A 144,179-nucleotide genomic window follows, 5' to 3' on the forward strand; every position below is an offset into this window, starting at 1 on the left:
TATATTTCTTAGCGTCGTGCCTATTTGTCTGTTTGTGTTGCGTGGAAAAGATGGCTCCAGCGTAGGAAAAAGATATGAATGCTTTCCTCGTTATCTGCAAGAAGTGAATAATAAAATTAAAAATAACTTAATCAGAACCACTTGCGTTGGATGCATCAGTGCAGTAATGAGCGCAACGTTAATTTGTTTACGTTGTTTAGAAGTGGAACCTTTATGCAAAATTGTAGAGAAGGAAATTTAAGTACCTCCTTGATCGGTCAGTCGTGTTGAAAATTTCGTTGGAAAATATGTAAAACAGCTTTATAAAATTGTTATGTCCTAGTTTCATAATTTCAATTCAGCTGAATTTGACACTTTGTAAAACACAACATACCTCGTACCAGAACATGGAATAAGTGACCGGTAACAATTCCAAACAAATGCCAAACTCCAGAAGGGCTCGACGTTCCACAGCGTTCTCGGTCAGTGGACCAAACGTTCCAAACATCGACAAAAGGAACACAACACGGTTCAGCGACCGAAAGGTTTGTTTGTGTCCCTCGCCACCAGCCCCTCGGGGGGTGGGAACGTGAAACCGAAGGGAAGAAGGAAACGGGACGGAAAAGAACAGAGTTTTCCCTTCGGTTCAGGGCGTGTATTGTTTGTCCTTGTTCATTAGAGATATTTTTATAGCCAGCGAACCCGATGCTGCCCACAAAATTATGACCGACGCTGTTGACCCGGTTGCACGTGGGGAAACTTTACCCTCCCTTCGCTCATTTTCCACCATTATGTTTGTGGTTGTTGCTTTCCTCTAGGGGGTATACGAAAAGTCTTCGTCACGAGCGGTTGATGCTGTCTGTTTGGTTTGGTTCTCTCTTTTGTTTCTCTAGCCCCGGCCCGAGCACCTCCATCGTGTGTGGGTTTGTTGCTGTTGTTTTATCTGGAACAGATTCCAATTACATTATATTTGATGTTGCTAGCGTTTTCTTTTCGACTACAAGTAGGTGTGTGTGTGTGTGTTTCGAATTTTTGCTAGAACCAACAGAAAACCCCCGGTTGATCACATCAGAAGATTCCAATGACAATGGTTTCCGTCGGTTGTTTGTGCCTGTGTGTTGTGGATGTCATAATCATTATTATTCAAAGGTTGCAAAATTGATTTTCCTAATGTAGAAAGATTTCTTTATGCCAACGGCCAACTAGGCCAAACCCTTTTTTATTTGCAAGACAGTTGTATGTTCTTTCTTCGAAGAAGTAACATTGATGTTTTTCTTTTTTGAGGAACCGTACGTTTATCCCTTTTCCGTATATTATACTAGATTTCCATGTTTTGGGTTTATCATTTTTTCCCCTTTGTTTTCATGAATTTTCCTATAGTTTAACCTTTCTTTAATAACCGTTTGCGAACAAATCATCCACCCAGCCGAGCAGTCGGATATGAAGCTGTAAAATAAACTCCGCGACCATATGAAGGACAACCACCCGTTCGCTGGGAAATGAAAACCTCCTGGTTTGCAATGACTTTGGTCGGAAAACTCGTAAATCTTTACGGCCACACATAAAACGCTCCCCATGCGTTGCTTCTCCCTCTATGGTTTGCGTTTGGTGCAGTTAAACATAGGTGCTATAAAATGAGCATAAGCGATCGCATCGAAAAGTGCAAAAGCAGAGGAGAAAACAATCCAGGGTGAAACCATTTCCGTCGCTATTCGATTGCGTTTTTCGCTCGCGAAATTTTGTGCGGATCGTGCGGGTGAAATGGAAGGTGAAAATCGCACCACCTTGAATAATTCCATCCACGCGTGCCTGGAATGGGTGTGCAAGTGTGGCGCGTGCATGTGTTTCCGAATGTTTCTCGCCCCCGTTGGCGTTGTGGTTTCACTCGTTTTCGTTCACCTCCAGCGGTGTTTTTGGGCACATGAACCCGTTCATGAACAGCTCTTTCGGAAAGGCAACCAGGCTGCTTTTTTGGGAAACGGAAAAGGATGGGAAAGGATGAAGCGACGGATCAGCAAGGGACGGGGTAAGCAATATGTGAAGCTCTATTTGATCGATCGAAAGCAATTCACACCCGACACGGTGATCTCAAGAGCCTTTCGGCACATTTTCGCCACCCTTTCCCGTAACGCCAGCAATCCCGTGCACGTGCGTGACATCATCATCATTAATGGTAAAATATTCCACGCGTTGTCAACGCGATGAGAAGATGATCGACTCCATTTGTGGTTTCGTTCGGAAAAGGTGCGTTTTATGTTTCGCAAAAAGTTTGCGTTAAAACTTAAGTGAACAAGAGAACCACAATGGCGGGGAAGCGGACCGATTGGGTAACGGAACGGAGCCTGGGCTCGGCATCGTGAAGGCATGTACGCACCAATGACAAACGGTGGTATTTATCGAACCCCGAGCAGAAAGGCGAAAAGTCAAGATCCTGGATCGGTCGCGGCGAGCACACAGCAACCGTAGTAAGCTGGAGGCGGTCTGGAGGAAAAACATACAACCCGGCGACGACCCCGGTGAAACGGCAAACACCCGGCTCGAGCTCGCCCCCGACTTTCGGGGGCTGGAAATGGTTGGCACGGTTGTGTGAGTGTGCCGAGCCTGCTATACACAGACCGGCGGCGGCAACGACAACGACGACGACGACGACGACGACCGCATCGGCATCGTCTTTGGACCGGCAGAAATCGAAGCGCTTTCCGCCGGTGAAATCAGTTTCCATCTGGACGGTAGCGCGTTTGGTCGCACCGGGTTTTCACGCGAGCACCGCCCAGGTTTGCGTGCGGGATGGGAAAATTTATAGTTAGAAGTTGCCAGTGGCGCTGAGTGCCTTTTGCTGCTTTCTTGCACCACTGGGGTTGTTTGGAAACCGTTTTGTTCAGCATAAAACTGACATCGGAGAAGCGAAACGGGTGGAAAACGTGAAATTGAAAAGTGCAATAATGTTTTAAAATTATGTTCACCCCACAGCCTCTCGCAGAAAGCGGGTGGTAGACGCCTTTTCTGCGAAAAGTGCCATCGATAACCGTTAAGTGGCGTGGGCGAGTGATTGTCGAAAGGAGGATTTATGGAACAGCAGCCATCAGAATGTGGAGAAGAAATATTATTCATGAGTTCTGACGGTGTGTTTTCCGTGAATGATGGTTTTGTGCTGTTTGATCAATGTTTAATTTAGCTTCAATGTTAATTTTAGCATTAAATTGTGATTTCCGAAAGTGATTTTAAGTGATTTGAAATTAATTGAAAACAGTGACGAAGTGAAATGAGCTTTAGTTTGATCCAACGGAAGCATTGTGAATGTCAACGTGCCCTACCGAGGAATCCCGTCGGGGTTCCCTTGATAGATGAGGCTCTACATTAGTAAGCTTTCTTAATCGTTGCTCTTCTGGCGTAATGTGAGGCACATAAGTGTCGTGGGAAACGTCGGCTGAAAACAGCGTCTCGAATACAGTTTGGGAGAAAAATAACCCGTTTTGCAATGAACGAAACATCGCTCGACGGGCAAATTGCTTCGATGGCACTCGTGGATACCTCCGGAGATGCGTTCTCTTCGGAGAACCTCACCGGGCTGCCACCGGAAGCCGGTTCAGGGTTGTTTTCGATGGACAACCTGTTAGCGCTGGCCATGAACATGAGCCTGGCAGAGCGGTGTCGGTTGCAGCAGCAGGCAGAAGAGGGGCTGCAGGACGTCGCCTGTCCATCCTTTTTCGATAAGGTGTCCTGCTGGCCGCGAACTCCACCGAACACGACGGCCGTGCTGCCCTGCTTTGCCGAGCTCTTGGGAGTGCCATATGATAGTTCGCGTAAGTATGATTAATTTAGCTTGAGTTAAATTATAAGTGCTTCACAGTCATATTAAAAAGTCGTTTATAGTCAGAGTCTACAGTAATTTATGAACCACGACAGATAAATACAAGTATGAGTTGATCAAATTAGTATTCCCAAGGTTAACGTTATTTTATAGCTCATTCAAATTGTTTTTTCTGCGGTATCATCTTCAGCCTCAAGAATATAAAAAGTTATTTAAATAATACCTTAAAGCTAACCCATATTGTTGTGAGGTTGGCGAAAAGCAAGCTAAGGCAACCATAAGCGAAAAGCATTTGTATACTCGAGCAAAAGCTTTTGCATTTATCGTTCGTATTAATGTCCATTTGCACAAAAAAAAGGAAAACAGCTAAATGGCATAAATCACGCGGTATTGGAAAGTTTTTGTGAAAATTTGCTCGTTACATGAATTGGATTAAAGAGCCAAACAATACATATACCATACCACACACATGCACATTTTCTATTGTTTCGGGATTGTTGGCAAATTTGAATTTATTGTTCAAGAATTGAGCGTGTTTTTCAGGCGAAGGGTAAAATAGCTTTTTGATGCTGCCGGTTAAATCAATTCTTTGGATAATAGTTTTCTGGTGTTTTCAAATTATTTTAATTAGCAAAGTAGATTGCGTATTTTTACTCGCCATGATTGTAAACATAATAGAAACTATTTCGCAGATCTACTCTTCTATTTCACCCACTCGTTCTCACTAGTCAACAATATGAAATATTTATGCTCAACTGAAAGTCAAGGACAATTCGTAGAGTAAATTTTATGTTCAATCAAATAATTATTCCACAGCTTTTCTCATGAGATATTGTTAATTGTATTTGTATGTAACAAGTTGTAAGTTAGATTGATTGAACTAATCCGAATATAATTCATTCTTTTCCATTTAAATAAAATTAAAATGAAATAAATCATACCACACCACAGTCAGCAAATAAATAAAATGACCACGACAACGTTACTTATTAGCTTTGCCTCGTTTTTCCCTCGTGTCGCGCCAAAGGGGCCCACAATTGATGGCAGTTCGCCGAAGTTCCAAATTTGCTCGCCCATTAAATCACTATCAAATAACACGCCTGGTGTCACGAAGTTTATCGGCCTCGAAGTGGCCGATTTACAAGCCCCGCGAATGGAGACGCCTGGTAAATGGAGACGCCTGGTAACTGGAGACGCCTGGTAAATGGAGACGCCTGGTATTGTGTGCGTCCTCGCGAGCATGTTCGCCAGATGGAGTGTCGTTGAAGCGGTGCACCTTGACCCACAGTTCGAACCAATAAGAAGGCGAAACAAGGGTCCGGAAGCATCGTGCATCGTTCCCATACTTAACATTCGCGCCTGGTTTACTGACGGATGGATGGGATAGTAAACGAGGGAGGGGGCGGGGGCTAGGATATAAAGGAAGAGCGCCGGAACGAAGATAAAAAGAGCAGTACGCCAGTATTTCGTGGTGAACATAAATCACTCCTCCCTCACACCAACTCGAGATGCTGTCACGCGCCGGACGTCGTCGGCATTGTTAGCCTTGCGTTATCTCCACACTATTTGGCATGTTTTGCTCTCGACAAGACGAGAACCAGACGCGTTGTTTCACTCTGCTCAGGCAGCGGTGTTAAACTAAGATGCTTGCTACGGTGGCATGACTCGCACAAGGCAACCGTTTCGTTTGAATCATTTTTACTATCTCTCCTCCGTGCGCAGATACCATTCGAACCCGGGCCAAGGTGTCCTTCTCGGTACCGACGTGTAATGTACCGAACCCCGGGCGGATCCAGTACATCAAGTTAATAAGGTTAACTTACTGCCCATGAAAATACCTTTTCCTTCGGCTGCCTTATTTCCCTTTGCTTTCGGTTCCAACAATTGGCTCAAGGATACTGTGTGCCTTCTCCTTCGGTACGCCATTCGGGAGGGGACAACGAACCTGACCTTCCTGGATGGCATTGTTTGAGTTTAGCTTTGCACAATGGCCGGCACTGATTCGTGAACCCCTCATTCGCACAAATCATCTTCCACGACGAACCCAAGGTTTGCCTTTGTTCGACCGAACAGTAGCACCGTGTTTGCACGAAAGCTGAGCAGCGATCTGCTTCTTGGGTTAACTTGGGCCCACGGGAGATGAATTAATAGACAACGCAGACCCTTTCGCCAGCTTATCAGCGCCAAATGAAGGAACAGTTGCCTTTCTTTTGTTATCTGTTTTAGTTTGTTTGTTTTTTTTTTTTGTTACCAATGAAGAAGTTGTACACCAGAAGATGGGTAATTTTCATCTTACGTGCGGCAAAAAGGTTGCTAACAAATTGGAAATGTTTCGGTGATGCTTACTTTAACATTTTCTTCCCATGGATTCGGCGGGTGAATCCTATTTCCATGCTAATGCAATATTTTCTTTCCAACGCTGGATGCAAGACAGCTTAAAATGGTTCTGGTTTTTCTGCTTTTTTTTACCATCCATGGCGATTTTTTCCTTTTTTGAAGGTGGTCTCTTGTTCGTATGTATTTAGGACAATTGGCTTTGTTCTCAGATACAATCGATGTAAAAGAAGTGATATTTCGCTTGGACAGGTTTTCATCTCAACTTTGCTAACGAAAAAGCTCATACTGCTTCATAGCATTTGCATTCTTTTTATGTTTTCTATCACAACTAATTCATTTATCTATCTTTCTTTGCATAAAATAAACGATTTCGTTGTATAAATTGGGCTTCTATTCATTGATGCACGTGCTTATTTCCAGCTCTAGACTTTAAAACACCATATTTCAATGTTTCAAAGCTGTTCTCAACAACATTCTCTTGCTTTTTATTCACTCGCAGACAAAACAAAAAACCTTTTTCCGTCATCATTTGCTGGAAGACTAATTTTTGTCTATTACTTACGGCGCGCACCAAAAAAGCGCCACCTGTTGAATGTGCCTTAATGGTCGCCACAAATTTGGGTCAAAGATGAAGCAAGACAAGAAGAAAAACGAAAAATAACCCATTCCTGGTAAGAGCGCACCAGAACAGAGATGAAGGCGTTCAAACAAGAAGGTTTTCGGTCAGCTTGCATAACAAAACGTCCGTCCAGTTTACGCCCACCGACGGAACCGTCCTCTGGCGAGATCACGGAAACTGGACTAAGAGCAATGCTAATTAACTTTTCCGGAAATGGCTAGCGAGCGTGCGCTCGGGCGGAACGAGAGTAAATTAATGTAAAGCGAACAAGCGATCCAAAGAGGAAAAACTCCGTCTGACGCCAATTTGCGAGTCGCCAGAATGGCCGGGCGGGAATTAAGTCAGCTTCCTTTGCAGTTGACAGTTTAGGTGATATTCTGTTTGTTCCTTAATGATTAATTATTCATTGCACCAGTGCAGCATTAAAAAGGTTGTGACTCTGTAAAACGAAGCTGGCTAATAAGCTTAGAAAAGAAATGGGGAATCGCAATACTCTTGCAATTTAAAATGAATTACATCGATGATGAGCTTACTTTGTTCGGATGGGCATAATTTTGAAATAATCAGTAAAAAATTATTTTTACAGAATAGACCATCAGAATCTACATGACACATCACCTGTTCCATAATTCGCATCTATTGCACAAGGTTGCTAGCATTCATGTGATGTTTTTCCTAGAATGTTACGGTATTTGTTTCATATAACAAATTAGGTTTGGCTTCTAGGTACTTCATAGGCCGCCATTTAGTTCTTTGAAATGTTTTATGATTGATCAGAAATCCGTTTTCCGGGTGTTATACATTAAATGTGAGAGTTTGTTTGATGTCTTTCTAAGAAACACATATTTCATAGAATCGATAACTTCCATTTAAACATAAGATTAATACAAAAAATAATTCATCTGACGATGGCACAGATTTCACAAAATTTTGAACTCGTTTTTTTTCGTTTGAATTGTTGTAATACTTTACCATTATGTTCCACCATAACACATTCAGCTAAACTAGTTAAAGTAGTTTGTTAAAAACATATATAGATTTCACTAAATGAGTTTATTTGTTCATTGAACATGTAATGTGATTTTAATTATAACAAATAACCGGTTTTTACTAATTTAAGAAAACAAATTATAAGCCATAAGAAGGCGGAATAAACAGAATGGGGATGAAAACAAATATTTAATTGAACCCTTTATAAATGAAAGATAAGAACACACAATAAACAACTAAATAATTGAGATGTTTACAAACTAACAAACAATTGAATTTACTATGTCGTTAATGTTAAAAGCCAAACAATTTATTTCTATTCCAGAGAATGCAACGCGTTTCTGCAACGTAGACGGCTCCTGGGACAACTACACCGACTACGACCGGTGCGAGCACGTCCTTGCCACGCCGATGTCAAGCTTCGAGCCGAGCATCGAGCTGCCGTCGCTGATCTACTACGTCGGCTACTCGATCAGCCTGGCCGCGCTGGTGGTGGCCGTGGCCGTGCTGGTGTACTTTAAGTGAGTAGTGGGCGTGTGTGGCCGCCGCCCTTTACCCGGTCCGCGGTGCCGGGAGAGTTACCGTGTGAGTTAAAAAAAAAGTAAATGCTCTGCCCGCAGGGACCTCCGCTGCCTTCGGAACACCATCCACGTCAACCTGTTCCTCACCTACATCATGTCCTCGAGCCTGTGGATTCTGCTGCTGTCGCTGCATGTAGCCGAGGTTGGCCTTTTTCATTCCTCGATAATGAATTTGATGAGCGTTTTGAGTTAATTTAAAAATGATTATTATATTTTTTCCAATTCGCCGCAACTGAATCTGAATCGCCATCGTGATATTGCACGGAACATTTTAGGAGAACGTCAAACTAGAAATGATCGGCTGCCTATCTCTCATGACGCTCTTCCACTACTTCAACACGACCAACTTTTTCTGGATGCTTGTCGAAGGTGAGTATCGTGCGAGCTGGGTTGAGGATGTTTTAGTTCCCTGCCAGCTCTTGTTGCTCGCTCGTGGCTTAGGTTTTACTCTGTTTATATTCATAACCAGACGATGAGTTTTCCTCCTTCCGTACGCTTCCATGTTTCCCTTCATTTGAATAAAAAAAATGGTGATCGATAATGTCACATAATGCGGGCCCGAGTCTGTTTGATCGGGACGGTAAACAACTTAATTTTCCAACGTTAACACCACAGTGCGACGGCAGCACGGTTGTCCGTTTGGTTTTCCGAGAACCTTTGCGATGTATATTTTGAGTTGGAAATATGAAAAAACGGCAAACCGCTCTCTGAAGCAGGTTTTCGAGGCAAAGTAAACAAGTTTTATAAACAAATATTATCTTTCCCCTTTACTGGCGAGGATGGCGTCGCGTTGCGAAACTCCCCCATCCAAAGAATTTGCGAAGAAGAAAACAGTGTCACTATGGGATGTGACCGAAAGATTGTTCGTTTATAACTTAAAGTTATGGCAAAAAATGCTCGATGGGATGGAGGAAAGGAAGTGTAATCAAGTAGCAAAGTTGGTCAAATCAACGAGTCAATTGGTGGCTGCCAGCTGGTAAAATTATCCGTTGATACGAGACTGGCTTAACCTTCCTGGGTGGAAGAGAAACTTTTTCCATCGAGTAAAAACTCGAACGTGATCCGGTAACATCTAGATGCAGATGCCGTGTGCCAAAGAATGGAGGAAAAGAAAAAAAATAGGTGCACCATAAAATGTAAATTTTATCACAACACTGACCTGAACTTGAACACCCAGGACGTTCTCAGCAGTGAGTACTTTCCCCGTAAGCAAACCGCTAGCGCTACTCCAGCGTTCCATCACGAAACACGTACCAGGGCCGTGACTGTTTCCTTTTCCGAGCGCGCGGAAACTTTTAGCTTTCTTTGCCACTTTTCCAATTACTACCATTATACGGCCGGTGCCTCCGTCTGGATCCGTGCAGTTGAGGCCGTCTTGATGCTTCGCTTCCATAATTGACTTTAATTGCTTTTCGATGTTTAGCCGGCGTCGGTGGGGTGTTCGCTGGATTTATGGCACGATAATTATGATCCGATTAATTACCAAAACCGGCCATGCCGAAGACGTGTCTGCCGCGCGGTGCGGGTTTGATGCGCCACCGCGTGGAATGAAAATAATCAATTTTAGTCGTGATTTTGTTGGACGTGAAGGGCGGAACCGAGAGCAACCATACGTCGCTGAACGGTGCTCTATTTATGACGATGGATGAAAATAAACCGCGTATGAGATAAATATAGCATCCGAGGGTGGTTCCTTAATAAATTAAAAAAGTTTGATGATTATGTTTTGATTATAATTAGTTAGTGGCGAAAAACTGAGGTAACATAAAATGTAAGCAATCAGGTATTTCTGAGAAAACAGTACTGAAGAAAAGGACCAATTATCATTGTTTTTCGCCTTCTTAGATCTAAGTTTGTAAAAGGAAATGAAGAAAGCATAATCCTCTACTTTTACTATCTACTTCCGATACTAAATTTTCCTAACATCCCCAAGCGGTAAAGCGAAGGCAAGTGAAATGCATGCTAATGCTTGGAAAGTTTGTGCACTTAATTACCCGGTGCAATCGTTCACATTGTCTTATAAAATATTCATTAACTCATTATTCTCACCGTGAAGTGCAACTCTTGCTCGCTAGCTCGCATTATGCTTCGGCACGACCACGAGCAACTGGAACGTTGTCAACCGTGTAATTAGTTTAAAGCTCTCGTGATTAATACATACGCCATCAATTAGGAGCCTATTGAGGTGTCGGAGTGGGGGAATCAGAGGGAAATAGTGGAACCAGTGTGCCTATTAGTTAAAGATGCAGCTGACTTTAGTGAGATTTGACTTTTCGACGATTCCAATGTACCCTCACCGTCGTTTGCTTTTTCCTTCGGCTAATTAATCTCACGTTCTCATTGTAGGGCTCTATCTGTATATGCTGGTCGTGCAGACGTTTTCCGGCGATACATTACGCTTCCGGAAGTACGCCATCATCGGTTGGGGTAAGTATGTTATTCTTAAGTTGCCAATAAAATATTCGAGCAGGGTGTTGAGTTTAAATGTACAGTATCAAAGGCAAACTTTTGTTTGTTGGGTTCTATCTTTCCCAAACTGTAAGTAATTCCCTGTACTTTATCTTTAACTATGGCATTAGTCCACAAACCACCAGGCGTCTCCACCGATAGAAACATAATTTCCATAATTTTCTAAATACAATAAAATAATTGATATTATTTGTCAATAACAGTTTGTTAGTTTCTAAATATTTCATTTTAATAAAGTTTTAACTTAAACAGTGCTTCATTATATTGCTGGGTCCTATCGATATCCTACCACGTTAAAGCATATTACATAAAACATACTTCAAACGCCTTTTCTTCAGTGCACTGCAAATTCTAAGAACCGACAGCTTCTGCACGTTTGTTCATAGCTAGACTTCTGAACTTCGATACTCCACCGGAAAGCCACACCCGTAATGGTCTGTCAATTACTTCTACTCCGATACTCGATCATAAGCCGGCCGAGCGAGTCCAGACACATGAGAATCTCCGATGCAGCCTTCTCTTTTAAGCCGGCATCTCAACTGACTCGTTACTGCCTTTGACTAAGATTGCACTGACGAGTCAGACGAAAGGATCAATCAGATCCGACGAGCAAGATCGTGTTACGCAAGATTATGCTTCCCCCTTTGACCAACCAGCAGCCATACCCAATGCCATCTCGAAGCAAGGGATTCAGCCTGGGAAAGGAGTGTTGTTTAATCATTCGTTAAATGTTTCACTCCGAGCCCGACAGTCTCGATGGATAGAGCTGTTGTTACGTTGAGTTGGCCCGGTTTCGAAACCAAGCACAAACGAGAAACTGGTGAATGTAATTTAATTTCATCCCAGGTCTGAAGAGTACCGGTGGAAAGTATAGTCACTGGTTGAATTGTCAGTTTAATTAAATCCTCTGCCAACGCAACCAACGCGGGCGCACGGAGATTAATCATTTGAATCTGGAACGTAGAATGGCGTACCAAGTGGCAAGCATTTGTTCCCAATCTCATTTTTATGAGTTTAATTTTGATTTAAAGCTTAATGCAAACTGGTTTCAGAAGGTTAATCACTTTCAGTTTTAGAAGGTTTGCCGGTGAAGCTCAATGTATTTATCGTCAGTTGACAGTTAACAATGTTAATTTTTATTAATCTTGTTACATAATGTGCTATTTTCCTTCAAATTTAAATTTGTTTCAAGAAATAAATAAAATTATACGTCATGCGGTGTAAACTGATTTATATCAGTGTGTTGTACATTGTTTTTTCAATTTATTTTAACTGAATCATTCTATTTATTTAGGTGGACCGTTAGTCTTTGTCATAGTATGGGCCATCGTAAAGCCATTCTTTCCAACAAGCTCGAGCCTGGAACATTCAAGCTTGGAAAACCAAAAAAAAGTGAGTATTTTAGTACAAAATTTACGGTCAAATTTGCTATTGTAAACATTTAAAGTTTTTTATGGCCTCGAGATACAAAAACGCAAACATGTAAGTGTAAAGTATTGCTCAAAATTAATATAACCCGTTTAACCCCCCGTTTCCCGGCAGCTCGAAGTAGAATGCTCATGGATGCGTGAATCTCACATCGATTGGATCATCCAGGGCCCGTCCTTTGCCGTGCTGGTTATCAATCTCATCTTTCTCCTGCGCATCATGTGGGTAAGTGGAACTTGCGGAGCGGAGGAAGTGATGCTTCCGGTGCAGCTGAATGCCGAATGATGATTGATTCCTGGCCAGCACCGGATTCACTCAAACCGGTGGGAAAAAGGTTGCAAGAAATATTATCAATATTTCTTCCTTCTTCGTTTCACACCTCGGGACAGGTCCTGATCACTAAGCTCCGCTCGGCCAACACCGTCGAGACGCGCCAGTATCGGAAGGCCTCGAAGGCCCTGCTCGTGCTGATACCGCTCCTCGGCATCACCTACCTCATCGTCATCTACGGCCCGGACGAGGGAGTCGGGAGCCAGATATTCGCCATAACGCGAGCCATTCTCCTCAGCACACAGGTAAGCGGCACAAAAGACTGGCATGGAAGCGGAACCTGGCGTGTAATAGATCAGGAACGGTGGAAAAGCATACCCTCCGGACGGTTCGGTTCAGACGAGTTTGATTCAATTCAAAAAGGTGTCGAAAAAGGAAACGAAGGGAAAACAGGCAAAGATGTTCGATTCGAATTCAATCGTCCGGTTAGGAATTCCAAGTAGGATCACCTGTGCCACGCCTCAAAGGCAACAGGAAACTCTTAAGAAAAACCTCTTATGTATTAGATCTAGGAGACAGATTAAAAAATTATGTTTTTCTAACGAATCAAAAATAGAATCAGTAAGAAACTGTAAATTTTTACTAAATCGTTACTATAGAATAACATAAAAACATGATTAACAAACTTATTCGTAAAAGGGACTGCAAAGAGGCCAACATAATTGCCATATTCCACAACAATACAAACTTTTTTTGTTGCTTTCGTTTGCTGCCAATTTGTCAGCAGTATAACATTTTCCCATTGATTATTTAACTCGATGAAGAAGTGGCATTCTCATCGTTCTTTAATGTCTTCCTTTGCAACAGGGTTTCGTCGTTTCGCTTTTGTACTGCTTCCTCAACTCGGAGGTTCGCCAAACGCTGCGGCATCACTTCTATCGCTGGCGCGATGAACGAAACATTCTCTCCGGAAAAGTAAACAACCATCATCGAAGGTAACACTCGTACAATATAGAAACTCGCTAGCATTGTTTATTGTTTTTGGTTTTTCTCTTTCCTTTTAAACCAAACGTTACCAATTAATCATTCCGAAACGGATACGTTTTATTCTCCTTCGCTTTTCCTTCCAATTCGGTTTCTGTGTGTTTATATGAATGGAAATAATTCTCTTCATTGTCTCTCATAACTGAATATTATGGTCCATTCTTTTTTTTCTTCAATCTTTGTTACCCCTTTCATCAATGTCGCGAATTTCAAACAATACAAAACAAAAATCATCCACATACATTCTCCCCACTCCATGGGAGGACAAAACACCAACCGTGTTTCATGTTGTTTGTTTGGGGGAAAAAAAACCTCGATCGTACCGTCGGATCACCATCGACTTCCTCATCCTTTTCGGGATCAAACACACAATCATACACACGGACGTTTGGATCCTTGTAACGCTCCGCAGACCGACGTTCAGCAAAGACAACTCGCCTCGCTCGAGGACCGAAAGCACACGGTTGGTATTTCAAAGACAACATGGATTTATTTCGTTTTTAAAATCGTGTTCCTTCCTATCCCTGCGCTCCTAGCTTGTAGGTTATGCCTTCGTTTTTACTTGTCACTCCGAAATCAAATGTGTGCACGTGTTTGCGTGTCGTCAGTTGGCCATGGTGCTGCAACAATGTAACCGATCGTTAAAGTGTGCATTGTGCAACTTTTGCTGTGTTTACTTGTTAGCTTCAGCTTGTAAAGGGGTATTAATTTGTTGCATACACTCCTTTTGCCCGTACCGTGCTTCACACGAGATCCTTTGACGTTCAGTTTATTGATCGTTTGTGTTGTTAACTAATTTTAATTTGTTTTTTAAGTTCACAGTATACATTACAAGCTTTTCCTGCACAACTTCTGTTATTTTATCGACTTGATGTTCTTTGTAGCTTCATCAACATTCTTTTTTCGTTATTAGTAGCATTAGAGAAAGAGTACATAATTAGTTTTATTATGGAAGAAACATTCAGGTTTTTTAAACCTAAATTCACATTTAACAATTTAAACAAACGTAAAAAAAGTGTACGTAAAAAAAGTGAAATTATATCTTGTTAAGTTGTTGATTAAATTTTAATAACGTTAAATAAGCCTCTTTTTAACGAAACATAAAAAATTATTGATTGTGCCATAAATATTCACAAATATTTTCTTGAAAACCTTTTTACGATCGTATCCCCCTCATACAGTTAATTGTTCCAGCATGTGCTGCATACAAATTGGATTATAATAATAGTTTTGTTAGCGTTCATATGTGTTTTTCTTCGTATCCTCGTCAATATGTGTATTCACTCGATATTCGTTTGCTTAAATCTGTTTTTCATTTCTGATTTCCTGGAAATCCCGCTCACTTGGACATCGGTTATGATTTTGATTTGATTTTCGGGTGATGGTTTTTCCACCGGCAATATTTTCACCCGCTCCATTTCCTTACGTCGAGCAACAGCGTGTTGCGCAAATACGGTGCTATCGTCAACAACCAGTTGAATTCGCGTTTGTTTGTTACGGTCGAAAAAAAATCATCACTTTGCTGTGCCGGTCCAACAATATGGACAGTTTTTTTATGTGTGCATTTCATCTTTTCGTTTGCATTTCACTTTTTTGTTTGCTTTACTTTATTTCACTACTTGATTGCTTTCTTTTGATCGATTGTACAATTGATTTTACACTTTTTTTTTTCATTTTTTCATCGTTTCGCAAACACAGTTTGACAACGACCACGTCAGCACCTTTAATCTGATCCTGTTTTCTGGCCATCTCATTATTTGTACTGAATTTTACTGAAAAATCCAACATTGAGGTATGTTTTGATTTGCTTTTCGGGTTATGTGTTTATTTGATTTACTATTTTATTTGTTTCCTGAAATATGCAATTAATATATTATTTAGGTTTCATTAGGTGGAACTGATTCATTTTATTCATAAGTTTTCATCCTGTTCTCTGAGTAATGAATTGATGTTGGCCCTATTTTGATATGTTTGCTTTTTAATAGTTATTCACCAAGCATGGATTTGCACGTCCCCCTTTGAAGAGAATGATGATCACACAAAGCACACTGACATACATTCTCATGAGCACGTGCACTCATAACTGAAATAAAATGGTGTGCCTGGAGCGAGCGCCGGCAAAATTTAATTTTCTCTCCACTGCTGTCGTTATTGTTTGAATGTTTACTTTTTATGCGATCCCGTCGCCTTGGCCATTCGACCTCCGACGGACGGCGGCCGATATCGAACGCTCACGTTTCCCCGCCACGCAGGACGGTCGAGTACAGCATCGTCACCATGAAGCATTCGTGCGTAGTACGGGATTAAGATTTTAATTACTACTGGAGCGCACGCCCGGTACCTCCTCCGGCCATCGTTGGTTCGGGCATTGAATGGACCACGCGGCGGTCGGTGGAAAATGAACATCATCAACTAACTTCTCGGCTGAGGTTTATCGCACCATCAAACGATGAACGATGAGTTGTTTTGCCAGCGCTGGTGGTGCCATGAGTGAACTATGGTGTAACTGTAATCGCTACGGCACGATGAGTGTTAAATAAATTTCTTAAGAGTGCTTTACACTTTTTTTTTGGTACTCCTGATTACTTTTCACAACTATAGGTTGATAACAACCGCTATTTCAGCACGGTCTCAGGACAAAAAAATCGTTAGATGTCTAAGAGTAGAATGTAGACTAGAGGAAAAATAAAGTACATAACAGATAATATATTTAAAATTCAGAAAACTCATCCAACAAAAAATAATTAGAAATCTACTGTCTAATACGGGTGAGCAAGAGATACTCAATTTGTTACTTTGTTACTTTGCCACGATCCATGTGCTTGTTGATTTAGTTACGTCCCATCGTCTTGCAATTTTTCACTCTCCAGTTTTAGATTCGCCTGCACATCAACGCCATTATCATCAACATCCCTTCCCATCATGGCCCCACATTTGCCGCTAATTTATGATGTTCTAATAACCCAGTCCGTACTTTACTTTCCCCCTTCATCTTTTCTTCTTCTCTCCCCCCTTTAGGTTTTCTCAGTTTTCCCGACCAGAGTCGATGAATTTCCCATCCGTTCCGTGAACGTCAATAGTCGTCCAGAAACATGCATGCATACCCACACAGGCTCTCAGAGGTCTCAGTTAGGGTCGAGTGCAAAAGGAACAAAACCGAAACCAAATACTTACGATCCGGCTTGTCGAGAGCGACTTGCAGCTGATGGATGAAGGGTATTGACCGTTAATGTTTTAAAAAGTAAGCGAAGGAGATAAGAATACTAGATAGGTAGATTGATGTATAGGAAAGTGAACAAACCGAAGGAATAAAGAAATTAGGAAGTTCTAGGGGATGGCATACACTTGATGAAAGAGTAGACTAATTAATTCGGTGCGCAATAAAAGCGTTAACCATTGGTGTAAGCATTTTGCGATTAATCTCAATGTAAACAAGATGAACTAACTGGTGAAAAAAAGGCACGTTGTATATGTTTTTAACTTTTTTCGCTACCTGCTATCAAATTTCATGTTGAAAACAAAACTGAGCTGTTCGGAAGCAGACACTTGAGATTGTTTATTTTGATAAGTAGAGAAATACATTCTGTTGGTAAATAAAATGTTTTAATATAGATATAATGAATATTAACCCACGAATAAACGTTTATTTTTAGAGTTTATTTTTATCACATGTTAAAAGATACTGTTACATCACAGCTCTTGGACATTTTTGAACACATTTTGCTGTAAACAAGACATAAAATATATGAAATCTCAATGTAAACATCGAAAACTTCCGTATATTTAAATTAACTGGTAACCGAATTCATCGTATCCGAAATGAAGATTTGGTAGGTAAGATGATAATGAATAAGAAAAGGTTTTACTAGTAAAACATATTTTTGGTATAATGTAAAACAATTTTATTATCGTTAACATCACGAGTCCTCACAAGCTGTTTCTTCGTGTTCCTCGTGAAACTCAATTTTACTACTTTGTTTATTTATATGTCAATTATGTTAAATAAATTGTTCTGATTATCGGTTTTTTCTCTGGATTTTTAAACCATGTTGTTGCTGAATTTATCATAATATTTTCAGCCTTTTTTTAGTAATGAAAATAGATGCAATCATCATGTTTATATATCTGCCAATAACAACTTTTTATCGAAATCGTCAGTTATACGAATGGTGCAACGGTCTCCCACGCTCGTGGCACCAAGCAACACAAAAAGATACGCTCGGTCAAGTTGCGGTTGGCCTTCCGGTTTCCTGCACATAAGTCTGACTTAAATTTCACCACTAAGCTGCTTCCCGACCATCCCGGCACGGTCGTAGCAGCTGGTAGGACAATTTGTGCGTCCTCGCTACCGTTTACGAGCACTAGGGAAGAAAGTGCTTACCCTGTTGGAAACGGTCCAAAGTCAAATGTGAATCCCGGTTGAGTCAAACCGAGCGCTCCAACTGGACGTTTTCCTTTTCAGGTAGCTTGCGTTTCGTTTCTTAAGCTTCCGGACAGGCAACTCCTCAAATCGAATATATTCACTCACATACCCACACACACACAGACACGCGCGGGCGCGCTTGGCGTGCATGAAGCGTACTCAACCAGCGTCAGACATTGTTGCACATTTCTACCATCGGCGGACGCCGGCACCAGGAAAGTCCCAATCTGCACCGACGGAAGCGGATGTAAATATTTATGAGAAGATTATAGCGGTTTGCGGTTCTCCGTTTCGCCGCACGAAGGCAGCTTGTCGTTGCAGTCACCTCAGTCAAACTTCCGGAAGCCAGCCGACCGACCGGTTCAGCGGTGGATTCTTCATTCCTTCGTTAGTTCCATTTGCTGGTTGTTTTCTGCCGGAGGTTTTCTCCTAGCGGTACCCTTAACCACCACGTCGTTCGACGGTGATAAGTTTATGTTGATTGCCCACACGAAATACGGTCTCTAACCCGTCCATGTTTGAGAAAACTAAAGAGCGGAACATGACAAGCAGACCAACCGGCGCTGAATCTTTGAATTTTGTCCATCGGCATAAAATGAGCAGCTGCTACGTGAAGCGATTTAATTAAATTTTAAAACTGCTTGGAAATAAGATCGTTCGCCTTAGCACCTTTACAATGTAGTACATCATGCTACAATGTAGAAGTTTTGTCGCAATTTGTACGGACATTCACATTTTTCAAAAGCATGCAACGAAACAATTTATTCCATGTTCATGGTAGTGTATTTCTACCAGAAACCTTTCTTGTATATTATACTTTCATAAATTGTACAACCTATTTGTAAGCTAATATTACGGTCGAAAAATGACGGGTAATCATAGCTGGAATTTTTTTCCACTCATAATCTCTACAAAGTCTATAATGATTTGAAAATGGCTGGTGTATTACACTTGTATTACACTTCTCAAGCATAATATTCCACCTATCTTGCAATCGTATTCAAATAATAAAGCATTGATTGAAACTGTTTTGTTTTTTTATATAACATAACGTTGGGAACAAAAACCTAACGTTAAAATAATCAAATAAGCGATTGTTTCAGTATTCAGTAAGATTCTGATAACAGCCAGGCGCCTCCATCGGTGGCAATCGGTTTGACTTTCGAATTTCGATATTCGAACGTAAACAAATTGTCTTCCCGCCAAAACATTTGTCGGGAGCGAATAACAAGAGAGATGAGAAATAAAGCCGGAACTGGTAAACCAAGAGACAGAGAAATTGGGTTTCGTTCAATCTTCAGTCTCTCGCGTCTCGCTCATAAAACATTCTTCGTCGTTCTTCTCGGTCGCATTTTTTTCTCCTACCTGCATCCTCGTTCAGTTGCCAACCGAGGCGATGTAAGCTTCGGTACTCGGGAGTTTCGTTAAGTTGCTAAACGTTTGTCGACAAGGCTTCGGCATTTGAATATTGCCGCCCGGTTGGCAGTTTTCCGTTGACCGTGGACCGTGCTGGATGTGTCTGTGCCAACCTTGTCTTTCGCTGAGTACCTTCAAAGCCCCCGGCAAGGTGAAAACAGCAGAATAAATACTCCTTGCGCATGGAAAATATGTTTGTTGTGTGGTATAATATTTGTGGTACGTGTTGTGTGTGAAATATAGTACAAAAACGAGAAATAAATATTTCTCTATTTTGCCCGAAGTGGAAGGGTCAAATCAGGGCACCAAATGCAGCTCTAAAACCCTTGTGTTAATGAGATTAGGAATTTGACCGTTCAGGATGCTCCTGGATGCGTGCGTTTGGGTGTCGGTATGACAGTTTGGTGTGCGTGTTGTGTAGACCACCTGATGGATTAATCCAGCTCGCCCGAAGCTTGTGCCTTGTAATTAACGTCGCATGCAACGGTCGTCGCCTACAGGAAAAGTCCAACGGTGGTCAAAACATAAAAAGGTTTCTTGGATGTCACGTTCGAACCGTGTTCAATAGTGTGTGAATTGACAGGTGTGTAGTGAAAACCCACACCGCAACAGAAAGGGGCATAAAACGAGTGATGAAATGAACAAGAATCGATACAAAAATAGAAAAAAAATGTTAGAAAAGCTGTCCGTTTGTGAAGCATTCCCAGATGAAATTCATCCAGATATATTTCACACGTGTGTTGCATTCTGTGTGGTCGTTCTTGATTGGTTTCCAGAGCCACCAAACCGGACCAAAAATTCCTGGTGCGAGTCTTGTGGGAAATCAGCGATGCCTATTTATGGTCCGTTTTGCATTGATCATTTTATGTTCTCTGCTTCGCTAAAACTAAACCTCCACAGACAAGGGATGCACCGAACCGGAATAGATCCGATACCGATAGCCGGTAGCTCTCGCCGTGCCTTCCATTTACTGCACACGGTCAGTGTTCGGTAATGAGGAAATTCGTTGAGGTTGGTCCGGTGGGATCGGTTTGGTGGGTTGGCAGACTGTGAGTGAATTAAAATTGGATTTGCGAAGGTAATTCAATTTGTATCTCGAAAAACGACCATGTGAGGAGGCCAATAGCACTCATCCGGTGATGTTTCAAAACAGTTCGGCTGCAGATATATTTGTTCAGATGTTTTACCAAACCATTTAAGTGATATAATAAGAACCCTTATTCATGGACTGATTTGATCTGCAGCAAATTAAACCATTTTGCAACTAGTAAGTTTGACTTGAACATGTTACGAGAGTTAAAAATGTGTAAATTGAATGGTAATTATCTGGTAGGCTTAAAGGTTTATGACAAATGTACTTTATGTCTTCTTTTCTACCAGCTTTGAACCATTAGGAATCTTTGAAATTGTTTTTTTAATTCTCTACACAAAAGTTGAAATTGCAAACAATCAATCCCATAATCACAGATTTGACGCATTTTAACAAAAATCTTGAAAATATTCTTGCACAAAAATTTCATTTTGTTGGCATTTCGGGAAAAAATCTCATTTCGGTACGAATGCCTTAAAGAAAACCCCAAAATTGACAAAATTGGCCTCCCGGGAACCATATTTCAGTTGAACGTCTAGAAGAAAATGTCATGTGCAAGACAAAACCAAAAAACAAAACTGGCAACCCGTTTGACAAACGCAATAATTTTACCATCATGTGTTCTTATTGTGAGAACGGTTCCCCCGGGGCGGCTTTTCAGGAGCACGAATCCGTAGCGAGCGAAGCAAAACATTTTCGTTCCAACACGCCTACGCGTAACAATATGCACAGAACTCGATGGATGATGAGTTTTACTTTGTGCGCTGTGATATCTTCTTGTCAAACCTCGCATTTAATTTCAAAGAAAAACTCATTTCAATTGAAAAACGGAAGGTAAATATTTTCCATGACATAAGTTTTTAAAAGTAATTTCTTTTGGGTTTTCAACGGTCGTGCGATTCACAAAGAGTTTTATTTTTTTTTAGTAGAAAAATAAATATTCCTTTCATGTTATAACAGAATTTCATCTCTCAAATACGCATGGAGTCCAACACATTCTCATTCAAATTCAACCATCAATTATTTCAAAATACTAATTCATAATTTCTTGTTCTTTTTAGTTAAAGTTATTTTTGTATAGAGAGTTATGAGTTATACTTATATAAGTTATTTTTGTACAGATTAATTGCAGCATAAGTTTTGAAGTAATACTGTCAACATTTGTTTACCAGATTCAAACGTTTTTCCAAACCATTTCCTGCGGCACGTTCAACTTTCATCGCTATTTTCTCTGAAATTCGAAGAAAAGCCACATTGAGCTGGGCCAAAGTGGAAATATTTTGCCTGTTTCTTTTTCAAAGGATATATGGTCACTTAAAATAAACTATTAGCTTCAGTTCCGATGATCTGGGAGGTTTTTTGGATATTCGTATCAGCCAAATTTTCCCGTTGTTCGTTATGGTTAAAATTGACTTTATTAAAAGATCTTTTATCCCGTTTACACATCTTTTATTTTGATTTTCTCTATGTTTATCTTCTAAACATTCTTCAACAATATTCATTATAGAATATAGAATGTTAACCTTGCCATTTTTATGTGAAAATAAATATTATTTTGGCTATTTTCATTTACCCCCTGATCCTAGGTGGGGAGAAAGTAAGTAGGAGAGTTGCTCTTTCCAGTTTTTATAAACTATAAAATTCCATTATATCCGATGTGTTTTGACAGCTTGGTATCCTAGGTCATGAATAAATACATTCTATGTGGCTTTTTTGGAGACATTATCATCATTTGACGTACACAACTATTTTACTTTCGCCGAATTCGTATCCTGGCAGCTTTAGTCACTCGTTCATGGCTAACTGAAGGACTCAGGCAGACTGTGAAAAATTACGAACACAAAAGTTCCCGGAATCTAAAAATTCTTCCAAATTGTGTGTGTTCTTTCAAATATTTAGCTTTTCATGTTTTTTAGTATTTTTTATGGAAGAACAGTGTATGATAATAATCAAACAATACAGAAATACAGTAAAATTGTAGAAAAAACAATTAAAAAGTTTATGAACCAAACCATCGTCACTGCGGCTCGATGAAAGAAGTGTAGGGAATAAGTTGGACAACGTGTAAATATTATTATTTATCATAGTGCAAATTCCTGTTTTACTTTTAAGGATGAGTGTATTTGTACTACAGGTCAATCAAGTCGTACAAAGAGGCAAAACTCATGAAAAATAATACTTGAAACTTGTAAACTGAAGGATCCTTCAGTTCATCTTATGACCCACTGTAAAATGAAGAAAAAATCATTTAATCGCTGCTATGTTCGAAACATGCTGAATTGTGCTCTTGAAGCATATCTGCGCGATCGGGGTGCGTAGGAGGTTACGCGCTTTGCTTCAAAAAATATCTTTTCACTGTAGCGAGATGAATGTCAACTAAGTTCGTTTCCCAACGGAGGCTTTAAGCGAGCTTCTAAGTAAAGTTCGGTAGGCAAATCTCATTAATGTCCAAAACATCAAATTCTTTATCTCGAGCAGGACCTGCGGGGTTGTTCAGGGAAGCTGTTTTTTCCTTTCTTTTCACCATCCTTGAAACTGTGAAAAAGGACACCGATAGGACAACAACATTGGCCCAGTTTGCAGAGAATCTGCTCTGTCGTAACCGGTCCATTCCCTCCTTGGGGATTATTTGCGTATCCTTGTGCTTCTACCAGACGTCCCTTTACACTGCTAACGCTCACTTTCTGATATGCTGAACGAGACGAGTCACGGTAATGTCCATCATCGCGGCCATTATGGCTCTGCTCAAAGCTCTGCAAAGAATCGCGGCGCAATGCGTTGGGCAGAAGTTTTCAATTTGTTGCCCATTACAACTTTGGCGTGCTTCTGCAACTGATTTCCTTGCGAAGTGAGTAGACGCAAAAATCAGCAAACAAAGAAAAACGCAAGCAAGAGAGCATCCTTTGGCTAACGTTGTGAATGATTCGACTTTTCATTTCCAGTTTGTTTCCTGCAAAGCTGTATTGAAATTCAAGAAAAATTATCTTCTTTCATTCCCACTATTCCGTTTGCAAACGAGGCAAGTTTAGTTGGAAGTCAGAGGAATGGCAGCTATTTTTGTATCATTTTATGTACAAGTCGTGGTACTAATAATTGCTATAGTCGTTACCTACTTTTTTCTCCTGTAAGCGTACTGTTTTTTAATTGCTGAAAAGCGAAGTTTATTTTATGTGAATTCGTAACTATTTCAGCATTTTCTAGTGCTTTAAAATGTAAATGTTTTAGAGAGAAAGGTTTGTGGAAGGTGTAAAAAAAACCTTTTTGTATAATTCAAAAGAATTGTTGCCCTTCTCGTTAAATCTGCTTCCAGTTCTTGGAACGGAGTTCATCACTCATACATCACTTATATCCATCGTATATACGATTGTCCGTTTGAACTCCAATGTCCCATAGGTTAAATGTGTTGGATGACGCCGCCATTTTCCCATCGTTCTGGTGCTTTCTTTTCCCCACTTGATCGCAAAAGTTCCAAACAAACCGTTCTTCCTAAACCCACAAGGTACCGGTTGTGAATGAAAAATGGTTTCCATTAGTGCTTGTAGGAAAATGCACCTTAATTGAGCGCTTAAATGTATGATAATCTCTCATCTACAATTCCACAACGCCAGCATACCACCGTCGTACACTTGCCATACGCTGCTCCGTTGATGATGGACTTGTGGTTTTGAATGAAGTGCCCTCCTTCTACATCGTGACACTCTGCATGTTCAACGTATGTCTTTTTTTCTGTCCCTTTTTCCATCAACCACCATCGAAGGGATCATCCAGCTTCTCATGTCGGGGCAGTTGTGGTTCGTTTGAAACGCGGTGTTGCGGTGTTGATGTACCATAATGATGCTGCTTTTGCCGCTGGATGAACATTTTCGCAAATGGCATCGATAGAATTAAGAGACGGTTTTTAGAAGGGATGCAAAGCAAATAGAATAATCATCTAGAAGTAAATAAAAATTGCTACCAGTTCATTCCTCCTTTTTTATCTCATTCTCTGTTATCACCATTAAGCATCAAATTATGTGCACGTGGTGGGTTTATCTTTCATGCTTTCATTTGACTTTTAATACACCCAAGGGTGCACGTTTAAAATGAAAATTGACACACGAGAAAGTAACTAAATAGAATTAAAAAGCAGCTTTGGTATTCAAGCCATAGAGGGAATTAAAGTAATATTTTAGCAGACGCACTGCAGGCGGGTTTGTGCCAAAATGAACTCATCGGATCGCTTGTGTCAAAGGGCGCAGTATCGATATGATTTCGAAACATGAAACATGAAATTAAAGCTTCCATGGTGTTTGTTACCTCTTTCCACGAAAACGATTCAAAGCAACCTTAATTGAACCCATCAACATTCTGCACCTCCCGGACCCGTGCGGCAAATGAGCGGACAACTTTTCCGGCGTCTGATACGAGCGTCATCTAAATTTTATCTGAACCGCAGGCATGGCACGGGCAGACAAAATCACAGCATGCTCGACAGGCCTCGACTGGAATATCACTTTCGTGACACTGATTCACGAGGGTAATTATTTTCTACGAGAATAATTAATTAGTTTTATTCTGCATCAGCAGCCAGGCCGGCAACGTGTCAACCGTGCCTGTTGACCGTTCCAGCAATTTCCAACGCACGGCTAGATGGGGGGAAATTGAAAAGCGAAAACGAGAAAACCTCAACCGATAGAGTGTAGCTCCTTCCATAAACATGGAAGCGGTGTTAAAAGCACCCTTGGCATAATAATGACCATTAGACACGTTTTGAAAAGCAATTATGGTTAAAAAGTTGCTGCTGCTTTATGTTTTTGAATGTTGCATTTGATTTTTATCGAAAACAATATAAAACTACGTATCAACCATATTACAAGGCTACACGTTTTTTTTATAACTAATTTCGCACAAAAAAAACAGAGGAAGAAAAGGAAAGAAAACAGTGACACTTTGATAAATTATGTACTAGAGAAATCTTAATCAAAATCAGCACGTTCCACTAGCGAACAACTTATCACACAGTTCGCTAAACCGTGCCATCATATGTCAACTGCAATTTCATAAATACCGTTTTGTCGGCTCGTAAGCGCCGAAACAACCCATCAACGTCAGCCGAAACCGAATGTGATGAGAGCTGCCTCCGAAGTGTTGCCGAATAGCGGGACACTGGGGAACCATCAATCAATTTCCTCAAACTGTCGGATCAAACTGTCTCACACAAAGGCAATACAACAAATAAAAAAACCGGCTCAGCAGGATGCATTGTAGATATTTGACGGCTTATAGCAACACATAAATTATGTGGAAGAAAAGATTGCGTTTGTGTTTGATGGGAATTTAACAGAGATACGTTTTAATAGAATACTTTTCATTTTAATTGCTACAAATTATCAATTATGAGTCATCTTCACGTGAGTCTAGTGAATGTGTAAGTGGCAAAACAGTCATCTAACACTAAAAAAGTTCTGAACATTTTATGTATTTGAAGAAGGCTATTATACGCAGTCTTATACCTTGAAAGATACCGCCATCCCCAAAGCCGTCGTCTTCTCGTAACAAACGGGAATGCATAATAAGAGCGCATCTAATGAAACCGCTGTCAATCAAGGCTATTCTGCCTTGTCATATGACACTCCAGCGGACAGGTAACGCTCTCCATTTTGACAAGCGGGAGGGAGGGCAGAAAATTTGTGGCCCCATGATGAAGATGATCCACCATTTTCGTCATCAAACATTTACCGGGCCGGACCGTTTTGAAACCCCACTCGAGCGTTTGAGAGGGAAGGATGAACGAAAAGGGACGCGGGAAGGACGCCCATACACCCGCGTCAATCTATGCTCGAAACTTCCCTCCACGGCGGACACATTTCACCAGTTCCCAAGCTCAGGCCGCGTGAAAGAACTCCAGAGGACACTTGCGAGTGGCGAGTGCTTCACTTTCTGCAGCCGGAAATAATATTCAGTAGCATCAACTCTCCCACTCGTCAGCTACTCCTTCGTTTCGCTCGAGTACCTTCGTTCAGGACGGTTGTGGTGATGGCTCTGGACACTGTCTTCCAGCTGTCCCCTTTCCCGGTGGATAGGTAAAAGACATCTACCCTTAGTTGCATGTTTGCACTACTAAATGGACCACGGCAACGAAAGGGCGAGAAAAGCCAAGAGCTCACGTTTATGTATGCATATGTGGTTGAGATAGCGTATGTGTTGGGAGGGAACCCCCCATAGCGAGAGGGGTCGGGGGAGTGTTGATCCATATTATTCCATTATGATGCTAATACAATTTATTCGTCGGGCGCTCTTGAATACCGAGAGAGTGAAACGAACGAACGAACGCCAACAAATCGAGCAACACGACCACCGACGACGTGCTTGTCCATTTGGTCCAAAACTGACCTCCTCCATTACTCCAGGGACCCCCTTGTTCCCGCCATGATATCTCGGCCATTAGGATAAAAGGAGGAGGGGAACTCCTCGCGTGAACCGGAACGAAACGAAACGTAACTGAGATAATCTTACAATCTGTTACATAAAATGCCCTCAGCCTGCCCCGCTTCCGATTCCGGTCAGCCCGGAAGAGGATTTCTCTTCCCTCCTTCACCTCTCCACTTTCACCTTATTTTCCCTTGAGCTCTTTCTCGTGGTCCAACAAATGTAGGCATGTGGATCAAACAGAATTCAATGCGGAAAGCATTGGCAAAAAGCATAACAAAAAATAGCTCACGAGTGGATATTACAATTTTGTTGTGTTCTTTCTTTCTGACCAACCACACATATTGAAGCCTTTTTATGGTTTCCTGTCATCGATATTGTTTTCTTGGCTTGGATTTTTTTTTCTGTGTCACACACAAAGATATAGGTCCCACCCGCAAACGAATAACACTTAACCGAAATGTTCATTTCTAGTCGAGAGTACAAGTGTTTCCAACAACAACGAAGATAGTAGGACGTTGCCATATGGCCTCTGCTCGGATTTGGAAGTTGTTTTCGGATTGTTTTACCTGTTTGCAATAATTTTTATCTGGTAATCTACCCAAAGGCAGGCACAATAATAAATAAACAATCGATATAGATTAAAGGTACATAAAACCAGAATAGCCTTTTGTTACGCCGTAAGTTTTGAGCGACTAACAAATGACATACTATTTCCATACTGAAAGATGTAGTTTTTCGACAAACAAAAAAATGACGAAATATAAATAATGCGGCAGTTGATGCAATCTTTTCCATCTTGTTAATGTCATTTTCTTCTTTTACTGATTTATCATGGCCTTATTTCACCAATCTTATTCATAAGCAGGTGAAAATCAAACGAACGGAAAGCTTCTTCCTAGGAACAGCAAAATCAAATTGATTGACATCTTTATTCAAGCCAACATGAAATTCCACTTTAAGCAGGCGTTAAACCAAGAAAAAACTCCACCGTCCGTTTCCCTCTGAATGTTTTCTTGTGTGGAAAAACGTAGAAAAGAAATAACGTTCTCAAGTGATACCGTGCTTCTCGATGCGAGCAGATTCGAGGGACAGTTTGCATACATTGGGCTCGGAGCCTTCTGCAGAACGAAAACTAGATTGATTGCTGCGGTTTGTGGGTTATTCCGTTTCCCGAACAACCGCTCCCGAGGAGTAGGTAGCCAAGGGGAGTGAATTCACGCTCGAGAAAATTGTTGCGCCAGATCTGACTTCCGTACCATGGAGTGAACATTTTTGCATCACTTTGCTTGTGAAGGCCGTTGAAATTGCTTCACCAATAGAACCGACACCATCAGCATAAAATAAAAAAGAAAATATCAAGGAGGAGTGGAAAAAAGAGGGATAGAAAAACGAATCAATCGCAGTACGGAGGGATCGACGATGAGGTAATTCAATCAAGGAATGTGACCGCCCGATTGACAGCTCCTGTCAGTTCTCATATAGATACATTCACCACATACACCAAACCGCCACACATGCAGAAAGGAAAACCCCACTGTGATGAACCTTGACGCAACAGCAGAGTTGAACAAAGTTCGCCGCTTGTTGATCATGCACAACATGTTCTAGTGACGCTGTCAGCTCCATTTACAAATAATAGTTACTTACAATGGTGGCGTTAAACCTCCAGTCTCTTCGGGGCACAACGGCACCGAAAATAGTTAGTAGGGCTCGTTACAACAGTTGCTTCAAACTAATGAGTTTCGCATGCATTTAACATAAAGTAAAACGCTCCGGGTCGGTATGAGGCGGAACGAACGCATGCTCCGAACGATGCGTTTCGGAAAAGAGTGACATGCCGTACATGCCCGTGCAAGACGCCAACCGAATGTAGTTCCCGAGCGTATGCTTCTAGCGCTAGTGCGGTTTCCACGAAGAGTCGACAGTTGACCCACATTGCGAGCGGGAAAGGTGGTAATGCCGAATGGTAAGCGAAATCAAGCGCACCGACGGGCGTAATTAATTCGGCCTGAGCCTCGGCGTTTCATGGGGATCTGCGAGCAAATGCGGGTGGAATTGATAGACTCGATAGTGCCTGGTAGATCTATCATTTTAATTAAATGGTCGTTTGGTGGATTACGAACCCGTTTAATGGTGGATCACTACTAATTGCGGGTTCACCAGTGCCAAGAACAAACACACAACTAGTGCGTGTAGCAATCGGGTTCGAACAACACCGTTGTCAAATGCCACGAGTTGGAATGAGTCGACTTCGGGCAGGTCGTTTGAAGGACAGGTGAAGAGAACACATTTATTGTATAAACTATTCCTGGCCTGAAACTAAATTTTATCATCAACTATAGCTAACGTTAGTTGTAATCAGTCAATCAAACGAAAAAAAAGCTTTGGAAGGGATTTCATTACAAGGGAACCTGCAGAATTTGAGACTGAAACTTTATTCTCACGATTTTTAAACTCCATTAGTGAAACTTTAAACTAACTAATAAACTTCAATGTTCGTATAAGATTATTTGTAACGAAAATTTTTCTTATCTCTTATTATCTTTATCTTCCTATTGGTTTTATATATAGTTTGCAAAGTTTGGTTGTCAATATATTTCTTATCAATGAAATCGTAATGAAGGAAACGAAGAATAGAAGAATTCAAACACACATCTAAAAATGTAACCAAATACATGGTTAAATTATTAAAAGTGGTTAAATTTTTTTCAGAATTAAAGATAAAAATGTGTTATGCAATGTATGGAGCAACTTCTTCAACTCTGTATTATCACACCAAAATTTATGGTATTCAGGCCTTTGGCTATTATTGAATAATGCGTAGGGAAAAATAACTTTCAATCTTCAATTATTCAGTAATTCTAATGAAACTCAGCATTTTGGCTGTGTATTTTATATAATATTTACGATTTAAAATTCATGCACTGTTCAAAAGTTTTTGATTATTTTGTAACATTTTCGTATCATTTATCCTCATACTGCAGCAAAAACAAGGTTTTAGAACCTTTATTTTAAGCGACTCGCAAAAGTAAAAAGAAGTCAGTCACAAAATCAAACTCAATGCAAACTGTTTAAAAAAAACCGAAAGACATACTGATTCAAAATACAAGGTATGTGCATGTTTTTTCCTTAAATATCGGTACTCCCCACGAAAACGCGCAAGCCATCGTATATATGCAGTCTATTCCTACGCCAATGGAAAAGCTGACACAATCAAAGTAAATAAATACATCACAACTCCTTGAACGGTTCATAATTCAGGCAGGTTCATACCCGCCCACCCGTGGTCCAATTTGTTTTGTCAAACATCTCATCAAACATAAATCCTCCCCCAATTTCAGCTCGCTTTCGAAGCGCCTACACTTGCGTGCACAATAATACAACTTGTACACTCACCGTTTCCGCGCTTTTCCATACCCAAAGCGTGTCGCACACACGTCACAGGGGTAGTGCCCGACGTAAAGCGTCTTCGGAGATGAATTATTCACACCACATACGAGGCGTGGACGTAAATAAACCCGTGCCAGCCATGGCCGCCAGCTAGAGATTCCTTTACCTCGTGAAATCCACCCCATGTTCCGCTCAATCTACGTTATTATCGCCCCCAGCCGAACGCCACCAACATGTATTGCTATTTATGAACGCATCGGTGTCATATCATCTCGGAATCTCCCGACACAAAACATCCAAACATGGAAAGCTTCCGTCGATTCAGTGTTCCCTCCAGCTGTCGAAAGGAAACCCCGAACGGGTTGGAGCTGGGTGAAGATTGTTTTTCCCTCGCTCCACCCCACGCGGAGTGGTCGTACAAAAGGATAAACGATTGCAGCGACGGAATGGAACGTGCCGTAAATATCGATGGTTTTTCTCTAGGCCAAAGCTGACGCTTTTTTTTGTCCACTCCTGCAGGTTTGGAGGGTGAATATAATATCGTCCCACAACACGCTCGTTCCCTGCAATAAACATAAACACACACACACACACACTTACAGACACACGATAGACTTGCCAGCACGCACCCGCACTCGCCACAAATCCATGCACGATTCAATGATTTCGTGTTTCTCTTCTTGATGGTATGTTTGGGTGAGGCAAAACGAAGGCCTCCAACCCGAGACGGGGTTGCCGAGGGGATAAAATTGAGCACGAAAAACCCCGGTTCCAACAATGCGTGACAATTCTGACGATCAGAGGAACGGCCTCCCAGGAGGAGCTTTTTTTTATACCCGCAAAAGCCTTCTTATGCTGAAAACGTTTGCCGAATGTGACGTGATGGTATGCGGTCAATAATATTTACTAAAGATTAAGTCCCTTTTCGCTTATTTGTGCAAAAACAAAATACGGCCCGGAGCATAAAACGAACGCTATTCGTCACACAGAAAAGTGGCATCTTTGGTTGGGCGGCACGAAGGAACCGGTAAAGGTAATGAATGTGCAGCTGGTTCGTACGAAACACCCCTCAATACAAACACGCGCCCAGATCACATGGTGAAAATAAACGAGTAAATACGCCCTTCGGGAATGCTTGTCCGTTTTGTTTGCCCCGCAGGGCGCTTTGTTCACAAAAATTGGATGATCCAAGGAAAAGAGCAAGCCTTAAATGGAGGAGCTATTTATTGCCCGAGGTAAAACCCGACTCATGAGGAGCAAAACCAGGACAAAAGCAAGCTCTCCTTTGTGCGTTTGAGTGAATAGATGGAGAAAATTAACACGTGGGGAGGCGGTATCAACACCTCTCCCCAAGGGAAGGCCGAGCCGTATGGTTGCCGAGTTGGATGAGGTGTCGTAAAATCTTGTGAATATAAAACCGCAGAGCATGAAGATTGAGTCGACTCAACCGGCATCTAACAGTACCGAAGACACAAGGCACAGTAGCACTAGCACCTGATGAAGTCTTTAAACTACCCGAGAAGGCAGCTCGGAACGTGAGCCACCAGGCGTCTCCATTTCGGTCGTACGATGGAGGCGCCCGGTGGCTCACGGAAATCTTTGAAATCAGAGCCCTAAAAGGGCAACGACTTTGGCCGCTATCACTGCCGCTGCTTTTATTCATTTATTTCGGTATCTCAAGAACCGCGCGCCACCGGCGAGGGCAATGATGGTGCTCGAAGGCTCCGGCCGATGCTATCCTTAGGGATATTCGACAGCGGCGGAAGGTGCTCGGCACGGACGATCGGCCAAGATTTATCTGTATAACCTAGAGCGCTTGGGCTTATATAGCCGCAATAATTCAAGCCAATTTCGTTGCCACGCTGGTGGGAACAGGAATTCGAGCATCAAATAAAATGAAACACCCACGAAAACAACTCACGTTCTGTGCCGGGGTTGTTATCTGGCCGAATAAATTGGAAAGATGTCCTCTTCTTCTTCAGGCGTCCGTTTGTGCTTTTACCGCCACATCCAATTACTTTCACTTGATGTGCGCTGGGAAATCGGCCACAAATTACTCCACGCCTAGCTGATAACAGTGAGTAAACAACTAACTCTTGATCATGGATTGGTGAATTATGGCATTCAACACTCATAACTGTCGAAAAATTTACACTTATCTGATTCTTCAGCCCTATAAGGAAATTTTGCTTGCTGAACTAATTTAACAAAATACATAAAAAAAAACAAAATAATATCTTTATGAACTTGCTCGTTCAAATGAATCCAATCGATGTAATCTATGTTAATCATCGTTGATTTGTAGAAGCTACATCATTTATGGAAATCTTGTAAATTAATTCCACTTAGAATGTTTAGACTAGAACTATTTTTAAATCATGAGATACACACAAAGTGTTTTGTCTCAACCTTGTTGGCCAGTTAATGTTTGATATGAACCATGAACGCAGTGACATAAAACTTAAAAATCTGAACATATTTTACTCCATCGTTGACAGATTAGTAAGTTATAAATTACTTTCATTCGAACGCCACTAACGCTTGAACGATAGTTACACTACCGATCGAACCAAAAAAAAATCACTAAAATCGTCAACAAAACTTCCCTGCCAAGTGCAGGATCATTTCCGCTTCGGTTCGATTAATTTGATTTCTCAACTCGATGCGACCCGATTTACACACGCTTCAATACTTTCCGCACCGCACTCAAAAGCCACTCGCTCAAAATGTAATTACCAAACATGTCAATAAGCAGCGAGGCGGTGCGGAAACTTGTTTTGGATTGCCGGAATCGGGACGCAAAAGCGTCGACGCGATGATACGAACACTTGAGAAAGACGAACATGGTTGTTGCAGACACCCAATATGACTCTCAAGCTGCAACTACCTATTTTCCATTCGCTACCACCATCGTTATCCTTTACTCAGCACCAGTGCAAGGAAGTGGGGGAGCGGTGAAAGGAGAGGGAGGAAATGGGGTGTTCAGGCGGAAGATTTCCGTAAGTAGTATCAGTACAGAACTGCGCCCGACTGGTAGAAGTAAAGCGCACCATTTTTTTGTAGTTTTACTTTAGTCTCATCGTAAAACCGATACTTGCCAGGATCAATTTTCCATCGCCGGTCGGTTTGTGGTGTCGGAAAAATGTCCACCCTCGTTTGCAGTGGTATTTTTTTCTCTGTCTCTCTCTGTAACTGCGGTGCTACAACTTCTTTCCATTTAAGTGCACTTCTCGCTTCACCCAGTGAATCGAATAGGAACGAAGGATGATCAAGCTGTGGTGTGTGGTAAGAGACCTCGTACCATCTTCCCATTCACTTGCAACCAAGCAACCCTTTTTACCAGGGAAACCCTATTCTAGGCAGTGGCAAAAAGAAACCAACGACTAGCGAGAAGTGTGGCAAACTGGTTTTCTTCCCGCACATTTTCACACTCCATTCGATAAGTGGTTGTCCTGTTGCTCTGGGCGGCCCTTTTTCCACTTTTTTTTCAGCGCTGTCAGAAAACCACCAGCAATCCTGGCTGTGACCAGAGTCGGATGAGATTACATTTATATTGAAAGTCTCGGATAAATACTTCACCAGTCCTGACAAAAAAGCGAACCGATCGAGTGCGAAATAAGTGTGAGAAATCTGTGAACCTCCGAAGTGATACGAAAAACCAGACATGTTTCTTTGTTGATACATGTAATCGTTTTTTGAAAATCCACTTCCCGGTGGATTTTCAGTAAGATGTTGCAGGATGTTTTTCAATTTGCGAGAAAGTATAAGCCTGTACTGCAAAAATAATTTTACCACTGACTGCGAAGGTCAGCAACATTTCCATGCGATATGTTTTGAGAAAACAAATGTACTAAGATCTTTACCTAGTATAGGACCTGTACCATTTGCTGCTATCTGCTATGTAAGCTAGACAGACCGAAAAGCAACGGGCCTGGACAGCTTATTTGAAATTCAAATTCATTGTAATTCCTTCACAAACACAAATCAAAGCAAGGAACAACAACAATAAACCTTCACTGTGTGACTGAATAGTACGTAAGCTATTTATATATTTATGATATTCTGGCCCAACATAATGTTGCGGTTATCCAATCCATTGTGCAAATGATGAGGAGAATAATGATTTGATTTATCTCACCAAAATCAGTAAGATCCAAACAATATGAGTAATTAATAAAACTTGCAATATCAGCCTGTTAGACCTGGCAAGAATGTTCTCAGAAAAATACGAGAGCAAGAAAAGCCTTTAAATAACAAGGGTTAAACATCGACGAAACCTGACACCAATTATCAAGCCAAAGCATTTTATCAAAGAGAAAAGTTTGATAAGAAGCGTTCATCTATGGTATGTTGAAATACTTTTCCTCAAACTATGTGTAAATTCCTTAACTTGAAAAAACATAAGTTAACAACCCGAAACAACAATTCACCATGAAAACAACACTTCAACTCTGTTAGTCCCAGTTCTCGAAGCACCGAACCCTTCAGAACACTTCATTTCAGTGTAAACTTTTCAGTCGGCAATGAATGTTACCTTTATGAACGCTTTGCGAGGTGATGATGCTATCGACCAAACTTCTGTTCACAAAAGTTTCAAGTTTCGGTAAGTGTTCTTTTGAGCCAGCTCCTTAAAAGGGCTTAAGTAACCAAACGCCAGAAGAATATCCACTGAGCAAAGGTATGTTTGGATCACTAAAAATGGTTGCCATGGAGGATTGAGAGGCTTAGTTGACGAGAAACTTAGCTTCACGGGGTAGTATTACTGTGAAGTGGGAACGGTTAGAAGCTAAAAAAGTTCATGCTTACTTATAAATACTTATTACATTAAACAAATCCAAGACATTTTCCTACCTTCTTATTTTTCCTGATTAACACATCTTAAGTTCAACAAAAAGAAAAAATTGAAACATTCAATGGGAATTATTGACATTTTAAGATTTATTTTTAAAAAGAATTTCGTAGAATCACCAAATCCCATTTATCAAAATACAAAGCGGTTTTTCTTTTCGTTCCTAATTTCAATTTCATGAATTTCGCGTAGTAGACATCTAATTTATCCAGAAAAATTAATACCTGGAAAGGAACAGAGAAACACTCGCAACATCGAGAACGCACCCCTCGTGGAATTTCATGCTGTCCATGGTACTCTACCAGTAACTACGTCAATTTTATTCGCACCCGCCTGTAAGTCTGAAGCTAATGGGAGGAACTTCTACAGAATTGATGGTTTCCCTTCTTTACAGCTTGCCTTCATTTTAAAAGACGCATAGTTTCGTGGGTAGAGTGTATAAATTTTTCTGGCACGTCATTCCGAGCACCAACCAGCTCCATAGGCCGACCGGAAGTTGATGAAATTGGCTCTCCAACGCGGACCGGAAGGAAGCGATAAGTTTTCCCTTGCTCGCGAACATTTGTTCCAACGCGAGTCGCTTGCTTTCTGCCATTCTTGTGCTTTTTACATCGTTTCCTCTTTTACGGTGCTTGGTCTTTCGCTCGCAGTCTAGGTATTTAAAAGTAATTATTCAATTAGGATCCTATCGGTGCCAAAATCTGGCGTTAAGTTTACAACATACATCTAGCTGGAGATGAATGCTCCCAACCTACAACCCACGGTTCATCCCACCCGAACATGGATGGTTGCTTTCGTGTTGCTGAACTCAATCGTCTTCTCTGCTCGCTTTAAATTCCAAATTGAATTTAATTACTTTCGTAAATACTGATTGATCTGAGCCGTTCCACGCCCCATAACGGGTCCCTTTTGCTGACTTCCATAAATTAATCAGCACCATCAAAGACTATACGACGACATTCATCTCTCGCAGTAGGAAATGATAGTTGCCGGAAGCCCATCGTGGCAGACAGATTCGACTAATTACTTACAATATAAATTCAAACAAATGATAAAATACCAATCCTGGTGCCTTTGCTTCTCTGAATTGACTTTGAAAGTCTTTGAAAGTCTATGCTCATCATATGGTCCTTGCTGTTAGTTACAGTTACACCTTCGTGTAGGAAAAGTAGTCCTCTATGGAGTAGATTATAGAATGGTATCTGTCAAGTTTACTTTTACTTTCTGTGAGCTGGAAAGGTAACTTTCGTTCTTCAAATACCATCCTTCTAGAGTTTATGTTTGTTAAAATGTATTCAAGCTTTATTTTCCATAGGAAAGTTCTGTTTTCTCCTGAAGGGACTCCTGAATATCCAGAATCCTCCTATGTAATCAACCTTGTTATTTTGAACCAAATGCGCCATGCTGTGGAAAATGTGTTTGTTCTCAATTGCGAAAGGGTCTAGAAACAAACATTTATTCAGGTCAAAGATGAGTTGCTCATTATTTTGGAAAATTCTATTTGCTACATACTTCCTCATTGCAATTATAGAAAGCTCTTCCAATTCTACTCTTTTTATCTGGCTTTATACTCTGTCTGAAATTCATCTCTCGGTTAAATACATCTTTTGCGATAATCCGAAACAGCTTTAACTTCCAAATTTTGCTTGTCGTAACATCCGCATCTACATGACCAGATAGACACGAAATAATTTGATTTATTGTTTTGCTGTTCCTCAAGTAAACTTCGTGTAAGCATCGAAAACTTCACCATCACCCGACACGATATCCATATCCCGCTTCCTAGTTGACATGCTTGATATCTATTTGTTCCCCTTGCAAACACAAGCAGCAGAAGTCAACCAAGAAATAATTGAATTCCATCACTTGTTTATTTTCCCCGTGTCATGCTCTTGCACGCTTTGCGTATGCTAGTTTCGGTTGGTTCGAAACTTGAAGCCAAAATATTGCCTCTTCTGCCTCGAGACATCTCCCTACGCCTATTTGTCAGGTCCTCGAAGTGCTCGCGAAGCCGTTTTTCCCGTGGTGTGGAAAAGCGCGAACGGCACGAACTTTTAAATCACAACCCACACCACCTTTCCGCCTATCTATTTGCTCAAGCATGTTCGAGAAAAACAACAAACAAAGTGCCCAGAGCGAGAGAACGAGAGAGATGCGGAGAAATTTGTTTCACTCTAGCACAAAGTAAAGCTTCTGTTTGCATTTCTCTTGGAAAAATAAAGTTTGTCTATCGAAACAGCCGAAAGATAATCCCAACCCTCCGGTTGCCTTCGGGGGGGCATTATGGAAAAACGTTCAAATTCGTCTTGCATTCAGTTTGTGGCACGGCGCTCTCGAGGCAGGGCAGGGCAGGGCAAAAGTTTACCGTTTGATCCTCCCTTCCGTTGAAGGAGACGAGAGTCACAAATATGAGAAAGAAAGAAAACCACAGCGATTGTCCGTTCGACCGCGAAACAGCTCTATCATGTCTGCAACAAAAGTCAACAAACGAGTCATTCGTTCTGTCGTTGTGTTTTCCGAAATTCACAATACTACAGGTGGAAGAGAAGGCAGCTTCATGAAGGACTCGAATCGAGCTGACCACTTATGACCAAAGGTGAAAATTGGAAATTGAGCTGGCTTTTCCAATAGATTTTTTCCGTGGAATAAAAACGAAATATCCATCCGTTTTGGACAATTTCAGAATAGATAAGCATGCCTGTAAGCATGCAAAAAGTTTGACAAGAGTAGTCTATATTTTAACTTAGTTTTTCATTATTGACATTCTCAAGTGTTTCAGTTTTATAAATCATGTTTGTTCGTGCACATTCCATAGGACTTTTTAATTTAAGACATGCTTTAAATAGTTCTTATTTGTTTTAAGAGATTCTCCAGGCGGGAAAAAGTCTTGCGTCGAAAAAGCGGCGACATCCAAGCACACGGCGAACTAAACGAAAGAGTAAATTCACACAGACACACACATTTCCCACCCCTTGGACACACTTTTTGTGGCCCTGTTTTGACCGAAGTGGATCGGGTTTTTGAGTTATTTATGAGGCCACAGCTATTGTCGGCCGTAGCGAAACTTCTCCCTTCGATGAACTTTTCGTTAAACTTAACCCGACCCTACGCCAACCATGGAATGTCACCAGATGGAAGAAACACTGCAAAGGAAGGACATTTCTGCACCACCTTGCATTATCGCCTCGTCCATCGGTGATGCAGTTTTCATTTGAAACGACTCAAGATTAGCGAACCGCGCCGAAAGAGCGAAAAGTGGTGGCCGATTTTCCACAAACCACCAACCGGTAACCGTTTTGCTCCCGGTAAGTTTTGTCGGACGGCTTTATGCAAAACTTTTCAATAAAGTTGGCACGCGATAAAACCGTGACGCGTTGCGGTCGGGAAAGTTCCCGCCGGGTGTCACACTGTTTGAACGTCTTTCCGATGCAGAAGAGAGGCGAAAACTTTGCCCACCGAGATTTTTCGATTTCGGGAATGTCGGGTCTTATTTGAAATTCAACTTTCACTTAAGAATTTTATTTACCTGGAGCGTTGAGCGTGGCTTGCTAGCATAGATGAATTATTCTAGTAAATTATTTTCCACTTTTTCAACGGAGCAATCATGGCCAATTTTTGTTTTTCCCGATTTTATCCGTGCTGGAGGAACAAAACCACGATTAACGTTTAAGGGACTTTGCTCTACTGGGTAGTTTTCCTATCCAAGGAGCATTGTCCTGAAGGGGCCGTAGTTTGTTTATTCTCGTTTTCGAAAAACGTCGCAAATACACCCGAGTGTAAACGACCGGAAGAAAAACATCCTCTTAGCAAGTTTTTCCGGCAAGCTTCGCCGATGGATCGTCGCAATTCACAAAACGCTCTCCAGCTCTCGAAAAGGACTAAAATGAGGGAGATATATTTGTGTTTTTCTTTACATACCTCGAAGTCGGATGTCAAACGACAAATCTCTGTCAATTTTCGCCTGACCATTTCCGCTCGCCGGCTGCCTCCCGTTTGCCAGCTACGTCTAATGGGTTTCCGCCAAGGCACGGTTCGGAACGGGCAAACGTTTGCAAACGATCCTTCCACCGTTTTTGTTCGGACGCAGGAAACAAATTTAGGACGAATGCTTTTTAGCCCTTTCCCTTTTGTAACCTTTAATTTCGGGATGGGAAAAAGAGCCTGAAGAGCAAAGCACCAAAATTATGGTTCGCGCAAAGCGGACAGAACGTACGGATAGGAGAGGGGATGGAGGGAGGAGCTCAGCCAGGATAACGAATGAAAAGTCAGAGCAGAAATTATCGTGCAAGTTTTTTTCAAGCACTTTTTCACGGTAAAATTTGTTTTTCTTCAAGCATTGTTTTTGTCAGCTTTTGTACACCGAGCGACTGGTGTTAAATGGGAAAACTTTTCGACACATTTTATCAGGGGCCATCAAAATGTGGTGGCATCTTCTTTAAACTCGTTCACGCTTCGCTTTCCGTACCAGGCATGCCGGAAACGTGTGAAAATTATTATGCCGTGAACATTATCTTAAAGCCAGGGTCGGTTTTAACTTCCAACCGTCGGTGGTGTTGGACACTTAGGACTTCATCTGATTTTTTACTTCCTTTCCGTTGTCTAATTATTTTCCTGCTTTCAATGATTACTCGTCAGCGGTTTGCATGCTTTCTTCTCACATCCATATTTTTTACGTTGAACAATTCGTTTATGAACACTTCAATCCCTAAAAAGCAAGCAGGAAAGTAATTGTTAGCTAGCTTTTAGGTGCAAACAAGTAATAGCATGTTGTTTTTGAAATAAATAGATTAAACAAGCCGATTTTATTTGAACAAAACAATTTACGATTTTTCAGAAATAGCTAAAAAACTTAACGTCTATGTTTAAAAAATAACTTTAACCATCAAGTTTGAGCATTATAGTTACGATGTTTAGTTAACCCCTTCACAGTTTTGCCCGAGCGTGACTTGGCAAGCAAATCGAATTTGTACTGCTTTGCTTGTACGTTTTACGTGTTTGTACATGTTTTTTTTTAATTTATTTGACACTACACAAATTGAACCAAATTTTTGGTTACTATTGCCAAATTATTGCTGATTACAAACCCAAGTAACACATATCGTAGAACAAAAATACTTGTTTCGTTGATTTGCAAACAAAACTTGAATAAACCCCATTGAAGCTTTTAAATGTATGTATGGATAAACTGGTAAATTTTTGATAAAAACTCAGCAAAACCCACTATAATGTAAAAAGTTATATGTATTATTTTAAGAAAAACAACAACTGATAAGCTTTGCACACAACCGTTAATTTCTAGCAACTCCAAGTTTAGTAATATTGATATTATGCTGTGTAATTTTATCTAAAAGTATAGGTTGTACCAAACAGCATCGGTTTCATCGTGTTAACTTGAATAAATTTTTAGTGTAAAACATTTATGTTTTCGTGCATGTGAGTCTCCAAACAAATGTCAACAAGGGTGTAGAGCCCTTAAATTAGTTTTTTAGCATGATTGGAAGCGATAGCACATCGGCCAAAGAACGGTTAAGCGTACAAGAAAAGTGCATAATAAAAATTTCAATAAAATTTCAATAAATAATAAAAAATTCAAAACTTGAAGGTCTAAAATATATTCTAAAGTAATTTTTATTTATTTCTTTTTTTCCGTCGGAATTGAAATTTTGGTTGGACGTCCATTAATGCTATAGAAACCATCGACCATGTTCATCCTTAATGTACCTCACAAGCATTGGATGAAAAGCGTATCTCCTGGGATGGATAAATACGTGCTATTAAAGGAACAGTTCCGATTCTCCCAATGGGACCATCAATCTTCCGTCAAGTTTTGTTGCGTCCTAGTACAAGGCATCTATCACTTGTTTCGTTTTTATATTGCTCCTTCCCTCTCACTCTACCGTATACACGCGTATTTACCAAATTCTGGTAGCTTTTTTTCATTAAAGACTCATTAAATTGCAAGATTGATCGATAGCGCTCGCCGATTATTTGATTGCTGGGGAAGCTTTCCTAGAAATCTATTCCACAGCTGTAGGCGGAATAACATATCGCTTCTCATCCATGAAACCATTAGCCACTGTCTTGCCGCATACATTCATACATACATATCTCATGCCAATACGCCACCATGTCACGCTCGATTCTGTCCTAGTTTTTCGAAATACAATCACCGCAGCACCGCAGTAGGCTTTCTTCCGATTGCAACTTTATGATTCGATGTCGAAGCCGAGATGGAATGGATCGGTCATTTCCGAAGCGTGGCGAAGGCCGAAAGAATAGTCTGCAGCAGAGAAACCACTTCTGTGCCGGCGAGAATAACATCAGCTTCGAGATGGTATCTGCCGATTGGGGGAATTTCAGTCCCACTCCAAACTGGGCATACCAACACAGACACACATAATCTCGCACAGGCGAAAGCCTTTTTTCCGAACAAAACAAGACTTTTTTTTATTTAGGCGTTTCTTTTGACATTTTCCAACCACCAGAATCTTCCATGCTTGAGCTACCACATTTCTCCAACGGCGTGGGTCGGTAATAAATGTTCGTTGGGAAAATGAATTCCAGCCAACAAGTTTATATTTTTCTTCGCTCGCTTTGTTTGCTCCTAAATAAACTAAACTGAACGAAACCTTCGTCGAACGCCGCCCCGATGTGACGCAATGTTTTGCCATACCGACATAACTTTTCATTGTTTTCGGGGCTCTAGCATATTTCTTAATACCAACAATATGGAATATGTTCTTGGATACACATCTCCATCGTGAGAGCTGCAAACCATGGGCTCGCAGTCAATGTGGGGTCACTCCGGTCAAACGGTGTGACGGCGTGAACGCCTGGAATACTGGCCTCCTCGTGGCGCCACTGGACCCCCTGGAGACAGGGGTGACGAACAGAGATCTGGGTGGGAGGGATATCCGCCCTCCCGTGCACTATCAGGGTGATGACCCCGTTGGGCCGGGGTTATGGTAGTGTGCCGCAGACGGAACGGGCCTTGTAAGGTGTCTTTTATCCTGGTTTTAGATACCTAGCCCTCTGGTCTGTTTAGCCTCTCCGAGTGAGGGAGGTTAGGATGGACCCTATGTCAGCGGACAGGACCGCGAAGACATAGGGAGTGTTTCGGAAGGGATTCACTCTCCTGGAAGTTTCACGAAAAGTCGCAAAGGTCGAAGTCCAGATGTGCTCTGTCGCCTCCCGGGGCGCAGGACTGAGACCGATGCGCAGGCCGCGAGTGGACGTTCGGATACGAAGGAGTTGGTGGTGCTTCTCCTGGGGTTGCTGGCGGGCGAGTATGATGGGATGGTCACATCGAAAGCCATGACCAGCAGCAGAACGGACGACGCTTGCGGCACAGGCGGGCACGTAAGTGCAGGCGCTAAGGCGCACAGTAGGAAGGTGACGGAAAGGTCTATGGGGCGACTTGCCATACGTCGATAGGGGATGCACCGGTGAGCGTTGGCACCAAGGTGGTACCTTTGCGACAATTGTCTCGTCAAACCGGAAACCAGCCTGTCAAGGGCCTGGCACAAGACCAGCCAGGCCAAAGGAAGCACCAGCGGGTGCAGAACGCGGGCACATTAGTGCAGGCGCGAAAGCGCACTGTGTGGAGTGAGGGCAGGACAGGCTATGGGGCGACTTGTGATTTGTCGGTAAGGGATCCACCGCTAAGCGCTGCCGGTGATAACTATGCGATAATGAACAAGTCAATCCAGAAACCTGAACTGTCAAGGGCCTGGCACAACATCGGCCAGGGAAAGTGGATGAGGGCAAGTCCGACATAGACGCGACAAAGAATTGGTTGATGTAGGGCGCCGAGGATTGCCGACCAAGGCAACCAAGTCTTCCATGACTAAGTCAAGTCAGACGTTGGACGACCCCAGGGTGAAGGGAACAAGACTGGATACTTAAGGTTTGTGATGCTTTGGGGAGGGATGCACCGGGGGTTACAGCTGATACCCGCCAATCGCGGTACCGAACCATCGCTGAACAACCTCTAGGACACCGGTCGAGTTCAGGGCCTTGTACATTCCAAACAGGCCACAGGGGACGGCACGTAGACCGAGCAGGAGCTTGGTTTTGCGGGCCAGCATGAGTAACATCAAGAAGTGTCAGATATCGGAGACCCAGCACGTAGACGAGGCAGGAGCCTAGTTTTGCGGGCTGACGCATCCGCATGATATTTGAACCTTAGTGCAAGTCCCATTTACGGGATTTTAGGAGGTAGTGGTGTCATGTAAGTCAGCTGTCGGATCGATCTTCTGAGCCGCTTAAGTTGCATTGCGCCGAGTCCGTCTCCTTAGGCTTGGGAAATAGCCCCTGGTAGTCAGGGTAGTACCTGTTAGACCTTTGGCGACACGCGCTTTCACCCTTCAGGAGTTAGTTGCGTGCCACAGCGTCCGTAAACTGTGATTTTATCCTAGGGACAGATGCCTCTTCCGTCATCGCTTCTACCGTGTAGGTGCACAGCGTGACGGAAGGTGAAAGGCTCAGAGGAGGGAGTAATGTTGGTCATGGTCCCTCGGGGCCAAGGCCAATGTGAACCCTCGTCCAAAAAGAGCTGCAAACCATGATGCTTCCCGCAAAGCCTCATCTGAGCCTGAAGCGTTTCCGTTGCGCCGCAGTGAACCGGTAAAGTATCAAATTCCCGAAACGTTCCGCGTGCGCTGGGCAGGAAGTTTTGTTTACGCGTTTGCAATCCAAACAGAACGACCGACAAAAACACTTCCTCCATATGGGTGTGCTTGTACCGGCACGCGAAAGGCACAATCGCATCCGGTGTCGGGTGGAGCTGGTGGAAAATCGGAATCCAATAAATTCGACCCGCTCGCTCTTCTAAGGCGAAAATCTGCCCCAACGCTGCTAAAGGTGTCTTCCGCCGACACACAACACCAAAAGCAACGTGAGAATATAAACCTTTCGGAATAAATGCTTCCGTTCGGAATTCGACATCTGCATGGTTCATTCTTCTGGCGTGAAGGATTACTCGGTGATTGCTTTGGCAAAGGGGGAGCTATTGCCGATGCGTGAGCGATATCGATGGTATCGATTCATTCCCGCGTCGCTGAAGAAGGAAAAATCGCGTTCACGTTATCAAATATTTTGCTTCCGACGAAGGTAATCCGAAACCGTTTGTGAACCAGATGGAAACTTTTTTGGACATCCTATTCTTGTGGGTGTTTCAAGGAAACCTTGGGAAGCTGAATTTAAAGAATGATTACGATTTAATGTGTTCGTAATGACACTTTGATTGGATGTAACCACAAAGCGATGGGAATGGGAAAATTGATGGGAAGCATCGATCAGCTCTGGTACGATCTCAAGAACCTCCATTCGATACGAGACCAATTATAGCTTTAAAGGAAGTTGCTACCACATGATTTGCGCTCAATGTGATGGTTATTTAAAATATTTTTTTTTATGAATGTTGGTTTTAATTTTAATACACTCTAGCCTTACATCTAATATACTAATTTTACTACTAAGGTTTATCGATCTATTCCAACCAAACAAATACAATTCCTTAAGATAGTTTAATAATCACCCAGTCACATAAAAATCATATATCGATTATGCTTAAAGTATCTCATTCGTATGACACAATGAAAAATGGAAATTTGAACCCAGTTTTCCACTTGCTCCGTTTTCCAGAACGGAGTAGGTGATCATGTCCCTGTCTTATCCGGCCAGCGATTGGAGACAGTAGCGTGAAACATGATATAGTGGCTCTTCTTATCGCACCACACTTGACGGGCTAACAAAGCGCAGCTAATGAGCCCATTCTCATTGGCGGACGGAAGCTAATGAATGATCAGGAAAGGGTAAAACTGAAAGCCTGAGCTAGGGTCGCGGCTGTGGCCAGCTTTGCTACGGAAGAGTTTGCGACACGTCAGTGACATCTTGGACATACAATATGCTTCCTATCTACGCTGAAATATGTCCCACCAGGAAGCGTATTATTATTTTACACCATGTGTTACCATTGTATCGTGGGGACAAAACACCAAACAGTTTTCCTTAATTAACTCTTGTTTTATGTTTATGTATTATTTTTGTAACAGAAGTAACTGATTATAAGGATATTTCTTTAAATAAAACGAGATGGATCGGAACTGTCAAAGTTATTGGATAGCTAAACTTGAGTAAAGACCAATATTTTCATGATCCAATTTTCATACCAAGCTATATTTATGTTTATATTTAAGTCGCAACGACAGTCTACATTTCATAGAAAATAAAAGATTTTGATTGACATAGCAATTGAAACAAATATGAAAAGTTTTGAAAATAAATGTACGATTTTCCAAATATGAACTTCATGCAAGAGATAAACATCTTGTTTTGCTTCAAATGGGAATTTGTTTTGCCTATTTTGAAGTCCCCAACATGGAACAATGTAGACTATTTCTTGTGTATAAACGCTACATTGAAATAGGTAAAGAAAACCAGTGGAAATTAACAGTAATAAATTCAAGCATCACAAACAAATCATCAAGTAATGCGAAACAATAATCCTTGGTCAAATTGTTTATCAACGTGTACTAAAGCCATTGGACATAGGAATAACAATCAACCAACAAACCGTACGTTATATCCTGGTGCGTTACATTGCAACTACACGAAACGGTTGCACAAGCTATGACTGCGTCCTATTTTCCATCCCTGCTTCGTGGAGACTGACTCCGATCTCAAACACTACCACTAACGGCAACTTTCTCCAGCCACCGGCAATGATGATAAATGTCGTCCGCCTGTCATCACTTTCCCAATTTGAGCGCGAGCACTTTTCACACCGCGATTCAATTTAGCTGCGCCCGGAGGCAGTCCCAGCTTCGTGCTTCTCAGGCCCTTCCTCCTTGCGCTATCTGTGATTGTTGGTGTGCAGTTGCGGTTGCAGCACAGAATAAGCAATTTTAGGATTTAATGTTTCGCCTGGCACAGCCTTTGTTCCGTGACCCTTGACCCCAGCGAACCAACGGCTGTCAAAGTTTTGGTGAACGTAAACCGGAAAGGGGCAGGCTTTTGGCTGGCATATAACTGTCGCAATCGTACGGCGCTCGCATGCCACCGGAAGCGTAGTTCTCCACCCAAACCATGTTTGGATGTTGTGAATTCGAAGCAGTCTCCCCGCGTCGCCACATGCATCGACCACTTACACACACGCACACACACAGTCAGAATGTTTTTCCTAAATCATGCAGTTGGTACAACGCAACGGTCCCTTTTTGGACCGGATGTTCCATTCGTTCGGTTTCGATTGCGCACCGACTGAAAGCAACAAACTGCTACCGAAGCAAACATTCCGCGACACTTCGGATTTCGGCTTCCTGGTGCAGTGCAGGAGAGTGGACAACACAGACGTCCATTGTCCTTGTCCGGAGCTGCATCTGTTCCTGCATCCGTAATGGCTGCCAGATGGAGCGACATGGAAAATGGGTCATTCGCGGGATGCCAGCAGCCATTTCGAACATTCCAATCCAACCGTGATCGTTTCTCATACAAGAGGTGGCATTAAAATATGGCGCGAATGTTAGCTCATTCGCAGCTTAAAGTTTTTCATTGTAAGAAGCTTGTAAGAATGTATGAAATAATATTGTTTGACTATTTTGTGATTTGTTTTTATGATATTATGATTATGAATGTAATAGTATAATAGTTTAATCTTTAATTTTTGTTCTTATTTCAAGTTCAATCGAATCCATACATTTACGGAACACAAAACCCAATAAACCTTACCATAAATGCCTTTTAATCAATTTATTCCATTTAATAGCTATGCCAAAGAAGTGCTACCGGTCATTCCAAAAATTTACATGACGCTAACAAACCAACCAAGGGCAATTCCGTTTTCGAAACTGTCAACCATTTCATTGCTGTACTCAATAAAGCTTTCCGGCAGCCCGTTGCCACAGCAACCGTGCCTGTAGCAAGTTCGGCTTGCATCTGCTCCTGCCCCGAGCATGTCCGCATTAATCATCTCCCCCGAGTGCTGAATCACCTGCCGCCAGCTGGTGCTGAAGCAGCGCAAAACCACGTTCGCACCGGACCGGGGCACGTTTTGGGCAGACCACATAGACCTTTTTCGGGCAGACGGCCAAGTCAAACAAATGAATCGAATGGCCACGATAGTTCCCTGGGGAAAGTGTGAAGGAGAAAAACGGGACGCGTGTGAGGGTGAGGATAAGATTCCGAATCCGGTGCAAGCCTGAAATAAATGACTTGAACACCGTGATCCGTGAATGGAGGGTAGCGCTTTTGCACACACATTTGCATAAAATCGATAAATCGTTCCCGGAAACGCTCCCGAATGGTCAGTTGCCTCTGCCTTTGAGCCCCCGAAGTTGAGGCAACGGTCATTCGGTGGAACGTTTTAATGTCTTTGGGACTTACGAACAGTTGGTGGGTAATTAAAGTATGAAGGGAGAAAGTATTTTATTAAAGCCCTAATAAACGATATTGTTCCCCGATTGGAAAATCATTGAGCAAAAGTTGCATCGGCATGACGGGTACAAATCGGCTGTTTAATTGCATTTCAAGCTGCTGTCATGACTTATCCATAACTTATACTTACGCGCATGTTTTATTATCAGCTTATGAAACGAATTTATCTAATCGTTTTTTTCTTCCTGTATCCTGATTATTTAATTCATTTTACAACGCTGATTCTTATTCGATATGAAATAATTATTTTCATATTATACTTAATTTTTAATTTCATAGAGCAGAAAATGTCCTCTTCAAATTCCAAAAGGGACATGATGATATCATAACAAAACTCTCAATCATGGCTTCCGAAAAGCTCCGGAATCCCACTTCACTTCTGCCAGTTTCAGACATACTTTCAAACGATAGTCCGAAAAAAACCCCAATTTTTCGGAACCCTTTTTCACGCTCTCAGAGTCCTTAACCTGACACATTAGAAAGACTTGATTCAAATACTAGACGTACAAAATTGAAAACCCTTTAAGTTATAGCTTACAAATACCTATTACTCTACCTAAGAAGAGAGTCGCTCTTTTTCCTCGTAAATTTTTTCCTCGTAAATGTTTCTCTTCTGAAGTGTCACGATCCATGCTGTTTAGTTCATTTGCTTAAGTCCTTCTAATGTCGAGTATATTTGACCTCTTTCTTCCATCAGGATCCGTTACACAGTGAATATCGTAAAAAGTTCATAAAATTGTGTCCCTCAACGACTTCAGCGGTAGGGTAGAGATTATGGTGTCCCACTATTTTATCCTACTTCCGACCTCCTTAAGCTGCAATGTCGCTTTATGATAATGACCGCACTCTCATTTGCTGAGGCTGTGTTTCGGAAGATATGTCCAACTGCAAGTGAACGGGAGAAAGATTCTTGAGAAGATCGGCATGTATTTGCATTTGTACTATTTAATACATGCTTGCATCAACTTTTTGGACCCTAAGGCAAATGAAAGCTATTTCCATAACGAACGACAAATATTTCTACGGAAATGTATCATAACTCTTTGTGTATAATTGGGTTTCGGTAAATGTAATTGTTCCCTTATTTCGGTCCTGCTACTGACTTTAATCTAGTAAAATACAAAATACCAAGTCAAATATAAAACAACAGTAAATATGTTCAAGGATTTGTTTTTGTTTCTTTTTAATCAGCCAAAATTTCAAAATAATGGAGGCGCCTGGTACTTTACTTCACAGATAACCAAGTCTTATTTTGTTACTGACTGTTTTACGCTATAATGTATTTTTCTTTATTTAGTTCTTTGGCAATCTAGCATTTATAAAGCTCTTTGGATGATTATACTCCGTTTTAGCTATGTCTAAACTAATAATATGTAATTGGAATTTAACTAACGGAAACCAAGAAAACAAATTAAATACTGACCTTTCTTAAACATCGGTTCATCATTATGGCGTGCTTTGTTCACCACCAACCCGATAGAGCAGTGTTGAGAGAAAATAATCCTTATGAAGGTTTCCCCTCTTTCCTAGCTACCCATCATCCATTACCCCCTTTCCACTTCCTAACTGAAGATGTCGTGCCGCTTTCGTTAACCCAATCGACCAGAAGTAAGTGTCGCGATCGAAAAGTTTACGACCCTTTTACAATTAAACCGATTTATCAAGTTCAAGATTAACAAGGCCACCAACCCGGGAGTTCCAACGGTGGAAAACTATTGACCCTCACCCAACCATGATGCGGCTACCCGTGAGCCCAAGCGGATTAAAGCTCGGGATGAGTAGTTGGTTCCAATTTTCCAACCCGTTGAAATGCGTTCCACGTATCAGGTTGGGCGTTCGAAGGGAATAATAAACCTTGCCCCGGACACGGCGAGTCATCGATTGGCCTGTGGCTATAATGATAAGTGTCGTTTCCCAACGGTTCCAACGCAATGCGGGTCGTGGGATTAAATTTCCTTGTAGCGGTTCATGATTTCACCGTAACGAGACCAACCTTTTCCCTGGTTGGAGGATGTTTTCCGTCCGGATCGTCTGGAGACAATGCCGACGCATAAATGGTTTAAATTTTCTTTCCAGTCGGTAAATCATCGTGGTTGTACGAAGTGAAACATTATTTTGCTTCCATCAATCGCTTCACCTGTCGATTTGAAACGCAAGAAAACTCACCCTCTGTCCTCAGCCGGCGAATGTGAGACAAAGGGATGTAGATGCCAGGAAAAAACCACCACCGGAACCTTCCCAGACAAGGTTTTAATTTGCATCGCTCGGATCGTCTCGGGCTCGGCGAAACGGTCACCTTTCCGAGCCAAACGATACTAATTCACCGTAAAACCAGAACGACCTGAACGTAAACGATTGTCACGCCTTGCGCGCGCCCAACAAAGGGACCAACGGGTACAATATTCCCTCAAGTGCCTCGAAATCGGATCAGAAATGAAAACCCCCAACATCATGTGCGCTGCCCAGCGCACTCGATGTCTAGGAGCACACGGGACCGAGGTTGGGCAAGGTAGCTTCTGTTTCTCTACTGATTACATTCTTTATTCAAAATAATCTTGCCACCGGTATTGTTGATTACACAAGGCGAGGAGAAATGCTGTGAAACGAAACGCCAACGGTAACATAAATGAAATCCGCTGAACCCATGTCTCCAGTTTCTGAGAAATTTGACGAGGAGTGGTTTGTTCGAGGGCATGAATTTGTGATGGTTTGGTCTCGCATTGTCATGGTTGATTTGTAAATTTGTGTTGAGTTTGAATATTGTTTCGTTTCTTCACCGATTTTAACAAAGACATAACGAAGGTTTTGTCTTTTTATGTTTTGGTCCATCAGCAAACAAAGACAAACTATGAACCATCCACTATTTTGTAGTTGTTTACATGACTTATGTACAGCAGAATTTATTTGCAAACAACTTCTATTTGTTTCACTCCACGACTGAAGAAATCTCTTCCAGCACGATCATTAACACCAGCGGTGTCCAGCAACATCGGAAAACATAAACGGTCCAGCAGAGTAATGGACGAAAAAGAGAATGACGCAAAAAAAGAAAAAAAAACTAAACTTACAAATACAAAAACAAGAAACACTGCCCTATGAGGTCAAACGGCTGTCGCCGGCAATGAACAAAACATAGCGCACACACACATACGACCGTACGCTGTAATAAAGAAAGGTCATTCGAGCATACTGCTCTTCTACATAAATTAGACTTAACTGTCGTTTGTTTGGCCGCTGCAAGGCCCATAAAATCTAATTAAATTAATCGCACAGCGCGCACAGAAAACGGACCACAGAATGAGGTCCATTTGGCAACCTTCCGTTGTGCAAAAGATCGACGAACGTTTCTTCTGTTTTTTTTGTGTCTCAGAAATCGCAAAACCCGAACCGAAAGCAAATGAAAGCAAAAGGTCCACCGTAGCTCAGACACCGTAGCAATGGAGTACGTTGAAACGAGTGAAGTGAATCGAAAAGATGGAAAACCGATGCGATCTGCTCAACTATTGAAACACCTTTCTGTTTGCATCGTTCTTTCGTAATTTACTTGACCAAAAGTTTTTTACGAACCGCCGAGTAACATTAAATTTTACATTTCAACGAATTATTACTGAACGTTCCATTACTTCTGCTAGTTTTCCGAAATATTAGAACGCGAACGATCGTTCCGTGTTTTTAATTTTCTCGTAAAAACATTCTCAACTCTATCCTTAGCTAAAAATATAAGTTACAAGTTTTTGTTCACGAAACTGAAACGATTATGTTACAAAAACAACAAATATTTCAGACACGGTCATTATACTACAACAAATTTGACTTTCAAGGACTCAGTTTGAGATTTTTTCCGAAAATACAAATTATCCCAAGCTTTAAGAAAATGGATTATTGGACCAAGCTGTCCCTTTTCCAACACATTTGTTGTTTTTCCTACGTACTCTCTACGCAAGCAACCTATTGTGCAATACAACTTATGAGAAAAATGATGATAATCATTAATTTCCATTTGCTACAGCGGAGCGTCCGAAAAACAAGCGCAGTTCCAACCAAAACCATACAGGATGACGAAAGGCTAAAAGGAGCAACACACAAACAAAGAGATGGGGCAAAAAACCCAATTGAACCAAAGTTCGGATGATGGAAAACTTTGGCCACGAACAGGGGGGAAGGTTTAATTAAGTTTTCTCCTTTCTGTTAATGACTTTGGAATGGTTACCTTTGGGTTCGGCTTTTTTCATCGCTTGATCACTCCACGTAAAGGAAAAAAAAGGAAAGCCGTCAACACTTGCATTGTTTTTTTTTCTGGGAAAAGCAGTGAAAGGTGTTGTAACTTTTTTATTGTTGGAGAGGAAAAAAATCAACCCTCTTGCCGAGCTGATTTTAATCTGTGCATCTGATGCAGATGATGCACTCAACGCACACCACGTGACGATGAACACAATCTGGACCGTACCAGAATCGAATCAATTGTTCGTCGTTCGAAGGGAGTGCGGTTCTTTTTAGCAAATTCCACTCGTCACCCCTTCCCGATCGTTCGAAATTCGATTATTCGATCCAATATTGACCACATGGGCGCCCGTATATTTCCATCTTCGATGGCAACACATTCCCCCCCGACACCGATCGGTTGAAAATCGAACAGCAGCTGTCGAGCGGTTGATTTCGTCGAAGTCAGCGAAAGATAAAAACGCCCCAAACGAGTTTCGGCCAAGCCCTCGAATGGACGAAATGACACCCGTTCTGGCGATAATAAATGACATGTACTGCAATTATCCTCGTCCTGGTGGTCAGCGAATGCTCGTGATACAACGCGCACGTTTTAATTATCGCCATTTAATGACCACTGGCGCGAACATTCGGTCGCGATGCCGGTCGGTCGGTTCCGTTCCGATGGGACAAACCTTCCACCGCTTTATCGAAAACCGGCACGCAAGGCGTCAACAAACGGACCGATGTTGTTATGAAGTCATCCGCGGGAAATAAACAAACTGACCATGGATTCGTGGCCGAATGAAAAATACAACAAGGGTGTGAAACATGTTTTCGAGGCTCACGAGTTTGTGGAAGCAATTGCAATGGAGTTCATGTTTGTTGAAACACAATCAAAGTTGTTGTTACAAAAATTCCAATGAAAACTAGTAGAATTTAACTAGAGGAGATTTTATGACTTCTGCCGCTTTTTATTGGCGCTCTTGAAAACTGTATTAGCACACCAGAGTACACACAAAGCTATATGAACCAGTAATATTTTCATGAGAACGAATCATTGATGTGAGTCAATTAAAATTAAGTGATTTGTAATGGAGCGTCAAATCCTAAATTAAATCAGATCAATTTGGCTCACTCAGAATGATTTAGCTCACCTTGCGTCCACCATAGTGGCATCGCAGAAGTTCGTCGGGTCTGCTAAAGGAAGCTGCAAAATCATTCTTTGTGAGCCAAACCAGAAATAAGTCAAAATAAATCATCCTGGCGTATTGAATCAAGTCACTGATCACGAAGAAATAATTCACTCACTCGCTCTGACTCAGTTCGCACATCACTAGTATGCATATTTAAACCTCGCCCACTGATAATTAAAACAAACACGTGTCGCGCAGCAATAAACATTTTAATTACCTTTACTGTTTTACCTAATCAACTTTGTGATCTATTTCACCACCACACACGCCCCCTGTGTACACTATAATTCACTCGGACCGCCCAGAGTGACAAACAACATAAACCAATTAATCGGCTCCAGTTTGTGGTGGCAAATTTATGCCAAAAGCCTCGGTCACGAAACCGAACCCCAACTTTATTGGGAATGTGGCCAAACATTTCGCGAGCTGACAAGTAGAGAGTGAGGTCATCGGGAGGTCTCGATGGGGTTGCAGAGAATTTCCACTCTTTTTTATCGATCGAAACTGAACATAATAAATCGGTCGAAATGCGCTCCGGTAATGACCAAACATGTGTGCCCCAGTGAGTAACAAATTTAACTCAAGTAGGTAAAAAAGTACCTCTCACAGCATTGGTTTGGTAAATGCGCCCAGAGGACCTCCAAAATAGGGCAGCAACGCGTGGTTTCAAAAGAAAAAAAAAGAACAAAAACCGAAAGGATAGTACCATTTTTTTTAACAAGACAAAATCCCCGACACGTATTGGAATGGAAATGCTCCATAGTCGTTACTTTATCTTTTGCACCGGTCACCCATGATATATTTGAATGTGTGGTTCGCCGAAGAGAATAACGATCCCGGGGATGGCATAAAGCACTGGCTCCTTCGATCTATGAGTTTTCGCGGTCTAAGAGTTTTTCACTATAAAATCAAGTCAAGGCAAGATGGAAGCAGCTATTTGCTTTATATGATCACTTTAAAATATAAATCAGAAAGGTTTTTTAAAACAATTCATGTATAAATTCACAGCTCTATTATCAAGACATCATGTTGGTCAAAATTTTGTCCAAGGTCTACTGTTTTCAATAAATTTGAAAAATATTTTACAAGTTCAACACTATGGTCATATTTTCCATTTTAATTGTCATTACCTTTCATAAAAGCAAACATTTATGAAATAAGATAAGTTGGTTTAACAATCCGTTTTGTTTGTTTGATATTTGTTTCGTAGATTAGTTGATTTAGTTTAACAGACAATCTCAGATGGCATTAAATCAATTTCTTGACCAACAAATTTGCTGATGCATTGTGCACCTGACAGGACAATATATTTGGGTATGATTGCGAGCACAAAGACGGACATTCTAGGTCAAGCGAAAGTTTTCCCGCCCGAGGCAACCCCTGGAAAAGCGATCGGAACCTTCGCTTAGCTAGCAAAGGGAAATTTCTCTCAGCATACCTCCACTTTCTCGCAAGCGTTGTGCGTAAACCCGGGCGAAAGAAGCCCATTCGGCCGTTTCGGTAAAGCGGCGGTATTAAGTAAAGTTTTGCTGCGAAACCAATTATCGGACTATTTACCGCCGTTTCAAGCGGCCTGTCCAAAGTAGCCACCGGTTCGGAAGAGGCTGAAGAGATAATTGCAAAAGTTTGGCAACCGCGGGATGCCGCACGCAAACGAAAGCTCGTGCGTCTTGGTTAATCTCGTGTCTTGTGCGCTGGGCTTTCTTGGGATTGGCTTGAATTATCTTGAGCTGGTGGGCGTCGTCCTTACCCGAAACGCACCGGGGCCATTGTTTCGGTGGGATTTCCACCCAACCTCATCTCGACCTGCAAATGCTGGTGTGTGGGCAGTTGCTTCTCTTTCTACGCTCGCGGCGGCCACAGAAAAGGCCAACACAAACCGCAGCCCAAACCCGCTACCCAAACGCAAACGCGGCCCATATGGAAGTGGGATGGAGCAACGCGAAACGGATGCCCGAACAAATAGGTTGGCACAATAAATAATGTCCGACCGCAGAACTCAAGCAAAACTCTTTTGTTCGCCAAATTAAATAGATGGAGAAAAATACAAAGCCCAGGTATTGCTGTTGGCTCGCTCGTTTGCATTTTATATTCATTATCAACTCCATTTGGCGGACCACTGGTTCAGACCTAAAAAATAAAGTGAGGGAAATGCCAACGGTAAGCCGCAAACCTAAAATGGACATAAGAAAATGAACGATAATTCGTGCTCGGAGACAAGTTTTTCATTTATGTTAGGACGAGAAAAATTGCACGCCGTAAGAAAATAAACTTGGTGATTAATTGGAAAATATTAGATTAAACTTGGTAAACTTTGCCACAAACGACATCAAATTATTATCTGCTCAACGGCACGCTTTTGTTTCTACAGGACAACGCAAAGTGTTAGCCAGTGTTTTTGCGTGGCATTAACAAATGAAAATTTCAGGATGGAGTCGAAACAAAAGTGAAGTGAATAAACAGAAAGTTCTTCTTATAAATGTGCCAAGGTTACTCCGGGATAGAAGAAATGTTCACTACAACGCACTGAGAGTTTTATTTCCTATCGAAAGCGTGCAATAAATTAGTGGAAAGTGGAAAGAGAAACACCAAACCAGGCCATCGGAAAAGACCGGAACACGGTGGCAACCATTTTGAAAGCCCAAGAAGCAACGACGAGCCCCGGAACTGAGTGCGGCAGAAGCGCAGCGACTGGTTTCGGTCAGCGTGGCGGACTACGACGAACTCAGCTCGTTTCCACCAGATCTGCTCGGTGACTTCGAGAACAACACCGAGCTCGAATGTCTCCTGCGAGCGCACCAAGATGCACAGGCCGGGGTAAGCTTCCCAAACCCATTATTTGAATGTCACCCGATACGTTGTTGATGGTACCTTCTTGCAAGCAGCAAAACTAACCAAACTGCTCGGCTCGGACGGTGGCCGAACTTTGCCGATGCAATATTCTCTCCTAATGACGTTTACCTTTACCTTTTTGTTTACTGTGGAATAAAAATACAAATAAACTGCAATACCCAACAGACGCCATTCGATGGATGCCCGGTGGACTTTGATCGGATCTTGTGCTGGCCGAAAACGGAGCCCGGCACCTGGGCAGTGCTTCCATGCTTCGAGGAGTTCAAAGGCGTACACTACGATGTGACACGTGAGTACAGCCATCAGCCATCACCAGTGGCAAAGTACACAGGGGGGAACATTTTCCAACACACACACACATACACATACAAACACACACACACACATGTCAGATTTATCCCACGCATCCTCCGTCTCGTGCAGGGCTCTAATGGAGATGCATGTAGTAGGGTAAGGCACCAGGCAAAAGCAAAAAGAGTGGAACATTTGCCAAAGGAAAAACAAGTAGGTGTTGTTCGCTTTGATCACCAGCCACTGGAAAGGGTTCTACGTGACGTTATTTGATGGGTAGCAATTTAAAAGTGAAACATAACAAATCAACTCCCTCAGACGATCGATCGACGGCATCTCATCTGAACCATGGAAACGACTCACGGTCAGTTTAGTTCCTTTGGTTCCATATGACAGTCAGCAAATGGACGTTTACTTATCAGGCTTTCAAACTAGGTAATTAAATTGCTAACCTTTGTTCAAGGAATTTTTAATAGCAACCGAAATTAATTTCTATTTAACAAACTGTGGGAAATTAAAGTCAAGCATGTTGCCTACATTCTGGCGGATATCATTGGCATAGAAAAAAGGATTAACGAAAAGGATTAATGAAAAGGGAAATAGGAACTAAGTCAAATGAATTATAAGGTAACGCGAATGAACTATATTTGACAGATTAATAAACAGTAGCAAACTGGAGCTCAAGGTGTAAGGTTTACTTACTTCACGAAGACCATCCGAAAATTCATACATTTGGTCCTTCGAACCGGATTTTTCGTGTTGAGTGAAAGTTTTACTCAGTAATTGTTTTACGAACAATTATCTCGGTTTACGTCTACGACGTACGCAGTGTCTTACGGACAATTGTTTTCTTCGACGTTCACGACGTCAAGACCGCGAAGCAAGTGTTAGGAGAACATTCGACGAGTTCCTCGTCAATTGTGAACACTGATTTGCACAACGAGTGCAACGCAAAGGATTTGCACAACGAGTGCAACGCAAGGGATTTGCACAACGGGTGCAACGCAAACAACAGTGCAGTGAGAAAGAGTGCACACAATACGAAGTTAGTGAAAGTCGCCTACGCATCTCACCGCATCTCGATAGTGCTGCATCATCTAACCGCCATCACGTTTTGCGCGCCATCAAGGTTTGAGAGAGTTCGCGCGCATTTGATCTTCCAGCGCGTCACCGGTTAACCCGTGGGGGACAGCGAAAAAAGGCCACAGTGAAAACAAAAAAACTTTAAGAGAAATGGAGAAAAAACTCAAAGCGGCTCAGCATAAAAAGAAGGTTGCGTTGGAGAATATCAAATCGCTTGAAAGATTTGTGACCACGTTCTCCAAGGATGAAGTGGGTCAGCTTCCAGGTGCATTGGAGAGGCTTCAGCAGCAAAAGGAGGATTTCTTCGCAGCGATGGCGAAATTAGAAGAACTCGATGATAGCAGTGAAGCGTTGGAATCGTGTATCAGCGATAGGATTGACATGGAGGAGCGTTGCCAACGTTTGAAGGCATTCTTGCGGACGAATCTTCCGAAGGAGACACCAGATTCTTCGATGCTGGCAAACTCAACAATGGCACTTGGACGGCCAACTGCAACCAATCTTCGGCTTCCAAAAATCGAATTGCCTACGTTCGACGGTGACTCTACAAAATGGCTCTCGTTTCGCGACCGTTTTGTATCGATGATCGATGATTCGGCAGAATTGTCATCGATTGCTAAACTGCAGTATCTACTGTCATCTCTAAAGGGCGACGCTGCTTTACCCTTCGAGCACACACCGTTAACAAACGAAAACTACGCGGTCACTTGGAAGGCGCTGTTGAAAAGATACGACAATACACGTAGCCTTATTCGTGAGTATTGGCGGAAACTTCATTTTCTTCCGGTGGTAAAATCAGAGAGCGTCGAAGATCTAACTAATTTAGTGGATGAATTCACACGGCATTTGAATGGTTTGGCCAAGCTGAAAGAACCTGTGGAGGCATGGGATACTCCTTTGTCCAACATGCTGCTGATGAAGTTCGACAGCGAGACCATTCTTGCGTGGGAGAAGCATTCCGTCCACTTCGAGCGGGACAAATATCAGGAACTGATGAAATTTGTCGAAGATCGGATCCAGATCCTCAAATCCACTAAAAGCCTTACCATTGTAGAGGATTCGACGATTAAGGTGGCCGGCAACGCACGGCAAAATACCTCACGGAGAGCCATTACAAACACCGCAACCATTCACAAATCCTCGGGGCAACCACGGTGTTTATTGGAGTGCGCTGAAAATCACTCGCTACGCATGTGTCCAATATTCAACGGCAAGGATGTGCAGCAGCGACGCGACATCGTGGCAAAGAAGCGCTGTTGCTGGAATTGCCTAAGCAATACGCATCTAGCGAAGGACTGCAAGTCGGATCGGTCCTGTCGCACGTGTGGGGAGCGTCATCATTCACTGCTACACATTTCTTCGACGATATCGATGGGAGTGAACTCGGAAGACGAAACGGTGTTCCTTGAGACGGCGGTGCTACATCTCGTCGATGACTACGGAACAAGGCACGAGGCGAGAGCGCTTCTCGATTCCGGATCGATGTCTAACTTCATCTCGGAAGCGTTCGCTCGGAAATTAATGGCCTCTCGGTCTAAGGTCAACGTTTCCATCTCTGGCATCGGTATGGCGTCGCAGTTGGTGAACGGGTCGATTGTGGCAACCGTCCAGTCGAAGATACAACCATTCGCGACTCAAATGGAATTCCTGATCCTGAATAACCCATCGGCGGACATCCCAACGACTCCCACTGACGTGTCTTCCTGGAGGATGCCGGTAGATGCAGTTTTGGCGGATCCATCGTTCTACATCCCAGGCAGAATTGACATCGTCATCGGGGGAGATGCGTTCTGGGAGATTCATTCCGGAAGGAAACGGTCGCTTGGCAAGGGACGTCCGTGGCTGGTCGAGACTCCCTTCGGTTGGGTCGTCGCGGGTAACACTGCCCAAGCTGCAAAGGAGGTTCCACGAATTTGCCATGTGGCTACGTCAAACACCCCACTGGAAGTGATCCTGAACCGGTTCTGGGAATGCGAAACCCTTCCCAACGAAGCAACGTTTTCGGCCGAGGAGGACCTCTGCGAGAAACATTACGTTTCTACGACGACTCGGGACGCTGCGGGAAGGTATGTGGTTAGTTTACCGTTTAACTCGAATGCCAATACAATTTTAGGAGCTTCCAAGGAGATCGCCGATCGCCGGTGGGCGGGAATGGAACGTCGGCTGAATTCCAACCCGCAAATGAAAGAGGCATACATCAAGTTTATGAAGGACTACGAGCGTTTGGGGCACATGAAGAAACTTAGCGAACCCGTTGATGATTCAGTTCCGCATTACTATCTGCCGCATCATGCAGTAGTAAAGGAGACCAGTACGACCACTAAGGTTAGGGTTGTCTTTGATACATCCTGCAAGACAACTTCCGGGTTTTCACTAAACGACACTTTGCTCATCGGTCCGGTAGTACAGCAAGATCTGCTTTCGATTGTCATGCGTTTTCGGGCTCATGCGATAGCAATTACTGCAGACGTGGAGAAAATGTATCGTCAATTCCTTCATCACGCCCAAGACAAGAATTTTCTTCGCATTCGGTACAGAGAAAATTCCGCAGAACCCATAAGTACCTACGAACTACAAACGGTTACCTACGGCACGGCATCGGCACCATTTTTAGCTACACGAACTCTGAAGCAGATTGCAAACGATCATGGAGAGCAATACCCACGTGCAGTTAGTCCTGTACTCCATGACTTCTATGTGGATGATCTACTAACCGGTGCTGAAGATCTAGCGGATGCAATCGAAGTAGTGAGTCAAGTGTCAGCAATGGAAGACGGAAATGCAACGGAACAGCTGTCACTGGTTGAGAGAGTGCCACCATTAACACGAGACGAACTACTCCAGGCTGAAATCCAGTTGTGCCGGTTGTCGCAGGAGTATAGCTTTGCAGAGGAACTGCACACCGCAAAGCATGGCAAGGAGATTCCGAAAACATCGAAGTTGAGGTGGCTATCGCCTTTTGTTGACTCAAAGGGATTACTGCGAGTCGGTGGTCGGCTTCACAATGCGCAGATTCAGGACGCGACCAAACACCCGATTCTGCTCTCCAGTAATCATTCGTTGGCCAAGTTATTGACAGTCGCGTATCACTTGAAATTATTGCATGCCGGACCTCAGCTATTGTTAGCCACGCTACGTCAAAGATTTTGGATAATTGGCGGTCGCAGTCTCGCCAAGTCTGTTTACCATAAATGCCAACAATGTTTCAAGGCGAAGCCCACATTGGTGAAGCAAACCATCGCGGACCTCCCAATTTCACGGGTAACACCTACGAGACCGTTTGCTGTTAGTGGAATCGACTACTGCGGACCAGTATTACTAAAGTCAACGATTCGGAACCGCAGCCCGACGAAGGCGTACATAGCTATATTCGTGTGTTTCGCGACCAGGGCGGTACACATTGAATTAGTGGGTGATCTCACGACGACGTCCTTTCTGGCAGCACTTCGGCGTTTTGTTGCAACAAGAGGGAATATCTCAGAACTTCACTCCGATAATGCAACGACATTCAAGGGCGCCGCGCATGAGCTTCATCGCCTCTATAAGATGCTCAAATGCATTCAACAAGAGCGGGACGAGATTTTCAACTGGTGTGCGAACAACGAAATTAAATGGAAATTCATTCCACCACGTGCTCCGCATTTTGGCGGTCTTTGGGAGGCAGCGGTACGTTCCGTAAAACAACACATTGTTCGCACAGTAGGAAGTACGAGCTTAACTTATGAGGCAATGGTAACTCTGTTAGCCCAAGTCGGACAATGTTTAAATTCACGACCGCTAGTGCCATTGTCAAACGAACCCACAGATACAGAGCCACTAACACCAGGGCATTTTCTAGTAGGCTCCAATATGTGTGCATTACCACAAATTGATAGGTCGCAGGAACCATCAAATAGGTTGAAGGAATTTGAGCTAGTACAGAAACATTTACAAGCCATCTGGGCGCGCTGGTATCCGGAATACCTTCAACAATTACAAGCGCGTGCTAAAAACTGTTCAAATAACCCTGTAGAGCTAGAAAAGGGACAACTCGTCTTGATCAAAGAAGATAACGTACCTCCAACTATGTGGCCCATGGGGCGAATAACAGCAGTGCATCCAGGGAAGGATAGCATAGTTAGAGTTGCTACAATTCGAACTGCATCAGGGAAGGAAATTGTACGAGCAGCAGCGAGACTCGCTCTCATTCCCAATCCCCAAGTGTAAAACCCATAGGCGTAGGATAAAAAAAAACACTCACGCAACAGTTAAAAAAGGGATACCCTTTTTTGGTGGCCGGAATGTGGGAAATTAAAGTCAAGCATGTTGCCTACATTCTGGCGGATATCATTGGCATAGAAAAAAGGATTAACGAAAAGGATTAATGAAAAGGGAAATAGGAACTAAGTCAAATGAATTATAAGGTAACGCGAATGAACTATATTTGACAGATTAATAAACAGTAGCAAACTGGAGCTCAAGGTGTAAGGTTTACTTACTTCACGAAGACCATCCGAAAATTCATACACAAACATTAGTACAGGCTGTGAAATAAAAGTATCAACCAGTACTAGTTTAAAATATTAATTTAATTTCGTTACCAGAAATAAATAAACTCAAGTGCGCGTATTCTTACTGACAAAATACAGTTCAAAACCCGAAGGATCCGAACTTATTTAATTGGTATGGTATCTTCTGCGATATAAATTTAAAAGTTAATAGTAAAGCGAAACCTTCAGAAATTTTTGGAATGGAAGTTCAACTAAACCAATTATTTGCTTTAATTTCATTTTCATTAATTTATTTAGGCGGCCTTTAAATGTAATAATAATTCAAAACAATTTAACACAAATGACTCAAGTGATAAATTGAAATCCAAAGTAGGAACGAACTCGTTATAGCAATGAACCATGCCAAACAATGGAAAGCAAACAAGTTTAACTAAAAGGCACAGCTATAAACTAGACACTGCCTCTTCTCGCTGGATTGTGGCTAATTGATGATTTCTTTTTATTTTAGAAGGTAAACATAAAACTGCAAAAATAGGTAACTCTAGACTACATTGACAAGTTTGAAGAATCAAAATTATTTACATATACGTTGTTAAAAAAACCTTGCATTTTATATCCCATAAGTATAGTATCATCTTAACCCTCACTTGATTAGCTTCCTAACATGAACATATGACGGTATCGAACCCAGCACTGAATTTTGTGTACAAGGAATCAATTAGAAAACCTTATTGAGTTTTAGAATGCAGAAGTCTGTAAATTGCAACAGTGAAGTGGAACTAATTAAGATGAATCCAACGTTGGTTTCCTAGTCCAACATTGGTTTCTAAATCCCACTGAAAATGTTGTTTTCGACTTTCGAGCTGTAGTAAACTAATACTATTTTGTAATATCTTCAAATAAAAATTTAAGTATTCAACTTGATAATTTAAATAAATAAAACTCCATTGAAAAGGGAAAATGAGCATAAAAGTAGCATCCCAAAAGCGAAAAATGGCATATTTATCCTTGCTAAATGGTCGGGAGCGATCTGTTTGTTCATAACTTCATTATCAAACCGCACGGTTTTCGCTGGAATCGTTTAAAGATAATACCACGAATGGAAACACCGAACGTGTGGCAGCACTTTTTCCAGCATCTGTACTCGTTCCGTTTCCTAGATTTCCCCCATCCCCCCCATCGCAGCTCAACTCGCTCCCGACCGATATGGCATTCAATTAAAGTTTTTCCCCATTGGCGTAATTGAAACTTTCCACGCTTGCCCCGTCACTTGCACTTTCGCCACTGCACGAACCACTGGAAGGAGCAAATCCAATTGAACACGGCTGCAACTGACCTACGACAAGGATATTCCTCCGCTTCCTGGGCAGGGTCGACCGCAATGCACCGCAATGCCCATCTCGCTCGTACATGTTCATATCTTCTTTCACCATCCATTGTCCTTGAAAGAAGCTCCCTCGAGTGTGCGGTTGACAAACTTGAACTTCGAAAGTGCACACACCGGGGCGTTGTGGGAAAAGTTCCCCCCACATGCATGCAAGGGTAGGCGGCTGGTCCGGCGTTATTCGCCGACCACACGCTCAGAAGTGGTTTGCTCCAATTTAATGAGCATTTAAATTCCATCCTCACTCGTTCGCGCTGCCGGTTCGAAGCGATTTTCCGAAGAAAGCTTAGTAAAATGCACACGCTTGGTTCGCTATTTTCGCACGACAGAAAACGTTACCCGGTATTGCCACCCGAACGGCCGGTGGAACAACTACAGTAACTATGCCGCGTGTCACCACGAAGAACGCGGTCCGACGGACATCGTGGAAATTTCGTCCATCATCTACTACACCGGCTACATCATCAGCCTGGTGGCGCTTAGTCTTGCTGTGATAGTTTTCGTTTACTTCAAGTGAGTATTCCTACCATACAAGGATGGTTCACACTCCATTGAGAGGAAGGGTCCTTTGAAAGCACGTTCTTTTTGTACGGTCTTTTCCACAGAGATCTACGCTGTCTGCGGAACACCATCCACGCAAATCTCTTCATTACCTACATTCTGTCGGCTCTGCTATGGATTATCATTCTTACACTTCAGGTAAGTAAATGGACCCTATCAGTGGTCGTTTAACTTGTCCATTACTTCTACGACATAAAAACAAAACAGTAGGTTACATGGAACATATTTGTTTTATGTACTCAGATACAATTTTTCTTAGCAAGCAAGTTATCTATATTGTTTTTCTAGTTCGTTTTATCCTTATGAAAATTGTTCAAATTGACTATTATCAATTATTCAACAAAACTGTATCATTAATTAATTACTTTTATAATCTTGCTTTCTTTTTGATTTTCTTGCTCTATTTTTGTAATTGATTTATAAAAATATTGATAAAATTTTCAATTTTGTTTTCTTCAATTCAATCATTAAAGCTCTCCAGTGGCAACAGTTCCGGCATGACGAGTTGCGTTATCTTCGTCACACTTCTACACTATTTCACCCTGACCAACTTCTTCTGGATGCTTGTAGAAGGTAGGAAACTATTTAATAAAAATATTATTTTCAATTACTTCAATTGATTCTGCAAACCGATCGAAATCTTGAATATTATGGGTACAAATCCGTGAAGCATAAACGCTTTGAAATGTTGTGAAATATAATGTTTCGATCAAGTGATAGAAGGAATTTAAAAACAATTTCACAATTTCAAAGAAACCATTAGTGTTTATCACCTTCTTTTTCTGTAGAAAAGTAAAATGTTTCCACGAGAAGAAAGTGTATGAGCAATTCACGGTACGTTCAACCGACAATTCTCTTGAGTAGGGCGTTTCGGTGAAGAACGCTAAAATATTTAAAGTGATCTTTCTTCACCGAAAAAATACCTCCGGCCTTTGCTCGGCTGGAAAAACTGCTCCCCCGTTTACATCAAAAATCACAAAAAAGGCAGCAAATTACACGCGGCTCGTGTTTCTGGTGTGCCGCTTAGCTAATACTAAAAAACAGACCTTCTTTCTTCAAACAGCACGTCGCCGCGGGTGGCATTTTCAAGCATGGTGTTTCCTTTCCGGATACTTATTTTATTTTTTTTTCATCCGGCGCCCGATGTTGGCTTTCGAAATCGTGTTCTTAGTATCTAGACTCGGAACAACAAGCAAACGGGCATCTTGCAGCGACAAGCTGCAGTACTATTTGGGTTTTCCCTTTACTTGTGTTTGTTTTTTCGCTTTTGCTAGAAATCTTAAACACGAGAGTATTTGTTTTCCAAAGGCTGCGCTCCTTCCTGCACGAAGCGGAAACTCAGTAGTGTTTGCTGAAAGGTAGCTCCCTACAATAATCTGCCGCCGTGGGGATGTAACACAACAAAAGCCACGATATGTTGTCCTGCTGCAGGAGTGTGCGCGCTTTTTCCTTGCCCTATACCTACACCGGAAGAGAAGTCAACCAACACAAGCAGCTGTGTTGCTTGCGAGCCATCGCCTACGTACCGGAAACGGGATAGTTGAAAGTTAATGCAAACAGTTGCTGCCATGTTTAACGTTTATCCAAGGGCTTCCTGCTTTAGTTTAATAGCGGGTGGGGAAACAGGGGAAGTTTGGTTGTGCGAAAGATAAGTGATTTAATTCAATTCTCTACAAACAACGAAATCACATTCGATGCATTTTCTTTTCATGATATTCAAGCACAACAAATGCAACTTCAATTTATATTTCACACACTGCTGAAAAACGTTCGTCTATGAATGCAATGTGTCGCTTACTATTTTGATTAGGAATGTATTTTAAATCAGACAAGATATTACTATCTTCAATTTCCTTTTTCATATCACTTGTTTGAGCAGAAAGCAGAATGAAAAAAAAATAATTCAACACTAGCTTTCCATTTGCGATCAAAAATTCAACTCAGCACCCGGCGTTGACCCGTCCGGAAATCATCAGAGAAAGCTAATGGGAGTTGATCGCTCGGGAAAATTCGTTCAACATGATAGCCTTTTCTGGCACTTTCCGGGAACTATCATTGAGCGCATAGAAAGTGTAACTGCTCGCAGGAAAGCAGCACGGTGCAATCCGCTACAATGTTACAAGCATTTCCCAACCTTGCCCGATGGTGCAATGAGCTACTTACAATTTTTTGTTACAATTTTACAGCAAGAAACATTGCGTTCACGATGCGAAATGAAACGTGAGCAAAATCATAATGCGTGGGTTAACGAGTTTCGTCCGTTTCGTTCCTTCCGCACGGTTGTAACATGACCGGCAACGGTAGCGAATGGTCCATAATCCACCGCATGTCCTTTGTGGACTGGTGGAAATTGTCTAACCTTTTACAAGTACCAACTTTAAACATCCATTCCAGAATTTCTTTTCCACTCTCAAAGTTTGGGTTTAAAAACTGTTCGTTATCAACGATCGAAGCAGAGTGAATCACTGACCCAATAGTGGACGCGTGAGATGCATTTTTAATACAATATTAAAATGAACTGTTGCATCGCGATATGGCGATATCTACAGAGGTATTTGACAACTAAATGTGTTGCCTAGTTTTTGAAAAATACACCTCGATTTTACAAACATGAATAGAACAACCGTAACTCAGTAGTTGCTGTGTTTAGAAATCTTTCACATTGTTTATACTGAATCGCAGTGTAATCTGTCTTTAAATATTGTTCACTAAGACCAAGTCTATTCTTAGTACCAAACGATAGCATCGCTATCAAAAACAAGGGTACGAAAGCCCCAAGCAGTGACGCATGCATCGAAAAACACTCGACCATGAACGGGAAAACAATGGCCAAGTGACACCGAAGAAAGCGAAAAGAATTGAAGACGCTAGGCGGAACAGGATAAATATTGATTATGGATTTAACGTTCGCTAGAAGCGGGAGACTGAACGCCGGATGGACTGAGGGGCGGAAGATATCTTCTTGTGTCCTTGAGGCAAATGGTACGAACGTTAATGGTGGGATTAACTGGGTTAAATCGATCCGCAAACCAATCTCGCTTCCCATCGCTTGACGTTAACGTTCTCGGCTCTTCCTCCTCCGGCTTCCCGCATCGTTCTGCCAAGCATCCTGACGATTCGGTTCGGGAACGATTCAAGAAAAATACCACAACACCGAGATCGGATTTTCGCTATCGATTCGAGATTTAAAACAAACAGTGCGGCCTCGGGATGGCATTAACCGTCTGGCTTGACTTGGGATTAGGAGTTGAACTACGGTTGTTCATAGTGAGGATACGCGGGAAAGGGGAGGTTAATGCAATTCAAATAGAAAAGAAATAGGAAGCAGCCACGATTTGTAATCCGGGCCGTATTTACAATTTGATTTGAATATTAGATTCGCTTCCAATCCAATAAAAGCGTTTCTTATCGCGAGCCAATTATCCTTGGTGAGTCGACTTGAATTTTAAAGACTGCCAAAGTCTCTTTGCCGATTGGATTATCAACGCTTTAAAATACTTGAAACAAGCTCATCAACCAGTTGATTAAATTTCTATTTTATAATGCTCAGTGTTAAGTTCAAGCAATGTAAATATGTATTTACATATGTCAATGTAATAAATATTGCAGCTTGTGAGATGAGATCGATCAATCATTTCATTCTCTATTACATATCTAAAAGATTTATGCACGACCAAATGTATGATTACTTTAATGTTTAAACACAACTTCAGTTAAATAGCAAGGCAGTCGAAATGTCTATTTCAAACGAAGCTCCAGAACAGCTATAACGCTTTAGACTCACCACAAAACCACATGCTAAAACATTACTTAATGGAATAACTTTTTCGATAAACTTTCTTCACATTTGGCCAAACCAGAGCTGCCGTACTTCGTTTTACTACAAACATTAACGCTGCCTACGTATGAAAAACCGACACATTACACATTACGCCACACACGAAGTCTGAGATTGATAAACTTTATTTTATAGCAGCAGATCATTCATCATTGTTTTCCCAAATTGTTGGTAATAAAGCCAACCCCGGCTTTTGGAAGGAAAAAGTTGCGCAAGAAAGTACAATAATTATGAATCCCCCGGCGAGAATGCCGCCAGAATTAACGCACAACAACAGTCGAAGGCGGAACGGATGGACGAAAAGCTGGTAATCTAGGGATCTCGTTCGGTAAGCCTGGAGTGAAGGGTTCATGACCCTTGTAAATCCCTTCCCTCAAGACAAAGAAGTACGAAGAAGAAAAATTTGTGAACCTAGAAGGCAGGAAAAGGGCGATACGTACCTAATCTTTCATGATTCTATGAACTTTAGTGTGTTTTCTGGAACGAAGGGTAAATCCTTGTTTCATATTAACTACTTGAGAGATGCAACTCACAGCCAACTTTACTCCCAAGTGATTCGTTTCATTTTCCTAAAAGTGAAACTTTTCTGATCTGTACAAAAAAAATCCTTTAATGCTGCAAACTGAAATGAGCAGCTTGATTAATATTTCCTGAGCTGAACTCAGATCAGACCACTTCCGACGAAAGCCCGAGTAGCTAAGCCTCCGTATCCATTATTAAATCGAAACCGAGTGTGCCGTGAGTTCTGGGAAAGGATATAATTTTCTACATGCACCACCCATTTACCGAGTACGGATTTATGTAGTCAGAAGTCGAGTTGTTCATCGCCTACTCCGTTGTTTGGCGCACTTAATTTCGGGCGAAATGGTGCACACGATTGTCGAAACACGATAATCACCATCGGACAGGGGAATTCCGTTCAGCAGGACGAGCAAATCGGGCATCTTGCTTTGGCTAATCCTTTCGCCGGAAACATCGCACACAAAACTGCGCCAGCTCGGTTTTGTTGCTCTTCCAGGGGAACCGTTTCATTCCATTCCAATTCGCCTGGTGATATCATGTTTGTAATTTTGTTTTTCTACCACCCTTCCAGGTCTGTACCTCTACATGCTGGTGGTGGAAACCTTTTCGGGTGATAATCTTCGCTTCAACATGTACGCCGCCATCGGTTGGGGTAAGTAGCAGAGGTGCGGGAAAATAAATTAATTAAACCTTTAAGCTCTTTCGTTTCGGTTTCGAATCCCAGCGTTAAGCAAGCAGCTCCTTTTGGCAGGATCAAGGATACGTGCAAATTGAGTTTAAGCAGATTGCTTACATCACAATAGAAACATTTCTCATACATGAGATGTTAAGTTAAATTAAGGAGGTACCCAGCTTACCTCACAAAATGTGTTTACATCGTACCAGTTGCGATACAATAAGATAATATTTATTTAAAACACCGGGAATCTTCTCCAACCTTTCAAATGATTTCTTCCCCTTGAAAATATAACATTTAATATGAAGATTCTAAATGATTACCAAAAATTTTAAACAAACTAAAATTCTTATCGGCAATAAAGAATGTATTTCACTCAGTTCCCAACCCATCGTTCGCAACACTCAAAGTCCGATTATTTGGCGACGCTATTTTAGATACTTTCTTGGCAAGCGGCCAACAACGTGCGCACTTTTGCGCTGATAAATTGATATCCAACCGGAGAAAAGACCCTTTACAAAAAACTCAGGCACAAAAAAAGATCGCATAAAACTAGAACAAAAAAAGCAAAAAACCACGTTGCCATCCCCGGCCACCATTATCGCCACAATAAACACTAAATAAATTGTCCATGCCAGTGCGCGTCCATTATTTCGACCCGTCAGTGGACAGTCGGATGGTGGCTTGTTACCGAAAGGAAGGAAAAACGACCCAAAGAAGTAAAGCATTTATGCCATCTCCCAGCGGGCAGCTCATCTGCTCATTCGCTGTTCGGTCCACGGTTCAAAGTTTTGGTTTTCTTTTAGTTTTTGGATACGGCGAGAAGTTTCCGCTCGGAACATGTTCCGAAAACCCGACCGACCGTTCCCTTCAATAGCCGTAAAGGTCGTAAAGGGTTTTTATTTGCTTAGTTGCTGTTTAGGTTTCGATTTTTCCTTCGTAGCTGGTGATCGTTTTTTGTTTTTGCTAACCTGCATAATTTGGCCACTCGGTAGCGCATGTTGTCCGCCATTTCACTAGCCATTATTAGTCAAAAATATGCTCCAATATAAAGGGTAACTATTGCAGATGGGTGGCGAGTTCATGCCCATGTTATTATTATGATGTAATTACACAATGATGCCTGGAGGGGTCTATGACATACGTCCATTAAAAGATAACAAGCTTGGTATTATGTCGAACACCGATTGGTTCATTTAATTAAAAAACAATGATCCCACGTGTTCGTGTCATCGATGGAAAATTAATTCCACACTCATACATTTTTTTTACACAGGAGGTCCCGCAATTTTCGTCATGCTTTGGGCCATCGCAAAGGGCATCACTCTGTCCGGACAAGACACAACGAATACGGTATGTATGTGAACGAATGTATGTATGTAAGCAGCTCGCAGTGCTTAATTTAACAAATTTAACATGATGTAGATTAAAATCGTTTACATTTTTCATAGATTATTAATGACCTAAAATGCTTGAAGCTAAAATTTTGATGTAGAAGAGAATTTTTAAAATATTTGTTTATTGTAAATTCAAATATGATCATGCAGTTCCCTCAGTGTATTCAAGTCCCAAATTGTGTATGATGGCAACATCTTAAATCTTTCTTTTCTACATCGTTTTTGCATCTTTAAATAGTTTCGCAAGGGAGTTGAAACGGTTTAAAGAAGGACAAAACCAAACGAGTCAATCGATGCTCAACCATGATCATCAGGAAAAATGAAGCATCCTGTAATGGGTTGGATGTAAATCTAAAAAAACCTGCATGCCCTTTGTTCTGACATCAAATCGGTACAAGTTTTACATCCGTGAAACCGTAGATATTTCTTATTCTCAAATTTCCATCGCTTTCATAGAACTTTTCTTTAGATCGTTAAGGGAACCTTTCAAGAATTGACCATTCAAGAGCATCCAATCAAGTTAAACAAAACTGCAATATGAGGATATTACAGTGGCTCAGAAATGTTATCGCGAAAGCTGGACCGTTCGAGTTCCTCTAGTCTCTTGGCTAATGCTACCCTTTACGTTGACCAACTCTTCCACTCAAGTTCTATCAGTTCCACTTTAACAACTTCCATTCGTGGTACTTTTGCTGAACTTCGGACCGAAGCCACGCCGAGAGGACCAACCCAAACCAAATCAAGCAGGAGAGACAAAAAGGAAATGAATCGAAGACAAACACAAAAAAGGAACCCTTACGTTTGCCAGCTGCCTTGGCCAGCTGCCGCTAGATTCTTGCTCACCGCCCCCTCCAGGAAGTGGCACACGGACAAAACTTCCGTTAATGGAACTTGATGGGAAGCGCCGCTCAATTAGTGGTGATTGTTTTTCCGCCCCGAAACGGCACGTTCACTGCGTCGATGGTGGTTTTGCTCTCAGTCCGTTCGTCTTGCCCTTTTTCCCCATTGCATTTGGACAGATTCCGGCGCAATCCTTTTCGCTTTCCGGTGCCACACTTAACAGGAAAGTAATTGTAGTAAAAGCGATTTCCTAGAGTCAACGCGCTTCGTTTCCCGTCTACCATGTTTTGGTTCCTTCCTCGCCCGTGTAGTCAATATGTTGGATGAAGGATGAAAAACACAACAGCCCAAACCAAATGAAACAAAACAATCCACTCGAGTAATGGCTGCCAAAATTGCTCCACTTCGGTATTTATGCCGCGCCATTGCATCCGGGTGTTGACTAAAAGGAAAAAAAATTGGCCTCTTCACGAAAAAAAACGGCTCGTAGATGCGCATTTCGCAAGAAATAAAATGGCCTCTTTCGTTACCCGGAAGCTATCGGCCTAGTTCAATTCCAAGAATTATTTTCAACTTCCGAGCTGAGAAACTTGAAGGGAAAGATTTTGAAAAACGAAAATAAAACGAGCAGCTTACGCTTGAATATTTCTGCTCCGTCTTTCAGCTCGAAATCGAATGCTCCTGGATGCGGGAATCGCTCGTCGACTGGATCTTCCAGGGACCGGTCTGTGCGGTGCTGATCATCAACCTCGTTTTCCTTATCCGAATCATGTGGGTAAGTGACTCCCCATCCCATTCATGTACGAATTGAAAGCAAATTGAATCGAACAAAATTATCAATTGCTTTCCGGGAAATATTAAAACACATGTTACAACATTTTCCATCAACAACTCCTTCATACGCTCCGCTTTTCAGGTGCTGATCACGAAACTGCGGTCAGCGAACACGGTCGAAACGAGGCAATACCGGAAGGCGTCGAAAGCGCTGCTGGTCCTGATTCCACTCCTCGGCATAACGTACCTGGTCGTGCTGGCCGCACCCGCCGAAGGGGTCGTCAGTGACATCTTTGCCATCGCTCGAGCACTGCTCCTAAGTACACAGGTTAGTTTTCAAGCAGAAGAGTTCAGTAAAATTCAGTAGCGTTTTGTAGCAAAAAGACCTGAATGAAATGTCTAGTGTTTTTTATTCTGCATTGTGTATTTCTATATTTTTTTATAAACCAAGGTACCATTATAAGGTAATGTGTGGTAATATGCCCCCTTAAGCTGTTCACAGTTTTGCTTGAGCCTGGGCAAGCGGATTGAATATGTATTGTTTTGCCCGAGGCAGGCCGCCACTCCGTGCGTTTCAAATGTACGTGGTTCAAAAACACTTTCTTATGTGTTTGTAAATTTTAATTGATTGATCTGACACTAATCGATGGAGTTGAACCAAAGGTTTGCTCATTATTGCCAATTTAAAATACTTGCATAGTTGCTTGCAAGCTGACCATCATTTAATCAATAAAATCTTAACAGTTAAATATAATTTTTTCTTCGGTTTTAGACCAATAACTATATAAAAATGTGAAACAATCGTTTGACAATTTTTCGAGCCTTTTTCTCAACTTGGCCATTAATTTCTCACATCCATTTAAGAAAAGTAATCAAAATCTAATTGGGATGTGTTCATATCTACATCCTCAACCAGGATTTAAGAATTATGGTTATAATTGTGATCAATATTCCTTAACAACCACATTGAGGTACTTGATCAATATCTCTTTCATTTGTATATTTGTTATTAAGACTTTTTATACCCTAAAACGTTGTGAGGAGATATAACATAATTTCAGGTGTATTTAATTTTGTGACTGTTTTCCTGTAGAATCTTGCTGTAGAGCGCTGATTTTGACATAGAATGTATAAGACACGCTAATGAACATATTTTATGACTATTACAAACTAAATGATGTGTTAAATGACTTAATTCAATTGGAAAAGTACTGGTGCATTTTACCCCACCGGGACATCTTACCACACGTTCCCCTACCTGAATATGTTGTGTGCAGAGACCGACATTCCTAGAAAAGTATATTTCATTCATGAAGGCAAATAGGACAAAGCATTCATTTCATTCTTTGCCTTCTCCCTCAATATGAGTTTCTGCAAGCTCAGAACGAAGCTCAATCTTTTGCACCAACCTTTCAACAAACGCCAACGGGTAACTTTGTTGCCATTCAACATTTTCCCTGTTCGTTCGTTGCATGACTTCCGCTCGGGGTCAGTTGACCGGCGTCAATTAGCTTCCAACCTCGTGCACCGAAGGGAGTGGCTTGTTCGCTCGTACAAAATGGTGAAACCCCCTCACAGCCTCCAACCTCGCCGCAGCCGGGAACAGGGAACGAACATGGAAGCACCACAAAAAAGCGCAGTTCACCACCACAAAACTCTCCTCAACGACCACAACTCATGTCCAACCGCAAAAGAAAATAGCTACCGACGGAATATTCCTGTGGTGAGAGTGGAAAAAAAGATGGAAGCATTACATCCCGTAACCGGCTTCAACCGCCTTCAATTACGCTAATCTGAAATAGAAATGTAACCCACACGGATGATAAACACGGTCGCGATTCCATCCGCGCTGACTGGCGCCACTCAGCGCGAGTTTGTCGGGCGCGGTTTCGGTCGCGAAAAGCGGAAATGATTTGCCATTTGCAAACCACCCACCCAAAAGCAACCCCCCGTCCTCCGCGTCACGCAACGCAATCCGTGGAAAGCCCTCCCAAAACCTGATGTTACTTCGATGTGATAGTGATCTTTCGGCGCCATTAGCTGCAAAGTGTTGGTCAACGTTTACTCGCCGTGAATTATGTGCCGGGTTTGCTGAATTAGGGCTAAACGTGGGTTCGCACGGTTGGCGCCTCGATGATTAACCGTACGGTAACGATTAGTGTAACAATAGCAGTGTTGATGATGGAATTAGCGTGGCTCGTACGATTGATATGATAGCCGTGATTGCATTCACAGATAGCGGGGCGATGGAGTTGCATTTCATGCCAACGTGATCCGATAGGGTTAATTTATTACCTTGTTCGAGTGACAATGAACCCCATTTACGGCCAGGAGAGTGGAATAAAGAGGTTACCGTTTAGTATGTTATAAATAACGCAATTTATAAATCGGTTTACCAGGTATAGTTGTTGATGTTCTCTGGTACGGGTTTAGTCAAGTATCCAATTAATTTTTGAATGATTAGCAAAATATATTTATTCAAAACAGTCACCGCTTGATTCTGCAAATTTGTCCCATCGCTGAGACAAATTGTGATGTCTCTTCCAGCACTACTAATATAATGTCTGTCAAAATGATTTACCGGCTCACTTGTCAACATTTTAACATTCGATTAAATGGTGCTCTGCAAATGCATACTGAACTGAAACAATATGTTGCTAATATGAAGAAGTTAAGCATAAATAGTTCCCAGCTCATGATTTGTCTTTTGCTTTCCTTATGGCTTTACTCCTTGATGTGCTGATGCCTTGAGAAAAGGCACTGTCTGGTACCCATTTTCCGAGCAACTCAATATTTTTTACTGGTTGAAATTACTTGAACATTTACATGGTTGCAAATTGCTTTGAAAAGACACATTTAGTATGGCTACAAAGTTTTCTTGTATCTGAATTTAATGGTGGGATGGATTTGTCGATGGTTATGAACTAATATTTTATTGATATTTAATAAGTATCATAAAATCAGGCCTCTGCAAATTGAAATGGAAAATTTTAATCACTACACTCGTCAAGTATGAATAACTTAAAATTAATCAACAAATTGATTTCGATTATAAAGTTATTTAACTACATAATTCATTCGCTGCTATAGTAAGGTTTGCATATTCTAATTAAGAATCCGTACTTTATGAAAAGTAGATTTTTAATTGATTTTGTTTAATTGATGTTTTAATTGATCTTTTCGATATCCTCTTTGCTTTGAAATAAGATTTGCTTGGTTAAAAAATAAAGAAAAGATTTGTCAGATAGGAGGTTTTCCTATCGCTACTTGAGAGAAACTAAAAGCAAATATCAGACAGAGAAAAAATAGATGAAACAATAAACATGCTATAAAGTACTGATTATGATTTGCAATCGTCAAAACATCCACGTAACGAGCCAGCCAGGTCCTAAGAGCGATGAGGCATGCCTGCCGTTTGAATGCAGTATTCATTAATTCCGCGTAAACCAAACAAGAGCAAAACAGCACCGACCAGAAAAGCGCCACGGAAAACAACGGCACGCGAAAAGCTCGAAGCGATATAATCTTTCTTCACTACTCCCGTCGGGAAATTGCTTTCATTGCCCATAACTTCTGCTCGCAACGGTGCGTTATACGAGCGTGACGGCGACCATGGAAAGCGCCCATCAAACGACGGAGCAATTACTCCACCGCAGGAAGTCCAAAGGCGTCAGTTGCAGGAACTCGCTCCCATCCCTCTCGATGGAGGAAAGCAACGAGTGCGTCGTGGAAAATCAGCACGCAACCATGCGGGAGAAGTTCTTCCATGCATTTTTTTCTGTTTTGCCTTTCCTTACCAAAGCTCAAAGGCTAAGCCCGTTCGTAGTTACGGCGACACCGGAGCGGAATCAGAAAACACTTTCCCACCCGCGTCAGCACGCTCATTTGTGAAAGTGTTTTTAGGATATTTTTATTACACACTTTACCGCTGATGTGTGAGACTGCATGTTTTATTCTCGACCATCAGCGGGTTTGCTCAACAGCTTGGAATAATTTTCACCGCCCTTTCCTTCTCGCTCTTTTTCTTTCATCCTTCGCACGCAGGGTCTGTCCGTGTCGCTGTTCTACTGCTTCCTGAACTCGGAGGTCCGTCTGGCGCTGCGCCACCGGTTGGAGCGCTGGCGGGACGAGCGCAACATTCGCCTAGGTCAGGTCCGCCAGCGAAGTCGACGGTAAGTAGGACGGGTGTAGGACGAGCGGTACGAGTGCGAACGCGGTGACATTAAGTGTTACATCCTGCAGCCGAGGTCGAGCAGGTCGCCCTCCTTTTCGCACTGTTGGATCCCTTTGTTCGTTAATGGATCAACTTATCCTTTTTCGGACCACGTTGAATATTCTCCATTGCGTTTTTATGTGTATTTATAGACAGTTTTTTAATTGATATGGACTGTTAGCCTTTCCTTGGTGGTGAACGATTTTCTCATGTTAAATCCTGAACCACAACGAGCCACAGTTAATCAACACTTGGTTGACATAATAATTTTTCACTCATTTCTTCAGCTGCTGCCACCATCGTGCGTATTGTTGGTGGTGGAAACTCATTTTTAACCCTTAAGGTGCATTTAATTCTAGAGAGCTTTATGTGGGATTTAAACTTAATTCTACCACAAATTTTTACCGTTTTCTTTTTTTACGAAACTGACGTTCTTTTTCATACTTTGTCTAATTTTCTTAAATGTTTCACTTTTTTATATTAAAGAAAAGTATAATAGATATTGTTGCCTGCTAAAACTTGTAGCCTACAAGTATCACATTATAATTTATATAATTGTTTTGATGCTTTATTTTTGTAGTCAATGTGTTTTGTAAAAGCCCGGTTGACAGAAATTGTATTTTTTGCTGCTATCATGTGGTTACAGCAAGAGTTCCAGCAATCTGCCATGGAAAAAATTGTTATAACTACATGACAGCTGCAAAATATTTAAATTTTTGTCAACCGGGTGATATATCATCCAATGTATGCTTGTTCTTCTGAGTTTTTTCTTATCGTTTTAAGATTTATTTAATTTATTATAAATTGAGTTTTACTATAATCCGTCGAAAAAACATGAAATTTTTCTGTTGTTTTTTTTTACTTTTTCTTTCGTTAGTTAGTTTCGAATATTAAAAAAAAATCATGACATTCAAAATGCAAATTCAAATTATGCAGGACAACCTACTTTTACTTAAATTTCATATAAACACTAAACAACGCAAATGCACAACACATTTAAGGGATAGCCGGTTCGCTCTTTTGTACCCGTTGTCACTAAAATTGCTAACGAACGCGCTTGCCAAGGATCGTATGTAGTATCAACTACGTTTGCCAGCATCCCGTTACCTCCACTCTGGCTTCCTCCTGAACGGCTGCGACGACATGTGGTGCTGCTGAGTGTGCATTCCTTCGCACCTCTTTGCCTTGTACAACTCCGCCATCCCATCCTTTCTCTCCATCGACCTTGGCTTCACTTTTCAGTCTCATTTACGTTTATGGCTTTTCACGAAACAAAGGCGGCAATGAAAGTGAAGCACACCCACGAGAACGTGGTTGAAGGTTTCTCTTTCTCGCTTCATCTCAGCACTCCAACGGTTCTCGTGGTCGAGGATGCGAGATGGTGCGTTATTCCGGTGCATAATCGGGCTTTATGTATGATTGCCATTGCCCCCAACACCAGAGCCCCGCCCGCATCGTTATGCGCTTCATCGCCGCTTTTGCACTCGCTGATAAATCAAGTTAATGCTCCCGGGGATCCATTTGCTTTTGACAGCAGCCGTACACTCATAAATATGGCCGCACAACAATTGCCACTCGGGTTTGGGAGCCCGGGAAGACCGTCGGCGCTTTTCTGCGCCGTACTGCGCGTTTGTGTTTCCGTGCTGCTTTGATTTCCTTTCAATGGTTTTCCATTTTTTTTCCTAGCTTTTTTCCTTCCATTTCTCTTTCATCTGGCTTCCGAACGGTGTAGGAATCATATTCTTTTTTTTTTTTTTGTTTGCACTTTAATTTCATTATCTGTACTACCGCCAATTTGTCTCATCGGTTTAAAGCTCCCATAAATAATGCCAATCCTCCGAATCCATTTTTCACCCACTGGTACCAAGTGGAAGAGAAATGTTTCGCACTGGTATAATACATTTGCGAATAAAGGAAACAAGTGCTCCAAAGGGAAAGGAAATACTCCCACCGGCACAAAAATTGTTTAAAAGGCGCGATCGCAACTGAATGGAACTTTAAAATCAAGCCTGCATTTTTTCTATGATTTTATACCGTTTCTCATCTTAAACCACTGGAGAGTTGGCAACGAATCTACCCACTTTAAAACGGTGTTCACTGTAGGAAATAGAACACTGTCCATATTGTTAAAACTCCCAACTAAACCCTGGAAGCCCTCCCTTTTAAAAAAAAGGCAGCTTTGATACTCGATATTGCAACTTCCGGAGTGAAAAACGGACGTCGTTTAATCCTTGCCAACGAATTGCATCTCTCCTTGGTAAATTTTCCTTCACATCTTAGAGGAAAATTGTCTACACAGAGTAGAAATATTGCGAAAAACTGGATAAAAATAGGAGAAAATTGAACAACAGTGCCCAATAGCTTAGCTTTATGTTTCATCCTTCTTTCGAAAAGCGGGTTTTTCAATCAGTACACCACTATCGCACACTAACATCCGACACGCCTGCTGGTAAGCCCAATTTCTGCACCCCCACCCTTCTCGGGCTTATCGGAGTACATATTTTATTTTGTCCATATTTCAGGGTTTTCTAGCGCTTGCTTTTTACGGCTTTCTCTGGCTCCCGGAAAATGTGGTCAATGGTGTGCGACGGCATTGTGTAAAATATTATCCCTGCACCGACGCTGCCACTTAGCTGCCCCCCTCTCCCCGATAGGAAACTGGGTGCCCTACTAAGGCTTCTGCCTCTTTGCTATACTTACGTTTTACTTTCGCTGGCAAGCCGCTTCTTTCGTTCGTCCACTGCCAGTATAAGCAGCTGAGCTTATTATCCTTAAATCATGTTTCAATTTCGATCGAACATCAATTGGCCGATTTCACTTCCGGCCCGTTTCTTCCTTTTTACGTTGGTCCATGCGCACAAATATATGTTGGGAAATAGTCTCTGCTCAAAATTCTTCTTTAAAACATACATATGGAATTTATAGCATTGCAGTTCAAAAAAAAAATTTTGCGAACCTGATGTAAAAATTCAATTTAAATACCTATAAATGCATTTCCTTAAACGTCAAATGCATTGCAAAGTGGGTTACGCTTGCATTATGTTATCTTTAAACTCATTTCCGCCTTCCCGTCAAGGGTTGTGCTGTTGACGGTTCTTGAGCTCAACGTTACTGGAACGGAACCATTTGTCCACCTTCTTTCAAGCTTTCCCTTTGAATGCACTTTCCTCTTACCCGTCCGCTACACTTCAACGATCAGCGAATGACAGTTTCACCACTTCGTGTCTTTCGAATTTCCGGCTCAACCTGTTCTTCCTCAATGCCGCGGTCCTTGCAACTCAAAAACCACTTTCCCACCCACATTATGACGATGGTAATGAGGCTAAGAAAATGCGCTTCAGGAAAACACATTTCCACACCATTTCAACCGATCCGACAATAAACGGCAACAACTGTCCTCCATTTCGCCATTAGCGACACTGTTACTAATCTAACCGCTTCCAGCTCTCATTCTCTTAACCTTCCTCTTTCTCTTTCTCGCCATTTCTTCTCTTCCGCCATGCACCCGCCTACCCTCCTGTGTGCCTTTTCCTCACGTGGCGTGTGTATGTGTGTACTCTGTGTGTGTGTGTTGCATGCGATGCATCTGTTCAATGTGCTTTTCCGAAACCGGGAAACCGACCGACCAGCAGCTTCACCAACTCCGGCTACAATCAGTCAAAAGAATGCTCACCACGCTCCCGGACGGAAAGCTTCCGGTAAGTTCGCTTCCTTCTTCACAATGGAATCATCGTTTCGGTTTTATTTATCTTCGCTGACTTTTTCTGTAAAGGCTTTGATTTTCTATTCTACTCATGCTGAAATGATACGCTGGGAGTTGATTGTTTACACTTCACAATAATGCTGCAATATACACAAATCAATCAAACAGTACTTGGACAATTTTGGAGTGACTTACATCGATTAAAAATCATAAACTAGGTTTAAAGCAGGATGGACTTTCATTTGTAAAAATAAATGAATGTTTTAAACATAAACCATATAGGGTAAGTGCTCCTATAGTGATGCTAGTACCAATAGTGGATGTAGTGGAATAAAATTCTAGCTCCACGACGAAATAAATACAATGGAGATATTTTTTCTTCTATGAAATGTTCTTTGATCATCTGCGGAGTATTCAAAAGTTAAATCTTCTCGTTCCATAATAAATTAAAACTTCAAAATTAATATTTTCCCAACCGGTTGTACTAATATGCTGGATTTAATAATAATTAAACAGGATTTCCATGATTTCCTTAAGGCTACAAATCACTGCAAAATGCATTGGTTTACGGTAAAAATAGATGTTTTCGTGAAGAAAAGTCGTGTTTCGATCATAATTGGTACAAATATGAAAATAATTGTGTTCTTAACACTTATAAACTACATCATATTGTTAGTTACATTACTTAGTGCACCACTATTGGTACAGGGCAACGGTAACGGTAATATATTCGTCCATTATAAAAATAAGTACTTAAAAATGCTCGTTGATGTTGTTAAACAGGAACTTTTTAAAGTTAAGATCTTGAAAGTAGTCTACTTAAAATATTTATTACGGGAGCAGTACGTGTTCTTCACGAACGACGCCAGTGAACCTAGCGCCGGCTGAAAGTACTCGAGATAACATGCATCGATTAAACTCTCTCCATCCTAGCCCCCTCTTCCACCTTTCGTGAAAATACATCATCAGATGGTTTTCCTCTCTTTTCCACTGTTAGCGTCTAAGGCTACGGTTACGGTTTGTTAACGGAACGAGATGTGAAAATTTACGATAATTATGAAATTTAATATTCCCTTCACTTGCACTTCCCCACGAAGTCATCATTCCCGTACGAGTTCCCTGGCAAGGCTCATAAACAACGGCATACGTGGAATGGTCGGAACACGGGCTGCCTAAGCCACCATTTTGTACCCCGTTGAAAATAGAATATGCTTTTCCATCGCAACCCGTAACGAGTTGCGGAGAAGAAATTTTCAATTTAACACATATAACGATCAATGAATGGTCGTCGGCGCCAACGAGAACAACGAAAACCAAACACTTATACCCGCTTCGAGTACGCCCAAATACTTTGAGAACATCTTAGCGGTATTTTTGCACACTCGACATAAAACTCTCCTCCATTATGGTGGTCGTTTAAGGCAGACGAACAATAAAAAAATAAAATAAAAATTCTCAATGGCAACGACACGTGCGTTAAAGAGGAGGATGAAACCCCGGATGCCCCATTGTGACCGTATAGTGGCGCAATTATGCCACAAATTGCGCCACTACATAAATATTACATAATACATAAATATTAGTTGCTCATTTCTTGCTGCCGATACTAGCGAAGGGATTTAATAAGAGGGACACAAAAAAACCAAACGATGACCACATTTCGTTTCCCTTCCAGCAACGAGGTTTTCGGTGAACATTTCGTGATTTTTCTTTCACTTTCTAATGTGCAGAAAAAAAAATGCTTCCATAAAACTTCGGCGTGTGATGGATGGTTGATGGTCCTACAAAAAATATTTTACGACTCCACTGACAGCTGGTAGTTTTTTTTTTTACTAGAAACTTCCTTCTTTTTATGCATACTTTTAGCACTGGCCATCATGGGCTGTCATAAAGTCGACGAATTGTGCCGCGGTTTTGCTAGCAAATCCAAGCAAAACCGTCGACGATATCGAATCCTTACAGACCGAAATAAACATGTCTACTGGAGGGAAAAAAACTTTTCATAAGAACTTTGTTCGAGTGCGCAAGAAATGTGGATCATTTTGATCACCGGTCATTAGTACAAGAACAAATCTACCAGTAACTTATTTTCTTCTGCACTGCAATAAGGATGCGTAACGTGGGAATCAACCAGGTTATTAAAAAAAGATCCGAAATCAATCAAACGAAAGACTTTTTCTGTTAGCATAAATGTATCTCGCGTCACGACGCTAAAATTTTGCTTTGTTTGTTAACGCGTACTATTTCTTCTTGCCTGGATGACATGACGTTCGTACGATTTTATTCTTAAAGTTCCTGTAAATGTTGGACTGTGACAATGTTTTGCATGCGGATCATTTATCTGAAAAAAGCGACTTGGAATCTACATCCGAAGACGGTATCATAAAAAGCGAAAGAAATATAATCAAAATCTTCTTGACCTAAGTAAATGCGATGTAGTAAAATATAGCCCTTACATATTCTAACTTGGTCCAGGTGTCGCGTATGTATCCAATACATTGTGGCCAATTTCACATTATGGTAAATACGTTTGATTTATTGATTGTGCTTTTCTTGATCCGGTAACATGCACAGTAATGTTCGTCTTGTAATAAAATTCACATAGGCTGCCATGGCGCGAATCTGCAGAAAGAATTTACTGAAATATTAATAAACACTAATATGTTCGGTAATGTTGCGCTTCGGACTAAGTCTGGCAAGCAGAGCAACTCTTACAGCGGAAATCATATGATCATCGTAGTCATACTCATCGTCATCATCACTCGACACCATGCTTTCATCCATGGTTTCTTCAATGCTTGCATCTTCGACGTCCCAACCGTTGTTTGGAATGGTCCTTGTATCCATTGCTTCTTCGTCTTGCGACAAGATAGATTCCGCCTCGTCAGTCGATTGTTGACCAGTATCCTCATCTTCCATTTCAAACGACGCAATGTAAACGTTATCCTGCTGGTGATCTGATAAGTCCGCCTCGCCAGTCGATCGTTGATCAATATCCTCATCATCCTCAAACTGCGAAAAGTAAACATTATTACATTCGATTCATTCGTCTATGAAGTTTCCCTTTTCTTTTAAACCTACTGAATGGTCCGAAAGGGGGTGCTCCTCGACTGACATCGTTTCCCATGCATCTTCTTCTTCTTCCACGGAACCTACTGAATCCTCCGAATCCGCAAAAGAGTCGTTCGCTTCCGAATCTGTCACCATCTGTCTGGTTCGACACAGGGGACAACTATTATCCTGTGATAGCCACAAGTCGATGCATGGCCGATGAAATGAGTGCGTACAGCGAAGGTACGATGGGTTTGTCACAATCTGCTCCAAACAAATCGGACATTCGGGGCTGGAAAACGAATATTGGTAAAATTATTATCCTTCAGCTACAACTGCATTTATAGTTGAACTTTTCGAAGTAGGCGTAAGTGCCCTTGCCTTTTCGTCGCCATCGACATCACCACCGTTTCCGCAACTCTGTCCAAGTGCAACCCACAATGGATAAATACACACAAATATATGTTCGCCGGTTGCTACGTCGTACTCGTTTGCTTTTACGCAGAAACATTGCATTCAAATATAATTCAAATAGAGTTAGGCTTCAGTTAGCTACTTACTTCCATTTATTGCCATTTCTATAATACGATCGTTTGTTCTTTAGTCATACGAATGAATATAATATGCAAAGTAAAAGCAACGAATATTAGGATACAGGATTGTTCGCTTCTAGCTACTTTTATCAGTCTGAAATTTCCTTTCGTGAAAACAATTGCTTTCTAAGTAGGATTTGATTGATTGCCAACCAACAACCGTTTCATCACGAAGTGCAAAACTATTTCCATTTGTTTATTTTGAAGCGAAGAAAAGTTGCCGATTAAATTAGGCAAACTGTGTACTGATATAGAAGCAAAAAGTGTGTTTTTTTGCAGAAAAACCCATCATTTTCGCTTGTTGGTGTTCCAATTCGCGGACGTGTACTTTTGGATCTTTGCTACCAATGGTTTGAGGCTAGCAATTTTCGTAAACAAATTTTACCACTTTACCCACCCCTTAATAGGTGCTGTCTGATTTCCAGTTTTCACGCGCCACCCATCGCCACCCGCACGAAGGGTTGAAAATGGTTCGCGTTCCCCGACTTGCCTGCTGACTTGCCCGAATTCTCGTAAACAAGTCATTAACATAAAATGATAATATCCGGTCAAAAGGGCTACGACAAACCAAAAGCCACACCCTCACACACACACACACGCACGGTCCGTGCCACTTGGAACCAGCAGCAATGAGGTTGGCAAAGTTTGAGCATCCCCCAGCTTCCCCAGGGCACCCGGTGCAATTAGCCGCACCGATGGAGAAACCGTTGAACTTCATCCCGGGCCTACATCCCCGTGCTATTTGTGCGCCACCCTTCGGCAGCTTGTCTCGGCATGCTGGTTGGTCTGTGGTTTTCCACGAAAAGCAGCCGCCCTTTCTACGGACGCGCTCCGTTTCCGACCATTCTCTCCTCGGTTGAGGCATTCGTAGCCGTCGGTCCGTGGAAATTGCTCGGACATCACCCGATAATGTGGCCCGGGCAATCAAAGTCAGTTCCGCACTTTGATCGGGCCAGCTTTTGGATGACTCTACCAAGTGGTCTGCGCTTGGGTGTACTTTCTGATGGAGGCCCGTCCGGTTTGCGTCGCACAGGCTGTAATTTATGAAACCGCCGTATAATGAATTGATTTAGGCTTCCCGCTCTAATGGTATTTGAAACGTGGGCGAGGTTTTGGGGCTGAGGTCCAACATATTGTGGGAGGGGAGGTACATTGACGTTGAGGTTTGCTTTCCATTATCTGTGTTGACGAGGTTGTGTTTCGATGTAAGCAGCAGTCATTAAATATTTTCCTAGTTTCTTTGCATATTCTTCAGGTGTTTCTTTCTTTCGAACGGTTTTTTTTTTGAAAATTTGAAAATAATTGGTTAGAAAATGCTACTCATTGTAGCCTAATGATTTTTACAATACAATTACGTGCAGTAAACAAGAAACAAATATGAATGGAAAACTATTTTTCGAGCTTTCAAAAGTGTATCCATTTTCTCACATTTTTTCCTTCTCTGTGCACACAAACTTAAAGCTTGGGTCATCCACAAGCTGAAAGATAACGTTTAAACATTTCCTTAATGGAAAGGAAAATTTGCATTTTTACCATCCCATGCTCTCCGAAGGCAGGATTACCTACTTTTCTTCGTCAGAAAAACACAAAAGTAGGTCACGGAAGTCCTTCTCGCTTCCGGGCGCGCGTTGACAAATTGAGCGTTCGCAGTTGGCCTTCCTGGAGAACTTTTGACACGAGCTGAGGTAGCAACAAAAAAAAATACATATAGTAACCTCCCGTGGCACAAGTCGCTCGGAAGCTACGTAACTTAAATTAATCTCTACCCATCCAGCTCGACATTTCGCTAAGCTTCCGTTCCGGTAGACTTTAATCCAGTTTCTGCTCACTCACGACTGAACTGGATCGTACTCGGTGGATGGTAAGGGATGGTTCCTGTCATTTCCACTTTATTGCATGCGCGCCTGCATGGGGTAATTTAAGGTTAATCAAGACTAATTTGAATTATTTTAAGAGGAATTTAATTTCGTAGCACATACGGTGCGGTATAAATCAACTGAACTGGCTTTTCCTTTTTCTACATTTTATAGATGAATGACTTGGCTTTAAGTCTGTTTTTTTCTCTCACATGAAATGAACTCTTCACACTTCACTTCACTGATTCAATGAAATGAAATAAAAGTTATCGAAAGCTTCGATTTTGCCACATCGATAGAAAATGTCCAAGCCATTTTTCACACCCTAGATTGATCGTTAAATAACTCAAACGATAGTACCGATCTTCAACCTACCTCAAACCGAGCTGAGATATGGTAGATAAGCGTCCATAATTTTTCATGAAAAAAAAGAGAAGAGAAAAAGGAAAACAACTTTTTCGACCATTCTATCAGGCGTCCTGTAAAGCATTCCGAAAGACAACGATGTGAAAACCAAAGATGAGAAAATGACTTGTACTCGACCCGATGGGATTTGGATCGATCGATCACCCTTACCCCCCTAGGGATTTTCCTGCTTCCTGCTCCATATGAAAACCTTTGTGTGTACGTTGCCACGTGTTTCTAATTGATTTCGTCCGTCTGGCGCAACCGAACTTCGTTGACTTCGTAGACCATAGTTTCACCGTAAGGGGTGTCATTTTGTCCTGATTTTGTTTTTGCTTCTTCTTTTCTTTCTTCCCTTCGTGCCGTCTTTTCTGTTCTCCTCGTTCCAGGCCGCTGACATACAGCAAGCGGGAATCGTGCGCGTCGTCGGCCACCACGACCACCCTGCTCGGTCCGCACACCTACCCGAGCGCGATGCGAGGCTCGAACGGTGCCCTGCACATGCAATCGATAGCACCCCGTGCGATCAGCCCTCTGATGCAGGTTAGTGGGAAACAGGGAGGGTAGAATAATCCTCCAAGGCAAGGGGACAAATCTATTACAAGCTAGATTTCACCACCGGATTGTATGTTGTAATGTTAACGATACGCAGGCCGACGAATTGTTTTAACTCACATCGCTATTTCCATTCCCAGAAAACACACCTGCAAATGCATTGATGATTATGTTTTACAACTTTTCACATTAAATTGCCTTAGTTTTATCTCATCCACGAAAGCGATCATTTCAGCAGGCGGTCATTTATTTATTTTATTTATTCTTTTCGCTTTCTCACATTGTAGAACTACATGCTTCTAACTGTTAGTTTACATTTTTTTATTCCACACACAGGGTCTAGATGAAAACTCCGTCTAAGCTGACCGTATCCAACCGCCGTCATCGTCACAACGGACACCACCACCACCGTTAAGCGTACTTTTCGAATTGGCCTTTTCGTGTGATACATCCGACTGCACTCCGTTGAAGTTGACATGGGTGACGGTGCAAGGAACAGAAAGGAGACGCGGGTGCATATCTAGAAAGAACGAGTTTCTTTTTCGCAGACGATACTGATATCCACTTGTTTACGTCACTTAAATCCGTCTAGGTCTAACTGAGAAGAGAAAAAGAATAAACATAAATGCATAGACTATGCTATCGCATCGAAAGATGCGCCATAATAACTACAAACAAGGAGAACAGTTTAAAGAAATAAAAAAACAAGAGCATCTGATTGAGGACAATTTGAATGTTACCAGAAAAACAAGCGTTGTTGAAAAATAAAAATAACGAGAAGACTAATAGGAAGCAGCAAGTTTCGCTAAATGAGTAGATCCTTATGAAAAGATGTCTATGTTACTAGAAACGACCCCCCTTGGAAGGGAAGAACCGTGGGACAAGGCGGCTAGGATGAAACTGATCTCGTTTTTGTTTGTACGTCAACATCGTAACACGAAAGAAGTATAAAAAACAAAGAAAAGAAAAATCAAAACTTATATTGATGTGCAAAACTTACTATATGACAAAGCAAAATCGAAACCGATTGAGAAAACGGTTACTAATCGGTACACTTACATCTGTAGTACATTCTCTCTCACTCTCTCTCTACACACATACACACATATTGCGTATATATACTGTAGTTGATATCTCGTGAAGGATGTATTTTTTTCTCTTTTTTGAGTAAATAAAATGATTTAAAAACCAAATATTGTTTGGTCAGGCGTGCAAACATTTCGTTGATGACATTCCGTTTTGAAGAACATCGCAGGAACAGTTGATTAGGTTTAACGAGTAAAATCAAAGTACACATTGAGATCGGTACAATTACAATTTTAAACAGTTGTTTTTTGTCGTCGGTTCATTACTGAAGATTATTGAATAAACCAACTTACATGCTCTATGCTGGACGTATTGCTCCATCCTTTTCCGATTTGTTGCTCACTCGGATTTCAGGAATTAGGTCCCCACCTTCGTCCCCGGTGATCGGCTTCGAAAGTATCGAAAACAGAACTTTATTTTGGTGCGCATTGCTTCAGACAGACTCCGGAAGTAGATGGACTCCGCCACAAAGAAGCTCGCAGCCAATCCACCACCCCACAAAATGATCCAGACGGCAGGCTCAACATCTACGAGACTCACTGGGACGAACTTGCCACCACCACCAGAGCACGTGGGCTTTTTGGTGTACAGCTTTGCGTTCTCCCGATACTGAATGCCATGTTCATTGAGGCGAAAGAGGCTGAAAGAAAAATGGGGGTGGCTGTAGTTAAACAAAGGAACGACTTCAGAATTCCCAGCTTTTGTACCCAATCTTCACCATCTCCTTGTAGGAAGAGTTCTTCTGGATCGCATAGTACGGGTCGATCACCTGCAGGTACTGTATCTCCTGAAGGCCACACTTTTCGTCCTCCTGGTACGTTTCGCTGATCACCTTGTAGCCAACACCCTGCTCAACGTGGAACGCGTACAGACCCCGCCGGATCCGATCGACACCCTCCTCGAGCGGGATGAAGGCGTCCCGTCCGCCCGGCACGCGGATCTTCTGCTCGTACAGCGCTCTCCGAGTCCGCTCCGTGGCGTGCGTGAAGTAGTGCCGGTTGAACACTGTATCGTGCACGCCAAACTTGAGCCGGGAGGCGAGCAGATCATCCAACGATTGGATCCTCGTTGACGGGCTCTGTAGCAGGGCGACGATGTTGGCCGAGTAGCTGGCGTATAGGAACATCAGCACGGTGAACGTGAGCATTGTGATGGTGCGGGCCGAGCAACTCCGGGGCAGGACGGACGATCCCTGCTGGCAGGACGCACCGTACATCAGGAGCAGTGTGTCACGAAAGCTAGCCGTCAAGACGGACGCATCCGGTGGGCTGGGGGTCCAGCCGGTACCATCGGCCGCGACACGCCATTCCGCCCACAGTGTCACGAGCAACAACACCGCAGAGAGTACGATGACGGCGATAACGCAACCCCAAACGTGCTGCAAATACCGTTCGAAGAAAGAAAGCTGAGACTCAACTGCTACCAAGATGGCAAGAACTTGTGACTTCATAATCGTAAGCTCGAATTCCCAAATCGTCAACTATTCGATAGTGAACTCCATAGGCTACTGGTGTTGCCATCTCTACATGAAGTGAGGCGTTGTGAATTGATCTACAGTAGAAACTTTTGCATTATTTTTAGTGGGAGTTGGGTCACTCTAAATCCAAAGATCTTCTTTTCAGTTTGGCAACGGTTCCTCACTTCATGCTTTGAGGTTAAATGTTTATCGCCACGAGATCTCAACAGGCAGAAGAGGCATTTCAAAACCTATGGAATATGAATGGTTCTATACGCACAGCGACCAATCCGTCTTAGATTCATCTTGTACTGGGATCATATTCAATATCCGGACAAAACAAATCCTTCTTCATATTTTCTTCAAATCAGACTTAGCCAGCACAGGTCCAGCTGAAAATACATTCAAAACGAGCTTTCCTTTTGAGGTTACGATTATGTTACCACCATTTACAGTCCGGATATCCTTGGGACTTTGATTTGTGGTGTAACACTTGCATTGTCGAACGGCAAGATAAACACGTTCTCGGTGTAGGACAACTTTGGCGAGCGGAAGATAAACTTTGACCGCGTCTCCGACGTCATGGCGAGATACTCGATCACGGCGATACGATCGGTGGTGAAGAACAGCGGCGAGGCACCCAGGTCCGCCACGTCGTGCACCAGCTCCCCGATCATGCCGTCCCAGAGCCCGGTGGTCGCATTGTAGTAACCCCAGGAGGACACGCGCGTGTAGTTCACACCGGCTCCGAGGTATGCCACCAGACAGTTCGTCAGCAGGTAGTTCACCTTCGTTATCGTATCGATGTGCTTATTCCTGCGGAGACACAGAGAGAGGTATTCACTATGACTCACAGCAGTTCTACGATTGCGCATCATTTTCCTCGGCTACTTATAGTCCGTCAGGTGGTTCACCGTGTCCGGGTCGGTGATCACCATCGAGGCTCGTAAGGAATGTCCCAGCAGATTTTTCCTTCTGACCGATGTCACCGTCTTCTCGCGTAGGTCTATAAGCTCGGCTTTAGCTCCCGATTGGTCCCTTGTCCACAGGGCAAACTGCTCCGTAAGCAAATCAGCATCATTAGATACTTTGTAGACTGAGAATACATATGCATTCAGATTAGTTTTAGATTACTATATTTTGTGGAAAAACGAAATTAGAACCGAACACTATTCACTAAAAGTATATTCCATTTTTTATAGTTCTAAAAAAATGGTTCGTCAATTAAAGAATAAAGGGACAATTTAGTTTTAAATCTGTTATCCACTCAAAGCTACGCAACGTATAAGATTAATAAACAGAATCAGATAAAGTTGATACTAATAAAGAAACCTAATCAACTTGAGCGAACTTTTCTGAAGAGTCACAAAACACCCCTGTCCACGTGCGACACAAGTTGTTGAAAATTCAACCAAGCTGAAGCAACTGTGTAGGAAACTGTAAATCTGTAACTCACCCTGCACGAATCGCATTGCATTCAGTCCTTCATTAAGCGGCACGAAAACTTCACTGCTAACTAACAAGGGCAACGGTCTCAGGGCGTCCAGATAGGTCTCGAGGGAACCGTTGCCTCCGTTGAGTGCCCGAGAATCCAGCACCAGCCAGCGGTAGTTCAGATACAGTCTCCGCCCGGACCTGGCCAGTAACTTTTCCGTTCCATTGCAAGCGACATCCACCACAACCATCGTCTGATGTGCCGCGACATCCGCGTCCAGTGTGGCGAGCCAATGATCTACCTCATCGTCACCGTCGGCCAACGTCGGTTTCGTTTGTGGGACGAACTGCCAGAAGTGGCGTCCACTTCTTAGGCCAATTTGCGCCAAAGTTAGGCGTTGCCCTGGACTCGAACGGAAGGAACCCCAGAGTGTGTGTACTTAATTGGGGACCATTGTTTCAATCGGTTTGCTTACCTTCCGTCCAGCATCCGAGGAGTGCCGTTACCTTCAGCGGGGTTCCCATCAGCTCCAGCAGTGCACCGATGGGTTCGGCAAGTTTTCCATTAATCCCTTCCAGTTGGCTGGAAACCAACGTACTTGTGACGATGATAAGCAGCAGAATCAGCCACAATCGAGCTCGGCAAGGTTGCATCTATCCGTTCGACCCTTCGGATTTCTGTCGTAACTTAACTCCCGAGATCAAAGGCACACAGTGGTCGCAAGCGTACTCCGGTGGCGATATTTATAGTCGGAAATTCAATCACGCCGAGCAAACACAATTAAACTCCCCGATGACACTGATGATGGGACAGGGAAAGCTCTGATTCGCTCATGACACTAAGCTGGGGAGCATGAAAAGAGGGTTAACCTTTGATTGCGAAGCAATTGTCGGCCTTCCATCATGTGCATAAGTCATCCGGCGACCCTATGATCCGTGCACAATCAATCCCCGAGCCAAGTAAAGAGTGATGGGAGTTGGCCAAGACGAGGAGCAGCTTGTGTGTGCATACGATTATGGAATCATCTATCCTGGTCGGTGATACCCTCAGGACGTCGTTGTTATTTGCATGTGCGGTATGTTTGCGTCACGCGAGAAAGAAAACCCACGCCCAGACAGGAAGAGATTGAACTGGCACCGAACCAGGTCAAGATACACCCACGGAATGTCACGTGCGCGCAAGTCAATCAAATTAAAGATTCCAAAGTCAAACAACTACGGAACGGAAAGAGGTATCGATTTCTCTTGTCGATTCCATCGAGTTTTTACAACGACTACTACTAAACTAAAACGTGTCCGAGGAACATGCAGTAAAGTCTATGAACATTTTGAAAAAAGATATTCTTAACGAATTCAGAAAGGATTGAAAATGTCAAACAACCTCGTGGAAAAAAAAGTTATAAGCTAAACCAAACTCGCAATTATTTTGTAGTTTCTTTAGTGTAACGATTTTGTTCGCAGGTAACAAACAGACTTTTTGCGCAAAGATTAAATTGTTAATTTAATTTGAATTTTTTTAAAACACATCTGGTCGTAAACGGTAACATTACAAAATGGTAACATTTTTAGTATACAATACATGGTAGCTACATCTAACTACAAATAAAAGTTAAAAAAATAAGCTAAAAAGCTTCCAAAAACAGCTCTGCGTCTTCTTCTTCGATATCCCCGAGTGAAGGTTGCCAGCCCTGAGATGAAATAAAATATGTTAATACATTTAATGTATAGTTTTGGTTTTGTTGTTACTTACAAACATTTCTTGTTTTTTTTTTCTTGGCTGAATACTGTATACTACCATTCTCTGGTAGCAGACGCCCTCATCCTTCTTTGCTTCTATTTCCTGTACGTTATCAATCTCGTTTGCTTTTCTTCACCCAGCGCATCCACATTATCTGCAACGAAGCTGTCCAGATAGGAAATAACACATTCGTCCTCTACAGGCACCTTCTGTCATCTAAAACAACAAATGAAATCGATTATGCCCATGGCGTATGTTTTGAACATCCGTAACGAATCGCCACAAAGGCTCAAATATTGAAATATGTATGCTGCGATTGATTTATAGACTGTTTCGAAGGCAGCAAATTCCATTACATAGCCTTTTGCTGCCGTTCAACATGGTAAAACATCTGTTGTGTATATTTAGTACATGTAATGTTTTATCTTATTTACCAAAACCAAACGTTCTTTCTGTCCTGTAGCTGTTGAATTTGTTGCCTTTGGCTCGGCTCGTTGGTGAACTGTTGCCGGTAAGTAAATACCAATTAATAACAGAATTTACGAAGACTTCGTTGGACAGACACTTTGAAAGTAATTGTCTCATGTACTTCTCGTGATGCCTCAAATACTGAAGATGCTATTCGGCACCTGCCTTGTTAAAAAGTAAATAGCACCAAGAAAAAACAGTTCCAACATCAAATCATGTACAACTTGGCACTGAATGTATCAAATCGAATCCAGGTTTTAGACTTTCAAGAAAGATTCTAGAGAGGCTTCCAGCTTCAACAGCTCATACCTTAATTATTGCTTTAAATCCATTTTGAACATGTGGGTATCGGTGGTACGGTTAGTTTAGATATTTTTGAATTCCATAAATTTCATCACTTTTACCTGAATTTTCCTTTGTAGTTTTCGTTTTGAATTTTTAACAAACGAGGCTTCAATATACATACTTTCCCATTCATGTTGTTGCGCATCGGGTCGTTCATTGTGAGCTGCGCTTCAAAAAGAGTTAAATTTCATAGTTTTTATTTCAAATAACTCGTCGTTAGCATAAACACGTCGTTCATACACGTAAGAGGTTTAAAAAAACAGCGATCTCTACTTATTTGAAAATACGAATGAAACAGTGACAGTTTAAATGTTTTCAACAGCGTGCTAAATCATGTTGAATGGAGACGACAACAGCAGTTCGTAGTTGTCTACCTAACCTAACAACCATCATCGAAGTTATACAACTTACGTCCATCGTGCCTGACCCCATTATGTGGGTTTGATTGAGCCAGATTAATATTCAATTAAATTGTTATAGCCGGCAGATATGGAAATGATCCATTTCCGAACATATTCATGCCCACATCATTCTATTCTCAGGATGGTCATAAAATGTAGGGATGGAGAAAAACGAAAAAAAGGGAAAAGGAGTTCCGACGCAGAACACACACACAGCATATGGGGAAATGATGCGTAACCTGTTGGTCGGTAGCAACGAATGCCATAAAATCTAACCAACACCTCGATACCCGTACACATTGCACGTTGCGCCACGTGTGTGTGTTTGTCTGCCCGTAGGTGTGCATATTCATCAACATTAATAGCTAACGGTCAATTTACTGGAATCGTACTCTGGGTGCAGGACCCCCACTGATCCTCACCGAAGGGTATGCAATGCATGAAGGTATCCCAGGGCTGAATTATTTTTCCCATGAAAAACCACGGATGCGGGAGTGGGTGTAGCCGATTGGGGCGAAAGCGAAGGCGGGGTAGCGAAAGTTCACCAACAGGTAATACCCGACCCAGGTTAATACGCAAGAGCCATTCCTGATACGAATGGAACGGAACTTCCAAGGTTGCTACTTGTTGCTCGTTCGCTCCAAGCAAGTCGTACGTCCGTTGAGGTTCAGCATCCCTCGTGTATCATACGTGTACGGCAAAGTTAATCCAGTTCACTTGCCACCTTCACATACTCGCATACAGGGGACGTACAGGAACGTAACGATTGCAGAAATCCTTTACAATTGTCCATCATCATACATATTTGTACCGACTGCCCGGGACGAGCAAAAAAGACGGGTCGTTTCGGGAGAAGGGAAAACTTACAACGGTCGTTCCTTAACGTTGTGCCGGTTGCTATTTCCATGGTAACGAGTGAGCGGAAATCCGTAGGGCTTTACGCGTTCGAGGCCCCGATGCTACTTACCGGCTTCGGGTTCGATTGGCCTGTTTGTTGGAGCATACGATGCAAAGACGCATTCCTGCAGTGCATTATCGGGTACTATGAGAGCCTTTCGGCAACAAGCAGTTGACCCTGAAGTGCAGCTCACTTTTATCGAATCGCTCAAGTGAACAATGGAAGCGAAATGGCTGCAAACATCGTCGCCATGATACTTTTGTGCAGCGGCAAACCTAATTCCAGTGGTACGGGTGATCGATTAAGCAGTGCTAAAGGAACAATCATGCATTGTTACCTGAGATGTAGAATTCCTTAAGATATCTGAAAACACATTTGTTGATTTGCTGGACGAAGCACTGCAGAAAAATCCCTATGCGGTTTAATACTGCTTGTTGTATTGCATATTTAGTCAGATCAATTTTAATATGAAACTAAAATGTCGAAAAAGAAGGTTAATTATCTAAATAATATTAAGATATCCAAATCTTTGTAGGGCTAAGACTTATCATTATTGTAATCAACTTAAGAGCCAGTGGACACGTGAAAATGAATGTACTATCTAAACATTTTAAAACATTTAAGACATTTAAGAACGGCAATCAAATCGTTGCTGGTTTATTCTTTTTCATTGTTCATATTAAACACTTTGTTGATAGGCGCTTGCAACCCAAAACTTGAATTTAATAATAATATTCTTGAATAATAACAAAACTTGAATTTAATAAAAAATATTGGTTTCAAACCCCCTAAACCACGGTGGGAGGTTTAGCGGAAGTTGATATTCAAAAATGACCACAATTACTGCTTGTTTTTATAAAAAAAACTGCTTCATAGAATTTTGTTCATCACTTTGCGGTTATAAAGTTTTTTTAACACCTTTTAAATGTGCTTATTAGATCCATAATTGATAACGGGCAAATTTGTCTGATACTTTTATCTAGAATGAAAGAATCAATCCAATGAATTATTTTCAAGGGTAATACATTCTATCAAATATAAACAGGCAAACCATGTTGGCATTGGTCAAATTCACTACCGCAATCCTTTGAATTTGGTGATAAGAAGCGATGGCAATCGTGTGTGCCACATGAGACGGGTTTGCAAAACGTTTGAAGCAAGTAAAAAAATTTCGACCCGTTTTATTCCAAAACATATGCTGTAATTGATCTATAAAAATAAAGCGTTCAATTACAAGCGTTGACTTAAATTTGTGTGAGAAAATATTTAAAAAATAAATTAGGCGAGAGTATTTTAAAAAATCCATAAGAAACAAAACAAATAATCACCACATTAAAGAAGAGTACAAATGGAATTTATCCATTTAATTAATTTGTTAGTTATTTTGGAAGCCTTTTGGTACGGATTTTTTTTTAAACACATGTAATACATCTTTAGTGACACTACAAATAAAGTTATTAATGTTTTAATGTTTCAACAAAAACCAAATTGATAGTGATTAGATTGTAAACAAGGCTTACATTTAAATAATACTGTGCGTGACTTAATACAAAAACTGAATGTAACACATTTAAAAAAGTAAGACAAATATTGATAGTCAGATTGAATTAAACAAAATGAAAGTTGATGTGTCACGTACATATCTTAAAAGGTTTCCTAAACCTCACAGCTAATGGTTTAGTAATGCAAATAGGTGAAAGTGGCCACCCGGCTCAAAGCCTCTATAAAACATATTTACTGCTACTACTTTAGTAATGCAGTTAGAAAATCTCTATATCTATAAAAATGGATGTTTGTATGTTCGTGATGCTAAAACTCAAAATCGGCTGGACCAATCTTGATGACGTCTTCGTATGATTTGTTCCTTTTTACCCAAGGAAGGTTTAGGAAAAAAGAGAATTTGAAAATTCCTAAAGAAAAGCCGGAAAATGAGAAAATTCGGTAAAAACGGCTTTTTCCATATAAAAAATAAAAAAAAATTTACATCTTTAACGAAAATACAAAACGGCAGAACTTATTGTAACGAAATCTTTTGCCGATTTCTTCCTTTTGGTCATTTTAAGGTTTTAGAAAAATGAAAAGTTTGAAAGTTTTAAAGAACAAGCAAAAAAATCAGAAAAGTCGAAAAAAGGCTTTTTTTTCATAAAAGTAGTGTTCAAATTAATAATTTTGAAATACGAATCTTATCTTACATGCATTACCTACATCTTGAGTGAGATGAGATCAGCAAGTATCAAATGGGACGATACGTTAACTGCAATGAAACGCTATGGAGAATATTTTCTTTTGCAATTCATGAGCGAATTTCTACTGTTGTGCATCTCGCAGTTCATTTGGAGAATGGTCAAAGAGTGTATTTCAACCTAAAAAATGCAGTACAACGAGCCGAAACACAACCAGCAACAACTTTGACGAGATTTTTACCTGCGCCAGCGATCCTTTTGCAACAACATTGGTTTATTCAGAAATGCTTCGATATTACACATGGAATGCATCGTCAAAGAAATGGTTACGTAGAAAGCGAGGCCAACCAGTAGACGGACATCCAGTTGTGTTTTCAACTAATGCATTAGGACGAATATACACAATCCACCCAAAAAACGATGATTGCTTCTATCTTCGGTTGTTGTTGGTTAATGTACGCGGTCCAACATCGTTTGAGTCATTACGTACCGTAAATCGTATCGTGTGTTCAACTTTTCGAGAAGCATGCCAGCTGTTAGAATTATTGGAACATGATAATCAGTGGAATCAAACAATGGACGATGCCATAGCTGCTTCACATGCCACTGAAGTTCGTACACTTTTCGCGTTGATCATTTCGACATGTCAGCCTTCAAATCCACACTAACTATGGGAAACGTACAAAAATGACATCGCCGAAGACATTCTACATCGCATTGGAGTAACAACAGGAGATTTTACAAATGAACGATAAGATCTACAATGAAGCATAGGCGTTAATTGAAGATTTGTGTTTGCGTATGAGTGGCAAATTATTGACAGAAATTCATATGCCAGCGCCAAATCGCCAAATCCAAGATGTATCGAATTGTGAGTGCGCATACGACATAAAGGCGTTGGAACAACAAGTTCAAAGAAATGTCCCACTTTTGAACAAGCAGCAAAACGGTGGACTATACTTCCTGGATGCGCCCGGAGGAACTGGGAAAACATTCTTAATATCCTTGATTCTGGCGGCAATACGATCTCAAAATCGTATTGCGTTGGCTCTCGCATCTACGGGAATTGCTGCAACGCTACTGGAAGGTGGAAGAACGGCACACTCCGCACTAAAATTACCGTTAAACATGCAAGTCAGTGAAACTCCTGTTTGCAACATTTCAAAGCAATCAGCTATGGCCCAAGTATTGAAAAATTGTAAACTAATTGTGTGGGATGAGTGCACAATGGCTCACAAACGGTCCCTCAAAGCTCTTGACAGAACATTACAAGATCTGCGGAACAATAATGGTCGTTTTGGTGGCGCAACGGTACTGTTAGCAAGCGATTTTAGACAAACACTTCCCGTTATTCCAAAATCAACACCGGCAGATGAAGTAAATGCATGTTTCAAATCATCGTATTTGTGGCAATACGTAAAAACCATACGATTGACTATGAATATGCGAGTGCACTTGCAACAGGATAGAAGCGCAAGAGTTTTCTCCAAAGAGCTTCTAAGAATTGGAAACGGACAGATTCCGGTTAGTATATCCAGTGGATTAATATCAATTCCGACTTCCATTTGCCAATTCACTTGAACTAAAGAGGATCTCATAACTAATGTGTATCCAAATATCACCCAAAATTGACCTTAATGACCTCAACTGGACAATTCAAAACCGAATTCCGGGAGATTTGCGATCATACAAATCAATCGACCGTGTTGAAAATGAAGACGAAGCCGTGAATTATCCAGTGGAATTTCTGAATTTTTAGGATTTGCCTGGTATGCCGCCGCATGATTTGTAATTATTATGCTTCGAAACGTTTATGCGCCGAAACTTTGTAAAGCAACACGATTGATTGTGACGCAGCTTATGAACAATATCTTAGAGGCAAGAATTTTAAAAGGGGTTTATAAAGGGACCGAATGTTTAATTCCTAGAATTCCCTTGAGATCGAACGATATGCTATTTCAGTTCAAGCGAATTCAATTTCCAGTGTATCTTGCATTTGCGATGACAATCAACAAGTCACAAGGGCAGTCGCTGGAAGTGTGTGGCTTAAATCTAGAAATGCTTTGGTTTTCTCATGGCCAGCTATATGTTGGATGTGCACGCGTTGGAAAACCGGCATCATTGTACATTTACGCACCCGAACAAATGACTAAAAATGCAGTTCATCAAGGTGCGTTACAATAAAAGCAATAATAAAATGACAATAAAATGATTTCCAATATAATGAATTCAAATTTCTTCTCTATACAGTTTTTTAAAACAAAATTTAACATATCTCACAGGTAGTCAATTTCAAATTTTAGAATATCCAGAATTACTGCATAATTATTTGACGGGGCGAAGTTCGTCGGGTCAGCTTGTCATATAATAAAGAATGACTAAGCAATTGGTTTACTACAAATAGTTCTTAACGCCTTATATTCTAATCACGATACTTTGCAACAAGCCATTCCAAACATCCTCGAGAAAGAGTCCCCCTGACAATGAAACTCCTTCCGTACTGGCATTACTCAATTACCGGAGAAAATTGATCAATTGCATCAAACTAACAGTCTTCCAAGCGACAAGAAAGAGAACCACGATGGGTAATAATGGAAAAGGAACCCGCCAGCCGGGTGTTTTAATCTCGTAGAAAACGCTCACCGGACTTCGCTAATCGAATCGCTCGGCTGTCCATTACTGCTTTTCCCCCGGGCGAATTAAGTGCAATCGACGGTTCGGTGTGTGTGTGTGTGTGTGTGTGTGTGTGTGTGTGTGTGTGTGTGTGTCGGACAAAACTCAACGCATCCTTCGTTCGTCCTACAATCCGAGACACCGATTGACCAAAGAACTCCAATCTTCTCGGGCGGAGTGAGGTGGAGAAAAGATGGATGGCACCCGGAGCAGTGGATGGAAACCATCATCATTAGTACAATCCGAGGTTTGAATACGCGAACGCTGACGCAACCTAATGAGCTTCCTTTGCGCGCATGGGGTGTATTTGGGTCATAGCGCATCGCTCGTTGGTTCTGTTTCGCAACGGAAGATGAGTTTCCACCCATTCCTAAATTGGCCAGCGATAGCTCGCTATAGTGTCACTAATCAGTTTTCCTAGCTAAAATGAACCCGATCGGTTACGATTAGCCTCACTTGACTTACGGTTGCCGGACTGAGCGAAAGGTGAGTCGACAGGTAACACCGGTTTGCTTGGCTGTTAATAGGTTTCGGTTTAGTTAGTTTCCCCTGTTAGGTGTTTAGTGTGAGCGATAGGCTGGCCAATTTATCGTGGACATTGTGAACGGACGTCTTTTTTCCCAGCATGAGCATTACTAATTAGAACGAGGAAGGTTCATTCCTAAAGGCAACACTTTACACCCACGCGTGGACACAATATCAGTGCTCGTATACGAAAGTGCTCTTCGGGGCCGAGGCAACACGTTTGTTCCATCGCGAACCACCAAGGCGTAAAGGTGCAATTTCCCTTTCGTAGCAAGTTCGGGAAAATGGAAATTCCTTGTTTGGGTCGACCACGGGTAGGAGGCACTTTGCTAATTGTGCTGTTCGCGCTCGCCCTGCACGTCCACCCGAGTGACTCGACATTCCTGTGGACACGGTTCAGTCCACCCCAGTCTCCGATCTCGGGCGATCCACCGAACGGCTGGAGACCACCGTCGCTCGTGCCCGATGCCGTACTCCCTCCGCCAACGACAACCGGACTTGCGGGTGGCTCGAAGGAACCGCACGGAAATTCACAGGATTTACTTCGACTGCCCCGTGAGTAGCGCTCAAACTCCCAACACGCCAGGTGCAAGTCTGGTCCGGTTGGAAATTGTCATGCGAAAGGACGAATTCCCCGGACGGCGCCCAGCTACGTGGAAAATCATGTCCGGCACGCTACAAAGTGGTCACACTTTTCTCCTTCGTCCGTTCACAGAGATCCTGTGCGGGTATGCTGCGAGCGGACGTTGGCCAGCCTACCCCCCGTACCTGCAGGCGGCCATCGTTGACCTCGGCCGGCACGTGTTTGCCCTCGATGATCCCGGCGTGCGTCAGTACTGCGCCAAGTACATTCGGATTATGATCGTCCGCCGACCATGCTGTGCCTATCCAGGTGAGTCGAATGTTCCCTAGAATGGTGCCCGGAACACATGGGGAAGTTACGGGAGAAATGCAGAAAGTGACTCATTCATGCTATGTTTTCATTCATTCGAATATGACAATTCAATAAACCAAAGCAAGCTGTTTGATGAACAAATGATTTTTTTATGTTTATAGACACAATATGCAACTGATGACGCTCTTATTTATGTTGCTTTCTTTATTTTCCTTCTTCTTCTTCTACTTCTTTCATACACCACCCGCATTTCCCTACGATCATACAGTTTATCCTATCTACATAATGCCGGGACGTCGCACGACAACGGAATCTTCGGTCGACACGGACGTAGTGACCGGAATTACTAGCGTCCCGAATGAGGGAGACGAAATGCCGGGCGTTGGAGGTAGCGAGGAAGATGGCGGCGAAGCAGATGGTGACGAAGAAGATGGTGAAGAAGGTGGTGAAGAAGAAGATGGTGAAAAAGGTGGTGATGAAGGTGGTGCGGAAGATGGTGAAGAAGAGGGTGAAGAAGGTGGTGAAGAAAGTAGTGAAGTAGATGGTGAAGAAGAGGGTGAAGAAAATGGTGAAGAAGAGGGTGAAGAAAATGGTGGAGAAGGAGGTGAAGAAGGTGGTGAAGAAGAAGAAGGTGGAGAAGCTGGTGAAGAAGGGGGTGAAGAAGGTGGTGAAGAAGGTGGTGAAGAAGGTGGTGAAGAAGGAGCAGAAGAAGGAGGTGAAGAAGGTGGTGAAGAAGGAGGGGAAGAAGGCGGTGAAGCAGGTGGTGAAGAAGGAGGTGAAGAAGGAGGTGAAGAAGTAGGTGAAGAAGGAGGTGAAGAAGGTGGTGAAGAAGGCGGTGAAGAAGTAGGTGAAGAAGAAGGCGAAGAAGGAGGTGAAGAAGGTGGTGAAGAAGGTGGTGAAGAAGGAGTTGAAGAAGGAGGTGAAGAAGGTGGTGAAGAAGGGGGGGAGGAAGGTGGTGAAGAAGGTGGTGAAGAAGGCGTGGAGGAAGGAGGAGAAGAAGGTGGTGAAGAAGGAGGTGAAGAAGGGGGCGAAGGAGTAGCAGGTGGTGAAGAAGGAGCAGAAGAAGGTGGTGAAGAAGGCGGGGAGGAAGGAGGGGAAGCTGCAGAGGGTGGTGAAGTAGCAGGTGGTGAAGAAGCAGGTGGTGAAGAGGCAGGGGGTGAAGAAGCAGGTGGTGAAGAAGGGGGCGCAGAGGCAGGAGATGGTGGGGAGGAAGCAGCTGAGGAACAACCGGCTGGCGAAGAAATTGTGGAATCCTCTCGGCTGATAACGGACAAAACGGAAAAGTACGGTTCACGCCGTAGGCTATCTACAAGAAAACCTCGCACTACTCGCAACCCACGCCCGGTCCTCCAGCGCCATTTTATTCCCACTACCACCTCCATCCCTTTCATTCCCCTGCGGTCCACGGCAGCTCACACAACGCCCAGCACCATTGTTGCCAATCGGCTTAATTTGAATGCAAAACGCACTAAAGAAAACGCTGCAAAGCCGGAGAAGCTAAAGAAGCGAAAAGTCGTCTCCAGAACGAGAACAAATAACTCGGGTACCAAGGGGACAGAGCAACGGAAGCAAACACAAACGCAAGGTAGACTGAAGCATAGGAAAATGACGACTACAAAAAGGTACAACATCGAAGACGATCAAACGGTGCCATTCGCGAAGGGAGACAAATCGAAACGTTTTAAGAAAACTGACAACGCAACAAAAATGGCAAACCAAACCTCTCACACAGCTTCGAAGGCGGAAAGTAGCGAGAAAATAAAGCGTCAAATCCTCAAAGGAGACAAACCACCGTCAACTACCGTTGGCCACCGGCAGGCGAAGGCTTCGAAACTAACCACTCCGGTGGTTTCAAAACCAACGATGCACAAACGGAGTGCAAAGACACTTCCCACTACCGGTCTTAGCGATCAAGTGGATGGAAATGTCACCAGTCACCTGAAGCGAATGCGAAAGCAGGAAAAACAGTCCGATAAATCAAACCAAAATCGACACAAAGCAACTAAGCACGGAGACTGACTAAAAGAGCCATCACCGTAGAATCGCGTGGTTAATAGAAGAGAAGAAGAACTTGACGCAACGGAAAACTCTTTTTCCTCACATCGATGGAGGCGCCCGGTTGCTATGATTGCTTCGTATGGCTCGTTTTGGTCAGCTTTTAAAATTAGTCCCAAATAGTGGCATATTTGAATCGTCATTCCGGGAAAACTCGTGTAAGGGTCCACAAATATTTATAAAACATGTTTGCTTTTCGTTTAATTTCCCCAGCACATGAAAACACGATGACAATTTGTTTGAGGACCCTTTTCAACGTAACGTGTAGCACGCTCAAATAAAGGAATGTGTTCAGTTTTGTTCGCTCAAATTATTCACAGATTTCCCCACCCAGTGTTTGCTTCGAAAGAATGCCCAATTTTTACGAATGCAAGGTCCATGGAGAAAACATTCGTACAAAAAATACTATCGTGATTGATCCCTACGGCACTCTAGCTCGACGGCCAAAATTCTGCCTGATTGTCAATGTTACTTCACAAACCTTTTGCCTCGACTGAATGGTGGACAAATTAGAGATAGATTTTTGTTCTCGATTGTCCATTGCATACATCGTTTAGATGCATAACGCATACAATTGAATTTAATTCAGCGACGATGTTTAATTACCATTCTTTTGTTTGGCTACTCAATGTTTAATAAACACTTCACTGTAACGTTAACAAAATTATGCTTATTTATATCACATGAAACAACCAAATACTCCATACGAAAACCATGCAGATATTTGCTGTTCTCCCCTCTAAGGTTTCTCAATGAAAACAAGGCACAATAAGGAACTGCTTGTTTACTGTCTCTCTGAAGATTCCTTTTCCCTAACAGGTATATATATTGTGTCATCTTCAAAGCCTTATTCCCTTCGGTTAACATAAAAACACTTCGTGAGAATATGGTTATTTGAAATGCGAGAAAGGCGCACTGAAAAGAAGACAAGCTCATTCCCTAACAACAGAAGCGGATCAATCCGTTCGGGGGCCCCAAGCGGTTGGATAAACGGGGCCCTCCAGACATTTCGAGTGCTCTAAATGTTTCTATACCTATGACCAAAATTGGACTCATGATTTACAACAGCTTGCAATCCTTTATACATATTTTCAGCATATAGTCTCTATGTTTTTTTATAGGTATAAATTCTACACATCTTTTCGTTATTATCCATAACTGCGTCACATATCTTATAGTAAATATTGATTCAAAGAATCTAAAATAAATAATTAAATTCAACAATATAGGTAACAAACAACAATAGGTAACTTACGTTTCCTTTCGCACAATTTATTTATTTTATGAAATCATATATTAGCTCTTCATTATCTGAAAATAATCACTTTGAATTAAGCAATCTGAACAAGCTAATAATTTTATTCATTCTGTTAATTATGATCTCCACATCCTAAACCAAACCGACCTATTGAAAACTATTCATTTTAAAAAATTTCTGCGATAAATGTCATGTTTTTCTTTTTTTTAAGTAAATGCAAATGTAGATCCCTTTTCACAGATGTTTTTTATGTGTGCTAAATCGCAATAGGATTTTTTAAATCGCCCTCAAATTATCAAATCTTTTTATCAATTTTAACAGCGATGACGAAAACAATTCAAAAGGATAACAATGCAAACTTTTACTAGTAGAACGTAAATTGATAGCATTTTAAGTCAAACGGACATTATTAGATGAGAAAGAAGATTCATGAAAACATATTATGACAAGGTTTTAGGTGAAAATTAACAACGGTTAAGCAATATCAAAGTACATCTGTAATAACTTTGATCAAATATGTATACCACTGCGAGAATAAATAAAATCGGTAGTTATTTTTGCGATCTGAGGTTTTCATCACGGGGCCCCTTTAAGCTCGGGGCCCCCGCGGCCGCTCAGTCCGCTCATAGGTACATCCGCCTCTGCCTAACAAATATATTGTATTTTATTGTAGCAAGTATTGCGAGCGCTAGCAACTGAAATGCCTCATATCTTTCATCTTCTGCTCCATGAATATGAGAAAAGACACCTGGCTGCAATTGAACAGTAAAGAAGATGTCTGTTTCTCAATTATTTCCCTATCGGTTGCTTTACTGAGAATATTCTCTGACGAAATAGTGGCAAGCCAATCTGAAAGATCCAAACAGCAACTCAAAACCCAATGAAAAAAGTTCCCAAAACTGTTTAATATTTAATTTTAACCAAATTGTAGGACACAATTGTTAATCAACTTATGCTCAAAAATTGCTCAATTAATAGTCACAACCACGAACAAACATTGCCAGAATCTTTGAAATTTTGGAATCTGCAAACCTTTCATTAATTGTAGACACTCTCACATTTCAAAATTTTACACTGCCGTTATAATTACTGGTTATTTGAATGTAAACTTATCGTCCAAGGACTACTTAGAATACGAAACCGAAAAAAAATTGTTTATGCTTGCTATCATAATTAATTTTTGTATATTTATGTATCAAATCTGACGAAACCTTCTTAGCCGTGTTCGAGAGGAAAATGCTCAGGAGGATTTTTGGCCCCGTATGTGAGGAGGGACAATAGAGGAGCCAATATAACGAAGAGCTCTACGAGCTGTACGGAGACCTCACTGTCATAAAGCGAATTAGACTTGCCAGGCTCCGGTGGGCTGATCATGTCATGAGAATGGCACCGTACGACCCAGCCCGTAAAGTCCTTTTAGGGTGTTCTCAAGGAGTTAGGAGGCGTGGTAGGCCGAATCTGCCAGTAAAGCCGGGATATGGAATTAGACCAGTGTGGCGCCGAAACCGCTCATCGATTGTAGCGCCGCTTAAGTAAGTATATTTATGTATGCCTATCATTCACAACAAATCGTACCGCCTTTATTTTTTATATTCCAACAAACCACGTGCAATCTAAATTTATTTTACAAATCTAAACCAGACCGCTGCTTTTGAAAAAGTGAAACTTTTCCAAAACATATCCTGTTTGAAATATTTCCAAATATTGGCGGGCGTTGAAAATAAATCTCTGTTTACTAGAGTTGTGTAATTCAGATTCAAATTCATGAATCTGAATGATTCTTTGCATTTTTGAGATTCGTGAATCTTGCAATGAGAGACTGATGAAGAGCGATGAGCATAAATTTAGTAGATGGACCCATTTGTTTTTGGTCGCATGTTCCACGCTAATGAAAGAATCATTGAGATTCGTGGTGGATTCATGAAAAATTCATCAAGATTCATTAAGGTTTCGAAAGGTTCATACATATTTGAAGATTCGAATCTCAAAAGATTCATGAATCCGTCTGAATGAATCTTTAGTGAAAGATTCATATGAATTAATCTCGTCAAAATTCATAAGGCACAACAGTACTGTTTACACACCATCTTTATTTGCTACAACGACAGTTCCTGGCTAGAGTCGAATAATTCATATTGTGAATAATGAGCTCGAATGAATCTTTCCTGATAAGTTGATATTTGAATGAGCGATTCATGAATCGCAAACAACGCAAAAGGAAAACCACCTTTCCTGGCTCTTGTTCAACGCCAATTAAACAATTTTCAAGATTCGTGAATCATTCCCGAATTTTTTAAACAAGATTTTGAAATGATTATCACTGTATTGTTATAATAATACCCAAAGATAAATGAATTAATCTGAATGAATCTTGGTAGAAAGATTCATGAATCAATCTAAACGGATCTTGATTTAAAGATTCATCGGAATAAATCTCGCCTCAAGATTAATAACGCCCAACTCTAGCCATGATATAATAATCGATGAAAGTGATATTTAATCGACGAACCTTTAATCTGACAGTTCGCTTGAAACCTAGTGATGGAAATGAATACGATATAATGGAACGGTTGGAATCGTAGTTCCATTTAAAAAAGGCAATATTTGGGGGATCAATCATATAGCTAAAGCCCGTTCATTCCGGATTTAGTGAGGAATTGTAACGATAAGTAACAAGGACATATAAACAGTTCTGTCCAAGTTGCCTGTAGTTCGTTCACGTTTAAAATCGAATGAAAAACCCCGGACTAATCACCGTTATCAGGAACTGGGTTCATCGATAGCCAAGGATTTGCTTGTCCTGCGGATTAAATTTTCTGAATAAAAAATCGCAATATGTCATTGCAAACCCAGATAGTAATATATTAAAAATGTAACAATAATGCTCTCCCAGTATTTTATCATGTTCTGCAAGTGTAAAGCAAGATGTTGCTACGTAATTTTGAACCGTGACGTCATCCGTCCCACAGACGTTTATGACGAGACCTGCACAGCGCAGCCATTTCTGTTCCACCGTGTCAAAAACGTCGACGAAAGCAAATCACTTCGACAGTCGCACTGAACTGGTCGGTAGGAACAGTAATTTATCGCATTATTCGCTCCTTGTGCGCCGTGTGTTTGCCTTTTGGAATCCTATTTTCGGACCAGGATCACCAAGTAGGATCTCGTCATTCTTATTTCCTCCTCACCAGCCACCGTGAAAATATAGGGCCGGTAAAAATCCGTGTCGTCGGGCGCATATCGTGTGTGTGTGTGAATGTGTAGAATTTGATTTGGTAAATGCATCCCACCGGGGGAGACTGTCTTATCCGCATAGCAGCGGGCAACCATACCAACCATGCACGGGTTCCTTCTTTCGCCCAGCATTGTCCCCAGTGTGCGGAACTAAAATCCGGTTCGGCCATCTCGACGGGCGGACGCGTCACACCGACCGGGAACACACCGTTCTGTCGCTCGATCGAATCCGGTTTTACGAAGTTAGCCATCCCCTGCGTTGCTGCGTGTGTGAAACCGTGCGTTCTAGTTCTTCGATTCCCGTCTGATCGTCCTCCTGATTGCTGCGGGGTCGTCATACCGCAGCACCATATTGCTGCTGCTTCTGGTGCTGCTGCTAGTTCAGCACCTTATCCCTTTCTCGCTTTCTCTGCTCGAGCGCTCGCCTTCTCCCTTTCTTTCTGTGCGCGTGTCACTCGCACGTCGGGAAGTCCGAATGTCGCAATTGATGGCGATCTTGATCAAGTGCGCTAGATGGAGAAATATTGTAGCTTTTTGAATGTTTTCGATAACAATCAGCTAACATTAAGGAAGGATTCTCTTGTTCCCCCGCCGGTCGGAATTTGCAATCACATGTGAAAGTGTAATTTATTGCCCATCTGAGCTGGTGCAGAGATAGTTCAAGAAAACTTCTTTCTATTGTCCTAGTTGTAACGCGAACGGGATTGGTCCATGTCTGAACGAAATACTAAGCAAATAAACTGCCACTGGTAAATATTCGCGGCCCAGGTCCTGTTTAGAATTCCCTCCCGGCGTTGTACCTTCGTAGCGAAAAACGTGGTCATTTCTCTTTCCGCCGGCTCTCTCATCTCACGCGCTCGCTCGCACGCTCATTGTTGCCGTCTGCTCACTCGCGCGAACATTCCGCCGGATACGGTTTCCGCGTATGTGTTCTAATACACCACCCTTCCGCTGGTGCCCCACCCCCCTCCCGCTTCTAGTCGTGTTACACAGTGAAAAGCCGGTCAACACGGTTGGCAGGTGGAGGAAAAAAGAGATGGCTCTTGTTTGTGTTTTGATATCCTTTCGGTGTTTGCTGTTGTTGTTGTCGTCGTTCTTCCTTCCTTGCGAAAGGATGTGAACAATCGCCACATTTGATAGCTGTCAGTATAGTACAGTCAGTCTCAGTAACCTTAGCGTTCTAGAAAAATGGAACATTAGCCCATTTTCAACAACAGCAATCCCATGCAATCGCCCCAGTTTTTGTAGTGAAAGTCACACACGGTTGTAAATGATTGAATGCACCTTCCCGAAACATTAAAACACAAACAAGCACGGTGCTGTGTACTAGTGGAGTGAAATAATTGTTTGATGAAAATTTGGATTCCCTCGACTAAGGGTTTAACTAATTATATTTCCTTCGTTTCTGTATTTTTTACGCCTTTCTACCGGTCGTCATATGGCAACCGTAATTTCCTCGTGTTTTACTGTGTGAACGCATCATTTCGTCCATCGCTCCCGCAACGCGCCATCGCCGACCTAAAGGTCAAAGCCAAGTGCATCAAACTGGAGTCTCTAACGAGAACAACCCCGCTCTAATCCCGGATCTTTGGCATACGCAGTACAGTAAGTATCTTTCTCCTTAGGTTAGAGTTTTCAGTCTGGTAAAACGTAACTACATTTCTTTCAATACGCCATTGGTGGATAACGGTGCGTGTGCTCGCTGATGCCGGTTGGGGATACCACGTTTGTAACTCGCTTAAAACTAGGGAAAACATTAAGGACAGTGAAAAAACTCCCACTCCAAACCCTCCCGGGGGAGTACAGAGGTCAGCTTCATCGCATACGGTCTTTCTCGCGCCGTGAAGTCCAAGCAGGCGCCACCTTAAGCTTTCATAAAATCGCGTGACGTTTCGCATGAAGACAATAAAGGAACCCGCTGCTGATAGCTAAAGATGGAGCGGCGTTTCTTGTGCGCTGCAGCGAAACCTAAATGACGAGAAAAAATCAAGATGTGCCCCGCAGCATAGAAGAAAAGTGTGTGCGTGTGTGTATCGATGATCATCCGCGCACAACTAACACCATAGTAATGCAGCACCGGTTGCTAGAGAGATTGTGTCCGGAGATTGTTTCACCGCCAATGCAAGTGTGCGTGCGTGTGCCGTGCGTGTGTGTGTACGTGTTGGTGCAATACTGTTGTGGCGGTATGAAATCTGCCGACGTGTGCTCTTTTCCAGGTTCGCACGAAGGAACCCTAATGTTGGCCTAATTTTCTTCAAGGTAGGCACATTCTGTGAACCTGCCGAAAGACTTCTCCGGACGATGAGCATAGTCAGCAACAGCCAAACATTGTCCGGGCAAGTCGTGTCACGGTGGTTGGTTAGGTTGTAGGTCGTCGACCGTCCTTCTGCGGTCGCGTCAACACATGCCCTCCATGACCGGCCACAACACACCCCCACACCCCCCGATTCGCCTATGCAAGTGCGGAGACGATTCTGCGTCGCAATTGTCATTTCGGCGAAGTCATCCGGCGCACAATCGTAGAACGTAGCATTTGAAAGTTGTTTGTTTTTAAGATGAAAACATCCACTGCTCATCTACGTGGTAATTCCTATGCCAATTCAATGCCAATAACGGAGTTAAAAGGGCAAAAGTACGCCACGGAACACTACGCAAAATGACACGTCGATAGGTTTGGGGTGTGCTGATAACGTGCACTGTGTGTCCGTTTTCCTTTCGTGCCGCCCCAGGGGTTGAATCAAAACATCACCTGAAACACCGTTGCTGTTGTTTGCCGATTTTCTCTTCATGCTTCCATGCGTCGTCGTTCATTTACCGTTAGGATTCCAAGCGAATGCCATGTGAAGAATGCAACATCTACAATTGGCCCTTTGGTAGATCTATGCTGTACCGCCCAATGTTTATTCTCCGACAATTTCTAGCACTGTTTGGTCATAGGAAAAGTCGAGCGAGAGAAAACATACTCAACGTTTCACGTCTGCCACGTTGACAGTGGTTTGTCTGAAGAACCCGAAAGGAGTGAGCCGTGCTCGGGAATCAACCGACGAACCATCATCTTCTTAGTTTCTAAGGCAAAAGCAGTACCTTTCCTCCGAGGGTGTGGAACACGTCCCCTCGGCAACCGATTGATAATGACCGGGCACGATTTGCTGAACAATCGTCATCGTCATCGCCATCCATCCACCCGGCACACGGGAGAGTTCGAAGCACTATCAACAAACCCGCATCGTCGTCGGGTTGCCCCGGTGGGCGCTTGCCCAGTTGCCCACCGACAACTGGACGACCGGTTGATTGGCTTGGCTCCTCCCGGCTTATCAGCATCCAGAGCCGATTGCTTAACAGTTACTCTCCATTGCCACGCACGGAGCAACAATCAATCCTGCTGTAACCCTCCACCACTGCCCTCATATGTCCCCGCTTTCCTACCCTCAAGCGTACGATGATTTTCTCGTCGGTTGTTGGTTAATGCAGTATTTTCTGTTTTCATTTGGTACACTTGCTGCTGCATTGCTATGAATAACCTTGCTCCAATGTACGTCAGGAAACATTACGCCGCGTGATACCGAATGGCGATCACTACTTATCTTCAGTGACCTCCCCGTTAAGTAATCTCTTGCGACGCAGACAATGTTGCGATGTGTACAAAATGGTGGAAGTGTATCGCAAAACAAAAAATTGATAATCCAAGCGACCACCAAAGCGATGATGAACCTTCCTTCCTTGTCGAACATCTAATAGACCGTCTCATACTCTTCAATTCAATCTCAAGAAAGGCCACCTAATCCAACCTGTTTAAACAAATTCGTAACACAAGTGCGGTTGTAGTTCTCCCGGAAAAAAATCCACACCTAGTAAGAAAGATGCTGGTTAGGTTGAGAGGAATCCAAATCCAATAGCTCTTACGTGCGTATCTCTTCTTCCTGTAATATCATGATCGTACCGTCACAAACAGCAATGTCACTTCCAAAGTAATTTCATTCCGTTTGTTGCAAGAACATGGTAATACTTTTAAGTATAAATTTAAATAAAAAATTAATTAAAGAAAATGCGATTGAAAATGGTCTACACACTTGTCGTCTGATTTGACGAAGAAATAAACGACCAGGGAAGAATGTACCATTGGAAAAGGGAAGAACGTGTTCTGAATTAAAAAAAAAATAACAGCAGCCAAATCAAAACCAACGACGAACAGAAACAGGTTGGAAACGGCGAGCGAGTGGAGGATGATAGAAAGGAACACACTTTGGAGCATGCCTTTCTGTACACCGTTCTTCTCCACTTCGTATGCTCGTTCTAAAACCAGTTCCTAGTTCATCGCCCACCGGTTTCGCCCGGGTTGACGATAAACTGCCCCTCCTCCATCTCTGTAGCCCCATCCGAAGCGGCGGAGTAACTGCATTTCTTAATGTTTTCCCTCCCAGTGGCCCACAACCCAAAGCATCGCGCAGAGCTGCTTCCGTATGCTTGTGTATGTGTATGTAAGATTGCCCTTTTCGCTCGGGTGCATACGCGAGTATGTTCTACATTCCATCTGTACTTGGAAAAACCCGCACCAACAAACCCGCGGAACGCCTAAGATGATCTGCATCTGCATGCAACCACGATCCGTTGGGTGGAATGAAAACTCTCCCTATCTCTCTCTCTCTATTTTTCTGTCTATAGAAAAGAACGCGAGCAACCCGATAACACGGATGTACGCTACGCACCATCTTTGCCCAATCTTTAGCTCACAGTATGAAGCTTGATCTTGGGCTTGTGTGTGTGTCTCAAAAAACAACCCCTCGGAACACAGACCCCATTGCATACGTAACGCACTATTTTGAACGCGAGCTCTGCGGGTCTCCGTTGTGTTTTGGGAGGAAGCAGAATATGTGACAGAATATCGTCGGCAAATAGTAATAGGCTGCCACGTGGCGTGTATCTGTAACTCGTCGGGGGATGGTCAGTCTTACACATTTTTAAGTTACTAATTCGTTTCAACGTTTCAATACAGTCGAACGTAGATTATTTGGGGCCGGATTAACCGGCTGATGGATTATCCGTGGGTCCGCAACTGATCGCGGTGTTGAATTTTATTAGCAAATTCCAGATTAATAGACATTCATTTGCATGAAAGTTCGATTATCTGGGGACCGCCCGGTACCAAACACCCTGGATAAGCGACGATCTACTGTTCTTAATATATCATCAATTCGGAGCATATACTTAATTTATCTATTATTTTCTTTTTTCCCATTTCCGGTACGTCTTCGTCGTATGGTGGTTTCGATGCGTTTAGTTGTACTGTAAAGACTTGCAACGAAATAGGACTTTTCTTTCCAAGCAGTAATAACAAGCAGGCAGGCAGTAACGATGGAGGATTCGACCACCGTAATGGGAGCAATGGAGTCCGGAAACATGACCTATGAGAACAATGTCGTTGCGCCAGGCGCCAGCTCGGCCCCGGCCCCGGCCACCACGCCCTGCTACGACGATCTGTTCCCGGCCCTTCCGGAGAGCGAGCCGCCGCGGTTCAACAATGCCCTGTCGCCGGCCGCACAGAGCATGCGCGTCGGCAGCTCGATCGTTACGCAGGTGTTTATTGTGCCGTCCGGCGAGCGCAAGTACGACTCGGACAAGTTCGGCGAGGGCGAGTCGCTGCGCACGTGCCAGGTGATCATGAAGGAAACGAACGCGCACATCGAGATCTCGAGCGGCAAGGACCAGTCGCTGACGTTCTTGGTGACCGGTAAGCTGAGCGAGGTGATGGAGGCGCGCCGCAAGATTCTGGTGCACTTCCAGACGCAGGCGAGCAAGACGATCAGCGTGCCGCGCGAGCACCACCGCTGGATCCTCGGCAAGAAGGGCGAGCGGCTGCGCGAGCTGGAGCGTACCACCGCTACTAAGATCAACGTGCCGCGCATCAGCGAGGAGTCGGACACGATCACCATCCTTGGCACGAAGGAGGGCATCGAGAAGGCGGAACACGAGATCCGCACGATGTCGGACGAGCAGTCGCGCAAGGCGTTCGAGCGGTTCGACGTACCGAAAATCTACCATCCGTTCGTGCTCGGCCCGTACAATGAGAACCTACAGAAGATGATGGAGGAAACCGGCGCCAAGATCAATATCCCGCCGCAGTCGGTGCAGAAGGACGAAATCATGATCACCGGCGAGAAGGAGGGCGTGCTGGCGGCCAAGGCGCGCATCGAGGCGATCTACAAGGAGATGGAGAAGAAGTGCACCTCGGTGGCAGTGGAGGTGTCGCGGGCGCAGCACAAGTACGTGTATGGGCCACGCGGTAGCACCATCCAGGAGATCCTGCAAATGACGGGCGTGTCGGTGGAGATGCCGCCGAGCGATTCGCCGAGTGACACGATCACGCTGCGCGGCCCGCAGGACAAGCTGGGCAACGCGCTGAGCGTTGTGTACCAGAAGGCGCACTCGATCCGCACGACCGTGTTGGAGTGCCCGCACTGGATTCACAAGTACATCATTGGACGGGAGGGCGGCCACATCAAGGAGTTCTCCGTGCAGCACCCGAACGTGCACGTCGAGTTCAGCGAGGATAAAATCAAGATCGATGGACCACCGGAGCAGGTCGAGATTGCGTCGGAGGAGCTGCAGAAGATGGTCAACGATCTGACTGGGCGGCTCACATTCGCCGAGATGTCGGTCGATCCGGTGCACTGCAAGCACATCATCGGCAAGGCGGGCTCGAACATCAACCGCATGAAGGAGGAGTACGATGTGCAGATCAACATCGACGAGAAGGACGCCAAGCCGATTCGCATCGAGGGCCCTGCCGAGGGCGTGGCCAAGGCGCAACAAGAGCTGCTGGAGAAGATCGCCAAGTGGGAGAACGAGAAGGAGGAGTCGATCATAATCGACCACCGGCTGTTCAAGACGATCATCGGTGCGAAGGGTGAATCGATCCGGGAGATCCGTGAGAAGCACAACCAAGTGCAGATCGTGTTTCCGGGCCCGAACGACAAGTCGGACATCGTGAAAATCCGTGGCCCGAAGGAGGATGTCGACCGTTGCCACAAGTACCTCACGCAGTACGTGAAGGAACTGCAGAAGAACTCGTTCGTGATGGAGGTGCCGATCTTTAAGCAGTTCCACAAGTATATCATCGGTAAGGGTGGTGCGAACATCAAAAAGATCCGCGACGAGACGCAGACCAAGATCGACCTGCCGGCCGAGGACAACGAGAACGAGGTAATCCTCATCACCGGAAAGCGCGAGAACGTCAAGGAGGCACGCGAGCGTATCCAGAAGATCCAGAACGAGATGGCGAACATCGTGACGGAGGAGTTGGTCATCCCGGCGAAGCATCACATTTCGCTGATCGGGACCGGCGGTATACTGATCAATTCGATCATGGAGGAGTGCGGCGGTGTTTCGATCAAGTTCCCCAGCTCGGACTCCAAGAGCGACAAGGTAGTGGTGCGCGGCCCGAAGGACGACGTTGAGCGCGCTAAGCAGCAGCTGCTGGAGCTATCGGGCGAGATGGAGTTGTCCTCGTACTCGGTCCAGATTCGTGCCAAGCCGCAACACCACAAATTCCTGATCGGAAAGAATGGCGCTTCCATCAAGAAGATCCGTGACAAGACGGGTGCTCGTGTGATTTTCCCAGGTAAGTACCAGGGTTTGCTTAACAAGTTTCGGTATTTACAATCGCTCTACCATTTTGAATTCGGATCGAGATAAACAAGAATAACTTTTTTCGGTAGTTAACAAGATAACAACGTTTCCTGATGATGACAAAGAGACACGAATGTGCGGTCCAGATGTCTTAAGCAAATCCTTTTTAAATGAAGTACCAATTTTCGAAATAACTACAAAACAGCTACAGTTACAGTGGAATGAGATAAAATATTTGAAAATTTTACTTTAAACTATTTCGACCACTTTCGGTTAATTTTGTACTTTTCCATCATATAAATTTTGACTCATTGTTCTGCAAACTAATTTCTTTAATTATACTTCAAAAAATTCTCATCATTTTAATGTAAATTTTTAATAAAATAACAAGTCGTGAACAAATCAGACATAATTTGAGCTTTTTTTCGTATGTTGCACTAAAACTTTCTTGCGGTACGGATGAAATCATCTGGCAGGCTGGATTTGACGCGGGCCGGACTTTTCCGAGCCCTTTTTCAAATTATAACCTTCCTAATAAGCTTAAGGTGTATTTTAAAAAGAAAATGGAGCATACCAAGTGCAAAGCTTTAACTAAAAATAATTACCAAGTAAATATGTTTTTCTGTATTTATGGCATTGTAGTTCGTGGGAACGAGTCCTATCGTATTGATCTGATTATGAAGATTACAAGATTACTTTATATTTATTTTTTCTTCTCAGGTGTCAACGATCAGGACAATGAAGTGATCACGATCATCGGCAAGAAGGAGAACGTCGAGGAGGCAAAGACCGAGCTGGAGGCGATCATCAAGAACATCGACAACATCGTCGACGACGAGATCACCGTGGATCCGAAGTACCACAAGCACTTCGTTTCCATGCGGGGCAAGGTGCTGAAGCGCATCGAGGAGGAGTGCGGCGGCATGTCGATTTCGTTCCCGCGCGAACGTGACGAGCGCAACGACCGCGTCACGCTGAAGGGCCCGAAGGACTGCATCGAGGCGGCCAAGCAGCGCATCCTCGAGATCGTCAGCGAGCTCGAGTCGATGGTGACGATCGAGTGCTACATTCCCGCCCAACACCATCGCATCGTGATGGGTCGCGGTGGCTTCAAGGTGCAGGGCATCACCTCCGAGTTCGGCGTCAACATCAAGTTCCCGGAGCGTGTTTCCGCTCAGCACATGGTTGCACCCACCGTCGACGAATGGGCCCCCACAACTGAGAATGGCGGAAGCAACGCCGGTGTTGCCGGAGTCGAGGGCGATGCTGGTGCCGCCGAGCCGGCTGCGGTGAATGGCAACGGTGAAGCGACCCCGCCGGCATCGGTGACGGCCGAACCGGTGCATCGTGCGTCGGATTTGATTCGCATCAGTGGTAACAAGGAGAAGTGTGAGGCGGCGAAGGAAGCGTTGCTGGCGCTGGTACCGGAGACGGAGGAAATCAGCGTACCGTTCGATCTGCATCGCTCGCTGATCGGTCAGAAGGGACGGGACGTGAAGGAGCTGATGAACGCGTACGATGTGCACATTGAGATGTCGCCGCAGGACAAGAAGCTCGACATCATCAAGGTGACGGGTACGAAGACGGCCATCGCCGATGCGAAGGTAGCGATTGCCGAGCGCATCAAGAAGCTCGAGGAAGATCGCAAGGATCGCGAGCTGCGCTCGTTCGAGATCAAGGTCGAGGTGGACCCGGCCTACCATCAGAAGATCATCGGCCGCCGCGGCGTGGTCATCAACAAGATTCGCGCGAACCACGGTGTGCAGATCTCCTTCCCGAAGCAGGACGATCCACAGAACAGCATCATCACGATCCAGGGCTACGAGGAGAAGGCGCTGGCAGCGCGTGACGAGATTCTCGGCATGGTTGACTCGCTTAGCTCAGTATATAAGGAGGAGATCCGGATCGACGAGCGCGTGCACCGTCGCTTCATTGGCTTCCGCGGTAAGCGGCTGCGTGAAATCAAGGAGCAGTTCGGTGTCGAGGTGAACTTCCCGCGCATGGAGGACCCGGACAAATCGCTCGTTGTGCTCGCCGGAACGCCCGATAACGTGGAAGCATGCCGCGATTACCTGCTCAATCTGGAGGAAGAGTATCTGCAGGACGTAACCGCGGCCCCGTCGGCACCGACCACCTTCTCGCAGCTGATGGAGGACTCGATGAGCAACCAGCAGCAGCACGCCAACAAGCAGGGCTTCGTCGTCAGCGGTGCACCGTGGGAGCGCAAGACCCCCAACACTCAGTCGCTCGAGGACTTCCCCGACTTCGGTGGGCTCGGTGGACCGGGTGCCGGAAATGCCGACTCGTCCTCCCAGGGACCGATCAATTCGGCCTGGAACGCCAAGCATTAGAGACGATGGCGAGTTCAGTTCAGTGTGACGCAAACGTAAGAGCAGCTTGGCTGATAATGATTTCGACCGCAAAAACACAGACAAATAAATCGAAATGAAAAGGGAACCGCGCAGCGCATGTAGTAGTAGAAGAAGAAGGGGGTGCTTTATAAATGCAATTCAGAACTTGCACGAAAATATTACAATATCTCGATCCTTAAGCGAAACTTCCCAATACACACACACGTAGGAACAACACCGGAAAGGCGCATACGATAAAGGTCCACATTATATTACCGGCCAGAGCTCAAGCGGAGGTGGTTTTTTGCAGGCATTAGAGAATGGAAGCTAGAGAAGGAGAAAGTGCGTGTTTTAGTGTGTATGTTGCGAAAGAGTCAACGTTTTTCGTGTCGATCAGTCGTCCTAGTAATGATATTCCTTGTAACACACCACCCTCGAACTGTAAACCCCTCATCCACCACAGACCCTTGGACCAGAAGCCGAGTTTCCAACTCGATTCTGATACCCTCTGCCCTATTGCCACACTCCGGAATTGACTTCCTAATCGGATCGACTCGTAACTGACGCAGCTAGGAACACAACTGAAACCTGGACAAAAGGCAAACGGGACTGAGACAGATAGTATAAGAGTGTTGCATTTTTCTGTTTTTCTTCTTTTTTTTTGACGCAAGCACTAGAGCACGACGACGACACGACCGTTGATTAATGTAAATAATGCAGGAGAGGAAAACGATGGGAAACAAGAGGGTTGAGAAGTGGATTATGTAGTTGAGAACAACCTAAATCAATCTAATAATGCTTGTTCCATTATTCGCAGTGGTCATTTTTAAGCTCAAAAGCAGTTGAAATAATCTTCGAAAGGCCGACTGCGCCATTGTTAAAACAATAGTAGAACACACACTGCTTACCACCAGGCGAAAAAGAGATGAGTAATAGAGATGTTCATGGAACGCAGAAAGTGCGAACAACTCCACTGAAACATAGAGAAGATAATGTAGAACAGAGGAGATAATGAAGATAGCGAAAAGGAAAGCATAACGAAAGGGCAAGTGGATGCAATGCGAGAGTTTATCTACTTCATACAAATAATGTTTTACTTTGGCGTACTACGAACGAGTCTTGTACGATTGTTTTTTTGTTTCTTTTCCTTTCAATCTGTTAGATTCATTCGTGGAAACTAAACAATAGTGGAACTTTTCTACCAAAACCTAGTAACCCTTGTCTTGTTGTTTGATGTATTTTTATTATTTGTTTTGTTTTGTTTTGTTCTGTTAAAACCATTTTGGAATTTCTGCATGAGTGTTTTGTGAACAATCAGGCTCCGTTGGTCACCCCAAGGAAAGATTCTAACGGTTTTTGTTTTTTTTTTTCTCTTGAACATTTGTTTACCCCCCAAGTGTAAGTCAATCATAAAAAGATACCATGGAAAACGAAGTATGCAGCGAAAACGGAAATGGACACTTGAACTGGATGAATCATCTTGGACGCAACACGGAAGGAATGGATAGTCCCCGTGTTGAACGACTTTGCTTCGCGTAAATTTGACCTTTCTCTAACGAATATGTATCGGAACATTTAGAATTTAGGCACTGATGGCGAACGAACCGCTCTCACTCTAAAAGGTGGAACCGTTCGATCGTACTGTAGTAATGTTTGATCCAAGTACAACCGTACCATTTTGTCAACTCTTTCGTTTCTTTTGGTTGTGTGCTTCGATGGGTTGTTAAAATGTCGAGCGACCGCTTATGATTTGTTTCCCTGCAAGTTACTACAAGTTTTTCGCGTGCACACATCTTCGCCTATGAAAATGTGTTCTCTGTGTCCTTCTTTCTAGTATTCTATCTTTTATTTCCCTTGTTTATTGTTACCAACACACACCCTTCCACTTTGCGTGAGTTTGAATGTCGAATGTGGACTGTGGTTTTTTCCATGCCTAAGTTTCCCATCCACCATATCGTTTCTAAAGCAAAAACCTATCGATGGGAAAACAGAAACCAGCTAAAACCCTCTTCTAAAAGCAATCAGTTGACCGTTAAAACATACCATTTAAGTAGCGTAACGAGTGTAACAAAAGTCATCCCTGCTAATTCCGGGGCCCGTTGTTGAGGAAAGCGTATACACACAGATGTGGCCACACTCCCTGCCTAGCTCAAGCCTGCAGATCGTGTGCGGCAGGATGGAAAAAGAATAGGAGAAAGTAGTTTTAAGGGCAACAGGTTCAAGGTGCGATGTCCTTCATTACACCGTTGATAATCGCAACGAATGGACACAAAACGTTTCAATTCTTAGTTCAAAATAGTGAGTCTAACTGTACGTTCAACCGACGGACGGTACGATATATCGATACTAATGCGATCGTACTAATGAATGCTATTGAAAAATGAGAAGAATGTTTCAGAGACCGATTGGGAAGAAGAGGTTAAATGAAAAAAAAAACCACATAGAAAGTTGCTCATTCGCAGAATCATTTTGCGACAAACTGCAAACCCCATGAACCGACCGTTTATTTTGAAGTCCTAGATGTCCTTTTGTAATCCTAGCGATGCAGAAGCTTTTGTTTGTACTGTGTGTTTCTTACCTCAATCAATTGTTATCGTCTTAATCTTACATCGTTTGCGGTTCTTGGAATGGGTTTTGCGTGTACCTTTTTTCAGCAAGGAAAAGAAAACACATGTAACATTTGCAATTTACCCATTTGGATATGTGAAACTAGGCGAACGGGAAACAGAGGAAACAAAAAGTGTAACAAAAGTTAGGAAAGATATATTATATATATACAAACTACACAGAAACACACACATGCGTACACATATATACATATTTTGATAATCAAATATTATTTTCAATACCATGTAATAAGGCGATGGAGGAATGCGCTGTTGGCGGATGTCGCCAGGCAACGAACATGATGAAGGAGGTCTGGCTACAAAATATTGCAGAAAAATGAAGAAATAATGAAAAGTACGCTAACACACTGGGACAACACAATATTGAAAACTTCTAAACAAGGAACGGATTGTGAACACAATAATAACGGAATAAACTAAGGGGACTAAAAGCGAACCCAGCTTCGGAAGGATGTGGCGGCTGGTAGCGTAGCGAATAACGTAATAAAAAAAAAGAAAATGGAAGCCACAATTACTGGCGTGTAACCCGCGGCAGAAGAAAACTAATTATACAACAATATATTGAACTTATAGCTATAGAGAAAATAATGAAACAGTAAAAGAAAACTACACACTAAGAAAGCGAAAGGAATGAAATCAATACTGGTGTAGTTAAGGCACCGGTGCAAAGGAATAGAACAGCAGGAGGAGGGGAAAACTCAAGTATTTGCGGGCACTTAACTTGGTGCAATTAATGATCGCGTTCGAGAGCAAAAACAAAAGCGAATCGGTGCGAGTACAGATACAAATCAGTTTATGAAACAATCTGCTGGATAGTTAGAGGAAACACTTAAAGTGACGGAACGAACGAGAGTGAAACTACGCGAATGAAACTATCGAAAAATGCGATACACTGTTCCCCCGCCTCGTGTTGGCGATGGCCGATTACCAATGCCTATGGTTGGAACGTAAACATGCAAAAAGACGAAGGATGGGAATCGTTTAAAGTAGAAGAAAAACGATAATGAGATGCAATTTAGCGTTTTAGCGCAGACTTTCCGGGTGCGCGGTGTGTTGCTCACGCGACACGAATGATAACTATGATAAGCTTCCTTCACACTATAAATAACGAGTGAAATAATACACCACAACAGTAGAAGCACCAGCAGGTGGAAGGTGGGCAGGCCAGAAGCGATCCTGTGCATCGTGCCGCAAGGAAGAAACGTGTAGGCTGCTGGGACAGCAGATGATCGCTGCTTTCACTGCTGGACGCCCGGATGGCGTTCCGACGAAGGAGAGAAACTTGTGGTGAAATAAAACTTATTACATTTTCTGTAAAACCATGATGTGTTCCTTCCGTACGTTTATCACGTTGTTGTAATGGAACAAAGATCCGAATTCTATTTTAAATAACCTTATCTGCTAATAGATTCCCGAACGGAGAATTGCATACAATCCAACCAAGGTTTCTGTCCGCTTGCATGAAAGTGATCCGCTTGCATGAAGTGCACGCAATCATCCTTTGATTGTTCGCAGCTCGTCCTTTCAAAATTCGTGTCAACAACAAACACACATCGCCCGTTACCCGTGGCAACGCTTCCAACAAAAACACCAACAAATCAAATCTTGCAACTGCAACCTCGAACAGAGTTTTCAACCAGTGCCGTGTTTGTGTGTTTTGACGCCTGGTGTCGACTTTCCCGTAACCTCCCACCACAAGGCGCCGTCGATTTGGCCTACTATTCATTCGGGGGCGTGAAAAAATGGCAGCACGACGTACGTTCGGCAGCTACGGATGTAGCTGCTAACAAATTTGGCTACCAGTTACCGACCTACCGTTCGGAATTAACACCCCCAGTCGTGCTAGTGTTGCTGTTGCGTAAACAGAATTTTCCAATTCCGTTCCCCGGTCTCTGTGAAGCAATGGGTAAGGATTCGGGCCGTGAAAAGGACACCATGGTCGGTGGGGGAAGCAAGAAAGCGCCCCGTCCCGTCAGTGCCTCGCCGTACTCGGAGCACTATCGACCGCCGATCGATCTGTGCCAGCGGCATCTGATCAACCATCGGCTGCTGGTGTCGAAGCTGACGCGCCGCGAGCTCGAGGACAAGTACATCAGCCTGTGCGACGAGAACTACAGCATGAAGAAGCGCTTTCTGGAGCAGGAGGATCAGATCAAGCGCCTGAAGACACGGTTAATGCGACTGTCGAGCGAATCCACCGTCCGGTCCAAGTCGCGGCTCGATTTATCGTCGAGTGAACATTACAAGTGAGTTCTGAGCGAATAGATTGCGAGGGATGTGGGCTTTCCTGGAGTTATTAACGCGTCCATGTCTTTTACATTCTTCAGCAAACTTCACGACCTGGAAGTTCAACGTAGGGATTTACACGAAAAGCTGGAAGCGCTTCGGCGTGCCACAACGTTCGAGGGCGGACGGGTGGGCAGTGCCAGTCGATCGACCGGCAATGGAACCGCTCGGCATGGACCCGGAACGTCGACGAGCAGCTATCGCCGGGCAAAAAGTGCCCACCGAGAGAAGGAACGTGACCCAAGGCTGGAGTGTAAGTCTTCCTCGCCTTCGAACGATGGCTACGATGAGGACGAGGGCAGCGGGCGGGTACGACGATTACGGCGTCGTGTTGGAAAGAACCACGAGAGTACCGATCGCACCGAGGACGAAGAGGAAGATACGCACGAGGGCGGCAATCGCGCTGGCCACCGAAAATCGTACGGGGCAGACGATGAAGGGGACGACGATGATGACGAGGGGGAGGAGGAAGAACAACTGGGAGCGGTCGGTGACGAAGACGATGAGGTGGACGAGGATCGAGACGTGGTATCGTGCGGCGGTGCGGATGGAAGCGATGATAATCGCGAGCAGGATTCGGCGGCTGGCGGTGGAGCAAGCCGCACGAAACACTCCAAGGAACCGAGGAAAGCTTCAAGGACGTCCCGGACGGTGCGGGAACACTGTCCCGACTGCGAGCGGCACCGCACGGAGCATCTGACACGCGAAACCGACCTCGTGAAAATGAAACTCAACATCAAATACCTTCACAAGGTTAGTCTGTAGTATTGATTTTCTTGCCACACGTGCGAACCTCCGTGATATGAGCTGGAATGGCATGTCGTTTCTTCCGGGAGCTGCTTCTTATAACACTTTTCTTCTTACCTTTTCCATGCGCCTTCGTGGCCTCCGTCGTAGGAGTTGCAAAACGAGAAAGAAAAGAGTGCCCTGCTTGCACGCCAGCTCGAGGAGAAACTTTCGTACGAAATCATGAAGCGCAACGCGGCCGAAAACCTGGAAATAGTCAACCTCAACCGACAGGTGGACGACCTGGCCAAGGAGCTGCAGCGACAGGTCGACGAGCAGAAGCGCTCGATGGAGCATGAGATCCGCAAACAAGGTAGGCGGAAGTGAAAACTGAGTCAAAGTGTATTTGTTTGAGTGTTTTGGTGTATGTGGGGGGGATAGTAAAGCAGGCTGGGATTTAAGTGTTCAACTATGTGGACTTCACGGAAAGCCCTTCGAGCTCAATCGATTGCGAATGACGATAACATGTTGATAAGAGAAAGAGTTGCCAGGGTTTCCGTTATGCTGTTGTTCCAATAATCTGTCATGAACTATCTTGGGTGTGTTTTTTTTATTGTAAGCTAGAACCGAAATCCTTGCTCTACTGCTTTTCTCTGTTATTAGCTTGATTCCATTTCGTTGTTTTGATGTGCATATTTCCGCGTTGTATCTATTTATCTAGAGTGGTTTGAATTGTTTATAGTTTTTCAAAGAGATCCTATGTTTAGTTTACTATTTCTCTTCACTCTGATATTAATTCTTTAGAGAATCTAAAATGTGTTATCCCTTTTTTCAGGTGACCTCGAGGCACAGATAAGAAAAGAGAAAGACAAGAATGTTGAACTGTTTGAGGAATGTGAACGCTTAAAGAAGAGTATAGAGAAGCTGAAGGAGAATATGTCTGAAGTAGAGGTGAGAAGCAGGGATTCGTGTGTGAAAAAGCACATACAAGCATCAAATACCACTAAAATTACTACCTTAATCTCTTACAGATTGAACGAGACTTTCTGAAGCGGCAGCAGGAAAACTTTACCAAAATCGTTGACGAAAACAAGCTGCTCAAGTACCAACTGGACGAGCTGCGACGGCATAACGAGGAGCTACTGAAGCAGATCGATTCCTTGCGCGAGGAAGAGCTGGTCACTAAGGAATCGCAGCGGGAGCTGTTGGAAAAATTGAAAACTCTCCAGCAGGACAACGACACGCTGTCGGTGATGCTGGAAGGGTTGCGCACGGAAAACGAAATGCTCGCCGAGGAGCGGTCTCAGCTGGAGCTGAGCCTGAAGAGTCTGGAAGGTAGGTTTGGTGTTGATTATGTGATTTATCGATTGCTAATATGCTTCTTTTCTTCCCTTTCAGCGTCTCCTATCAAAGAAATTCGGCCATTGTCTCCGGTAGGTTAGGCGCACCCGGGGTTACTAACACCAGCAACACCCCTTTCACCCTCAGAGGAATACTTTCAAACAACTTTCCGTTCCCAAAACGCGCTCACGGTTCAACAGCAGGCGGCTTCTTAACGTTACCAAACCTTTCTTACTACTATCCGAAAGCCAACAAATTAAAAAAAAAACCCTAACATCGACCGTACGACCAGTAGTGTTTTAGTTAGTACTGTGCTGATGCAAAAGTGTGATAATAGAATCATTTTGTCTCTTTCGATGGGCCACTCTCGCTGCAGGGTGTGTTGTGCTTGCGTGTTTTGTTTGTTCGTTCGTTTGTTTTTTGGTTTTTCCTTTACCATACCGAAAGCCAACTTCGAGCGACAAATCATTACTTCTTACTACTTCACCGTATATCGATGCTAACGTTCTGTTGTTCCTTTCCAATGTTTTTTTTTTGTTTTATTATATTACCAGCAGAAACCCTCGACTGTGGCGGACGCTTCGGTACAAACCGTTGCCGACAGCTTCGTCACTAGCCCAATTGACGACGGCAACATCTTAAGAAAACAGCTCATGATGGTACAAGAACCACCGCCACAACGAGAGTCTACAGAGGGGGAAGTCGCGTATGAAGAGGTTGACCCACCGCCAAGACGGTCACGAGGGTTGTCCGCGAGGGTTAGTCGTGAACGGCACGAGCATGAAATGGCCGAAGCGGCTCATCTTGTGTTCCAGCAGGCTGGCAATGTAAGCCGGATGATTCCGAAATTGTCACACATCATGAACAATCGCACTGACGAGCCAGCTAAACCAAGCAAACTGGAGCTGCTCACGGCGAACAGTTACCCTGCCGCGCTCGACGTAAGTATCCCCAAGTGAAGCGAAACGATTGTGGCGCCATCTTTTGTAAAAGCTCCCCAACGAAAGCAGAACCACTGTTCGTACGTTAAAACCGGAAAAATAGCATATCGATGCAAAGTGGGAAAAAAATAATAGATTTTCCTTTGCAACTCAATACAATATTGAATGTTTGTACAAGTCAATCAATCACATTTTATAAACATCATCAATACACACATATCAATTAACCAAATCGATTATTATTTCAGAAAACGTTTCGCGCGGATAACCGATTTCGTGACATGCAGCAAGAAGTTCGAAGTAGAAATGCCGATCGCAGCTCGGTCAGCTCGACGACCTCAGATAAACGAAAAATATCATTCGTGGAGTCATCCGCCACGGACGAATCGCCAACGAAAGGTAGAGGCTTTGGTTTCTTTTTTCTTGCCAACAGGTAGATCATTTCGTTTGCTAATCCACAGATGAGGCAAATTTCGTGCAGGAAAACTACGCTCGCTTCTTCAACATCCACAATCTTCCAACTATATGGCACAACATCGTAGCGAACCCGACGCCGATCGATCTATTTACACCATCGTCGACGCGTGTACCAAATTCGCCCCCGGATGACATGATTACGATAGAGATTCGTTCGTTGCGATGGCATGCGACGGTCCTGGAGCGACTTCTGGCAGCAAAGGTCACGCAGTACTATGTTGAGTTTGCCTTTCTCGATCTGCACGGCCATCGACTTGAAACGGTTCCGTCGGCGAAACTGCAAACGATGCTGGAAGGGATGCTTCAACAGCAGCTGTATCACGAGTTTAATTTTTCCGTAACGATCGAATTGGATGGACAGGTGCACGGCAAACGACGAGAGCAACTGAAAACGTTGCTGAACTCTGGACAAGGTCACGATGCCGTGAGATTCGTAGTTGTCAACGAGGGCAACAATAGGTCCGGCGAGGATATTGGGTATGCGTCGGTAAGTTTGAGGCATGAACTGCTGAACGCCACGGAGCAGCAGGAATCGGTGGTTGTCGACGCAATCATCTACGACTTTTGCGCGCCACATGATGAATTAGGCGTGCTGAGGATTGTGCTCGGAAACGTCAAGCTGTTGCGATCGCTGATGATGGAAACAGTAAATTTATCGTAATTTCTTTGTTTGAGGAAATATTCTAAATTCACAACAGTTACAGGAAAGCGGAATAAATTAAACCTTCAAAACTATCTGCTGTATGGATTCTTTGAAACTATGCCAAAATTGCTAATGCTTAGTTTTAATATTTTAAGAATTACTCATGTTATAATTTGTCTTGTCTTACGTGACACAATCAATACTCCATCACATGTCGGATAAAATGCATGAACTAATAAATATCGTTTTGCTTCCCGTACACTATAGCAGAGATCCTGTGCCCCGCAAGAACGATGAATGCGGCCCGCGACCCCTTCGAAACAATACGGATGGTTTTGATCCTTTAGTATTGGCTTTCGTTTGAATAGAATTTTTCTTTCTTTGTGAATGTGGTTCCACGACCTGTGAATTTAATAGAAGGAAAAGTGCTCAACCACCGTTGATTTAAACAATTTGTACAAGAAAGTGATATTCACCATCGAGCCATATCATTCCGATATATGACGGTTGATAAGAGCAAACCTTTTTCACAGATTTACGAGACGAGCTAATAAGTAATCATGGCTTTTACTGATCACCGTTTCAAATGAGTAAAAGGGCTGTCTACTCAAAAACAAATCTAAAATAGAAGTTTACATAAACTGGGTTAAGCTTTAAGCTGCACTCTATTAAAAAATATTGCAAACTATTCAAATTTACCTAAACTATCCGTAAACATTTGACCTGTTTTTTGAGAAACAACTTGTTTGGGTACAGTGATCAATACATGACACCTATCATGAATGTTTACGTACAAGAAAGTCATCAGGATTAATATTCATCGTTTTTTAATACTATAAACTGTTACGAATAATCAGTTCGATGTCGAGAATATTATATGGTAAAAGAGTAAATGAGGCCCCGGCCGCCATGTTTTCGATCGTGGCTACACCTCTTGTGGACGTTTAAACTGAATGTATGCAATTGGTGATACATTAATTTGTTAAATTCAACCTACGAGTATTTGAATCGTAGTGTGTACCGTTAATTTCGGCTACGCAATCAACCTAAGGGTGCGGTATGAGGGGGGCCCACGGGCCCCCCTTATTTCTCAAAACTATAACAAACTCTCTTTTTCAGTAGACCTAGCGCAGTCCGCTCGCTTCGCTCGCTGCGGGCGCGCCGCCGTTTCCAAATCATTTCTTCGGCTAAACTCATTGTTTCATGCTGTCCATCATGTGTGGTATAGTTTAGTTACTAGTAACTTACAGTAACTTAACATGTAAAAGTATATTAACCCGCATTCACCCTCCACTGCGTGATTAGTTTAAACCGTTATGTTCTTTTAAGCGAACCGTTAGCGATCAAATATTTGAAAAGTATGCATGCGTCGCGCTTTGCATAGCTTCAGGCGCTTAATGTGAACAAGTAGGAAGAGGAGAATCTAGCCCGGGGCCTCATTTACTCTTTTACCTATTATATCTTCATATTTGCTGAAAATTGCTAATACAATGATGATGATGTTTAAATTTTATACAGTCAATACAATGTTTGATAGGATTGAAAGCAAATTTATGACAGGTAGTATAATATTTAAAAATCGTGAAAGTGTAAATCATGATCGACTATTAAGTTAAAAGCAAGCTTATAAGAACCTTTTTTTATAAATCCATATACGACTACGTATACTTCATTTTGCCCCGCAAAACTATTTCAGAAGGAAATGCGAGATGCGAGATCAAACGAGTTTCATATCACGACCGTAGAGTATGAGTGAAACCAACAAAGTATAAGACAAAAACGTATAAGTTGGACACCCTCGTCTTTGACACGTGAATCCACTGCAGAATTCTCAATAATTCGAGAATTCTTATGTTGCAACAATAAAGTTTTCAAAGAATAAGTTAAATTTTAAATGGCTATGAATACCCTGTCAACAATGGGAGAAAAACGCCGTGTTCATTAAAAACATCGCGTAGACGCTTGTCATACAAAAAATAATTGCAAACTACTAACAGTTGACAGGCGTCGTTGATCAACAAGTGCTGTTTGGATTAAAAATACACAACACAAACACTATTTATGCAAGCACGCGAAACGACTGGCGTCTTATTTCTCGGCCAGGTTTGAGTGGCAAAGAAAACACACGAACACAACCAAAATGGCAGAGCAAATAAAGTTGAAATCTCGCGAGTAGCTCAGCCTGGATGGAGACGCCTGGTCGCTCGTGCGTTCACTCATGCTATCGTACCGGATCGGATCGGTTAGGAGCGCGGGGTAAAAACCGACACCAAGACGCCGTGAGAATTCGCCCGGCTTCGATTCGGAAACCATTCTTTGGCAGCTAAAATCAGACCAAATCGTCCATCGAACTTGACGCCTGAGATCGAAAAGAAACCGGGTGACAATAACAAAAATACAACCCGATACAACGAATACAAATCATTAACCAAACTACCGGTGACGCTTCACGCACGCCAAAATCCGAGCAAGATACGTTCACCTATACAACCGTATTATTTGTGAGAGCGATCGCGTGCTGTGGCTGGCGGGATTTTGCCAGGAGCTCGCGTTGTCGAGGTCATCCATAAAATCCGAACCGACCGACGCACCGAACGATCGTGCTCGTGCGCTGAGGGACGATCGTGGACCTTCGTGAATTCGCAGCGCGTGGTCCGGCGGATCGAGCTGTGAATCGTCTCGCCTAGCGATTCAGTTTCAGTCGAGCTTTCGAGCAGAAAAGTGAGTTATCAGCCGCAGTGGTAGGCTAGGAGTAAGGTTTTCAGAGCCACTTGGTTTGCATTCTTTCTTTGCAACCAATTCTTTCGAGTTCCAAGTGTTACGTGCTCTTGCTTAAGCAGCTTATTGCATGTTGGAAAAACCCAATTATTGCTTTACTAAACAACGTGCGTTGATGATTAAATGTGAAGAAAGGATGTAATATTCACTTTGTGAAGTGTTACGTGGTCAGAATATAAAACCTGTAAAAGTATAAATTAAAGAACAAAATCGAGACGAACTAGCCAATAAATGGTGTTTACTTTGAGTCCAAAACAATTACAATGCTTGTGTATTTTAAAAACTATGGAAAAATCCCCGAACGGTTCTGAAACAACTGCGGTGCATAGATGTTGAGACTGCGTTTAAATATCTTCCTCCGGAATGGTTCCCTCCTCCTTTCCGGACTGAATCGAATGGAATCCGTTGGAAAAGGAAAGGCGCACTCCAGGAAACGAGAAACTCGTGCAAAGAAAAGCGTTGCCCAGCGGATTCTGCGAAGTGATTGAGTAATCTCTGTAAAATCCGTTCGAATTACATAAGTGCAAATTGATCACATAATGGTCGCAAGTGCGAGGAAAAGGAGGGAGAAGAATAAAATAAAACGTCGATACGAAATCGATGGCCCTTCGAGACGTCTCGAAGATCGGATTTGCCGCACCCACGACGGCGAAGGCGACGAAGACGGTCACGCGCCTCGCGACGAGATGATGCTCGGGGATTGGATGCGTGAGTGAGTGCGTTCGTGCAAGTGTGAAGATGAATGTCACCCGTGTGTACCGAGGCACAGCGGGTGGTACGGGTGGTTTCCTTTCGGGAGTGGGCCGAGGGAAACCAAGTCAAGGAAGAGTGCGAGAATCGAGGATGAGGCCGCAAATAAAACGAAATAATCAAACGGCTAGTGAATTGAAGTGCGGGGTTTTCCTTTAATTTTTCTTTTGTGCGGCGAACACCCTCGGCTTGCCGCTCGCATCCGACGCACACATACGCCCAAGCACAGCCGGGGCTGGCTTGCGCCTGGCTGGGATAGCCAAAATGTAAAGCAGCAACAGGTTTTCCCTACTGTGCGGCCAATTTCCCCAAAGTGCGTTCACACTTGGCGCGTTGTACGGTTGGTGATGCCTTTGTGATAGTGTTGGTAATGGTGGCAGTGACGGCGTGATCGTGACCAAACAAAAGCCTGATCATCCTGACAGGTCGGCGGCGCTCGGGAAAACGGAAAGTTCGTGAACTCATCCGATCAGCCAGACCAGCCGATCGGAGTGTTATTTTCGATCCGGGTAGTTTCCGCGTGTATGGTTGGCCGCACTCTGCTTCACCCTGCGCCCGTCAGCCTGTGTTTCGTGCCGTATTTTTCCAATCACCCTGCGAACCTGTCGAAACCGTGCTGCGATGAGGCGTCACAGCCGACGCCAGGTGGAGTCATCGAAACGGAACTCTGTCACGCATCAGTGGAGTGTTCATCCATCTGGCAGGACTCCTCGCGCTGGGCCAGCTGGCATCACGCGTGGCCCTTCGTGGTGGACACTTTGCGGAAAGGGACACGCTCGATGGGATGATGGACAAAGCAGTAGGGAACGAAACATTAACCCGTACCCGGCAGACGTGCACGGTGCACCGAGACACGCACTCACGCAGTTAATCAGTCGATTAACCCTTGCTGGATAAGTCTGTTTTTCGGCATTTTAATTGAATCGCACTATCTAAACATGAGTTGTAAAATGATCCAATTCGTTGATCTTTTTATAAACTGTTTAACCTGTCTTTTAAAAATCCAATCAAGCGGAACATTTTCATTTTTGTTCTACATAAAACATTTTATTTGAGATATGTTCTACTAGTACACGAGGTTTTTAAAACGGTGAACTGTTAATATTTTTCGTTTCCGTTGCTTGAGCAATTTAATCAAAAAGGGTTCAACTCTTTTACTTTCTTGGGTTGATATTTGTCAGCCATCTTTGGCTTATGTTGATGAAGAAATAAAAAGAATAACGCATGAAAACACATAAGAAATTTTGTTCCTATAACGGCTTATCACAATAATCACCAAGACAAAAAGAATTGAGTATAAAAAAAATTCTATTACGACTCATCAAAACAACTTGTATTTTAAATCAAATTCAACCCTATATGGGTTGAATTGAACCGGAGAAATCATTCCATTCTTAATAACCTTTTAGTTCAATCTTCATCGTACTTCATTGGGGTACGATCGAATTTAATCATGGGGCACTAGCCAAACTTTTCTTCTTAGGTTCCATAATAGTCTTACTAAGCTAGTTACAGGAGAGGGTCTTCTTGACTCAGGTGCGATTCAAACACACGCAACGCCCCAGAGCATGTTAGTCGATTTTGCAATTGTTGTGCGAATTAGTTTATCTTATTTATACAATTTTCATGGCACTTCTTATTTAATTTTTCAGTATAGTTCATTCTTGATTGTAGTTTAGGTTTACATTTTCAGAAGTTTTCTTTTCTTTTGATATTAAAAACAAAACATTTCATTGAAGGGTTAAGCCTACCATTACATACCCTCATGCTGGCGAAAAGAATCGCACACACAAACCGGCGATGGCTTACGATGATTTCGATTATCTCTCTCGAAGTTCCCCCTCGCTCTTGTTTTTCTACTCTTCGTTGTTGTGCCGTTGAGCTGAAATGGGTGCTACATTAGCCGCGCAGACGGGTGCAACTCGAAAGCCCTCCCCGCGGACGGTGTTGTTAACCGCTTGCCAACAATTTATAGAATCTAGAACATGGTATTTTAATTTAAATTGAAATTTCACGACTGCCTTCGGTGCGACAATGTCGCTTTCGCTTTCGCACACCGAAGACTACCGAAAGGTGGTGGAGCGCAGGCCGAGGTTTGGAGAACGGGACCCAGATGGGTCGGGTGGTTTGGTGGGCTGTTCGGACCCCTCGTCGGGTAGCGGTGGACTACGGACCGACTACCAACTCGTGATTGTTGTCGATTGCAGAACGCGGTCGTCGCTTTTTTGCGGGCCAAACCAACTGCCTGGCTGACGCTGGCAAAGAAAACCTCCAATAGGCGTAAAGGAAAACGAAATTGTGCCTAATCGTCGGGCAACGACAGACAACGGATCGGATTAAAATCGCACCAGCAGGAAACGCTTGCGACGGCATCACCACACCCATTTGCCTGCGTCGCTAGGGCAAGTGTGCGTTATTTATAATTAGCGCAAAGTAAAAGGGAAAAAATTATTCGAAACCTGCCAACGTGGCTCAACACGCTGAACCCACCGACGAGTAACGGCCAATTTTTCAAACAAAGACGACGACGACCTCCGGCGGCGCTGTTTACTGCCAGCCGGTGTGTCGGAAGTCGGATTTTGCTCGATTTGATCTTGGATCGCCGAAGCCGGCGAAATGTGTCGCTCGTGATAAGAGGGAGCTAAATATTTTTGTCTTCTCGGGAGCAAACAAACAACATTCTCGCTACGTTTTGTTTGGGGCAGCCAATTTTCATTCATCGGCTCGTTGTGAAATACATGTCTTACCCTGAGGAATGGGAAGAGCATAAAGAGCTGGTCGTATAAGATGAAATTTGATCGCTAGAAAATATATAACGAAAATGTTAGGAAGGAAGTTTAATGAGACATACTTTCCAATCCGTACCAATTATTTATAATATCAAAAACCTTTCTAACCTTGGATTGAGAACTAAACCACCTTGATCTTGTTGTTGGGAAAATGAATTATTATATGTTATTTTATTTGTTAAAATTATTAGTTCCATTAAATAACAATCAAAATAATAAACATTTGAGGGACATAATAAAAATAAATTACTTTATTACAAAATTTAATTTTTACAAAAAAGTAACAAGGCAAGATTTGAGACTTTCACATTCAATAGAAAACTTATTCAAATATGAAAGTAACATTAATGACGTATGAAACGATATTTCGTATTATAAATATTCAATACGGTTCCTTATAATATAAAATACAAAGAAACATTAGAGATTCTGGATTGTACTTTTCTTTTTAATAAAATTCAGTCAACCGGTCTGTATAATAAATTAAACCAAAACAAAAAGAGAAAAAGGGATTATAATGACTACTCACAAAGATGAGTTGAATTTATATTTGACAGGAAAATCGTAAAATCTCTTAGCAAATTAAAAGCCCTATCAAATGGCTTGCGGAATGCATATTTGTTTTGAAAACATTGCCTAGAAATGTTTCCGGGGAGATAAATACCCATCGGGAATGATGTCGAATGGCACGAAAGTCTTCCACTCTAGCCTCCCCCAGTTTTAATTTAGCTCTCATCACATAAAATCCCATTGTCATGTTCGAAAGCGCGGTGTCGCACTAAGTGATCCGCCCGAAAACGGCCCACTGCCGGCTGCCTTCGTCTGTGGATGTTTTTAATATCTTGGGCACGCATCCAATAACACGCTGCGCTTCACGCCGCGTGAAAGGAAAACAACGTGCACAATATCGATGGTAATGGGCAAATCCTCCACAGTGTCAACCGCTGCATTGGTTGCCAATTTTTGCAAACATTTCTCAAATGGGTGGCCCACGTGATCTACAACCTACATAACGCTGCAGGATTAGATTAGTCACATTCGACACAGCTTGTCAAACAACGAGCGCGTTCAAAAGACGACCGTTGCAACAATTTGCACAAGTTTTGAATGGGTTTGGACCGACGCGAGCTGGTTGGCAACGCTCTCGCTAGTGGGCGGGAAAAGTGAACTGATATGACGTTGATGGTTTCGTTTATTTTGCTACAGAAGATACATTTTAAGTTTATTAATTAAAAACAAAATTTGAAAGGAACGGTTTAATTTAATTTTCTAGAAAGATACAAGGTTGGAAGAAAGGGAAAAATAAAAAAAAACAAGCTAACCAACGAACAACATTGTAAACATTAAACTATCGTCCTACGCCGAATGAGAAGGCAAACCGCCTACAAACGAATGTAATATAATTTGCGCAGCACGAAGATGATTTTCATTAAATTTCCACGTGTGTTTGAATCATACCTTGGCCTGCGGAGACGCTGACGTGGCAAACGGAGATTTCTTTTTCTTCTATCCCACGGCTTTCATAAACAAATGACCAACCATTACTCACACCTTGCGCGACGAGCCGCTTTGGCTGTTTGCATCCAGAACGCGTACTGAAAGTCGGTGTGTGCGTGTTTGTGTTGTAGCACCACACAAATGTCTTGAAGGTGGTTTGCCTCTTCTACGAACGACCAGGAATTTGGGGGCATGATCTTGAAAATTATTAATACTTCTGCGCTCGCATCCGGACACACGGACACACCTGCAGGCGCGATAAACAGGGCAAAAAAGGGTATGCGACATTGCAAGTCTTGCCGAGTGAGTGAGTGCAGAAATGAGCGCTCCCTTTACGGTTGCTTTGACTTCGATGGCCGCTGATGGTTTATTTACGAGCGGCGCTTTTTTTCTGTTCGCTATTCCATTTAGTTTTCCCCGCCGGGAGCCGGGATTAGATACGGAATTTCACATTTTTCATTTCCGACACCTACCGTTGCGTGTGTGGGTGTTGGGCCGGTGGAAATGTGTCTGATTCGGTCGGTGTGTTTTGACGGCCTTTCTTACCTTCCGAAACGCCGGGTGCAAATTTAAACGCCAGGTGTGAAATCGACAGCTTGCACGATCACAAATTCGTTGTGCCGCTCACCTGCTTCACGTAAATAAAATTTGCTCGAAAACGAGGCGAAAAAAAAACCTACCCGAACGTGTGGATCAGTTTAGTGGTTTCTTTTTTCGATCGGTGCGACCCCGCCGACCCCATCGAAGTTGAACGACGTGACCCTAATACGATCTTCATTCGCTTCCTTGGCGAATTTCGGATCGATCAGTTGCTCGATCGGCGTCGTCGCGATGACGGAGGTTATTTTACTCGATTCACCTTGTGCCGAAAAGGATTGCACTGACCGAGATGACTAGGGCACCCGTAACAAAACAAATTACGAAATAGATCCAATCAAAGATAAATGCACCCAGCGCAGGTCTATTGCAAACTAACGTTTTTCAAGAAGCATAACACAAATAGAAAAGTAAAAAACAAGTGATTGTAACTAAATTTAGATGCACAAAAGACATAAAAAAACACAGAGACATCCCAAGGCGCCTATTTCTTTGTTCGCCAGCAAGTTCATACGGCTCGTTGCGTCAATAGATCATCATCGACTTGTCTTCGGCTCAATGTTTAACGACCCTGTTTTACAGCAACATGACTTTCCTTCTCTCATCAACGCTGTTGGTGTGTTGAAATCTTATCTACTCATTGGTGAGGCGAGTGTTGAACTGAATGCAGAAGTATCGTAATCAAATTGACCCAAAGCTCTTTTACGATTCCCTCAGAAAATCTACTATCGAATGATCAAAGAGATAATTGATAGCTCAACTGTATGAGCTGTTGATAGATACCTCAGATTCTTTACGTTTCCTTTTGAAACTGCTTACATGGTTAACAAATATATTTAATTCAGTTGAGATACTTTAGAATTTATGAGGTTTTTGAATAATATTTTAGGAGATAAATTGGAATATTATGCTTTGGAAACAACAGTTTTAATTCAATTTTTTTAAATTTGTATTTTAAAAACATTGGATATTTAAAAACACAGTGGGAATACCATCAATTTAAAAACAGTGTGGCGATGTTGTAAATTATTGACAAACAAATCAAAGCGAATAGTTGAAATAAATAATTTTAAATTAGTTCTTTGAAGGTTTACACATTGAGCTCCAATTGGGATGTCCTTGCGTTCTAAAACAGAGTAAAATTAACTTCTGTTCTTATTTATTAAGTTAGACTGTTCAGGGTCAGGATTTTCTGGTATCCGAGGCTAGCTTACAGATGATTCGAAAATGTAAAACAAATATATTATTCTTACTTTACGATCAAAACTGAATTTCACTATACAATTCAATGACATCCTCTCATCTGCGCTGGTTTCGCAATTCACAGCTTCTTATTAGATGCCAGTTTTTCCCGTCCAGTACCATTTACACACCATCCCGATCATTCTGTAATGCAAAAGACGCCCGATTCATTTCCACAAACGCCTTGGTTATTCAATTTTGCGCACTATTTCCTTCCTCCCTTGCCGTCGTCTCCGATAGGGTTTTCCCAGGGTGGTGGTAAACAACGAAACGAGTGCCACGTGTGAAACGAGCGCGTATTGTGTTTTGTGAGTGAGTGAAGTGTGAGTTGGTGTTTTTTCTCTTCTGGTTTTTAACCGCCACCGTCTACGAAAAAGTTTTCCCGGCTGAAATTCAGTAGCAATCGTTGTGAAGTGTGTGTATTTTTTTTTAAATCATTTTACTGTTGTGTCCATCGTGTATATATTTTTCTTCGCCTGAATAATTGAACAACAATCTTCGACTCGCATCGCAAGCGCACTCGCATTGCTTTGCGCGAAAACCCCGGCAGCAGGCCGGTTCTCCCGTTTCTCCCCCACCCGTCCAAACCTCGTTTTCCCCGGTTCTTTCGCGGCGATTGGGTAACCGCCCAGGCGCCTGCCCACTCCCCTCTCCGGGTGGCAACGGGTCGAAGTGACCCGAGAACGGCATCGAGATGACGCTGAAAGATGAAACACTGACCGCCGATGTCAAGCCTGGTAACGTGTGAAGCTGCTGTCTGTCGATGTGGTTTTCTTCCCTGTTGTCCCTGGACCGGGCGTGTGACTAAAAGCTGTTTTTCTTCTTTTTGTTCGTCGTTCGTCCTTAACGCATTCGATTTATGTTTCCCGGCAGGAAACGTGACATGGGTCGGTGGGAAGGTTTGCAGCGCTACTGACAGGTTGTATGTTCACACCCAATCCAATAACGATGCGCTCAAGGGCGCACCCGATTTTCAAGGGAAATGGGCGATTTTCCGGTGGCAAGGTTTCCCGCCGATTGCATTCATTCTTCCCTCGAAATGTTTTTCAGAAATAAAAAAAAACCGGAACGCGCCAACATCTTGAAATGCCTGTGGCGTGGCGTTTAGTTTCAAAACAACCACCATACAAAACGGCCAAGATTTTTCCCAGAACCTGCCACCGGGTTGGTGTCCCGTTTCACGATGCGTTAAACGGTTCAACACGTGACTGATTTATCTACCTTCACGGTACGCCACATTAATTTTATGCTGCAAATTTGGCCAAGCAATTGAACACGACCAAGACAAAATGAAGTGGATGAAACAGGTTTCTTCTCACTTCGTAAAGCAAATTGGGCCTCACAAACCCAACAAACGTTGGCTTGAATCAAACACGCTTTCGAGTCTATGGTTTTGCAGCCTTTTTCAAGCGCCGAAACATCATATTTTTCGCCTCACACTTGCACAAAGCGGGGCACACACCGAGGAAAAGTAACCGCACCGTACAGCAAATTAGGTGCATTCAGATTTTCTTCGAACGAAGCAAAAAGCCAAAAAGTGGACGTAACGGATGGATGTGTGGTTGCTTATAATTAAAACCAATGCCCGTGATTTATGGCATTTTTATTTGCATTCACACACATCCATTGCGTCCTTTGCTGCCCACCCGCCACCTTCAATGAATTACAGGCGCAATGCAGGGTGTACTTGCGAGGTGGAAAACCAACCTAAAAAACACGCAAACAGCAGACAAGGGGTTAAGCAATTTTCTTCTGGCGCGTACGACAGGCGCCGTTACGTACTGCATGTCGTGTTGCAACGATCGCAATCAGATCGTTGCTTTCGGTAACTTTTCGCAAACAAATACGACGTGTTCGGGTATACGGTTTCGATTCAAACCAAAAAAAAAGCGAAATCCTACATTCAGTTTTCGAGTCAAAACAACAAGGAAAAACAAAATATTAAAAAATAAAACACTGCAGACCAAAACAGTGATTCGGGCACGCCACACACACCGCGGTTGCCGCAGCATCTCAAGCTCTACCGCTCCAGAGCTTTTTAAACCGCGTCAAGTATTCAACCCAGAAATGGTGGGTTTTTCGTTTTGTATGGGAATGACAACGCAGCGCGTTGTCAAAAAATTTGGATCGAGCACTTTTTTGAACGCCAGAAATGCCTTCAATTTCAAAAAAAGGGACGTTACAATTATTGATATGAAGTTAATTATTCAATAAACGATACCATGTTATTGTTTATTGTTCGTGTTAAGATGGTTTTCATTATTCGCGATATTTTTAGTAGTTTATTATTCCAAAATTCCATGTGAATAATAAATGTTTCTTATTTTGATTTCACTTTCCCGTGGTGAAAAGGATGGAAGGAATACTTCTAGAAACTATTTAACTCCCTCGATGTGTTTTCATGTTTGGGGGTACTTTAACATCCGGCACCCAGCACGGTTCCTCCCGCCTTTCCCATTCCATGTCTCTCACCACAGAGAACGCTTTCTCTCCTCAAGGCTTCTGTAAACTTTTCGCCACGCACTTTCCAAGCGTTTTGTTTGGCCATTCTTCCAGGGGGCTTTGTCGCGGGTGTCGGCTATCAAGGATCTTGGGGTATGGCTGGACGTCACCTTGTCCTTCTGCGTGCAGATTGAAGGTATTCAAGGCCAACCGTACGCTGCGGCTTATTTCTCGCATAGCGTCGGAGGTGCGGGACCCGCGCTGCTTGCTGGCGCTTTACTGTTGCTGGGTCAGACCGATCTTTGAGTATGCTTCCGTGGTATGGATTCCAACAGGTGTCATTGCCTTGGGACGGTTTGAGGGGTTCAGAGATGCTTCACGCGTCTGGCCGTAAGGCGTCTTCTCGGCTGCAATGCCTACTCCCTTCTGGCTTACGAGTCGCGGTGTCAATTGTTGGGGCTATCCTCGATTCAGACTCGCCACCGGAACACTCAAGCTACTTTCATCGCCCAACATCTCCTACACTCCACTGACGCTCCGGAACCCCTGTCCCATATTCCTCTCTACGTCCCTTCCTATATCCTTCTGGAAAGGTCACCTCTTCTTATTCCCACCCGCCGTACACATTTCTCCCAGAATGATCCATTTTGTCTGCGCCATGTCTTCCATCAATAGCTCTAGCCACCTGTTTGACTATAACGTCTCCATCCCATCCTTTCGTTTACGTCTTACCAATATAATAAAACCATTATCAGTAAACGTTAGAATGTCTTCATAGGATGAAAAATATAACGTCGCATATATAAGTGTTGGGGGTCCGCGACAGCCGAGCGGAAGCGTCGGTTAGAAAATCGGTCCATGAGCGCCGAGGCTCACCACCTCGATGGCGTGGGTTCGAATCCCAACCGAGGCCGGACCCTCCCCTGTACGAGAGGACTGACTATCCACGTACGCATAGGGTAAAAAGTCTCGTAAGCCCTTTACGGGGCAGGCATGACCAACAAGGTCGTTACGCCAAGAAGAAGAAGAAGATATAAGTGTACATTTATAACGACCTAATACAGTTTCCCTTTCATTGATACGAGAATATTAGAACAATCGCTTAGTTGTCCGTTATAGTTAACGTTGAATATTTGAATTGTTTTGAAAAGACAAATCAGAGCTTTCGGTAGAACGGAACATCTTTGGGAAAGAGCGAGAGGCTTCGCGGCTACGCAAAACGTGCTAGGATCAAGCAAATCGAGTAGTTTCTGCGTTGTCAAATTTGACAACGCGCTGCGGAACGCGGTCTGTGTGGCAGCGGCGATTGATTATTTGGATACGTATGAGTGGCTGGTCAGGTTTATTATGGCGTGCAGGGAAACGAATCGTAACGGAAAATAAGCAGTGCGACTTGCTTGGCTGCATGGGAATTTTTGAACGGAGCTGTTTTTCCTCAAAGCTCCGGGAAATATGGCCAACCACTTGAAGCAATGTTAGTTTTTCTTTGCTTCAATTATCAGTAGCAAGAATGAAAGTAGGCCACGACATTTTTCAAACCACACCTTATCGAAATGTTTGCATGGAAGTGAACAACCAGGCGTCTCCATTTTAATAATCTAAAACATAAAGTTTAAAATGTCCATGAAACGTATTGCAAACATTTTCCAAATGAATTAATTTTAAAATATTTGTTGTGAAGCACTGTCCACCAGCAAAACGTATCAATTTGCCCGTATTTACGAATGCTCCTCCGTTGCGTTAAAACACCGAACTGTTTGTGATTAAAATTCCATCGATCCTAGCAACCACGGCTCGACTGGGACACACTCAACCGATCTTTCTTACTGCTGAGGTCGTTAAATTTTACGATCCATAGCCAAAGCTGGCTCGTTGTCACTATCTTCAGCGTCGTTTATGTGTTCGGTTCCGGCCGCAGAGGAAAAGAAATAACTTTACGCTAACAAGCATTTCGCGTGGTTAACACCTTCGTGTCGAGTGTTCGTAGGTTTTACGTTTTATGTGTTGTGTGCGAGCGAGAGAGCATCTAGACGAACAAAAAAGTACAGAAACTATGAGTTACGTGAATGTTGGTGTAGAGAAAACCGGTTGAAATGGGTAACAAAAATGAGAAACAAGAAAATGGATTTAACTAGCGGAATCTAGTGCCCGGACAAATTATTACCTAGCCCGAACTAATGGTGCGTGTTTTCGGATGAGGTGACGATCGTAAATAATCCGATGACTTATGAAGACATTTAACAGCGATGGAAACAAATTCGTGTGAAGCTGAGTGTATTAGTAAACAGTTATGTTGTTTTGGTGTCCCATAATAACTTTTGTTTGTGAATGATTTAAAACGGTTTCATCGTGTGGGTTATGATTTTTCATGCGGGCATTTGAAATTAATTCTAATTATTTCTTTTCGCATTCGTTGACACCGCGCAGACTTCGGCGTGTCCTATAGCAAGGAAGACATCCTTCTGCCGACGAAACGCCAGCACCGCTCATCGCAGGCGTCCCCCGCCGTTTCGCCACCGAAACACCCCGCGCCAACACAGCCCGCCCCGCAGCGACTTCGGGAGCCCGAATGTGTTGCGGCCCGTCCTGAGTCCCAGCGACTGGCGACCCGACCGATCTACCACTATCGTCCATGCAACACGACACCCTCCGGCCTGCGCTACTCCAACGATCCCAACGAATCCGACGACGACAATCCCAGCGAGGGATTTAAGGTAGGTGACAATCGGTGGTCCTTCAAATCGTCCCCTCTACATTTTGTTGCGAAATATTAACCTTTCGTCGCATTCGTCATACTCGGACCGATACCGAATGGATTGCGTTCAGTGAGGGTCATAAAAATCCTTTTCAAACTCGATACATTCCTTTTCGCCCAAGGGCGAAAGAATGTTCGACAAGCGGAGGCGCCAACTTGCAGAAAAAAAAACAAAAAAAACACCATGATCGGCGTCCGTCGGCGACACAGCAATTAAACGATTTTCACATTCCTCCCGACCTCCGTCCCGCACCCACAGCGAAGGGGGTTTCACACCCCGGACCACGAAGACAGGAGCTCGGACGCAGGTCTCGGGTTTGGCCACCTCTTGCGGACGGTTTGCAAGTGATGAAGGTGGCTGTTTTTAAAAATAAATTATCTCGTTTGATCGTGTCTTGGTTTTGCACTTTTTTTTCGCTGAGCCGTCGAGTCAACGCGAACATTGTGCGCAAGATTTAAAGCTGCGTGTGGTCGGATACATTTTCCGTCAGTGGAAAAACTTATACATTTTCCCGCCTGCTGCTAGCGCACTCTGGCGACCATTCTGAATGCATCGAACTTTTGCGCGACACTAGCGACATCTGGGAGCATTCAGTGGCATTAAGGAAAACGCTCACTGCAACGATGCAATTTCAACAGAGCAGTGACCTAAGCTGCTAATCGGCCGGCCCCAGCGAGGATCATCTGGCAGGGAGCAAAACACGGGCGTGCGGGAGTGTTAAATCGTTCACGGCTCATCGCCGCTTTATACGCAGCGTTTAGAAGGGGAAGTGTAATGAATCGGGACGGGTGGCGAGCGGCACATGGGTCGCATTAAACTCTGGCTCACCTGTTTTCGGGGCTTGATCCGGCTGACAAGTAAAGCCCAACTGCATCCGCCACCGGTGGTGCGTTTGACGCACGCCCGATTAAGACGTCCTTTCGCTCGTGTATCGTTTGACAAGACGAACAAGCGAGGTGTCATCGTGCGGAGGGGGAGATTAACTGTAGTTCGATGCAACACGACACTATGACTTCATCCAGTACCTATTTCATCAGTGCCGTATGGGAGCTTCGTGGGTCGGAATTTATTTTGTGATCGTACTAATAATCGCAATTAGCTCGTGCTGAATTCGTTCTATTTTTGTACAACCATATCGTATGACTCTTTTGCAGAAAGTCTGACTCGTTCGCTTCGAGTGTTTTCAATCCATCAAAAAGGAATAAATGTGATCTTTTCATATCTTTTAATGCACCATAAATCATTGCTGTGCCTTTTTTCCACATCAAATAAATCATAGACCAAAGCCACCACAACCCTGTGGTGGTCTGATATATACATTGGTCCTTGTTGAAGTGGTAATTACATTTTTTTTTTTTGATTAAATTACAAGCAAACGCTCCTCGATTCACTTCCGATGGAGGCGCATGGTCAATGGAGGCGCATGGTCAATGGAGGCGCATGGTCGTTTTTGGCTCTCATTTGACATCTACAATTTATACTAGCTTCCGTTGCCAAAAAACTCTAAACACAGTATTTTACATTTTCAGTTCAGTATGTAAACCTTATAATTCAAATCAGATAACGTGGGTAGTGAGTTGATTAATTTAAAAAAAAATATAATTTTACGTGTTCTCTTTAATGTTGTTTAACTTTATTGATTAATTAATGAACGTTATATGATCTCCTATGATTCATGCACGTGATAAGTTAGTTCGCACTGTGATCCTTCAAATATAAGACCTGCAATTTTATTTATCACCGTTTCACCTTAAGTGCCTCTCTTCCCGAATTGATCATTTGCCAGAGGTAGTTTGTGTAGAGCATCTTCAGCCCGGTGCTTCTATTCATCACGGCAGCGAAAAGAAAGAAAGTTGTGAAAAAGGAAGGAAGTTCGAAGACATGATGCATGCCAGATGTGTAACAGTGCCCTTGGGCGGATGCGCTATGTTTGGTTGTGCCATAGCGAGCACACAGCCGAGCGGAAAGAATTTATCTTCAGCATGCAACGACGCCAAAAACGCTTAACGCTGGCTACGGCTGCAGCATACGATGGCACAACAATAACTTCTTGCCAGATGCAGATTTGAAAACAACGCGAAAAATGTTCTAGGTCCTTCTGGCGTGGTGAGTGACGCGAAATGTGAGCTCTGATTCATTGCATTAAAAGTGACTTTATTAGGATGTTTGTAGTTTTAATGATGTTAAATGATATGTTGCTCAAATTTCAACAACTAATGAACGAATCCTGTTCATGATCGCCGATCCACGTGCCTCTAGGTTGGGTTTTCTTTCTACTTGAGGTTAAACCACGTCAAGGTAGCTGTAGAATGTTTTCTTTTCTTCTCCAACAAACTGCACAGAACTGATTCGCATCAATTGCTCACTTTTTACGCTCACCCTTTTCCGGCACGCTTCATTTGAGGGTTGACGTATTTTTACACCAACGTCGTCCTGTCCACCACCGTACTGTCACATTTGCCAATTTAAGAGCGCATATACATCCGGAACACTTATCACACCGTTCCCCCTCATTAAACCGCGAGTTAAGACGGAGAAAAATTAAGGCCATCTTGGAAAGCGTCGAAAAAAAGGGGTTTCCTCATAAGCGTGCTATCGTTTCCGAGCAAGGGCAGAAAAACAAACACGCCTGATATTACAAAAATGCAAAAAGAAACGCAACTTCACCTTTCCATCCGCGATGGTGCACTTAATCTGCCATCAGTCAGTCGACGCCTTCGGTTGATAGCTTGCACCTAGCGACATGCACCGCTTTCGGTTGCATCCGGGTGCAACGCCGCCACCGGTGGCATTAATTTTCCCGTCGGTTCCGGAGTGCAAACGTCCGCCTCGAGCTCGCGGTTGTGTACCGTAATTTAAGAAAAACGGAAACCAACCCGGATAAATGGCCAACTGTCACATACCATCCATCAGCCGTCTCGCTCCGGCATGGTCGTCATCTGAAAAATGAGCTGCACCCAAGATGGAGGTGATGACCAAGCCTCCATCATCAATCCGAACGAAGCAGGGTGACCTTTGCCGCGCACCGAACCTTGATCGAGTTCAACTTGCTTCCCGCGATCGAGCATCGTAAATCAATCAGCGTCGTGCGACGAACGAAGTGCCAGCACGTCTGACAGGCCGAGCCGGCTTTTCCTTTCGGTTGCCAACGACAGCAAAAGAGAAAACCGGTGGGAAAATTAAACCGGTAACCAGGAACCAGCATTCATCCTTTCTGTGTGATGGCTCATTTAGTTTAGGCGCTCGAACGTGGCGCTCATGTTTCAGGGAACTTTTCCAAGTACAAAAAACTTTCTCTACGGGTATTTCGGAACCGTAGGGGAGAACAGTATCCAATTTTTGATTTCAGTTTTAAAAGTACGTGCCAAAAATAGAAATACTTCGTTACGTTATACGCCGCAATGTTTGTGAAGATTTTCTTGATGATCGCGAATCTTCAATCGTATAATAAAGCAAGCATATGTAAATGATTATCGGTTTCAACCTACTTTTCCAGCCTCCTTGCCGACGAAAATAGTCAAATGAAAACACGCAACGGCACAGATGGTTCCGATTTGTTTCGTTTTTTTACAATGATCAGGCTTGGATTGACAGATTTATCCCAACGCGAAAGAAAAATGCATTTGTTTGTGGGTTTT

The 144,179-nt window shown here is 42.9% G+C and overlaps 6 protein-coding genes across 7 annotated transcripts; 4 read left to right on the plus strand and 2 right to left on the minus strand.

Moving 5' to 3' along the window:
- The first annotated feature begins 3,457 nt into the window (after positions 1-3,457).
- On the plus strand, positions 3,458-15,260 carry LOC131294006 (diuretic hormone receptor-like). The gene is made up of 11 exons (XM_058322053.1): positions 3,458-3,782; positions 8,062-8,257; positions 8,357-8,450; positions 8,593-8,686; positions 10,664-10,744; positions 12,081-12,178; positions 12,329-12,439; positions 12,604-12,789; positions 13,352-13,479; positions 13,941-13,991; positions 15,227-15,260. The coding sequence occupies exons 1-11, from the start codon at positions 3,458-3,460 to the stop codon at positions 15,258-15,260; spliced, it is 1,398 nt and encodes a 465-aa protein (XP_058178036.1).
- Positions 15,261-55,089: 39,829 nt separating this feature from the next.
- Positions 55,090-86,383, plus strand: LOC131294007 (diuretic hormone receptor-like). The gene is made up of 14 exons (XM_058322054.1): positions 55,090-55,098; positions 55,579-55,755; positions 55,957-56,080; positions 63,369-63,552; positions 63,645-63,738; positions 64,074-64,173; positions 68,532-68,612; positions 69,913-69,989; positions 71,538-71,648; positions 71,790-71,975; positions 75,692-75,819; positions 79,493-79,558; positions 85,858-86,011; positions 86,360-86,383. Exons 1-14 carry the CDS (start codon positions 55,090-55,092, stop codon positions 86,381-86,383), a joined length of 1,515 nt encoding a protein of 504 aa, XP_058178037.1.
- A 1,083-nt stretch (positions 86,384-87,466) lies between these two features.
- Positions 87,467-92,707, minus strand: LOC131294008 (ionotropic receptor 75a-like). The gene is made up of 6 exons (XM_058322055.1): positions 92,672-92,707; positions 90,022-90,346; positions 89,457-89,661; positions 89,063-89,381; positions 87,817-88,487; positions 87,467-87,749 (listed from the first exon to the last, which is right to left on the minus strand). The coding sequence occupies exons 1-6, from the start codon at positions 92,705-92,707 to the stop codon at positions 87,467-87,469; spliced, it is 1,839 nt and encodes a 612-aa protein (XP_058178038.1).
- A 7,696-nt stretch (positions 92,708-100,403) lies between these two features.
- On the minus strand, positions 100,404-101,484 carry LOC131294009 (uncharacterized). Its single transcript, XM_058322057.1, has 2 exons — positions 101,465-101,484; positions 100,404-101,385 (listed from the first exon to the last, which is right to left on the minus strand). The coding sequence occupies exons 1-2, from the start codon at positions 101,482-101,484 to the stop codon at positions 100,404-100,406; spliced, it is 1,002 nt and encodes a 333-aa protein (XP_058178040.1).
- Positions 101,485-106,807: 5,323 nt separating this feature from the next.
- Positions 106,808-116,757, plus strand: LOC131282040 (vigilin). Of its 2 annotated transcripts, none has more exons than XM_058311423.1 (4): positions 106,808-106,914; positions 108,197-108,277; positions 111,951-114,290; positions 115,019-116,757. In XM_058311423.1, exons 3-4 carry the CDS (start codon positions 112,025-112,027, stop codon positions 116,647-116,649), a joined length of 3,897 nt encoding a protein of 1,298 aa, XP_058167406.1. In that variant the 5' UTR covers positions 106,808-106,914; positions 108,197-108,277; positions 111,951-112,024; the 3' UTR covers positions 116,650-116,757. The 2 variants fall into 2 exon arrangements, with proteins under 2 accessions (XP_058167406.1, XP_058167407.1); XM_058311424.1 differs by having other exon boundaries at positions 106,823-106,950.
- Positions 116,758-121,178: 4,421 nt separating this feature from the next.
- On the plus strand, positions 121,179-125,708 carry LOC131294010 (rootletin-like). The gene is made up of 9 exons (XM_058322058.1): positions 121,179-121,522; positions 121,604-122,315; positions 122,460-122,661; positions 123,124-123,239; positions 123,320-123,623; positions 123,687-123,721; positions 124,184-124,570; positions 124,819-124,969; positions 125,032-125,708. Exons 1-9 carry the CDS (start codon positions 121,179-121,181, stop codon positions 125,706-125,708), a joined length of 2,928 nt encoding a protein of 975 aa, XP_058178041.1.
- Positions 125,709-144,179: the final 18,471 nt, after the last annotated feature.

The sequence above is a fragment of the Anopheles ziemanni genome, chromosome 2 (assembly GCF_943734765.1).
Source record: "Anopheles ziemanni chromosome 2, idAnoZiCoDA_A2_x.2, whole genome shotgun sequence".
Lineage (NCBI taxonomy): Eukaryota > Metazoa > Arthropoda > Insecta > Diptera > Culicidae > Anopheles > Anopheles ziemanni.

Coding starts and splice junctions, on each gene's coding strand:
- LOC131294006 (XM_058322053.1), top strand. CDS start 3,458: ATGAACGAAACATCGCTCGACGGGCAAATTGCTTCGATGGCACTCGTG. Junction 3,783..8,061: donor AGTGCCATATGATAGTTCGC/GTAAGTATGATT, acceptor TTTCTATTCCAG/AGAATGCAACGCGTTTCTGC. Junction 13,992..15,226: donor TCGAGGACCGAAAGCACACG/GTTGGTATTTCA, acceptor TCGCAAACACAG/TTTGACAACGACCACGTCAG.
- LOC131282040 (XM_058311423.1), top strand. CDS start 112,025: ATGGAGGATTCGACCACCGTAATGGGAGCAATGGAGTCCGGAAACATG. Junction 114,291..115,018: donor TGCTCGTGTGATTTTCCCAG/GTAAGTACCAGG, acceptor TTTTCTTCTCAG/GTGTCAACGATCAGGACAAT.
- LOC131294010 (XM_058322058.1), top strand. CDS start 121,179: ATGGGTAAGGATTCGGGCCGTGAAAAGGACACCATGGTCGGTGGGGGA. Junction 122,316..122,459: donor ACATCAAATACCTTCACAAG/GTTAGTCTGTAG, acceptor CCTCCGTCGTAG/GAGTTGCAAAACGAGAAAGA. Junction 123,624..123,686: donor GAGCCTGAAGAGTCTGGAAG/GTAGGTTTGGTG, acceptor CTTCCCTTTCAG/CGTCTCCTATCAAAGAAATT.
- LOC131294009 (XM_058322057.1), bottom strand. CDS start 101,484: ATGGCGCTGGAGGACCGGGC. Junction 101,386..101,464: donor ATGGCGCTGGAGGACCGGGC/GTGGGTTGCGAG, acceptor GTCCGTTATCAG/CCGAGAGGATTCCACAATTT.
- LOC131294008 (XM_058322055.1), bottom strand. CDS start 92,707: ATGAACGACCCGATGCGCAACAACATGAATGGGAAA. Junction 89,662..90,021: donor TGCAATGCGATTCGTGCAGG/GTGAGTTACAGA, acceptor ATGTATTCTCAG/TCTACAAAGTATCTAATGAT. Junction 89,382..89,456: donor AACCACCTGACGGACTATAA/GTAGCCGAGGAA, acceptor GTGTCTCCGCAG/GAATAAGCACATCGATACGA.
- LOC131294007 (XM_058322054.1), top strand. Junction 55,756..55,956: donor ACCAAGATGCACAGGCCGGG/GTAAGCTTCCCA, acceptor AATACCCAACAG/ACGCCATTCGATGGATGCCC. Junction 69,990..71,537: donor GACAAGACACAACGAATACG/GTATGTATGTGA, acceptor TCCGTCTTTCAG/CTCGAAATCGAATGCTCCTG.